At 37.6% G+C, this 144,179-nt stretch overlaps 7 protein-coding genes and 5 long non-coding RNA genes across 14 annotated transcripts in view; 2 read left to right on the top strand and 10 right to left on the bottom strand.

Moving 5' to 3' along the window:
* Positions 1 to 692: 692 nt before the first annotated feature.
* On the bottom strand, positions 693 to 5,137 carry LOC311071421. Of its 3 annotated transcripts, XR_014603830.1 has the most exons (6): positions 5,021 to 5,137; positions 3,068 to 3,213; positions 2,827 to 2,849; positions 2,276 to 2,394; positions 1,962 to 2,166; positions 693 to 1,295 (listed from the first exon to the last, which is right to left on the bottom strand). It is a non-coding gene; the product is annotated as an uncharacterized lncRNA (long non-coding RNA). The 3 variants fall into 3 exon arrangements; XR_014603832.1 differs by lacking the exons at positions 2,827 to 2,849; positions 3,068 to 3,213; positions 5,021 to 5,137 and having other exon boundaries at positions 2,276 to 2,412; XR_014603831.1 differs by lacking the exons at positions 2,827 to 2,849; positions 3,068 to 3,213; positions 5,021 to 5,137 and having other exon boundaries at positions 693 to 2,166; positions 2,276 to 2,412.
* A 3,562-nt stretch (positions 5,138 to 8,699) lies between these two features.
* LOC311070835 lies at positions 8,700 to 10,337 on the bottom strand. The gene is made up of 3 exons (XR_014603720.1): positions 10,286 to 10,337; positions 9,973 to 10,176; positions 8,700 to 9,301 (listed from the first exon to the last, which is right to left on the bottom strand). It is a non-coding gene; the product is annotated as an uncharacterized lncRNA (long non-coding RNA).
* A 7,788-nt stretch (positions 10,338 to 18,125) lies between these two features.
* Positions 18,126 to 19,847, bottom strand: LOC311071408. The gene is made up of 3 exons (XR_014603826.1): positions 19,711 to 19,847; positions 19,397 to 19,601; positions 18,126 to 18,725 (listed from the first exon to the last, which is right to left on the bottom strand). It is a non-coding gene; the product is annotated as an uncharacterized lncRNA (long non-coding RNA).
* Positions 19,848 to 26,896: 7,049 nt separating this feature from the next.
* On the bottom strand, positions 26,897 to 29,722 carry LOC311070531 (E3 ubiquitin-protein ligase TRIM35-like). The gene is made up of 5 exons (XM_084094441.1): positions 29,273 to 29,722; positions 29,030 to 29,052; positions 28,477 to 28,595; positions 28,243 to 28,367; positions 26,897 to 27,496 (listed from the first exon to the last, which is right to left on the bottom strand). The coding sequence occupies exons 2-5, from the start codon at positions 29,035 to 29,037 to the stop codon at positions 27,380 to 27,382; spliced, it is 369 nt and encodes a 122-aa protein (XP_083950567.1). The 5' UTR covers positions 29,038 to 29,052; positions 29,273 to 29,722; the 3' UTR covers positions 26,897 to 27,379.
* A 5,377-nt stretch (positions 29,723 to 35,099) lies between these two features.
* On the bottom strand, positions 35,100 to 36,802 carry LOC311071211. The gene is made up of 3 exons (XR_014603791.1): positions 36,682 to 36,802; positions 36,369 to 36,572; positions 35,100 to 35,702 (listed from the first exon to the last, which is right to left on the bottom strand). It is a non-coding gene; the product is annotated as an uncharacterized lncRNA (long non-coding RNA).
* A 6,161-nt stretch (positions 36,803 to 42,963) lies between these two features.
* Positions 42,964 to 44,410, bottom strand: LOC311071050 (uncharacterized protein). Its single transcript, XM_084095264.1, has 2 exons — positions 43,698 to 44,410; positions 42,964 to 43,603 (listed from the first exon to the last, which is right to left on the bottom strand). Exon 1 carries the CDS (start codon positions 44,400 to 44,402, stop codon positions 43,935 to 43,937), a length of 468 nt encoding a protein of 155 aa, XP_083951390.1. The 5' UTR covers positions 44,403 to 44,410; the 3' UTR covers positions 42,964 to 43,603; positions 43,698 to 43,934.
* A 1,035-nt stretch (positions 44,411 to 45,445) lies between these two features.
* LOC311071152 lies at positions 45,446 to 47,169 on the bottom strand. Its single transcript, XR_014603773.1, has 3 exons — positions 47,033 to 47,169; positions 46,719 to 46,923; positions 45,446 to 46,047 (listed from the first exon to the last, which is right to left on the bottom strand). It is a non-coding gene; the product is annotated as an uncharacterized lncRNA (long non-coding RNA).
* Positions 47,170 to 57,968: 10,799 nt separating this feature from the next.
* Positions 57,969 to 80,243, bottom strand: LOC311070757 (uncharacterized protein). The gene is given in 37 exon segments (XM_084094799.1): positions 57,969 to 59,526; positions 59,710 to 59,902; positions 60,048 to 60,194; positions 60,296 to 60,414; positions 60,546 to 60,629; positions 60,798 to 60,895; positions 61,009 to 61,168; positions 61,256 to 61,397; positions 61,921 to 62,043; positions 62,142 to 62,206; positions 62,300 to 62,386; positions 62,596 to 62,646; positions 62,728 to 62,936; positions 63,371 to 63,562; positions 64,254 to 64,408; positions 64,504 to 64,602; positions 65,969 to 66,122; positions 66,374 to 66,614; positions 66,616 to 67,187; positions 68,466 to 68,499; positions 68,840 to 69,110; positions 69,953 to 70,012; positions 72,545 to 72,685; positions 72,770 to 73,046; positions 74,781 to 74,805; positions 74,888 to 74,960; positions 75,050 to 75,110; positions 75,217 to 75,326; positions 75,780 to 75,870; positions 76,001 to 76,025; positions 76,569 to 76,674; positions 76,771 to 76,799; positions 76,915 to 77,017; positions 77,094 to 77,157; positions 77,270 to 77,291; positions 77,625 to 77,703; positions 80,121 to 80,243. Coding segments are annotated over 36 exon segments (4,671 nt in total). The 5' UTR covers position 77,703; positions 80,121 to 80,243; the 3' UTR covers positions 57,969 to 59,316.
* Positions 80,244 to 82,627: 2,384 nt separating this feature from the next.
* On the bottom strand, positions 82,628 to 92,876 carry mmp15a (matrix metallopeptidase 15a). Its single transcript, XM_084094719.1, has 10 exons — positions 92,145 to 92,876; positions 90,710 to 90,858; positions 89,803 to 89,925; positions 89,409 to 89,713; positions 89,047 to 89,208; positions 87,185 to 87,444; positions 86,770 to 86,908; positions 85,946 to 86,093; positions 84,598 to 84,713; positions 82,628 to 84,239 (listed from the first exon to the last, which is right to left on the bottom strand). Exons 1-10 carry the CDS (start codon positions 92,259 to 92,261, stop codon positions 83,803 to 83,805), a joined length of 1,956 nt encoding a protein of 651 aa, XP_083950845.1. The 5' UTR covers positions 92,262 to 92,876; the 3' UTR covers positions 82,628 to 83,802.
* A 100-nt stretch (positions 92,877 to 92,976) lies between these two features.
* zpd (zona pellucida glycoprotein d) lies at positions 92,977 to 96,040 on the bottom strand. Its single transcript, XM_084094720.1, has 7 exons — positions 96,004 to 96,040; positions 95,113 to 95,321; positions 94,877 to 95,034; positions 94,566 to 94,808; positions 93,542 to 93,725; positions 93,360 to 93,465; positions 92,977 to 93,272 (listed from the first exon to the last, which is right to left on the bottom strand). Exons 2-7 carry the CDS (start codon positions 95,311 to 95,313, stop codon positions 93,160 to 93,162), a joined length of 1,005 nt encoding a protein of 334 aa, XP_083950846.1. The 5' UTR covers positions 95,314 to 95,321; positions 96,004 to 96,040; the 3' UTR covers positions 92,977 to 93,159.
* Positions 96,041 to 97,214: 1,174 nt separating this feature from the next.
* vac14 (vac14 homolog) lies at positions 97,215 to 105,360 on the top strand. The gene is made up of 19 exons (XM_084094379.1): positions 97,215 to 97,883; positions 98,265 to 98,415; positions 98,548 to 98,715; positions 99,727 to 99,789; positions 99,869 to 99,976; positions 100,077 to 100,186; positions 100,292 to 100,413; positions 100,488 to 100,625; positions 100,774 to 100,914; positions 101,691 to 101,754; positions 101,946 to 102,090; positions 102,512 to 102,577; positions 102,659 to 102,806; positions 102,919 to 103,051; positions 103,210 to 103,384; positions 103,485 to 103,603; positions 104,155 to 104,234; positions 104,308 to 104,458; positions 104,578 to 105,360. Exons 1-19 carry the CDS (start codon positions 97,780 to 97,782, stop codon positions 104,738 to 104,740), a joined length of 2,349 nt encoding a protein of 782 aa, XP_083950505.1. The 5' UTR covers positions 97,215 to 97,779; the 3' UTR covers positions 104,741 to 105,360.
* A 30,571-nt stretch (positions 105,361 to 135,931) lies between these two features.
* The window catches only part of galnt18a (UDP-N-acetyl-alpha-D-galactosamine:polypeptide N-acetylgalactosaminyltransferase 18a), a 47,959-nt gene continuing 39,711 nt past the window's right edge, over positions 135,932 to 144,179 (top strand). Inside the window, exon 1 of the mRNA XM_084095316.1 lies at positions 135,932 to 136,422. Within this exon, the coding sequence (XP_083951442.1) occupies positions 136,179 to 136,422 (244 nt within the window). The 5' untranslated portion in view covers positions 135,932 to 136,178. The remainder of the gene's footprint in view (positions 136,423 to 144,179) is intronic.

The raw sequence follows: 144,179 nt of genomic DNA, 5'->3' as shown, positions 1-144,179 counted from the left end.
CGGGCGAACGATACGGGATGACCTTAAATAAGGTAGAAACATCTTCAAGACTAAAATCGCTGTTCTTTGTGAAATCCTGCTTTATAGCTGTCAATGTTCTCTCTCATGAGCTTGTTCACACTGGAGCGCAATAGCACAGTGATATTCACTCGAAATAGCAGAGTCTATGACGTCACATTGTGCTGACATTATGTGACGTCATAGAATGCTCGTAGCGTCGGAATAGTAGCCTACGTTGCTCTTTGGTATTTGGGTTTAAAAAATGCTTATACATAAACAAGTAGCCTAACATTTCTTGTATATAAATTGGCGTATATAAATCATCTTTATTTACCTAATTCACTATAGTAATATTTTTGTCATTATTTTTAAGTTTGATTTATGTGTTAATCTAACTAATTATTGAAAAATACCCATTTTGACATGCTTTTATTACTTCTTTTCAAATGAAAGTGCTTTATTTTTATTTTTTAACTATAACTGTTTACATGCCCCATTTTGAAAATGGGGTTGCAAAAATGGAAGTGGTGGATTTACTTCATTCTTACCTTATTGAGGAGTTGATTAAATTTGCTAACATTTTCTATTATTGTGTAATCAATAATAATGTTTAATAAAATATATTTGTACTCCTAAAACCATGTTTTTGTTCAGTTTGAATTCATTTGTCATTAATCGAGAGTTACAATCAATAAGCTGTAGAAAGTTATTTTTAATCTTATGCTGTTGACTTTATGAAAGTCATGAACATGCACCACACATTCATTAATACAATCTGAGCATTTCTGCATTTTAGTTCCACTTGCAAGCTCGTATGTTTGTTCTCAACATACAATTGAGATTGCAGGGATTGTTTTAGACTACATCAGTAACATTAATACTTAATCCACATTATTCTTGAACATTCCTCAAAGTAATTACAAACTAAAGAGACCATATTAATAACAGTAACACACAACAATGTAAAATAAGGAAATCAAGAACACTTTATCTGACAGCCAACATTCTTCTCTTCAGATCTCTTCAGGTTTGACCTGAGGCAAAATAGTGAGTGGGAAATGGCCCTCTGTGTAGAAGAATGGAAAGACCATCTCAGTGAAATTGTGTGTGATAGACAGTCTCACTGAGGCGATCTGAGAATGACAGCTGTCCTGCACTCATGTCCAGTTTCACCCTCACTATTGCAGGTTTCTCAAATCCAAGTAGTGGGACGTGCGACTCCAGAGGATCTGTGACACTAAGATTTTCCCCTTCATGTCCGATACACCAGACTCCACTGGGCAAGCCGTTGGTTCCTTGAAATAACCACATTATTAAATTTTCAGATGATACGGCCATACTTAGTCTACTTACAAAAAGTTCAGACATTTCTATCTATAAACAGGAGACAGAGGAGGTAGTGAAATGGTGCAACAGGCATAACTTGCTCTTTAATGTAAATAAAACCAAAGAAATGATTTTTGACCCCAGCTCTAGGAGATCACACTTCAAATTGAAGGTGTACTCGTTGAGCAGGTAACAACATATAAGAGTTCATGGAGTGGACAAGGACATCATGTTACTGTTTTACAAGGCAGCCATTGAATCTATTGTTCGGTATGGTATTGTGGCTTGGTTTGGTAACCTGTCCGTTAAATTAAAATCACAGCTCCAAAAATGTATAAAAAGGGCAGGGAAAATAATTGGCCAAATGCAACCTACTACTCTACAGAAGCTTTTCGAGGAGGTGGTGAGGAAACAGGGTTTCAAAATCACCAACGACCCAAAGTTTAGTGAGGATGAGCTGATGCCTTCAGGCAGAAGGTACAGGTTAGCAAACCGCAAGCTTAACAGGTATAAATTCTCATTTGTGCCGCTTTCAATCAAGTTAATGAATAATAACAGATAAGGTGTGTGTGTGTGTATTAGCTGCAGTGATGTATGTGTGACAAATACTACTAAATAAGACTTCTGGTACTAACATTATGGTTATAGGTTGTGTAATGATAGGGCACTGGTGCAATATTATGTATGTGGATGGTATCCAGGACGGTAAGCACACAGGGACAATGATCAAATCTCTCCAGGTTATTGGGAATCTCCTCTCGTATTTATGCCTCACACTCATCAGATCAGCAGATACTATCAGGTCAAAGTTGGCTGTGTTAGGGTCCAGAAACACAGGATCTATCGATCGAGAGAGAGATAGTTTAAAAACAGAAATGACATGGATTGAAAAGAAAGGTTGAATTTTGTGCATTTACTAGTGTTTGAATTGTTACATGGATTGACTCACTGTAACTGACAGATCGTCTGACTTTCCTCCAAACATTGAGATTAAAGTTGCCTACAAACTTGACACAGTCAATACGATTTCCTGGAGTCATCTCTGGATCCTGGAATTCGCACTGGGCTCTGGGAAAACATTCAGCGGCGAGCACTGATTTGATCAATTTTAAATTTTCATCTATAGTTAGAGGAGAAACTATGGAAGCTTGTTTCATCCAACGGAAAAGTCTATATCTCACAATTCCTAGAAACAAGTCAGAATTGCAAGTTATAATCTTCTGAGATAAAGTCACAATTAACTTTTTTTAATTGTGAGATCATTATATTTAACAATTCTGAGATAAATAGATATATAATATCAGAATTGTGAGTTATAAACTTAGAATTTTGAAAAATAAAATCAGAATTACGAGTTTATATCTCGCAATTCTTATTTTTTCTCAGAATTGTGAGATATAAACTTGTAATAGTGAGAAAAAAAGTCAATTGTGAGATTAAAAATCCCAATTACCTTTTTTATTCCATGATGGAAACTAGCTTATAAGAAATTCTGCTTACCTCATCATTGTGTCCTTGAAGTTCTATTGAAAATGTAGGAAACAGTCAGGAACAGATTTTAGTTTTTTTTTTTTCTTCAAGTTAATACATCATTTTAAGGTTAGAATGTATAGAAAATAGTTTTTTAAATTATTGTTAATAGTAAATATTAACATTGTTGTTATTAATTGTCTAATGTACTTTTCAAGTTGTTTATACTGTAAAAATCATGTTTGTGGGAGGAGGGTGTAAAATGGCTAACCTGAATTCTTCATCGATCTTCTGACTTTTATCTTTCAGACTTTCCAGTTTTAGTTCATTAAGCCTGGCATTTTCTTCATCATCCAAAAGCTGGTGAAGAGGCTTAAATAAAGCCTTGATCTGATTTTCCAAATGGGTTGCATCGTCCTGAAAGGATTCACATTAAACAACAACAAAAAACCCATACAAAAACATGTTGCAATAATATCTAGAGCAAATATTCATAATTATCACCTTAGTTGATTATATTAAAGGTCCACCAACCAATTTCTGTTTGATTTACTGATCGATCATTACAAAAAATTACTTGTCACCCATTATCAAAGTCACCATGAAATCAAACCTGACAATTTAAAAAAAAAAATGATGGGATATTGTATTTATCGTAAATGATTTATCCGTGCAGATCATCATTTATTTTTAATTCACTTGCCCTCATAATCTTTAATCAAAATAACTTCCCCTCCCTCTTTCAGTGACATCTCTTCTCTTCTCTGATGATGTGTTTACTGGCGCGAGGGCGGGGCAACCTGTCACTCACATGAGATAGACCAATAGCAAACCACAACCATCTAATCAATTCCCCATGGACAAAATCAAGTCCCACCGTACATTCTTTCTTGTTCATGGAGCCGTTTCACTCGGATATACATCACAGAAAAAAATAAAAAATAAATACTATCGCAACTTCCGTTTCATGCCGACTTTAATTTATTACCCAGAGTCCAATAATAGTGGTGCTCCAAAAATAACACAATCTCATGATGAATTCGTGGCTAATTCACATGGATCTGTATGATCTCATTTGTATGTTTTTGTATGATCTATTCTACCTCTGCCTCAGTGATGGCTATGTTTAGGGGTGGATCACATGAGGTTGCTGTAGAGCAGAATTTGACTGGTTATGTGATCTAAAATCATTTAAAAATCCAAAAACATTTCCCTACACAGATTACATAATTGAAAGTGACTTTTGTGTGAGCTGTGCTTCATGCATTGCTACACTGTTGACAATAGACTATAATCCTTTTTTTTGTAAGGCTTTTTTGTAAACTTCACACAGCTCCTCTAGATAGCGCCTGTGATCCAGGAATGGATAGGACAGGTTTCTCAGAGCCAAGTTAAGGGAAGGATTATTAGCAGATATTTATCTGCACAGTGGACACTGTCTCGAGACACTTACTCTCCAGTACTGCTCAATACAGTCTTTGCAGCCACTGTGGCCGCACGGAAGCACCACTGGGTGATCGAAAAAATCACGACAAACGGGACACATAAAGTCTGCATCGCAAAACGGACGTTTCGACGCCATCTCTTGCACTTAACCCCTAACCCACTCGTTCACTTCAGAGCCGTGGTTCACTTCAATCAATTCCCTCACGTCACTGACGTATGAACTACAGTCCGCTTTGAAGAATGAACAGCGATATCCGATTCTTTTCAGTGTTTCGAATCAACCCTTTTACTAATGCTGCGTTCCAGTCAGTGGCGGACGGTTCTACATTGAATTACACCCTGGGCGACACACCCTTCGAGCGCCCCCCCCCAATATATTTTTTCTTACCCCATTGCCAGATCATGTTTTGCTTGTTTTAAGCAAAAACTCAATTTTTATTTATTTCCCCAGAAAACAAAACTTAATATCTTATGTCATTTTACTACTTTAGTAAAATAACGTTATGCCTCTTTAAGAAATGTTTGATATTTGGACTGGAAACAAGACAAAAATAAGAAAAGCATTTTTGCAGTGTAATAACTGAACTTGTAACTGTTTTGTTGCAAAGAACAATATTATGGTAGATCTCGTGTTTGAGTTAAAACCTTATTGTTAAGCATAGCAAGAATCATAGCAAAAAGGCAAACAAATAAGAGTTATACCCACCAATTAATATTGCCCCTTCATTCATGACATCATGGATACCGTAATCATACAGAGAAAACATGCATTGCATACCTTTATCTTTCGCTCGTATCTAAATTGGGCACCTGATGGCTTTGACCTTTCTTGTCCATCTCTTATTTGACACTCGACATCGACAATCAACAGATTTCCCCTGATCCCCCCATACCCACTGTCACTCACGTCACGAGTCACGACCAGAAGTCAAGACTAAACCAATTCACCTTGGTGGTGGTGACCGACCAAGTAATCGTTTTGTATTACCTATTTTTATTAGCCATTCAGACCATTCAGAAAAACAAAAATGTGCCGGAAATATAGAGGCCTGTATAATATTATGAATGAAATGTGCGTTATTTGGAAGAAAGTCGAGGTGTGACTGACTTCGATAACTATATGGATCCCCCGTCGCCCCCGGTCAAAATCGAGGGAACGAGGGTCTGTCCATCTAAACTTCCCTCGTCCACTTCACGAAGTGGAACGCACTTCAAAATGGCGGCGGGGATTCCCTCGAGGGGAAGTGCTTAGGGAAGTTCGCAAATGCGTGTCTAAAAAACCGCAAAAGATCAATTCACCGACTCATTTAATCATAACAATTTCATTCGATTCGTTATGAGTCTATTTATTCACAAACTGAACAGGGACATATGAAAACAATTATAAAGTAAAACTCTTATTAATAATAATAATAAAAATAATAAAAAAAACATTTGCCGCATCAGTATGTCATGGACTACGTGATTTTTGTTTTTTATATTGAAAACATTATATAAACAGTCACAATGTAAAACGAATAAACAAAAAGAAAGACAGGGGGTCATGGACTACGTGATGATGTAATTGGGCTTGGGGGCGTGACGTCACGGCAAGAATACGTACGTTTTCTAGTTTAATCATTTAAAGTTATTCCCTGGATCATTTATTTGGTTAATTTGTGTTATTTTTTGTTTATTTACTTTGATGCTACTATTATTTTAACAGTAGTGTACTGTAATATACTGTGTATGTTTTTATGTAAGTGTTCTTGTTCTGTAATAAAAAGAGAAAATAATTCAAAAGAACAGAAAACATTTGGACAGCAGAGCATCAAAGGCAGATACAGACAGACATACAATAATTTAACTTTAATTATGTGTCAATTTTACAATAGCCATGCCATTCCAATCACTCACTGTTGACCTACAGTACTATTATTTACAGTTATTGAATTATTTACAGAGTAGTAGTTCTCAGGCCATAAAACTTTTAGCTGCTTAGAACATACTAAACATATTAAACATTCCGCAACAGCAATATAATACAATAAAATAAACAGATTCAGCATTTAACACAATTTGCACAAGTAAAAATAAATAAATACTAAAAATAAATAAAGCTTGTACATAATATTCAGCTGCTAGCTCTAAAGTATTTATTCTATTTTACATGTGACTGTCCAACAAGCATCACTAACTACCCAGCGTTTGCTGTATACTTGTACATCAAGGAAAACAAGTCATCAGAGAAAGTTTATTTAAAAAAGGCAGTTTTCATTTTCAAACCTTCTGCCTATCTGGTCTTGGTTCTGAAAAGCTGTTAACCATTTGATTTGATTTTGTTAAATGAACAAAGAAACCATGCAGGCTCAGTTCTCCCCTGGCCAGATAAAGAACATGGTGTGGTTTAATTCCAGGCTGCATCACAAGTCAAACTGTGGATTGATATCATTCAGAATATTTCATCCAGTTCTGTCTGCTTGAAGATCAGGATAGTAGGCCTACATGACGCCAGCATTTGGTGGGAGCCTGGGAGGGAGTTGAAGCTGGCCATTGGGTCTGTGCAGAGGACTTGTCTGGGTCTTGTGGTCGTCTATGCGTCCAAAGTGCAAATCCTGGAACACAAATTTGTTTGTGGTTGTCTTGATTCAAAAGCTTAATTTCAATACTTTAACATAGTACGTAGTAGTTAAAAATAAGCGTTTTTACCTTAAATCAAGACATATTTGGCACGTCTGCTGACCGACAGAAACGTGTGTTCCACTTTTCTCCATTTTTTTTCATGTTGGATACACACCCACATTTTTTCGGCACTGACGCTGCTCCCTCTGGCAGCCGCAGCTCACCGCGGGATATTGGTGCTCACTGCGGGACAGTGCTCGCCGCGGTACAGTTGTTCCAGCTGCTCACCGCGGGCCAGTGGTGCTCGCCGCGGGACAGAACCTTTCACTGCAGTGCAGCTCGCTGGCGCTCTGAATGCTGCTCATCCGCTATTCTGCACATCACTGCCCGCACTGATTCACTCACTGGCGGAAAATCGGCCACAGCCAGGAGTCTTACTGGCTTTTGCGGTTGGTCTTTACATGGCTGCTTCTTTTTAGAGCCGCTTTTCTTTTGTATTGGACGAAGAGGGCTCTGCTTTTCTTCACTGACTAGTTTCCTCACACTGCTCCGGTTCACAAGTGCTATCCGGCCAATCACAAGCTGTGGGAGACGAGCAGGAGCAGGGGTAGCAGGAGCAGGAGTAGGAGTAGCAGGAGCAGGAGTAGGAGCAGCAGCAGGAGGAGCAGCAGCAGGAGGAGCAGGAGCAGGAGTAGGAGGAGCAGGAGCAGGGGGTCGTAGAGGAGCTCGACCTGTCACGACTCGGGGCTTGTGCGTCTTGAAAGCAGCCGCACCGGCCAGTGGAGGCAGAGTCAGGACTGGAGATTTGTTCATTTCACAGTGTGGCCTTTTAGTTGTAGTTAAAATTCTCGCCTGTGGTGTCTGGTTAGGTCGGGTCAGGTCATTATTATGCCCATATCCAGTGAACGTGGGTGTCTGGCCAGTGGGCTTCACAGACTCTCGGTGGATTGACGGCATCTGCACACGGTGATGCTGCCTGTTGGTTACTTGGTTAGGTGTAGTCAGATCATTTTTATGCACATTTCTAATCACCATGAGTGGTGTTGTGTGCGTGGGTGTCTGACCAGTGAACTCCACAGACTCTCGTCGAGTTGACGGCATCTCATTCTGCACACAGTGATACTGCCTGATGGTTGACGATGGTTTTAGCGGGCGAACGATACGGGATGACCTTAAATAAGGTAGAAACATCTTCAAGACTAAAATCGCTGTTCTTTGTGAAATCCTGCTTTATAGCTGTCAATGTTCTCTCTCATGAGCTTGTTCACACTGGAGCGCAATAGCACAGTGATATTCACTCGAAATAGCAGAGTCTATGACGTCACATTGTGCTGACATTATGTGACGTCATAGAATGCTCGTAGCGTCGGAATAGTAGCCTACGTTGCTCTTTGGTATTTGGGTTTAAAAAATGCTTTTACATAAACAAGTAGCCTAACATTTCTTGTATATAAATTGGTGTATATAAATCATCTTTATTTACCTAATTCACTATAGTAATATTTTTGTCATTATTTTTAAGTTTGATTTATGTGTTAATCTAACTAATTATTGAAAAATACCCATTTTGACATGCTTTTATTACTTCTTTTCAAATGAAAGTGCTTTATTTTTATTTTATTTTTTAACTATAACTGTTTACATGCCCCATTTTGAAAATGGGGTTGCAAAAATGGAAGTGGTGGATTTACTTCATTCTTACCTTATTGAGGAGTTGATTAAATTTGCTAACATTTGCTATTATTGTGTAATCAATAATAATGTTTAATAAAATATATTTGTACTCCTAAAACCATGTTTTTGTTCAGTTTGAATTCATTTGTCATTAATCGAGAGTTACAATCAATAAGCTGTAGAAAGTTATTTTTTAATCTTATGCTGTTGACTTTATGAAAGTCATGAACATGCACCACACATTCATTAATACAATCTGAGCATTTCTGCATTTTAGTTCCACTTGCAAGCTCGTATGTTTGTTCTCAACATACAATTGAGATTGCAGGAATTGTTTTAGACTACATCAGTAACATTAATACTTAATCCACATTATTCTTGAACATTCCTCAAAGTAATTACAAACTAAAGAGACCATATTAATAACAGTAACACACAACAATGTAAAATAAGGAAATCAAGAACACTTTATCTGACAGCCAACATTCTTCTCTTCAGATCTCTTCAGGTTTGACCTGAGGCAAAATAGTGAGTGGGAAATGGCCCTCTGTGTAGAAGAATGGAAAGACCATCTCAGTGAAATTGTGTGTGAAGGTGTGATAGACAGTCTCACTGAGGCGATCTGAGAATGACAGCTGTCCTGCACTCATGTCCAGTTTCACCCTCACTATTGCAGGTTTCTCAAATCCAAGTAGTGGGACGTGCGACTCCAGAGGATCTGTGACACTAAGATTTTCCCCTTCATGTCCGATACACCAGACTCCACTGGGCAAGCCGTTGGTTCCTTGAAATAACCACATTATTACATTTTCAGATGATATGGCCATACTTAGTCTACTTACAAAAAGTTCAGACATTTCTATCTATAAACAGGAGATAGAGGAGGTAGTGAAATGGTGCAACAGGCATAACTTGCTCTTTAATGTAAATAAAACCAAAGAAATTATTTTTGACCCCAGGTCTAGCAGATCACAGCACACTTCAAATTGAAGGTGTACTCGTTGAGCAGGTAACAACATATAAGAGTTCATGGAGTGGACAAGGACATCATGTTACTGTTTTACAAGGCAGCCATTGAATCTATTGTTCGGTATGGTATTGTGGCTTGGTTTGGTAACCTGTCCGTTAAATTAAAATCACAGCTCCAAAAATGTATAAAAAGGGCAGGGAAAATAAATGGCCAAATGCAACCTACTACTCTACAGAAGCTTTTCGAGGAGGTGGTGAGGAAACAGGGTTTCAAAATCACCAACGACCCAAAGTTTAGTGAGGATGAGCTGATGCCTTCAGGCAGAAGGTACAGGTTAGCAAACTGCAAGCTTAACAGGTATAAATTCTCATTTGTGCCGCTTTCAATCAAGTTAATGAATAATAACAGATAAGGTGTGTGTGTGTGTATTAGCTGCAGTGATGTATGTGTGACAAATACTACTAAATAAGACTTCTGGTACTAACATTATGGTTATAGGTTGTGTAATGATAGGGCACTGGTGCAATATTATGTATGTGGACGGTATCCAGGACGGTAAGCACACAGGGACAATGATCAAATCTCTCCAGGTTATTGGGAATCTCCTCTCGTATTTATGCCTCACACTCATCAGATCAGCAGATACTATCAGGTCAAAGTTGGCTGTGTTAGGGTCCAGAAACACGGATCTATCGATCGAGAGAGAGATAGTTTAAAAACAGAAATGACATGGATTGAAAAGAAAGGTTGAATTTTGTGCATTTACTAGTGTTTGAATTGTTACATGGATTGACTCACTGTAACTGACAGATCGTCTGACTTTCCTCCAAACATTGAGATTAAAGTTGCCTACAAACTTGACAGTCAATACGATTTCCTGGAGTCATCTCTGGATCCTGGAATTCGCACTGGGCTCTGGGAAAACATTCAGCGGCGAGCACTGATTTGATCAATTTTAAATTTTCATCTATAGTTAGAGGAGAAACTATGGAAGCTTGTTTCATCCAACGGAAAAGTCTATATCTCACAATTCCTAGAAACAAGTCAGAATTGCAAGTTATAATCTTCTGAGATAAAGTCACAATTAACTTTTTTTAATTGTGAGATCATTATATTTAACAATTCTGAGATAAATAGATATATAATATCAGAATTGTGAGTTATAAACTTAGAATTTTGAAAAATAAAATCAGAATTACGAGTTTATATCTCGCAATTCTTATTTTTTCTCAGAATTGTGAGATATAAACTTGTAATAGTGAGAAAAAAAGTCAATTGTGAGATTAAAAATCCCAATTACCTTTTTTATTCCATGATGGAAACTAGCTTCCATAAGAAATTCTGCTTACCTCATCATTGTGTCCTTGAAGTTCTATTGAAAATGTAGGAAACAGTCAGGAACAGATTTTAGTTTTTTTTTTCTTCTTCAAGTTAATACATCATTTTAAGGTTAGAATGTATAGAAAATAGTTTTTTAAATTATTGTTAATAGTAAATATTAACATTGTTGTTATTAATTGTCTAATGTACTTTTCAAGTTGTTTATACTGTAAAAATCATGTTTGTGGGAGGAGGGTGTAAAATGGCTAACCTGAATTCTTCATCGATCTTCTGACTTTTATCTTTCAGACTTTCCAGTTTTAGTTCATTAAGCCTGGCATTTTCTTCATCATCCAAAAGCTGGTGAAGAGGCTTAAATAAAGCCTTGATCTGATTTTCCAAATGGGTTGCATCGTCCTGAAAGGATTCACATTAAACAACAACAAAAAACCCATACAAAAACATGTTGCAATAATATCTAGAGCAAATATTCATAATTATCACCTTAGTTGATTATATTAAAGGTCCACCAACCAATTTCTGTTTGATTTACTGATCGATCATTACAAAAAATTACTTGTCACCCATTATCAAAGTCACCATGAAATCAAACCTGACAATTTAAAAAAAAAAAATTATGGGATATTGTATTTATCGTAAATGATTTATCCGTGCAGATCATCATTTATTTTTAATTCACTTGCCCTCATAATCTTTAATCAAAATAACTTCCCCTCCCTCTTTCAGTGACATCTCTTCTCTTCTCTGATGATGTGTTTACTGGCGCGAGGGCGGGGCAACCTGTCACTCACATGAGATAGACCAATAGCAAACCACAACCATCTAATCAATTCCCCATGGACAAAATCAAGTCCCACCGTACATTTTTTCTTGTTCATGGAGCCGTTTCACTCGGATATACATCACAGAAAAAAATAAAAAATAAATACTATCGCAACTTCCGTTTCATGCCGACTTTAATTTATTACCCAGAGTCCAATAATAGTGGTGCTCCAAAAATAACACAATCTCATGATGAATTCGTGGCTAATTCACATGGATCTGTATGATCTCATTTGTATGTTTTTGTATGATCTATTCTACCTCTGCCTCAGTGATGGCTATGTTTAGGGGTGGATCACATGAGGTTGCTGTAGAGCAGAATTTGACTGGTTATGTGATCTAAAATCATTTAAAAATCCAAAAACATTTCCCTACACAGATTACATAATTGAAAGTGACTTTTGTGTGAGCTGTGCTTCATGCATTGCTACACTGTTGACAATAGACTATAATCCTTTTTTTTGTAAGGCTTTTTTGTAAACTTCACACAGCTCCTCTAGATAGCGCCTGTGATCCAGGAATGGATAGGACAGGTTTCTCAGAGCCAAGTTAAGGGAAGGATTATTAGCAGATATTTATCTGCACAGTGGACACTGTCTCGAGACACTTACTCTCCAGTACTGCTCAATACAGTCTTTGCAGCCACTGTGGCCGCACGGAAGCACCACTGGGTGATCGGAAAAATCACGACAAACGGGACACATAAAGTCTGCATCGCAAAACGGACGTTTCGACGCCATCTCTTGCACTTAACCCCTAACCCACTCGTTCACTTCAGAGCCGTGGTTCACTTCAATCAATTCCCTCACGTCACTGACGTATGAACTACAGTCCGCTTTGAAGAATGAACAGCGATATCCGATTCTTTTCAGTGTTTCGAATCAACCCTTTTACTAATGCTGCGTTCCAGTCAGTGGCGGACGGTTCTACATTGAATTACACCCTGGGCGACACACCCTTCGAGCGCCCCCCCCCCAATATATTTTTTCTTACCCCATTGCCAGATCATGTTTTGCTTGTTTTAAGCAAAAACTCAATTTTTATTTATTTCCCCAGAAAACAAAACTTAATATCTTATGTCATTTTACTACTTTAGTAAAATAACGTTATGCCTCTTTAAGAAATGTTTGATATTTGGACTGGAAACAAGACAAAAATAAGAAAAGCATTTTTGCAGTGTAATAACTGAACTTGTAACTGTTTTGTTGCAAAGAACAATATTATGGTAGATCTCGTGTTTGAGTTAAAACCTTATTGTTAAGCATAGCAAGAATCATAGCAAAAAGGCAAACAAATAAGAGTTATACCCACCAATTAATATTGCCCCTTCATTCATGACATCATGGATACCGTAATCATACAGAGAAAACATAGTTGCATTGCATACCTTTATCTTTCGCTCGTATCTAAATTGGGCACCTGATGGCTTTGACCTTTCTTGTCCATCTCTTATTTGGCACTCGACATCGACAATCAACAGATTTCCCCTGATCCCCCCATACCCACTGTCACTCACGTCACGAGTCACGACCAGAAGTCAAGACTAAACCAATTCACCTTGGTGGTGGTGACCGACCAAGTAATCGTTTTGTATTACCTATTTTTATTAGCCATTCAGACCATTCAGAAAAACAAAAATGTGCAGAAAATATAGAGGCCTGTATAATATTATGAATGAAATGTGCGTTATTTGGAAGAAAGTCGAGGTGTGACTGACTTCGATAACTATATGGATCCCCCGTCGTCGTCCCCCACCCCAGCTGTGGAGTTGATTTATTATTTACATTTGTTTTCCCTTTAAGAATTTGTTTAATGCAGCATCCAAATGTATATATGGTGTTTGGGTTGTTTTCAATTAAAAAAAATTTAATTAATATATCATAGAGTTGTTTGTTGTGGTGGTGATTAGACGAGACATGTGGTGACGTCACAATCGTACTGCATTGTGGGACATATAGGTGCCTGAAGTGTACATATGAAGTAGACTCGTCTGTCCATCTAAACCATAGATCTAAACTTCCCTCGTCCACTTCACGAAGTGGAACCATAGAGTGGAACGCACTTCAAAATGGCGGCGGGGATTCCCTCGAGGGGAAGTGCTTAGGGAAGTTCGCAAGTGCGTGTCTAAAAAACCCCAAAAGATCAATTCACCGACTCATTTAATCATAACAATTTCATTCGATTCGTTATGAGTCTATTTATTCACAAACTGAACAGGGACATATGAAAACAATTATAAAGTAAAACTCTTATTAATAATAATAATAAAAATTATAAAAAAAATATTTGCCGCATCAGTAGGCCTATGTCATGGACTACGTGATTTTTTTATTTTTATATTGAAAACATTATGTAAACAGTCACAATGTAAAACGAATAAACAAAAAGAAAGACAGGGGGTCATGGACGTGATGATGTAATTGGGCTTGGGGGCGTGACGTCACGGCAAGAATACGTACGTTTTCTAGTTTAATCATTTAAAGTTATTCCCTGGATCATTTAGTTGGTTAATTTGTGTTATTTTTTGTTTATTTACTTTGATGCTACTATTATTTTAACAGTAGTGTAGGCCTACTGTAATATACTGTGTATGTTTTTATGTAAGTGTTCTTGTTCTGTAATAAAAAAGGGAAAAGGAGAAAATAATTCAAAAGAACAGAAAACATTTGGACAGCAGAGCATCAAAGGCAGATACAGACAGACATACAATAATTTAACTTTAATTATGTGTCAATTTTACAATAGCCATGCCATTCCAATCACTCACTGTTGACCTACAGTACTATTATTTACAGTTATTGAATTATTTACAGAGTAGTAGTTCTCAGGCCATAAAACTTTTAGCTGCTTAGAACATACTAAACATATTAAACATTCTGCAACAGCAATATAATACAATAAAATAAACAGATTCAGCATTTAACACAATTTGCACAAGTAAAAATAAATAAATACTAAAAATAAATAAAGCTTGTACATAATATTCAGCTGCTAGCTCTAAAGTATTTATTCTATTTTACATGTGACTGTCCAACAAGCATCACTAACTACCCAGCGTTTGCTGTATACTTGTACATCAAGGAAAACAAGTCATCAGAGAAAGTTTATTTAAAAAAGGCAGTTTTCATTTTCAAACCTTCTGCCTATCTGGTCTTGGTTCTGAAAAGCTGTTAACCATTTGATTTGATTTTGTTAAATGAACAAAGAAACCATGCAGGCTCAGTTCTCCCCTGGCCAGATAAAGAACATGGTGTGGTTTAATTCCAGGCTGCATCACAAGTCAAACTGTGGATTGATATCATTCAGAATATTTCATCCAGTTCTGTCTGCTTGAAGATCAGGATAGTAGGCCTACATGACGCCAGCATTTGGTGGGAGCCTGGGAGGGGGTTGAAGCTGGCCATTGGGTCTGTGCAGAGGACTTGTCTGGGTCTTGTGGTCGTCTATGCGTCCAAAGTGCAAATCCTGGAACACAAATTTGTTTGTGGTTGTCTTGATTCAAAAGCTTAATTTCAATACTTTAACATAGTACGTAGTAGTTAAAAATAAGCGTTTTTACCTTAAATCAAGACATATTTGGCACGTCTGCTGACCGACAGAAACGTGTGTTCCACTTTTCTCCATTTTTTTTCATGTTGGATACACACCCACATTTTTTCGGCACTGACGCTGCTCCCTCTGGCAGCCGCAGCTCACCGCGGGATATTGGTGCTTACCGCGGGATATTGGTGCTCACCGCGGGACAGTGCTCGCCGCGGTACAGTTGTTCCAGCTGCTCACCGCGGGCCAGTGGTGCTCGCCGCGGGCCAGAACCTTTCACTGCAGTGCAGCTCGCTGGCGCTCTGAATGCTGCTCATCCGCTATTCTGCACATCACTGCCCGCACTGATTCACTCACTGGCGGAAAATCGGCCACAGCCAGGAGTCTTACTGGCTTTTGCGGTTGGTCTTTACATGGCTGCTTCTTTTTAGAGCCGCTTTTCTTTTGTATTGGACGAAGAGGGCTCTGCTTTTCTTCACTGACTAGTTTCCTCACACTGCTCCGGTTCACAAGTGCTATCCGGCCAGTCACAAGCTGTGGGAGACGCAGGAGCAGGAGTAGGAGCAGCAGCAGGAGGAGCAGGAGCAGGAGTAGGAGCAGCAGGAGCAGGAGCAGGAGTAGGAGGAGCAGGAGCAGGGGGTCGTAGAGGAGCTCGACCTGTCACGACTCGGGGCTTGTGCGTCTTGAAAGCAGCCGCACCGGCCAGTGGAGGCAGAGTCAGGACTGGAGATTTGTTCATTTCACAGTGTGGCCTTTTAGTTGTAGTTAAAATTCTCGCCTGTGGTGTCTGGTTAGGTCGGGTCAGGTCATTATTATGCCCATATCCAGTGAACGTGGGTGTCTGGCCAGTGGGCTTCACAGACTCTCGGTGGATTGACGGCATCTGCACACGGTGATGCTGCCTGTTGGTTACTTGGTTAGGTGTAGTCAGATCATTTTTATGCACATTTCTAATCACCATGAGTGGTGTTGTGTGCGTGGGTGTCTGACCAGTGAACTCCACAGACTCTCGTCGAGTTGACGGCATCTCATTCTGCACACAGTGATACTGCCTGATGGTTGACGATGGTTTTAGCGGGCGAACGATACGGGATGACCTTAAATAAGGTAGAAACATCTTCAAGACTAAAATCGCTGTTCTTTGTGAAATCCTGCTTTATAGCTGTCAATGTTCTCTCTCATGAGCTTGTTCACACTGGAGCGCAATAGCCAGAGCCGCCTTAACCTAATGTTAGGCCCTGGGGCTGAGAGGTTTTGTAGGCCCCCCATCCCCTCGATTTATAGAGTCTCATTTTAAAAAAGTGTAATAGCCTAGGTAATCTACATCACAAAATGCATTAGTTTCTTTCGAGACCTACAACAGTGAGTTTTTTTTAATATTGTTTTTAATTTTAATATTGTTATTAACAAATCACTGAGCACATAAACACAAGAAACTTTATTTAACAACCACACACTGCAACTAAATTTCAACTTTATGCAAATGAGAAGCGATTTTCGCGAGCGACAACCAATAGGAAAGAAGCCTTTCAATGGAGCTCAGCTCCCGTCACCGTCTCGAGTGCAGTGCAGGCAAGACAGAAGAGTTCAAGGGCGATTTCACTGTTTTATATGATTTGACTGTAACTAACCACAAACATGGATATAATAAAATGATGCATGGAAAAGAAACTTTCGACAGTCTCAGTGAGTTTAATTCATACATTTATAGTTCGAGTGTTGTTGTAGTTTTATGATGCAAGTTTAGCACTGCTGCAGTTCATTTTACAGTTTCCCCTGCATTATGTTGACTATTAGGGACAAGAAAATGGATTATTTGTCAAATTCGGATGACGTTTTAGTAATTTATGACAGTATGAGTGAGTTTAATTTGTAGATTGATCGATCGTTAATCTAGTAAATTATTTAATCCACTGAACACTGCTGTGTGGTAATATAAAAACACTCCCAACAGCATACTGTTTCTTTTGAGCCTAATTCCTAGTCAAATTAAAATGATATAGTTGTATAATATCACTTGTAATGGTGTTTTGTATAGATGTGGCCAGACGAGCAGTCTAAACGGCTCATTCGCGCCGCGGGACCTCTAGACGCGCATAAACGCGTCTTTGCATTGACTTAACATTGAAATCACTCGCGCCAGACGCTCTATTCGCGTTTGGTGTGAACGCACCATAACAATAACATTAGAGCGACAGCACTACCAACGCCCACAAGCGACTAGCGACAAAATCTGACAAGTTAAAACAATATGACCTTTTCAGCTCATCATGAACCTGAACATGGGAGGCCCCTGAACTTGGGAGGCCCCTGGGCTTCAGCCCAGGTAAGCCCGTGCATTAATGCGGCCTTGGCAATAGCACAGTGATATTCACTCGAAATAGCAGAGTCTATGACGTCACATTGTGCTGACATTATGTGACGTCATAGAATGCTCGTAGCGTCGGAATAGTAGCCTACGTTGCTCTTTGGTATTTGGGTTTAAAAAATGCTTATACATAAACAAGTAGCCTAACATTTCTTGTATATAAATTGGTGTATATAAATCATCTTTATTTACCTAATTCACTATAGTAATATTTTTGTCATTATTTTTAAGTTTGATTTATGTGTTAATCTAACTAATTATTGAAAAATACCCATTTTGACATGCTTTTATTACTTCTTTTCAAATGAAAGTGCTTTATTTTTATTTAATTTTTTAACTATAACTGTTTACATGCCCCATTTTGAAAATGGGGTTGCAAAAATGGAAGTGGTGGATTTACTTCATTCTTACCTTATTGAGGAGTTGATTAAATTTGCTAACATTTGCTATTATTGTGTAATCAATAATAATGTTTAATAAAATATATTTGTATTCCTAAAACCATGTTTTTGTTCAGTTTGAATTCATTTGTCATTAATCGAGAGTTACAATCAATAAGCTGTAGAAAGTTATTTTTTAATCTTATGCTGTTGACTTTATGAAAGTCATGAACATGCACCACACATTCATTAATACAATCTGAGCATTTCTGCATTTTAGTTCCACTTGCAAGCTCGTATGTTTGTTCTCAACATACAATTGAGATTGCAGGAATTGTTTTAGACTACATCAGTAACATTAATACTTAATCCACATTATTCTTGAACATTCCTCAAAGTAATTACAAACTAAAGAGACCATATTAATAACAGTAACACACAACAATGTAAAATAAGGAAATCAAGAACACTTTATCTGACAGCCAACATTCTTCTCTTCAGATCTCTTCAGGTTTGACCTGAGGCAAAATAGTGAGTGGGAAATGGCCCTCTGTGTAGAAGAATGGAAAGACCATCTCAGTGAAATTGTGTGTGAAGGTGTGATAGACAGTCTCACTGAGGCGATCTGAGAATGACAGCTGTCCTGCACTCATGTCCAGTTTCACCCTCACTATTGCAGGTTTCTCAAATCCAAGTAGTGGGACGTGCGACTCCAGAGGATCTGTGACACTAAGATTTTCCCCTTCATGTCCGATACACCAGACTCCACTGGGCAAGCCGTTGGTTCCTTGAAATAACCACATTATTACATTTTCAGATGATACGGCCATACTTAGTCTACTTACAAAAAGTTCAGACATTTCTATCTATAAACAGGAGATAGAGGAGGTAGTGAAATGGTGCAACAGGCATAACTTGCTCTTTAATGTAAATAAAACCAAAGAAATTATTTTTGACCCCAGGTCTAGGAGATCACAGCACACTTCAAATTGAAGGTGTACTCGTTGAGCAGGTAACAACATATAAGAGTTCATGGAGTGGACAAGGACATCATGTTACTGTTTTACAAGGCAGCCATTGAATCTATTGCTCGGTATGGTATTGTGGCTTGGTTTGGTAACCTGTCCGTTAAATTAAAATCACAGCTCCAAAAATGTATAAAAAGGGCAGGGAAAATAAATGGCCAAATGCAACCTACTACTCTACAGAAGCTTTTCGAGGAGGTGGTGAGGAACCAGGGTTTCAAAATCACCAACGACCCAAAGTTTAGTGAGGATGAGCTGATGCCTTCAGGCAGAAGGTACAGGTTAGCAAACTGCAAGCTTAACAGGTATAAATTCTCATTTGTGCCGCTTTCAATCAAGTTAATGAATAATAACAGATAAGGTGTGTGTGTGTGTATTAGCTGCAGTGATGTATGTGTGACAAATACTACTAAATAAGACTTCTGGTACTAACATTATGGTTATAGGTTGTGTAATGATAGGGCACTGGTGCAATATTATGTATGTGGACGGTATCCAGGACGGTAAGCACACAGGGACAATGATCAAATCTCTCCAGGTTATTGGGAATCTCCTCTCGTATTTATGCCTCACACTCATCAGATCAGCAGATACTATCAGGTCAAAGTTGGCTGTGTTAGGGTCCAGAAACACAGGATCTATCGATCGAGAGAGAGATAGTTTAAAAACAGAAATGACATGGATTGAAAAGAAAGGTTGAATTTTGTGCATTTACTAGTGTTTGAACTGTTACATGGATTGACTCACTGTAACTGACAGATCGTCTGACTTTCCTCCAAACATTGAGATTAAAGTTGCCTACAAACTTGACACAGTCAATACGATTTCCTGGAGTCATCTCTGGATCCTGGAATTCGCACTGGGCTCTGGGAAAACATTCAGCGGCGAGCACTGATTTGATCAATTTTAAATTTTCATCTATAGTTAGAGGAGAAACTATGGAAGCTTGTTTCATCCAACGGAAAAGTCTATATCTCACAATTCCTAGAAACAAGTCAGAATTGCAAGTTATAATCTTCTGAGATAAAGTCACAATTAACTTTTTTTAATTGTGAGATCATTATATTTAACAATTCTGAGATAAATAGATATATAATATCAGAATTGTGAGTTATAAACTTAGAATTTTGAAAAATAAAATCAGAATTACGAGTTTATATCTCGCAATTCTTATTTTTTCTCAGAATTGTGAGATATAAACTTGTAATAGTGAGAAAAAAAGTCAATTGTGAGATTAAAAATCCCAATTACCTTTTTTATTCCATGATGGAAACTAGCTTCCATAAGAAATTCTGCTTACCTCATCATTGTGTCCTTGAAGTTCTATTGAAAATGTAGGAAACAGTCAGGAACAGATTTTAGTTTTTTTTTCTTCTTCAAGTTAATACATCATTTTAAGGTTAGAATGTATAGAAAATAGTTTTTTAAATTATTGTTAATAGTAAATATTAACATTGTTGTTATTAATTGTCTAATGTACTTTTCAAGTTGTTTATACTGTAAAAATTATGTTTGTGGGAGGAGGGTGTAAAATGGCTAACCTGAATTCTTCATCGATCTTCTGACTTTTATCTTTCAGACTTTCCAGTTTTAGTTCATTAAGCCTGGCATTTTCTTCATCATCCAAAAGCTGCACAAAAAATTACTTGTCACCCATTATCAAAGTCACCATGAAATCAAACCTGACAATTAAAAAAAAAAAAAATTATGGGATATTGTATTTATCGTAAATGATTTATCCGTGCAGATCATCATTTATTTTTAATTCACTTGCCCTCATAATCTTTAATCAAAATAACTTCCCCTCCCTCTTGCAGTGACATCTCTTCTCTTCTCTGATGATGTGTTTACTGGCGCGAGGGCGGGGCAACCTGTCACTCACATGAGATAGACCAATAGCAAACCACAACCATCTAATCAATTCCCCATGGACAAAATCAAGTCCCACCGTACATTTTTTTTTCTTGTTCATGGAGCCGTTTCACTCGGATATACATCACAGAAAAAAAAAGAAAAAAAAATACTATCGCAACTTCCGTTTCATGCCGACTTTAATTTATTACCCAGAGTCCAATAATAGTGGTGCTCCAAAAATAACACAATCTCATGGCAATTTGTAATTATTTTACATTTTGATGAATTCGTGGCTAATTCATATGGATCTGTATGATCTCATTTGTATGTTTTTGTATGATCTATTCTACCTCTGCCTCAGTGATGGCTATGTTTAGGGGTGGATCACATGAGGTTGCTGTAGAGCAGAATTTGACTGGTTATGTGATCTAAAATCATTTAAAAATCCAAAAACATTTCCCTACACAGATTACATAATTGAAAGTGACTTTTGTGTGAGCTGTGCTTCATGCATTGCTACACTGTTGACAATAGACTATAATCCTTTTTTTTGTAAGGCTTTTTTGTAAACTTCACACAGCTCCTCTAGATAGCGCCTGTGATCCAGGAATGGATAGGACAGGTTTCTCAGAGCCAAGTTAAGGGAAGGATCATTAGCAGATATTTATCTGCACAGTGGACACTGTCTCGAGACACTTAACGTTATGCCTCTTTAAGAAATGTTTGATATTTGGACTGGAAACAAGACAAAAATACTAAGTAAGAAAAGCATTATTGCAGTGTAATAACTGAACTTGTAACTGTTTTGTTGCAAAGAACAATATTATGGTAGGTCTCGTTTGAGTTAAAACCTTATTGTTAAGCATAGCAAGAATCATAGCAAAAAGGCAAACAAATAAGAGTTATACCCACCAATTAATATTGCCCCTTCATTCATGACATCATGGATACCGTAATCATACAGAGAAAACATAGTTGCATTGCATACCTTTATCTTTCGCTCGTATCTAAATTGGGCACCTGATGGCTTTGACCTTTCTTGTCCATCTCTTATTTGGCACTCGACATCGACAATCAACAGATTTCCCCTGATCCCCCCATACCCACTGTCACTCACGAGTCACGACCAGAAGTCAAGACTAAACCAATTCACCTTGGTGGTGGTGACCGAACAAGTAATCGTTTTGTATTACCTATTTTTATTAGCCATTCAGACCAGTGGTGTAGTCTACGTGATACGCAGGTATACGCCGTATACCCACTAGAAAAGGCCAAGGATTTGCGTATACCCACTTAAAAAAGCGTGAGGATACGTATCAACTTCGTTTTGTGTCAGAACTTTCACACTTTCATTCATAAATTCAACCTGTCTGTGTTTGCGAAGCGACGGATCGAATCGCGGAATCCAGTCACGAAACGTCATGGAATTTGGCTATTTTTGAATGAATAAATCAGGGCTGTACAATGAATCAAATCTCGATATGGACTAGTGTCTATGAATATTAAAGCTAAAAGAGACTGCAGTTGTTCTACACGTCTCTGGGAATGAGCGCTCAATGTGTGCTCCACTAACTGTTACACACACACACACACACACAGAAGCACGCGTGACTCACGCTCGTGGTGTTTTCAGCGTTTCACTGTATTGAGACATGATGTAGGCTACACATGTGCATTTCATCGCAGAGCTGTGATGAGTAACTTGACGAGAATTTCACCATTTCACTTGATAAAACTATCGTCATTCATTCGTTTCATACACACAGAAACTGTCTTTACGACAACCTGTCAAAATAAAAGTTCGGTATAACTTGAAGAAATTATACCAGAAATATATTACTATTGCACAGTAAAGTATACTTCAGGCCTAATAATAATAATAATAATAATAATAGTTTATTAAAACACACAGAAACTTAAATGCCTACAACCCACCAAAATAAAAGTTCGGTCTAACTCAAATATATTAGAAAGAAATTGCACAGTAAAATGTGTTTTAAAGTAACACCATTTTTTTTATTTTTTTTTTGAGTGTGTGTGGGGGGGGGGGGGGGGGATTTTGGATATTACAGTATACTCACTACAAAAAACTAGACTACACCACTGATTCAGACCATTCAGAAAAACAAAAATGTGCAGGAAATATAGAGGCCTGTATAATATTATGAATGAAATGTGCGTTATTTGGAAGAAAGTCGAGGTGTGACTGACTTCGATAACTATGGATCCCCCGTCGTGGACTAAAAGTGGACTGGAACGCAGCATAAACCAGTCTGAATTGATTGCTTCAAGAATTGGATTTAATCGGTTCAAGTGGTTCTCGAGTCAATTCACCGACTCATTTAATCATAACAATTTCATTCGATTCGTTATGAGTCTATTTATTCACAAACTGAACAGGGACATATGAAAACAATTATAAAGTAAAACTCTTATTAATAATAATAATAAAAAAAAAAAAAAAAACATTTGCCGCATCAGTCATGGACTACGTGATTTTTTTTATTTTTTATATTGAAAACATTATATAAACAGTCACAATGTAAAACGAATAAACAAAAAGAAAGACAGGGGGTCATGGACTACGTGATGATGTAATTGGGCTTGGGGGCGTGACGTCACGGCAAGAATACGTACGTTTTCTAGTTTAATCATTTAAAGTTATTCCCTGGATCATTTATTTGGTTAATTTGTGTTATTTTTTGTTTATTTACTTTGATGCTACTATTATTTTAACAGTAGTGTACTGTAATATACTGTGTATGTTTTTATGTAAGTGTTCTTGTTCTGTAATAAAAAAGGGAAAAGGAGAAAATAATTCAAAAGAACAGAAAACATTTGGACAGCAGAGCATCAAAGGCAGATACATAGACAGACATACAATAATTTAACTTTAATTATGTGTCAATTTTACAATAGCCATGCCATTCCAATCACTTTGACCTATTATTTACAGTTATTGAATTATTTACAGAGTAGTAGTTCTCAGGCCATAAAACTTTTAGCTGCTTAGAACGTACTAAACATATTAAACATTCTGCAACAGCAATACAATACAATAAAATAAACAGATTCAGCATTTAACACAATTTGCACAAGTAAAAATAAATAAATACTAAAAATAAATAAAGCTTGTGCATAATATTCAGCTGCTAGCTCTAAAGTATTTATTCTATTTTACATGTGACTGTCCAACAAGCATCACTAACTACCCAGCGTTTGCTGTATACTTGTACATCAAGGAAAACAAGTCATCAGAGAAAGTTTATTTAAAAAAGGCAGTTTTCATTTTCAAACCTTCTGCCTATCTGGTCTTGGTTCTGAAAAGCTGTTAAGTTCTCCCCTGGCCAGATAAAGAACATGGTGTGGTTTAATTCCAGGCTGCATCACAAGTCAAACTGTGGATTGATATCATTCAGAATATTTCATCCAGTTCTGTCTGCTTGAAGATCGGGATAGTAGGCCTACATGACGCCAGCATTTGGTGGGAGCCTGGGAGGGGGTTGAAGCTGGCCATTGGGTCTGTGCAGAGGACTTGTCTGGGTCTTGTGGTCGTCTATGCGTCCAAAGTGCAAATCCTGGAACACAAATTTGTTTGTGGTTGTCTTGATTCAAAAGCTTAATTTCAATACTTTAACATAGTACGTAGTAGTTAAAAATAAGCGTTTTTACCTTAAATCAAGACATATTTGGCACGTCTGCTGACCGACAGAAACGTGTGTTCCACTTTTCTCCATTTTTTTTCATGTTGGATACACACCCACATTTTTTCGGCACTGACGCTGCTCCCTCTGGCAGCCGCAGCTCACCGCGGGATATTGGTGCTCACCGCGGGACAGTGCTCGCCGCGGTACAGTTGTTCCAGCTGCTCACCGCGGACCAGAACCTTTCACTGCAGTGCAGCTCGCTGGCGCTCTGAATGCTGCTCATCCGCTATTCTGCACATCACTGCCCGCACTGATTCACTCACTGGCGGAAAATCGGCCACAGCCAGGAGTCTTACTGGCTTTTGCGGTTGGTCTTTACATGGCTGCTTCTTTTTAGAGCCGCTTTTCTTTTGTATTGGACGAAGAGGGCTTTGCTTTTCTTCACTGACTAGTTTCCTCACACTGCTCCGGTTCACAAGTGCTATCCGGCCAGTCACAAGCTGTGGGAGACGAGCAGGAGCAGGGGTAGCAGGAGCAGGAGTAGGAGCAGCAGCAGGAGGAGCAGCAGCAGGAGGAGCAGGAGCAGGAGCAGGAGTAGGAGGAGCAGGAGCAGGGGGTCGTAGAGGAGCTCGACCTGTCACGACTCGGGGCTTGTGCGTCTTGAAAGCAGCCGCACCGGCCAGTGGAGGCAGAGTCAGGACTGGAGATTTGTTCATTTCACAGTGTGGCCTTTTAGTTGTAGTTAAAATTCTCGCCTGTGGTGTCTGGTTAGGTCGGGTCAGGTCATTATTATGCCCATATCCAGTGAACGTGGGTGTCTGGCCAGTGGGCTTCACAGACTCTCGGTGGATTGACGGCATCTGCACACGGTGATGCTGCCTGTTGGTTACTTGGTTAGGTGTAGTCAGATCATTTTTATGCACATTTCTAATCACCATGAGTGGTGTTGTGTGCGTGGGTGTCTGACCAGTGAACTCCACAGACTCTCGTCGAGTTGACGGCATCTCATTCTGCACACAGTGATACTGCCTGATGGTTGATGATGGTTTTAGCGGGCGAACGATACGGGATGACCTTAAATAAGGTAGAAACATCTTCAAGACTAAAATCGCTGTTCTTTGTGAAATCCTGCTTTATAGCTGTCAATGTTCTCTCTCATGAGCTTGTTCACACTGGAGCGCAATAGCACAGTGATATTCACTCGAAATAGCAGAGTCTATGACGTCACATTGTGCTGACATTCTATGACGTCACATAGTGACGTCATAGAATGCTCGTAGCGTCGGAATAGCCTACGTTGCTCTTTGGTATTTGGGTTTAAAAAATGCTTATACATAAACAAGTAGCCTAACATTTCTTGTATATAAATTGGTGTATATAAATCATCTTTATTTACCTAATTCACTATAGTAATATTTTTGTCATTATTTTTAAGTTTGATTTATGTGTTAATCTAACTAATTATAGAAAAATACCCATTTTGACATGCTTTTATTACTTCTTTTCAAATGAAAGTGCTTTATTTTTATTTTATTTTTTAACTATAACTGTTTACATGCCCCATTTTGAAAATGGGGTTGCAAAAATGGAAGTGGTGGATTTACTTCATTCTTACCTTATTGAGGAGTTGATTAAATTTGCCTAGCGATAACGTTAAGCGCACCAGAATGAAATATAATATTCAGAAGTAAACAGCATAGCTAACATATAGATTCAGTTTACATCCACAAATGAATAAGCGTGTCGATTCAGGGAGCAGTGCAAAGTGCCCGTGCAAAATTCAGGGAGCAGTGCAAAGTGCCGTGCAAAATCAGCTTTTGTGTGTGTTTTTAGAAATTGTTGGTTTCTTGGTAAAGAAAACACATTTTTACTCAAATTAATCAAAATGGATTTATCACATTTATCACCAAACTATAATATTCAGAAGTAAACAGTGTAGCTGACTGAGTGTCAGAATGTTTATTTTTAAACCATAACCTTCTTGGGACTTCTTTGACCGACACAACCCTCTAATGTCAGAATGTTTATTTTTAAACCACAACCTTTTAAAAATTATATATTTAACGATATCTTTAGCATTTCTCATCCAAACAACGTCAAACTTGGCACTGCACTTACTCATGCCCGTGGCGAGACACCTGTCGAATTTGAAATCCATCGGACTAACAGTTCGAGAGATATGTGGTTAACAGACACACACACAGACAGACAGACAGACGTTTCTGTAATTTATAGATAGATTTGCTATTATTGTGTAATCAATAATAATGTTTAATAAAAAATATTTGTACTTCTAATTTGCTAACATTTGCTATTATTGTGTAATCAATAATAATGTTTAATAAAATATATTTGTACTTCTAAAACCATGTTTTTGTTCAGTTTGAATTCATTTGTCATTAATCGAGAGTTACAATCAATAAGCTGTAGAAAGTTATTTTTTAATCTTATGCTGTTGACTTTATGAAAGTCATGAACATGCACCACACATTCATTAATACAATCTGAGCATTTCTGCATTTTAGTTCCACTTGCAAGCTCGTATGTTTGTTCTCAACATACAATTGAGATTGCAGGAATTGTTTTAGACTACATCAGTAACATTAATACTTAATCCACATTATTCTTGAACATTCCTCAAAGTAATTACAAACTAAAGAGACCATATTAATAACAGTAACACACAACAATGTAAAATAAGGAAATCAAGAACACTTTATCTGACAGCCAACATTCTTCTCTTCAGATCTCTTCAGGTTTGACCTGAGGCAAAATAGTGAGTGGGAAATGGCCCTCTGTGTAGAAGAATGGAAAGACCATCTCAGTGAAATTGTGTGTGAAGGTGTGATAGACAGTCTCACTGAGGCGATCTGAGAATGACAGCTGTCCTGCACTCATGTCCAGTTTCACCCTCACTATTGCAGGTTTCTCAAATCCAAGTAGTGGGACGTGCGACTCCAGAGGATCTGTGACACTAAGATTTTCCCCTTCATGTCCGATACACCAGACTCCACTGGGCAAGCCGTTGGTTCCTTGAAATAACCACATTATTAAATTTTCAGATGATACGGCCATACTTAGTCTACTTACAAAAAGTTCAGACATTTCTATCTATAAACAGGTGATAGAGGAGGTAGTGAAATGGTGCAACAGGCATAACTTGCTCTTTAATGTAAATAAAACCAAAGAAATGATTTTTGACCCCAGGTCTAGGAGATCACACTTCAAATTGAAGGTGTACTCGTTGAGCAGGTAACAACATATAAGAGTTCATGGAGTGGACAAGGACATCATGTTACTGTTTTACAAGGCAGCCATTGAATCTATTGTTCGGTATGGTATTGTGGCTTGGTTTGGTAACCTGTCCGTTAAATTAAAATCACAGCTCCAAAAATGTATAAAAAGGGCAGGGAAAATAATTGGCCAAATGCAGCCTACTACTCTACAGAAGCTTTTCGAGGAGGTGGTGAGGAACCAGGGTTTCAAAATCACCAACGACCCAAAGTTTAGTGAGTATGAGCTGATGCCTTCAGGCAGAAGGTACAGGTTAGCAAACTGCAAGCTTAACAGGTATAAATTCTCATTTGTGCCGCTTTCAATCAAGTTAATGAATAATAACAGATAAGGTGTGTGTGTGTGTATTAGCTGCAGTGATGTATGTGTGACAAATATTACTAAATAAGACTTCTGGTACTAACATTATGGTTATAGGTTGTGTAATGATAGGGCACTGGTGCAATATTATGTATGTGGACGGTATCCAGGACGGTAAGCACACAGGGACAATGATCAAATCTCTCCAGGTTATTGGGAATCTCCTCTCGTATTTATGCCTCACACTCATCAGATCAGCAGATACTATCAGGTCAAAGTTGGCTGTGTTAGGGTCCAGAAACACAGGATCTATCGAGAGAGAGAGAGATAGTTTAAAAACAGAAATGACATGGATTGAAAAGAAAGGTTGAATTTTGTGCATTTACTAGTGTTTGAATTGTTACATGGATTGACTCACTGTAACTGACAGATCGTCTGACTTTCCTCCAAACATTGAGATTAAAGTTGCCTACAAACTTGACACAGTCAATACGATTTCCTGGAGTCATCTCTGGATCCTGGAATTCGCACTGGGCTCTGGGAAAACATTCAGCGGCGAGCACTGATTTGATCAATTTTAAATTTTCATCTATAGTTAGAGGAGAAACTATGGAAGCTTGTTTCATCCAACGGAAAAGTCTATATCTCACAATTCCTAGAAACAAGTCAGAATTGCAAGTTATAATCTTCTGAGATAAAGTCACAATTAACTTTTTTTAATTGTGAGATAATTATATTTAACAATTCTGAGATAAATAGATATATAATATCAGAATTGTGAGTTATAAACTTAGAATTTTGAAAAATAAAATCAGAATTACGAGTTTATATCTCGCAATTCTTATTTTTTCTCAGAATTGTGAGATATAAACTTGTAATAGTGAGAAAAAAAGTAAATTGTGAGATTAAAAATCCCAATTACCTTTTTTATTCCATGATGGAAACTAGCTTCCATAAGAAATTCTGCTTACCTCATCATTGTGTCCTTGAAGTTCTATTGAAAATGTAGGAAACAGTCAGGAACAGATTTTAGTTTTTTTTTTCTTCTTCAAGTTAATACATCATTTTAAGGTTAGAATGTATAGAAAATAGTTTTTTAAATTATTGTTAATAGTAAATATTAACATTGTTGTTATTAATTGTCTAATGTACTTTTCAAGTTGTTTATACTGTAAAAAATTATGTTTGTGGGAGGAGGGTGTAAAATGGCTAACCTGAATTCTTCATCGATCTTCTGACTTTTATCTTTCAGACTTTCCAGTTTTAGTTCATTAAGCCTGGCATTTTCTTCATCATCCAAAAGCTGGTGAAGAGGCTTAAATAAAGCCTTGATCTGATTTTGCAAATGGGTTGCATCGTCCTGAAAGGATTCACATTAAACAACAACAAAAAACCCATACAAAAACATGTTGCAATAATATCTAGAGCAAATATTCATAATTATCACCTTAGTTGATTATATTAAAGGTCCACCAACCAATTTCTGTTTGATTTACTGATCGATCATTACAAAAAATTACTTGTCACCCATTATCAAAGTCACCATGAAATCAAACCTGACAATTTAAAAAAAAAAAATTATGGGATATTGTATTTATCGTAAATGATTTATCCGTGCAGATCATCATTTATTTTTAATTCACTTGCCCTCATAATCTTTAATCAAAATAACTTCCCCTCCCTCTTGCAGTGACATCTCTTCTCTTCTCTGATGATGTGTTTACTGGCGCGAGGGCGGGGCAACCTGTCACTCACATGAGATTGACCAATAGCAAACCACAACCATCTAATCAATTCCCCATGGACAAAATCAAGTCCCACCGTACATTTTTTCTTGTTCATGGAGCCGTTTCACTCGGATATACATCACAGAAAAAAATAAAAAATAAATACTATCGCAACTTCCGTTTCATGCCGACTTTAATTTATTACCCAGAGTCCAATAATAGTGGTGCTCCAAAAATAACACAATCTCATGATGAATTCGTGGCTAATTCACATGGATCTGTATGATCTCATTTGTATGTTTTTGTATGATCTATTCTACCTCTGCCTCAGTGATGGCTATGTTTAGGGGTGGATCACATGAGGTTGCTGTAGAGCAGAATTTGACTGGTTATGTGATCTAAAATCATTCAAAAATCCAAAAACATTTCCCTACACAGATTACATAATTGAAAGTGACTTTTGTGTGAGCTGTGCTTCATGCATTGCTACACTGTTGACAATAGACTATAAACCTTTTTTTTGTAAGGCTTTTTTGTAAACTTCACACAGCTCCTCTAGATAGCGCCTGTGATCCAGGAATGGATAGGACAGGTTTCTCAGAGCCAAGTTAAGGGAAGGATCATTAGCAGATATTTATCTGCACAGTGGACACTGTCTCGAGACACTTAACGTTATGCCTCTTTAAGAAATGTTTGATATTTGGACTGGAAACAAGACAAAAATACTAAGTAAGAAAAACATTTTTGCAGTGTAATAACTGAACTTGTAACTGTTTTGTTGCAAAGAACAATATTATGGTAGGTCTCGTTTGAGTTAAAACCTTATTGTTAAGCATAGCAAGAATCATAGCAAAAAGGCAAACAAATAAGAGTTATACCCACCAATTAATATTGTCCCTTCATTCATGACATCATGGATACCGTAATCATACAGAGAAAACATAGTTGCATTGCATACCTTTATCTTTCGCTCGTATCTAAATTGGGCACCTGATGGCTTTGACCTTTCTTGTCCATCTCTTATTTGGCACTCGACATCGACAATCAACAGATTTCCCCTGATCCCCCCATACACACTGTCACTCACGAGTCACGACCAGAAGTCAAGACTAAACCAATTCACCTTGGTGGTGGTGACCGACCAAGTAATCGTTTTGTATTACCTATTTTTATTAGCCATTCAGACCATTCAGAAAAACAAAAATGTGCAGGAAATATAGAGGCCTGTATAATATTATGAGTGAAATGTGCGTTATTTGGAAGAAAGTCGAGGTGTGACTGACTTCGATAACTATGGATCCCCCGTCGTCCCCAGAGGTGAACTGTCATCCGCGCCCGCGCCTCCGCGCCCCCTCCCCTTTCCCCTTCTCAAACAAACAGCTTCTGTGCACGGCATCTTCTCAGCAAGCAGGGGCGCCTGCAGCTGCAGGGGGCGCAAATTTGCCAATTCCCCACCACACAGTGAAATGATAGATAATAGAAAACCGCTTCGCGGCGCAGATTTTTTTTTTTTCGCTCGTGCCGGCGGCGCCGCCCCCCCAAAAAATGCCGCCCGTGCCTAAAACCGCTACTGGTTCCAGTCCAAAATTGTCATGCCCTTCACTTGCTAACTTCCCTCCGTCTCGTTCACTCGGATGTACGTCATTGCGAGTGCCCACTACTGGCGGAAACTGCAATGGGCTGAATTGGAGGAACGTCCTAAGCCCTTGATCACTTGGAATCAGCTGTGGAGTTGATTTATTATTTACATTTGTTTTCCCTTTAAGAATTTGTTTAATGCAGCATCCAAATGTATATATGGTGTTTGGGTTGTTTTCAATTAAAAAAAATTTAATTAATATATCATAGAGTTGTTTGTTGTGGTGGTGATTAGACGAGACGTGTGGTGACGTCACAATCGTACTGCATTGTGGGACATATAGGTGCCTGAAGTGTACATATGAAGTAGACTCGCTCCCTCGGTCAAAATCGAGGGAACGAGGGTCTGTCCATCTAAACTTCCCTCGTCCACTTCACGAAGTGGAACGCACTTCAAAATGGCGGCGGGGATTCCCTCGAGGGGAAGTGCTTAGGGAAGTTCGCAAGTGCGTGTCTAAAAGTGGACTGGAACGCAGCATAAACCAGTCTGAATTGATTGCTTCAAGAATTGGATTTAATCGGTTCAAGTGGTTCTCGAGTCAATTCACCGACTCATTTAATCATAACAATTTCATTCGATTCGTTATGAGTCTATTTATTCACAAACTGAACAGGGACATATGAAAACAATTATAAAGTAAAACTCTTATTAATAATAATAATAAAAATAATAAAAAAACATTTGCCGCATCAGTATGTCATGGACTACGTGATTTTTTTTATTTATATTGAAAACATTATATAAACAGTCACAATGTAAAACGAATAAACAAAAAGAAAGACAGGGGGTCATGGACTACGTGATGATGTAATTGGGCTTGGGGGCGTGACGTCACGGCAAGAATACGTACGTTTTCTAGTTTAATCATTTAAAGTTATTCCCTGGATCATTTATTTGGTTAATTTGTGTTATTTTTTGTTTATTTACTTTGATGCTACTATTATTTTAACAGTAGTGTACTGTAATATACTGTGTATGTTTTTATGTAAGTGTTCTTGTTCTGTAATAAAAAAGGGAAAAGGAGAAAATAATTCAAAAGAACAGAAAACATTTGGACAGCAGAGCATCAAAGGCAGATACATAGACAGACATACAATAATTTAACTTTAATTATGTGTCAATTTTACAATAGCCATGCCATTCCAATCACTCACTGTTGACCTACAGTACTATTATTTACAGTTATTGAATTATTTACAGAGTAGTAGTTCTCAGGCCATAAAACTTTTAGCTGCTTAGAACATACTAAACATATTAAACATTCTGCAACAGCAATATAATACAATAAAATAAACAGATTCAGCATTTAACACAATTTGCACAAGTAAAAATAAATAAATACTAAAAATAAATAAAGCTTGTACATAATATTCAGCTGCTAGCTCTAAAGTATTTATTCTATTTTACATGTGACTGTCCAACAAGCATCACTAACTACCCAGCGTTTGCTGTATACTTGTACATCAAGGAAAACAAGTCATCAGAGAAAGTTTATTTAAAAAAGGCAGTTTTCATTTTCAAGCCTTCTGCCTATCTGGTCTTGGTTCTGAAAAGCTGTTAACCATTTGATTTGATTTTGTTAAATGAACAAAGAAACCATGCAGGCTCAGTTCTCCCCTGGCCAGATAAAGAACATGGTGTGGTTTAATTCCAGGCTGCATCACAAGTCAAACTGTGGATTGATATCATTCAGAATATTTCATCCAGTTCTGTCTGCTTGAAGATCAGGATAGTAGGCCTACATGACGCCAGCATTTGGTGGGAGCCTGGGAGGGGGTTGAAGCTGGCCATTGGGTCTGTGCAGAGGACTTGTCTGGGTCTTGTGGTCGTCTATGCGTCCAAAGTGCAAATCCTGGAACACAAATTTGTTTGTGGTTGTCTTGATTCAAAAGCTTGATTTCAATACTTTAACATAGTACGTAGTAGTTAAAAATAAGCGTTTTTACCTTAAATCAAGACATATTTGGCACGTCTGCTGACCGACAGAAACGTGTGTTCCACTTTTCTCCATTTTTTTTCATGTTGGATACACACCCACATTTTTTCGGCACTGACGCTGCTCCCTCTGGCAGCCGCAGCTCACCGCGGGATATTGGTGCTCACTGCGGGACAGTGCTCGCCGCGGTACAGTTGTTCCAGCTGCTCACCGCGGGCCAGTGGTGCTCGCCGCGGGACAGAACCTTTCACTGCAGTGCAGCTCGCTGGCGCTCTGAATGCTGCTCATCCGCTATTCTGCACATCACTGCCCGCACTGTTTCACTCACTGGCGGAAAATCGGCCACAGCCAGGAGTCTTACTGGCTTTTGTGGTTGGTCTTTACATGGCTGCTCCTTTTTAGAGCCGCTTTTCTTTTGTATTGGACGAAGAGGGCTCTGCTTTTCTTCACTGACTAGTTTCCTCACACTGCTCCGGTTCACAAGTGCTATCCGGCCAGTCACAAGCTGTGGGAGACGAGCAGGAGCAGGAGTAGCAGGAGCAGGAGCAGGAGTAGGAGGAGCAGGAGTAGGAGGAGCAGGAGCAGGAGTAGGAGGAGCAGGAGCAGGGGGTCGTAGAGGAGCTCGACCTGTCACGACTCGGGGCTTGTGCGTCTTGAAAGCTGCCGCACCGGCCAGTGGAGGCAGAGTCAGGACTGGAGATTTGTTCATTTCACAGTGTGGCCTTTTAGTTGTAGTTAAAATTCTCGCCTGTGGTGTCTGGTTAGGTCGGGTCAGGTCATTATTATGCCCATATCCAGTGAACGTGGGTGCCTGGCCAGTGGGCTTCACAGACTCTCGGTGGATTGACGGCATCTGCACACGGTGATGCTGCCTGTTGGTTACTTGGTTAGGTGTAGTCAGATCATTTTTATGCACATTTCTAATCACCATGAGTGGTGTTGTGTGCGTGGGTGTCTGACCAGTGAACTCCACAGACTCTCGTCGAGTTGACGGCATCTCATTCTGCACACAGTGATACTGCCTGATGGTTGATGATGGTTTTAGCGGGCGAACGATACGGGATGACCTTAAATAAGGTAGAAACATCTTCAAGACTAAAATCGCTGTTCTTTGTGAAATCCTGCTTTATAGCTGTCAATGTTCTCTCTCATGAGCTTGTTCACACTGGAGCGCAATAGCACAGTGATATTCACTCGAAATAGCAGAGTCTATGACGTCACATTGTGCTGACATTCTATGACGTCACTATATGCTCGTAGCGTCGGAATAGCCTACGTTGCTCTTTGGTATTTGGGTTTAAAAAATGCTTATACATAAACAAGTAGCCTAACATTTCTTTTATATAAATTGGTGTATATAAATCATCTTTATTTACCTAATTCACTATAGTAATATTTTTGTCATTATTTTTAAGTTTGATTTATGTGTTAATCTAACTAATTATTGAAAAATACCCATTTTGACATGCTTTTATTACTTCTTTTCAAATGAAAGTGCTTTATTTTTATTTTATTTTTTAACTATAACTGTTTACATGCCCCATTTTGAAAATGGGGTTGCAAAAATGGAAGTGGTGGATTTACTTCATTCTTACCTTATTGAGGAGTTGATTAAATTTGCTAACATTTTCTATTATTGTGTAATCAATAATAATGTTTAATAAAATATATTTGTACTCCTAAAACCATGTTTTTGTTCAGTTTGAATTCATTTGTCATTAATCGAGAGTTACAATCAATAAGCTGTAGAAAGTTATTTTTAATCTTATGCTGTTGACTTTATGAAAGTCATGAACATGCACCACACATTCATTAATACAATCTGAGCATTTCTGCATTTTAGTTCCACTTGCAAGCTCGTATGTTTGTTCTCAACATACAATTGAGATTGCAGGGATTGTTTTAGACTACATCAGTAACATTAATACTTAATCCACATTATTCTTGAACATTCCTCAAAGTAATTACAAACTAAAGAGACCATATTAATAACAGTAACACACAACAATGTAAAATAAGGAAATCAAGAACACTTTATCTGACAGCCAACATTCTTCTCTTCAGATCTCTTCAGGTTTGACCTGAGGCAAAATAGTGAGTGGGAAATGGCCCTCTGTGTAGAAGAATGGAAAGACCATCTCAGTGAAATTGTGTGTGATAGACAGTCTCACTGAGGCGATCTGAGAATGACAGCTGTCCTGCACTCATGTCCAGTTTCACCCTCACTATTGCAGGTTTCTCAAATCCAAGTAGTGGGACGTGCGACTCCAGAGGATCTGTGACACTAAGATTTTCCCCTTCATGTCCGATACACCAGACTCCACTGGGCAAGCCGTTGGTTCCTTGAAATAACCACATTATTAAATTTTCAGATGATACGGCCATACTTAGTCTACTTACAGAAAGTTCAGACATTTCTATCTATAAACAGGTGATAGAGGAGGTAGTGAAATGGTGCAACAGGCATAACTTGCTCTTTAATGTAAATAAAACCAAAGAAATGATTTTTGACCCCAGGTCTAGGAGATCACACTTCAAATTGAAGGTGTACTCGTTGAGCAGGTAACAACATATAAGAGTTCATGGAGTGGACAAGGACATCATGTTACTGTTTTACAAGGCAGCCATTGAATCTATTGTTCGGTATGGTATTGTGGCTTGGTTTGGTAACCTGTCCGTTAAATTAAAATCACAGCTCCAAAAATGTATAAAAAGGGCAGGGAAAATAAATGGCCAAATGCAACCTACTACTCTACAGAAGCTTTTCGAGGAGGTGGTGAGGAAACAGGGTTTCAAAATCACCAACGACCCAAAGTTTAGTGAGGATGAGCTGATGCCTTCAGGCAGAAGGTACAGGTTAGCAAACTGCAAGCTTAACAGGTATAAATTCTCATTTGTGCCGCTTTCAATCAAGTTAATGAATAATAACAGATAAGGTGTGTGTGTGTGTATTAGCTGCAGTGATGTATGTGTGACAAATACTACTAAATAAGACTTCTGGTACTAACATTATGGTTATAGGTTGTGTAATGATAGGGCACTGGTGCAATATTATGTATGTGGACGGTATCCAGGACGGTAAGCACACAGGGACAATGATCAAATCTCTCCAGGTTATTGGGAATCTCCTCTCGTATTTATGCCTCACACTCATCAGATCAGCAGATACTATCAGGTCAAAGTTGGCTGTGTTAGGGTCCAGAAACACGGATCTATCGATCGAGAGAGAGATAGTTTAAAAACAGAAATGACATGGATTGAAAAGAAAGGTTGAATTTTGTGCATTTACTAGTGTTTGAATTGTTACATGGATTGACTCACTGTAACTGACAGATCGTCTGACTTTCCTCCAAACATTGAGATTAAAGTTGCCTACAAACTTGACACAGTCAATACGATTTCCTGGAGTCATCTCTGGATCCTGGAATTCGCACTGGGCTCTGGGAAAACATTCAGCGGCGAGCACTGATTTGATCAATTTTAAATTTTCATCTATAGTTAGAGGAGAAACTATGGAAGCTTGTTTCATCCAACGGAAAAGTCTATATCTCACAATTCCTAGAAACAAGTCAGAATTGCAAGTTATAATCTTCTGAGATAAAGTCACAATTAACTTTTTTTAATTGTGAGATCATTATATTTAACAATTCTGAGATAAATAGATATATAATATCAGAATTGTGAGTTATAAACTTAGAATTTTGAAAAATAAAATCAGAATTACGAGTTTATATCTCGCAATTCTTATTTTTTCTCAGAATTGTGAGATATAAACTTGTAATAGTGAGAAAAAAAGTCAATTGTGAGATTAAAAATCCCAATTACCTTTTTTATTCCATGATGGAAACTAGCTTCCATAAGAAATTCTGCTTACCTCATCATTGTGTCCTTGAAGTTCTATTGAAAATGTAGGAAACAGTCAGGAACAGATTTTAGTTTTTTTTTTCTTCTTCAAGTTAATACATCATTTTAAGGTTAGAATGTATAGAAAATAGTTTTTTAAATTATTGTTAATAGTAAATATTAACATTGTTGTTATTAATTGTCTAATGTACTTTTCAAGTTGTTTATACTGTAAAAATCATGTTTGTGGGAGGAGGGTGTAAAATGGCTAACCTGAATTCTTCATCGATCTTCTGACTTTTATCTTTCAGACTTTCCAGTTTTAGTTCATTAAGCCTGGCATTTTCTTCATCATCCAAAAGCTGGTGAAGAGGCTTAAATAAAGCCTTGATCTGATTTTCCAAATGGGTTACATCGTCCTGAAAGGATTCACATTAAACAACAACAAAAAACCCATACAAAAACATGTTGCAATAATATCTAGAGCAAATATTCATAATTATCACCTTAGTTGATTATATTAAAGGTCCACCAACCAATTTCTGTTTGATTTACTGATCGATCATTACAAAAAATTACTTGTCACCCATTATCAAAGTCACCATGAAATCAAACCTGACAATTTAAAAAAAAAAAATTATGGGATATTGTATTTATCGTAAATGATTTATCCGTGCAGATCATCATTTATTTTTAATTCACTTGCCCTCATAATCTTTAATCAAAATAACTTCCCCTCCCTCTTGCAGTGACATCTCTTCTCTTCTCTGATGATGTGTTTACTGGCGCGAGGGCGGGGCAACCTGTCACTCACATGAGATAGACCAATAGCAAACCACAACCATCTAATCAATTCCCCATGGACAAAATCAAGTCCCACCGTACATTTTTTCTTGTTCATGGAGCCGTTTCACTCGGATATACATCACAGAAAAAAATAAAAAATAAATACTATCGCATCTTCCGTTTCATGCCGACTTTAATTTATTACCCAGAGTCCAATAATAGTGGTGCTCCAAAAATAACACAATCTCATGATGAATTCGTGGCTAATTCTTATGGATCTGTATGATCTCATTTGTATGTTTTTGTATGATCTATTCTACCTCTGCCTCAGTGATGGCTATGTTTAGGGGTGGATCACATGAGGTTGCTGTAGAGCAGAATTTGACTGGTTATGTGATCTAAAATCATTTAAAAATCCAAAAACATTTCCCTACACAGATTACATAATTGAAAGTGACTTTTGTGTGAGCTGTGCTTCATGCATTGCTACACTGTTGACAATAGACTATAATCCTTTTTTTTGTAAGGCTTTTTTGTAAACTTCACACAGCTCCTCTAGATAGCGCCTGTGATCCAGGAATGGATAGGACAGGTTTCTCAGAGCCAAGTTAAGGGAAGGATCATTAGCAGATATTTATCTGCACAGTGGACACTGTCTCGAGACACTTACTCTCCAGTACTGCTCAATACAGTCTTTGCAGCCACTGTGGCCGCACGGAAGCACCACTGGGTGATCGAAAAAATCACGACAAACGGGACACATAAAGTCTGCATCGCAAAACGGACGTTTCGACGCCATCTCTTGCACTTAACCCCTAACCCAGTCGTTCACTTCAGAGCCGTGGTTCACTTCAATCAATTCCCTCACGTCACTGACGTATGAACTACAGTCCGCTTTGAAGAATGAACAGCGATATCCGATTCTTTTCAGTGTTTCGAATCAACCCTTTTACTAATGCTGCGTTCCAGTCAGTGGCGGACGGTTCTACATTGAATTACACCCTGGGCGACACACCCTTCGAGCGCCCCCCCCCCCCCCCCCAATATATTTTTTCTTACCCCATTGCCAGATCATGTTTTGCTTGTTTTAAGCAAAAACTCAATTTTTATTTATTTCCCCAGAAAACAAAACTTAATATCTTATGTCATTTTACTACTTTAGTAAAATAACGTTATGCCTCTTTAAGAAATGTTTGATATTTGGACTGGAAACAAGACAAAAATAAGAAAAGCATTTTTGCAGTGTAATAACTGAACTTGTAACTGTTTTGTTGCAAAGAACAATATTATGGTAGATCTCGTGTTTGAGTTAAAACCTTATTGTTAAGCATAGCAAGAATCATAGCAAAAAGGCAAACAAATAAGAGTTATACCCACCAATTAATATTGCCCCTTCATTCATGACATCATGGATACCGTAATCATACAGAGAAAACATAGTTGCATTGCATACCTTTATCTTTCGCTCGTATCTAAATTGGGCACCTGATGGCTTTGACCTTTCTTGTCCATCTCTTATTTGGCACTCGACATCGACAATCAACAGATTTCCCCTGATCCCCCCATACCCACTGTCACTCACGTCACGAGTCACGACCAGAAGTCAAGACTAAACCAATTCACCTTGGTGGTGGTGACCGACCAAGTAATCGTTTTGTATTACCTATTTTTATTAGCCATTCAGACCATTCAGAAAAACAAAAATGTGCAGAAAATATAGAGGCCTGTATAATATTATGAATGAAATGTGGGTTATTTGGAAGAAAGTCGAGGTGTGACTGACTTCGATAACTATATGGATCCCCCGTCGTCGTCCCCCCCCCCAGCTGTGGAGTTGATTTATTATTTACATTTGTTTTCCCTTTAAGAATTTGTTTAATGCAGCATCCAAATGTATATATGGTGTTTGGGTTGTTTTCAATTAAAAAAAATTGAATTAATATATCATAGAGTTGTTTGTTGTGGTGGTGATTAGACGAAACATGTGGTGACGTCACAATCGTACTGCATTGTGGGACATATAGGTGCCTGAAGTGTACATATGAAGTAGACTCGTCTGTCCATCTAAACCATAGATCTAAACTTCCCTCGTCCACTTCACGAAGTGGAACCATAGAGTGGAACGCACTTCAAAATGGCGGCGGGGATTCCCTCGAGGGGAAGTGCTTAGGGAAGTTCGCAAGTGCGTGTCTAAAAAACCCCAAAAGATCAATTCACCGACTCATTTAATCATAACAATTTCATTCGATTCGTTATGAGTCTATTTATTCACAAACTGAACAGGGACATATGAAAACAATTATAAAGTAAAACTCTTATTAATAATAATAATAAAAATTATAATAAAAATATTTGCCGCATCAGTAGGGGAGAGTGGGGTAAGATGAGCCAGTTTTTACTTATGTGGATCTCAAGGCAAGGGAAATTGAGACAGAAGTACAATGAAGACATCCACTGTTAATTTGGGATGTTGCCTATAAACTGAAAATTAAAAAATGCACCTATGACAAAGAGCCTTGAAAATATGACCTCAGAAAAAAAAGTGTTCATGTGACTCAACTTACCCCAGGCTAGGGGTAAGTTGATCCCAGTCAGTGGGTAAATTGAGCCATCTGGGGGTAAATTGACCATCCTATCTTTCGCTTTTTTATGCAAGCATAATAATAAAAAAACTTGCCTCTTTAAAATAATAATTTATTATACCATGGTCTGGGTGAATACTCGATTCTGATTGGCTGCAGGGTGTCCATTAAAAAGTGATAATGGACACCTAGGAAAGGCGTCCCGTCAATTTGCCTGATGACAGTTATAAATGATTGCGCTGGCTCAAACTCACTGATCAACTGCTGCGGTCGGGTCGCTGTGGCCACGTTGCTTGGCAACGCCTGTATACGGGAGATATTAAATAGTGCGCTCGACTTAATAAATAAAAACCCTCACGATTTTTACTCTAAAACACATTAAAGTATTATTAATTGATTAAATATTTCTTTCGTAAGTAACCATGGTATAAGCGGGTTAATGCCCTTCGAGGTGTCCATTATGTAAGGGTTAATGCCCGACGAGGTGTCCATTATCAGGTTATAACACACTTACCTTTCTAAACAATGTTAACCCTCTGGGGTCTGAGGTGTTTTTGGGGCCCTTGGGATGTTTTGAAATGCCCTGACATTTGTGCTTTTTTCAGTTGCTTATACACATATTAATGGCAAAGGTGTAAATGCACTATTTAGCACAAAACAGGGCTACCATAATATGTGTGCAACATGTATGTACATGTTTGTATTTTTGAGAGAATAATGTTTATGCGTGGTTATTAAAAAAACAAAATCTTCTGCCCAAATGTGTCACTAATATAAAGCACAATACAAATAATTTAAAGAGAAGGCTTATATTGACCTTTTAAGATTTAGCTTATCTACCTTGTAAATATATTTTTTGCTATTTTATTAAAAAGATTACAATTACAACAACAATTACAATTTCATCAATATTTCAAGTGTACTCTTTCTTTGTAAAAAATAAATTATAGGCCTACATTTTACTATATGTATTCATTTATTTGAATATAGCCTATTGGAACAAATACTATAGTAACATCTTAGCTGATGACTTTATTTTTGACAAAAATAAATAAATACTGTGCATATATATATATATATATATATATATATATATATATATATATATATATATATATACATATATATATACAGATATATATATATATACATATATATACATATATATATATATATATATATATATATATATATATATATATATATATATATATATATAACATATGAGCAGAAATTGCTAAACAAAAGCTTATTTGATGTGGCAATAGTCTATTTTAAAAAACTTTATAATTTATCCAAAACTAGTCAACAAAATATTGTCTTTCATATTTCGGCCGACTGTATTGTTTTTATGAAATATTAGGGCATATAAATGTTAATAGCAGTTTAATATGTTTCTTATACAAAGATATTTTATTTCAACACATTTCAGTCGATTTTCTCCATTTCAAAAAGGTTGAACCACTGGTTCAATTTACCCCACATCATCTGGCTCACTTTGCCCCATAGTCACCATTTTGGTAAAAACGGCCTAGCTTAGCAATTCAGGATAACCTTTAGCTTAATGATTCACATGGTTTTAAATGTTGACAAATCACCAACATGTACCATACACAACTTTAGACCTAGATCAATTTGCTTTGACAAAACGGCAAATATACCTGAAATGCAGAAAATTTACTTTAACAAGCAAAAAAGGTGTTTTTGTGGAAAAGACAACTTCCCTCTTGTCCCATGTGCTTCTCCTCTTCACAGTAATATGGAGTCCTTCAAAATGTATGGTCCCATGACACCAAATGTGCATAGTTTCCTAGAAACAGGGGGTGGGTCAACTTACCCACTGGCTCATTTTACCCCACTCTCCCCTATGTCATGGACTACGTGATTTTTTTATTTTTATATTGAAAACATTATGTAAACAGTCACAATGTAAAACGAATAAACAAAAAGAAAGACAGGGGGTCATGGACGTGATGATGTAATTGGGCTTGGGGGCGTGACGTCACGGCAAGAATACGTACGTTTTCTAGTTTAATCATTTAAAGTTATTCCCTGGATCATTTAGTTGGTTAATTTGTGTTATTTTTTGTTTATTTACTTTGATGCTACTATTATTTTAACAGTAGTGTAGGCCTACTGTAATATACTGTGTATGTTTTTATGTAAGTGTTCTTGTTCTGTAATAAAAAAGGGAAAAGGAGAAAATAATTCAAAAGAACAGAAAACATTTGGACAGCAGAGCATCAAAGGCAGATACAGACAGACATACAATAATTTAACTTTAATTATGTGTCAATTTTACAATAGCCATGCCATTCCAATCACTCACTGTTGACCTGTCCTACAGTACTATTATTTACAGTTATTGAATTATTTACAGAGTAGTAGTTCTCAGGCCATAAAACTTTTAGCTGCTTAGAACATACTAAACATATTAAACATTCTGCAACAGCAATATAATACAATAAAATAAACAGATTCAGCATTTAACACAATTTGCACAAGTAAAAATAAATAAATACTAAAAATAAATAAAGCTTGTACATAATATTCAGCTGCTAGCTCTAAAGTATTTATTCTATTTTACATGTGACTGTCCAACAAGCATCACTAACTACCCAGTGTTTGCTGTATACTTGTACATCAAGGAAAACAAGTCATCAGAGAAAGTTTATTTAAAAAAGGCAGTTTTCATTTTCAAACCTTCTGCCTATCTGGTCTTGGTTCTGAAAAGCTGTTAACCATTTGATTTGATTTTGTTAAATGAACAAAGAAACCATGCAGGCTCAGTTCTCCCCTGGCCAGATAAAGAACATGGTGTGGTTTAATTCCAGGCTGCATCACAAGTCAAACTGTGGATTGATATCATTCAGAATATTTCATCCAGTTCTGTCTGCTTGAAGATCAGGATAGTAGGCCTACATGACGCCAGCATTTGGTGGGAGCCTGGGAGGGGGTTGAAGCTGGCCATTGGGTCTGTGCAGAGGACTTGTCTGGGTCTTGTGGTCGTCTATGCGTCCAAAGTGCAAATCCTGGAACACAAATTTGTTTGTGGTTGTCTTGATTCAAAAGCTTAATTTCAATACTTTAACATAGTACGTAGTAGTTAAAAATAAGCGTTTTTACCTTAAATCAAGACATATTTGGCACGTCTGCTGACCGACAGAAACGTGTGTTCCACTTTTCTCCATTTTTTTTCATGTTGGATACACACCCACATTTTTTCGGCACTGACGCTGCTCCCTCTGGCAGCCGCAGCTCACCGCGGGATATTGGTGCTCACCGCGGGACAGTGCTCGCCGCGGTACAGTTGTTCCAGCTGCTCACCGCGGGCCAGTGGTGCTCGCCGCGGGACAGAACCTTTCACTGCAGTGCAGCTCGCTGGCGCTCTGAATGCTGCTCATCCGCTATTCTGCACATCACTGCCCGCACTGATTCACTCACTGGCGGAAAATCGGCCACAGCCAGGAGTCTTACTGGCTTTTGCGGTTGGTCTTTACATGGCTGCTTCTTTTTAGAGCCGCTTTTCTTTTGTATTGGACGAAGAGGGCTCTGCTTTTCTTCACTGACTAGTTTCCTCACACTGCTCCGGTTCACAAGTGCTATCCGGCCAGTCACAAGCTGTGGGAGACGAGCAGGAGCAGGAGTAGCAGGAGCAGGAGTAGCAGGAGCAGGAGTAGGAGCAGCAGCAGGAGGAGCAGGAGCAGGAGTAGGAGCAGCAGGAGCAGGGGGTCGTAGAGGAGCTCGACCTGTCACGACTCGGGGCTTGTGCGTCTTGAAAGCAGCCGCACCGGCCAGTGGAGGCAGAGTCAGGACTGGAGATTTGTTCATTTCACAGTGTGGCCTTTTAGTTGTAGTTAAAATTCTCGCCTGTGGTGTCTGGTTAGGTCGGGTCAGGTCATTATTATGCCCATATCCAGTGAACGTGGGTGCCTGGCCAGTGGGCTTCACAGACTCTCGGTGGATTGACGGCATCTGCACACGGTGATGCTGCCTGTTGGTTACTTGGTTAGGTGTAGTCAGATCATTTTTATGCACATTTCTAATCACCATGAGTGGTGTTGTGTGCGTGGGTGTCTGACCAGTGAACTCCACAGACTCTCGTCGAGTTGACGGCATCTCATTCTGCACACAGTGATACTGCCTGATGGTTGACGATGGTTTTAGCGGGCGAACGATACGGGATGACCTTAAATAAGGTAGAAACATCTTCAAGACTAAAATCGCTGTTCTTTGTGAAATCCTGCTTTATAGCTGTCAATGTTCTCTCTCATGAGCTTGTTCACACTGGAGCGCAATAGCACAGTGATATTCACTCGAAATAGCAGAGTCTATGACGTCACATTGTGCTGACATTATGTGACGTCATAGAATGCTCGTAGCGTCGGAATAGTAGCCTACGTTGCTCTTTGGTATTTGGGTTTAAAAAATGCTTATACATAAACAAGTAGCCTAACATTTCTTGTATATAAATTGGTGTATATAAATCATCTTTATTTACCTAATTCACTATAGTAATATTTTTGTCATTATTTTTAAGTTTGATTTATGTGTTAATCTAACTAATTATTGAAAAATACCCATTTTGACATGCTTTTATTACTTCTTTTCAAATGAAAGTGCTTTATTTTTATTTTATTTTTTAACTATAACTGTTTACATGCCCCATTTTGAAAATGGGGTTGCAAAAATGGAAGTGGTGGATTTACTTCATTCTTACCTTATTGAGGAGTTGATTAAATTTGCTAACATTTGCTATTATTGTGTAATCAATAATAATGTTTAATAAAATATATTTGTACTCCTAAAACCATGTTTTTGTTCAGTTTGAATTCATTTGTCATTAATCGAGAGTTACAATCAATAAGCTGTAGAAAGTTATTTTTTAATCTTATGCTGTTGACTTTATGAAAGTCATGAACATGCACCACACATTCATTAATACAATCTGAGCATTTCTGCATTTTAGTTCCACTTGCAAGCTCGTATGTTTGTTCTCAACATACAATTGAGATTGCAGGAATTGTTTTAGACTACATCAGTAACATTAATACTTAATCCACATTATTCTTGAACATTCCTCAAAGTAATTACAAACTAAAGAGACCATATTAATAACAGTAACACACAACAATGTAAAATAAGGAAATCAAGAACACTTTATCTGACAGCCAACATTCTTCTCTTCAGATCTCTTCAGGTTTGACCTGAGGCAAAATAGTGAGTGGGAAATGGCCCTCTGTGTAGAAGAATGGAAAGACCATCTCAGTGAAATTGTGTGTGAAGGTGTGATAGACAGTCTCACTGAGGCGATCTGAGAATGACAGCTGTCCTGCACTCATGTCCAGTTTCACCCTCACTATTGCAGGTTTCTCAAATCCAAGTAGTGGGACGTGCGACTCCAGAGGATCTGTGACACTAAGATTTTCCCCTTCATGTCCGATACACCAGACTCCACTGGGCAAGCCGTTGGTTCCTTGAAATAACCACATTATTACATTTTCAGATGATACGGCCATACTTAGTCTACTTACAAAAAGTTCAGACATTTCTATCTATAAACAGGAGATAGAGGAGGTAGTGAAATGGTGCAACAGGCATAACTTGCTCTTTAATGTAAATAAAACCAAAGAAATGATTTTTGACCCCAGGTCTAGGAGATCACAGCACACTTCAAATTGAAGGTGTACTCGTTGAGCAGGTAACAACATATAAGAGTTCATGGAGTGGACAAGGACATCATGTTACTGTTTTACAAGGCAGCCATTGAATCTATTGTTCGGTATGGTATTGTGGCTTGGTTTGGTAACCTGTCCGTTAAATTAAAATCACAGCTCCAAAAATGTATAAAAAGGGCAGGGAAAATAAATGGCCAAATGCAACCTACTACTCTACAGAAGCTTTTCGAGGAGGTGGTGAGGAACCAGGGTTTCAAAATCACCAACGACCCAAAGTTTAGTGAGGATGAGCTGATGCCTTCAGGCAGAAGGTACAGGTTAGCAAACTGCAAGCTTAACAGGTATAAATTCTCATTTGTGCCGCTTTCAATCAAGTTAATGAATAATAACAGATAAGGTGTGTGTGTGTGTATTAGCTGCAGTGATGTATGTGTGACAAATACTACTAAATAAGACTTCTGGTACTAACATTATGGTTATAGGTTGTGTAATGATAGGGCACTGGTGCAATATTATGTATGTGGACGGTATCCAGGACGGTAAGCACACAGGGACAATGATCAAATCTCTCCAGGTTATTGGGAATCTCCTCTCGTATTTATGCCTCACACTCATCAGATCAGCAGATACTATCAGGTCAAAGTTGGCTGTGTTAGGGTCCAGAAACACAGGATCTATCGATCGAGAGAGAGATAGTTTAAAAACAGAAATGACATGGATTGAAAAGAAAGGTTGAATTTTGTGCATTTACTAGTGTTTGAACTGTTACATGGATTGACTCACTGTAACTGACAGATCGTCTGACTTTCCTCCAAACATTGAGATTAAAGTTGCCTACAAACTTGACACAGTCAATACGATTTCCTGGAGTCATCTCTGGATCCTGGAATTCGCACTGGGCTCTGGGAAAACATTCAGCGGCGAGCACTGATTTGATCAATTTTAAATTTTCATCTATAGTTAGAGGAGAAACTATGGAAGCTTGTTTCATCCAACGGAAAAGTCTATATCTCACAATTCCTAGAAACAAGTCAGAATTGCAAGTTATAATCTTCTGAGATAAAGTCACAATTAACTTTTTTTAATTGTGAGATCATTATATTTAACAATTCTGAGATAAATAGATATATAATATCAGAATTGTGAGTTATAAACTTAGAATTTTGAAAAATAAAATCAGAATTACGAGTTTATATCTCGCAATTCTTATTTTTTCTCAGAATTGTGAGATATAAACTTGTAATAGTGAGAAAAAAAGTCAATTGTGAGATTAAAAATCCCAATTACCTTTTTTATTCCATGATGGAAACTAGCTTCCATAAGAAATTCTGCTTACCTCATCATTGTGTCCTTGAAGTTCTATTGAAAATGTAGGAAACAGTCAGGAACAGATTTTAGTTTTTTTTTTCTTCTTCAAGTTAATACATCATTTTAAGGTTAGAATGTATAGAAAATAGTTTTTTAAATTATTGTTAATAGTAAATATTAACATTGTTGTTATTAATTGTATAATGTACTTTTCAAGTTGTTTATACTGTAAAAATTATGTTTGTGGGAGGAGGGTGTAAAATGGCTAACCTGAATTCTTCATCGATCTTCTGACTTTTATCTTTCAGACTTTCCAGTTTTAGTTCATTAAGCCTGGCATTTTCTTCATCATCCAAAAGCTGCACAAAAAATTACTTGTCACCCATTATCAAAGTCACCATGAAATCAAACCTGACAATTAAAAAAAAAAAAAATTATGGGATATTGTATTTATCGTAAATGATTTATCCGTGCAGATCATCATTTATTTTTAATTCACTTGCCCTCATAATCTTTAATCAAAATAACTTCCCCTCCCTCTTGCAGTGACATCTCTTCTCTTCTCTGATGATGTGTTTACTGGCGCGAGGGCGGGGCAACCTGTCACTCACATGAGATAGACCAATAGCAAACCACAACCATCTAATCAATTCCCCATGGACAAAATCAAGTCCCACCGTACATTTTTTTTTCTTGTTCATGGAGCCGTTTCACTCGGATATACATCACAGAAAAAAAAAGAAAAAAAAATACTATCGCAACTTCCGTTTCATGCCGACTTTAATTTATTACCCAGAGTCCAATAATAGTGGTGCTCCAAAAATAACACAATCTCATGGCAATTTGTAATTATTTTACATTTTGATGAATTCGTGGCTAATTCATATGGATCTGTATGATCTCATTTGTATGTTTTTGTATGATCTATTCTACCTCTGCCTCAGTGATGGCTATGTTTAGGGGTGGATCACATGAGGTTGCTGTAGAGCAGAATTTGACTGGTTATGTGATCTAAAATCATTTAAAAATCCAAAAACATTTCCCTACACAGATTACATAATTGAAAGTGACTTTTGTGTGAGCTGTGCTTCATGCATTGCTACACTGTTGACAATAGACTATAAACCTTTTTTTTGTAAGGCTTTTTTGTAAACTTCACACAGCTCCTCTAGATAGCGCCTGTGATCCAGGAATGGATAGGACAGGTTTCTCAGAGCCAAGTTAAGGGAAGGATCATTAGCAGATATTTATCTGCACAGTGGACACTGTCTCGAGACACTTAACGTTATGCCTCTTTAAGAAATGTTTGATATTTGGACTGGAAACAAGACAAAAATACTAAGTAAGAAAAGCATTATTGCAGTGTAATAACTGAACTTGTAACTGTTTTGTTGCAAAGAACAATATTATGGTAGGTCTCGTTTGAGTTAAAACCTTATTGTTAAGCATAGCAAGAATCATAGCAAAAAGGCAAACAAATAAGAGTTATACCCACCAATTAATATTGCCCCTTCATTCATGACATCATGGATACCGTAATCATACAGAGAAAACATAGTTGCATTGCATACCTTTATCTTTCGCTCGTATCTAAATTGGGCACCTGATGGCTTTGACCTTTCTTGTCCATCTCTTATTTGGCACTCGACATCGACAATCAACAGATTTCCCCTGATCCCCCCATACCCACTGTCACTCACGTCACGAGTCACGACCAGAAGTCAAGACTAAACCAATTCACCTTGGTGGTGGTGACCGACCAAGTAATCGTTTTGTATTACCTATTTTTATTAGCCATTCAGACCAGTGGTGTAGTCTACGTGATACGCAGGTATACGCCGTATACCCACTAGAAAAGGCCAAGGATTTGCGTATACCCACTTAAAAAAGCGTGAGGATACGTATCAACTTCGTTTTGTGTCAGAACTTTCACACTTTCATTCATAAATTCAACCTGTCTGTGTTTGCGAAGCGACGGATCGAATCGCGGAATCCAGTCACGAAACGTCATGGAATTTGGCTATTTTTGAATGAATAAATCAGGGCTGTACAATGAATCAAATCTCGATATGGACTAGTGTCTATGAATATTAAAGCTAAAAGAGACTGCAGTTGTTCTACACGTCTCTGGGAATGAGCGCTCAATGTGTGCTCCACTAACTGTTACACACACACACACACACACACACAGAAGCACGCGTGACTCACGCTCGTGGTGTTTTCAGCGTTTCACTGTATTGAGACATGATGTAGGCTACACATGTGCATTTCATCGCAGAGCTGTGATGAGTAACTTGACGAGAATTTCACCATTTCACTTGATAAAACTATCGTCATTCATTCGTTTCATACACACAGAAACTGTCTTTACGACAACCTGTCAAAATAAAAGTTCGGTATAACTTGAAGAAATTATACCAGAAATATATTACTATTGCACAGTAAAGTATACTTCAGGCCTAATAATAATAATAATAATAATAATAGTTTATTAAAACACACAGAAACTTAAATGCCTACAACCCACCAAAATAAAAGTTCGGTCTAACTCAAATATATTAGAAAGAAATTGCACAGTAAAATGTGTTTTAAAGTAACACCATTTTTTTTATTTATTTTTGAGTGTGTGTGTGTGGGGTGGGGGGGGGGGGTGGGGGGGGGGGGGGGGGGGGGGGGGGGGGGGGGGGGGGGGGGGGGGGGGGGGGATTTTGGATATTACAGTATACTCACTACAAAAAACTAGACTACACCACTGATTCAGACCATTCAGAAAAACAAAAATGTGCAGGAAATATAGAGGCCTGTATAATATTATGAATGAAATGTGCGTTATTTGGAAGAAAGTCGAGGTGTGACTGACTTCGATAACTATGGATCCCCCGTCGTGGACTAAAAGTGGACTGGAACGCAGCATAAACCAGTCTGAATTGATTGCTTCAAGAATTGGATTTAATCGGTTCAAGTGGTTCTCGAGTCAATTCACCGACTCATTTAATCATAACAATTTCATTCGATTCGTTATGAGTCTATTTATTCACAAACTGAACAGGGACATATGAAAACAATTATAAAGTAAAACTCTTATTAATAATAATAATAAAAAAAAAAAAAAAAACATTTGCCGCATCAGTCATGGACTACGTGATTTTTTTTATTTTTTATATTGAAAACATTATATAAACAGTCACAATGTAAAACGAATAAACAAAAAGAAAGACAGGGGGTCATGGACTACGTGATGATGTAATTGGGCTTGGGGGCGTGACGTCACGGCAAGAATACGTACGTTTTCTAGTTTAATCATTTAAAGTTATTCCCTGGATCATTTATTTGGTTAATTTGTGTTATTTTTTGTTTATTTACTTTGATGCTACTATTATTTTAACAGTAGTGTACTGTAATATACTGTGTATGTTTTTATGTAAGTGTTCTTGTTCTGTAATAAAAAAGGGAAAAGGAGAAAATAATTCAAAAGAACAGAAAACATTTGGACAGCAGAGCATCAAAGGCAGATACATAGACAGACATACAATAATTTAACTTTAATTATGTGTCAATTTTACAATAGCCATGCCATTCCAATCACTTTGACCTATTATTTACAGTTATTGAATTATTTACAGAGTAGTAGTTCTCAGGCCATAAAACTTTTAGCTGCTTAGAACGTACTAAACATATTAAACATTCTGCAACAGCAATACAATACAATAAAATAAACAGATTCAGCATTTAACACAATTTGCACAAGTAAAAATAAATAAATACTAAAAATAAATAAAGCTTGTGCATAATATTCAGCTGCTAGCTCTAAAGTATTTATTCTATTTTACATGTGACTGTCCAACAAGCATCACTAACTACCCAGCGTTTGCTGTATACTTGTACATCAAGGAAAACAAGTCATCAGAGAAAGTTTATTTAAAAAAGGCAGTTTTCATTTTCAAACCTTCTGCCTATCTGGTCTTGGTTCTGAAAAGCTGTTAAGTTCTCCCCTGGCCAGATAAAGAACATGGTGTGGTTTAATTCCAGGCTGCATCACAAGTCAAACTGTGGATTGATATCATTCAGAATATTTCATCCAGTTCTGTCTGCTTGAAGATCGGGATAGTAGGCCTACATGACGCCAGCATTTGGTGGGAGCCTGGGAGGGGGTTGAAGCTGGCCATTGGGTCTGTGCAGAGGACTTATCTGGGTCTTGTGGTCGTCTATGCGTCCAAAGTGCAAATCCTGGAACACAAATTTGTTTGTGGTTGTCTTGATTCAAAAGCTTAATTTCAATACTTTAACATAGTACGTAGTAGTTAAAAATAAGCGTTTTTACCTTAAATCAAGACATATTTGGCACGTCTGCTGACCGACAGAAACGTGTGTTCCACTTTTCTCCATTTTTTTTCATGTTGGATACACACCCACATTTTTTCGGCACTGACGCTGCTCCCTCTGGCAGCCGCAGCTCACCGCGGGATATTGGTGCTCACCGCGGGACAGTGCTCGCCGCGGTACAGTTGTTCCAGCTGCTCACCGCGGGCCAGTGGTGCTCGCCGCGGGACAGAACCTTTCACTGCAGTGCAGCTCGCTGGCGCTCTGAATGCTGCTCATCCGCTATTCTGCACATCACTGCCCGCACTGATTCACTCACTGGCGGAAAATCGGCCACAGCCAGGAGTCTTACTGGCTTTTGTGGTTGGTCTTTACATGGCTGCTTCTTTTTAGAGCCGCTTTTCTTTTGTATTGGACGAAGAGGGCTTTGCTTTTCTTCACTGACTAGTTTCCTCACACTGCTCCGGTTCACAAGTGCTATCCGGCCAGTCACAAGCTGTGGGAGACGAGCAGGAGCAGGAGTAGCAGGAGCAGGAGTAGCAGGAGCAGGAGTAGGAGCAGCAGCAGGAGCAGCAGGAGCAGGGGGTCGTAGAGGAGCTCGACCTGTCACGACTCGGGGCTTGTGCGTCTTGAAAGCTGCCGCACCGGCCAGTGGAGGCAGAGTCAGGACTGGAGATTTGTTCATTTCACAGTGTGGCCTTTTAGTTGTAGTTAAAATTCTCGCCTGTGGTGTCTGGTTAGGTCGGGTCAGGTCATTATTATGCCCATATCCAGTGAACGTGGGTGTCTGGCCAGTGGGCTTCACAGACTCTCGGTGGATTGACGGCATCTGCACATGGTGATGCTGCCTGTTGGTTACTTGGTTAGGTGTAGTCAGATCATTTTTATGCACATTTCTAATCACCATGAGTGGTGTTGTGTGCGTGGGTGTCTGACCAGTGAACTCCACAGACTCTCGTCGAGTTGACGGCATCTCATTCTGCACACAGTGATACTGCCTGATGGTTGACGATGGTTTTAGCGGGCGAACGATACGGGATGACCTTAAATAAGGTAGAAACATCTTCAAGACTAAAATCGCTGTTCTTTGTGAAATCCTGCTTTATAGCTGTCAATGTTCTCTCTCATGAGCTTGTTCACACTGGAGCGCAATAGCACAGTGATATTCACTCGAAATAGCAGAGTCTATGACGTCACATTGTGCTGACATTCTATGACGTCACTATATGCTCGTAGCGTCGGAATAGTAGCCTACGTTGCTCTTTGGTATTTGGGTTTAAAAAATGCTTATACATAAACAAGTAGCCTAACATTTCTTGTATATAAATTGGTGTATATAAATCATCTTTATTTACCTAATTCACTATAGTAATATTTTTGTCATTATTTTTAAGTTTGATTTATGTGTTAATCTAACTAATTATTGAAAAATACCCATTTTGACATGCTTTTATTACTTCTTTTCAAATGAAAGTGCTTTATTTTTATTTTATTTTTTAACTATAACTGTTTACATGCCCCATTTTGAAAATGGGGTTGCAAAAATGGAAGTGGTGGATTTACTTCATTCTTACCTTATTGAGGAGTTGATTAAATTTGCTAACATTTGCTATTATTGTGTAATCAATAATAATGTTTAATAAAATATATTTGTACTCCTAAAACCATGTTTTTGTTCAGTTTGAATTCATTTGTCATTAATCGAGAGTTACAATCAATAAGCTGTAGAAAGTTATTTTTTAATCTTATGCTGTTGACTTTATGAAAGTCATGAACATGCACCACACATTCATTAATACAATCTGAGCATTTCTGCATTTTAGTTCCACTTGCAAGCTCGTATGTTTGTTCTCAACATACAATTGAGATTGCAGGAATTGTTTTAGACTACATCAGTAACATTAATACTTAATCCACATTATTCTTGAACATTCCTCAAAGTAATTACAAACTAAAGAGACCATATTAATAACAGTAACACACAACAATGTAAAATAAGGAAATCAAGAACACTTTATCTGACAGCCAACATTCTTCTCTTCAGATCTCTTCAGGTTTGACCTGAGGCAAAATAGTGAGTGGGAAATGGCCCTCTGTGTAGAAGAATGGAAAGACCATCTCAGTGAAATTGTGTGTGAAGGTGTGATAGACAGTCTCACTGAGGCGATCTGAGAATGACAGCTGTCCTGCACTCATGTCCAGTTTCACCCTCACTATTGCAGGTTTCTCAAATCCAAGTAGTGGGACGTGCGACTCCAGAGGATCTGTGACACTAAGATTTTCCCCTTCATGTCCGATACACCAGACTCCACTGGGCAAGCCGTTGGTTCCTTGAAATAACCACATTATTAAATTTTCAGATGATACGGCCATACTTAGTCTACTTACAAAAAGTTCAGACATTTCTATCTATAAACAGGAGATAGAGGAGGTAGTGAAATGGTGCAACAGGCATAACTTGCTCTTTAATGTAAATAAAACCAAAGAAATGATTTTTGACCCCAGGTCTAGGAGATCACAGCACACTTCAAATTGAAGGTGTACTCGTTGAGCAGGTAACAACATATAAGAGTTCATGGAGTGGACAAGGACATCATGTTACTGTTTTACAAGGCAGCCATTGAATCTATTGTTCGGTATGGTATTGTGGCTTGGTTTGGTAACCTGTCCGTTAAATTAAAATCACAGCTCCAAAAATGTATAAAAAGGGCAGGGAAAATAATTGGCCAAATGCAACCTACTACTCTACAGAAGCTTTTCGAGGAGGTGGTGAGGAAACAGGGTTTCAAAATCACCAACGACCCAAAGTTTAGTGAGGATAAGCTGATGCCTTCAGGCAGAAGGTACAGGTTAGCAAACTGCAAGCTTAACAGGTATAAATTCTCATTTGTGCCGCTTTCAATCAAGTTAATGAATAATAACAGATAAGGTGTGTGTGTGTGTATTAGCTGCAGTGATGTATGTGTGACAAATACTACTAAATAAGACTTCTGGTACTAACATTATGGTTATAGGTTATACACTCATCAGATCAGCAGATACTATCAGGTCAAAGTTGGCTGTGTTAGGGTCCAGAAACACGGATCTATCGATCGAGAGAGAGATAGTTTAAAAACAGAAATGACATGGATTGAAAAGAAAGGTTGAATTTTGTGCATTTACTAGTGTTTGAATTGTTACATGGATTGACTCACTGTAACTGACAGATCGTCTGACTTTCCTCCAAACATTGAGATTAAAGTTGCCTACAATCTTGACACAGTCAATACGATTTCCTGGAGTCATCTCTGGATCCTGGAATTCGCACTGGGCTCTGGGAAAACATTCAGCGGCGAGCACTGATTTGATCAATTTTAAATTTTCATCTATAGTTAGAGGAGAAACTATGGAAGCTTGTTTCATCCAACGGAAAAGTCTATATCTCACAATTCCTAGAAACAAGTCAGAATTGCAAGTTATAATCTTCTGAGATAAAGTCACAATTAACTTTTTTTAATTGTGAGATCATTATATTTAACAATTCTGAGATAAATAGATATATAATATCAGAATTGTGAGTTATAAACTTAGAATTTTGAAAAATAAAATCAGAATTACGAGTTTATATCTCGCAATTCTTATTTTTTCTCAGAATTGTGAGATATAAACTTGTAATAGTGAGAAAAAAAGTCAATTGTGAGATTAAAAATCCCAATTACTTTTTTTATTCCATGATGGAAACTAGCTTCCATAAGAAATTCTGCTTACCTCATCATTGTGTCCTTGAAGTTCTATTGAAAATGTAGGAAACAGTCAGGAACAGATTTTAGTTTTTTTTTTCTTCAAGTTAATACATCATTTTAAGGTTAGAATGTATAGAAAATAGTTTTTTAAATTATTGTTAATAGTAAATATTAACATTGTTGTTATTAATTGTCTAATGTACTTTTCAAGTTGTTTATACTGTAAAAATCATGTTTGTGGGAGGAGGGTGTAAAATGGCTAACCTGAATTCTTCATCGATCTTCTGACTTTTATCTTTCAGACTTTCCAGTTTTAGTTCATTAAGCCTGGCATTTTCTTCATCATCCAAAAGCTGGTGAAGAGGCTTAAATAAAGCCTTGATCTGATTTTGCAAATGGGTTGCATCGTCCTGAAAGGATTCACATTAAACAACAACAAAAAACCCATACAAAAACATGTTGCAATAATATCTAGAGCAAATATTCATAATTATCACCTTAGTTGATTATATTAAAGGTCCACCAACCAATTTTGATTTACTGATCGATCATTACAAAAAATTACTTGTCACCCATTATCAAAGTCACCATGAAATCAAACCTGACACTTAAAAAAAAAAAAATTATGGGATATTGTATTTATCGTAAATGATTTATCCGTGCAGATCATTTATTTTTAATTCACTTGCCCTCATAATCTTTAATCAAAATAACTTCCCCTCCCTCTTGCAGTGACATCTCTTCTCTTCTCTGATGATGTGTTTACTGGCGCGAGGGCGGGGCAACCTGTCACTCACATGAGATAGACCAATAGCAAACCACAACCATCTAATCAATTCCCCATGGACAAAATCAAGTCCCACCGTACATTTTTTTTCTTGTTCATGGAGCCGTTTCACTTGGATATACATCACAGAAAAAAAATAAAAATAAAATACTATCGCAACTTCCGTTTCATGCCGACTTTAATTTATTACCCAGAGTCCAATAATAGTGGTGCTCCAAAAATAACACAATCTCATGGCAATTTGTAATTATTTTACATTTTGATGAATTCGTGGCTAATTCACATGGATCTGTATGATCTCATTTGTATGTTTTTGTATGATCTATTCTACCTCTGCCTCAGTGATGGCTATGTTTAGGGGTGGATCACATGAGGTTGCTGTAGAGCAGAATTTGACTGGTTATGTGATCTAAAATCATTTAAAAATCCAAAAACATTTCCCTACACAGATTACATAATTGAAAGTGACTTTTGTGTGAGCTGTGCTTCATGCATTGCTACTGTTGACAATAGACTATAAACCTTTTTTTTGTAAGGCTTTTTTGTAAACTTCACACAGCTCCTCTAGATAGCGCCTGTGATCCAGGAATGGATAGGACAGGTTTCTCAGAGCCAAGTTAAGGGAAGGATTATTAGCAGATATTTATCTGCACAGTGGACACTGTCTCGAGACACTTACTCTCCAGTACTGCTCAATACAGTCTTTGCAGCCACTGTGGCCGCACGGAAGCACCACTGGGTGATCGAAAAAATCACGACAAACGGGACACATAAAGTCTGCATCGCAAAACGGACGTTTCGACGCCATCTCTTGCACTTAACCCCTAACCCACTCGTTCACTTCAGAGCCGTGGTTCACTTAAATCAATTCCCTCACGTCACTGACGTATGAACTACAGTCCGCTTTGAAGAATGAACAGCGATATCCGATTCTTTTCAGTGTTTCGAATCAACCCTTTTACTAAACCAGTCTGAATTGATTGCTTCAAGAATTGGATTTAATCGGTTCAAGTGGTTCTCGAGTCAATTCACCGACTCATTTAATCATATCAATTTCATTCGATTCGTTATGAGTCTATTTATTCACAAACTGAACAGGGACATATGAAAACAATTATAAAGTAAAACTCTTATTAATAATAATAATAATAAAAATAATAAAAAAACATTTGCCGCATCAGTATGTCATGGACTACGTGATTTTTTTTTTGTTTATATTGAAAACATTATATAAACAGTCACAATGTAAAACGAATAAACAAAAAGAAAGACAGGGGGTCATGGACTACGTGATGATGTAATTGGGCTTGGGGGCGTGACGTCACGGCAAGAATACGTACGTTTTCTAGTTTAATCATTTAAAGTTATTCCCTGGATCATTTTTTTTGGTTCATTTGTGTTATTTTTTGTTTATTTACTTTGATGCTACTATTATTTTAACAGTAGTGTACTGTAATATACTGTGTATGTTTTTATGTAAGTGTTCTTGTTCTGTAATAAAAAAGGGAAAAGGAGAAAATAATTCAAAAGAACAGAAAACATTTGGACAGCAGAGCATCAAAGGCAGATACATAGACAGACATACAATAATTTAACTTTAATTATGTGTCAATTTTACAATAGCCATGCCATTCCAATCACTCACTGTTGACCTACAGTACTATTATTTACAGTTATTGAATTATTTACAGAGTAGTAGTTCTCAGGCCATAAAACTTTTAGCTGCTTAGAACGTACTAAACATATTAAACATTCTGCAACAGCAATATAATACAATAAAATAAACAGATTCAGCATTTAACACAATTTGCACAAGTAAAAATAAATAAATACTAAAAATAAATAAAGCTTGTGCATAATATTCAGCTGCTAGCTCTAAAGTATTTATTCTATTTTACATGTGACTGTCCAACAAGCATCACTAACTACCCAGTGTTTGCTGTATACTTGTACATCAAGGAAAACAAGTCTAGTTTATATAAAAAAGGCAGTTTTCATTTTCAAACCTTCTGCCTATCTGGTCTTGGTTCTGAAAAGCTGTTAACCATTTGATTTGATTTTGTTAAATGGCAGCAAAATCTTTCAACATTGTAAATGCATTAAAAAAAAAACTTTTAGGCCTACATCTAGATATCATAAAAAATGCTTGTATTTCACACTTTGAAATGATCACATCTATTATCTTCAGCACAGCAGACAGATGTTGCACAGAGGAACTAACCAACCTGATAAGAATAACAATAGTTCCAAAAGATGCATTTTATTACATTCAGAGAAAATGTCTTACAGTGTAGTTGTGCATATCATATAATCATCTTTAGTTTAAACCTCGAGTGTTTCAAACAGTCCACACTGCTAAAACCAGTACATTTATAAGTGAACTGTCAGGACACCGGGATATACTTTATATATACACCGGGACGTCTGGTCACCTTACAGAAATGCTACAAAATGCAAAAAAAAATTACATATGAATGCGAACTCGTATAGCAATGAGCACTGCTGATTATACTGTTTTAAAAGGTATGTACAGTGCTTGACAGTGATCAGGGTTTATTAAGGCACTTAAGTATTGGATAGCAGGAGCAAACGATGGTAAACCTGAATATTTCCGTTCTATTTTATTAAATGTAACTAATGTATGTTATTTATTAAGATGAAAATAATTGTATTATACGACCGTTCTGTACAGTATTTTAGAAATTACATCCGACAAAAGCTGTAAGCATCCGGATGCCCCAGGTAGATATATAAAATAATTTATATTCTGCTTATTATTATATTCATTAGTATATATTCTGAAAGAGAAAACTTCCTGATGAGAAGACAGTTTTGTGCATTCCAGATGTTCACTTGCGTGACCGTACCTGACCTCACGACCCGTTCCAGAGGTGAAACACTGAGCGCAACGGTGTCCTGCAAATGATGGCTTATTTATTTGCCGCTGGATTACCTCTGTGCAATTTTGTTTCCTCCTCTGCTGGGCCCTCTTCAGCAAATTCATTCCCTTCTCCAGTGCCGGTGGGGGTCGCGGGGATTTGAATTGAGCTGTCTGACATCTGAGACAGTGTGTCTGCGTCTTGCTCCGATTGCGGTTCATGGACTGGTGAGTTGGGCGTCGCAGAAGAAGAGATGGAGCGCTACATGGGAAAAGTGTGAAATATGTTTGATAAATACATATTTAATATATATATATATATATAGCTTTTTAAAGATCGATCAGCAGAGGCCAATCAGGTAAAAAACTGCTCAAAATAAATAAATATACATACAATTATATTATTATAGACTTACATTAAAGTAATTCAATTCAAGGTACGTACTTGCAAGGAGACACTTGATCTGTTGGTCCTGTCCTTCAGTTTGGACCATGTTCCTTTCATTCCTGATTTCACCGTCATCTCCAGCGCTGCTTTTAACAGTTTGGGCGTCTCTGCACGAGGAGGAATAATCGGGATGAGCTCCTTCTCTTCCTCTTTCTTCTCAGCGGGCTTTTTATCCTTCATCAACATTTTCCTAAAGGGCAAATAGTAGGTTACACCTTATTTAAACAAAAGCTTAGTGACCTAGTAAAATATCGTTGAATCATCATAGTGGAAAATGAAAGTAAAAAGGGGAAATATTTATCATTGATGATTTTCCTTTCAGCAGTTGCACTCACTTTGCTTTCTTACGGAGCAGTTTCTGGGATTCCGGATAGTGCACAATGATATCATTCAGGTCCTTTTTGGTCAGGATGAGTAGGTTAGCAAAACCACGCGCTACAACGTTAGCTGTCCGTCGGTTTACTCCGCCTACAGCAAGCAAGCTTTATTTGGGGAAACGGACAGAAACTAAGATCAAATTTGACAATAAGGGATTTAAGACTATGTACAGTATACCAACTAAATTAGATACAGCCGCCCTCACCTGACCTCTCCAAACACCGCTCCTGCTTTTAGGGTCACAAACACAGTCTTTCCATCGGGACCACCAACTACCTGGACTTCCCCTGCCTTTATGATGTACATCTCACGGCCCACTTCATCCTGTAACATGAGAGGTTGACATTATAAACACATTTCAGATTTACATTCCTTTTGTACAATGACTTTGACCTCACAAACACAAGTACGTATAAAAGACTGTTATGTAGGCTAAACATCTTTGTGTTTCTTGCCTTCTTGCAGACATAGTCTCCTGGAAGATACACCACTGATCTGAGCCTCTTCAACATGTCAAAGATCATCTGTCTATCGCAGCCCTGAGAAAGACACAATGAAAAAAGTCAAAGCAGGTTAAAGATCTGTTCTGGGTTCCCTCCAGTTTTAAAGCTCTGACTTTTGGTAACTAGCATTGTCTTCTGGAGATTACAAATCAGGGCAAAAATGTAAACAAAAGTTGTGTTGTGTATTCCAGCCATAGCACTTGCCTGAAAGAGTGGCACTTTGCTGATAATGGAGTAGCTGACATCCACTGCTATATCCAGCCTCATCTTATCAGGAAGTTGATCTAGTAGCTCTTGTTCATCTGTGTGAAACCACAAAAGTTTAATTTTTATCATATGAAAATGGATGGCCAGAGGGATTATGGATGAATGTCTGTAATGTATTTTGACGTTGATGTCTGTCTTACTGTCTTACCCAGCATGCCTTGGGACTGCCACGTGTAGCTGTACCAGGTTTTCACTCTGTTCTGCACGTCTTTAGGTATGCGGTAGGAGGCCATGTATTTAACTGTGTTATCCACACAGGCACGATAGTTTGTCTGAGCCGCCGTGGCTGCACCCACAACATCTCTCATCTGACACAAGACAAGCCTCAATCAATGATATTAAACACTAAAGAAAACCAGTTTTTGATCCCTTTCACACCATGATAATGGCCTTACCTGACCAATCATGATGGAGAACACAAACACTCCAATAAAGTAATTGATGAGCTGAAACACAATCTCAAAAAGTGTTGTGGGTCCTGGCAGGCCGCCAATAGTCAGCAGAGTCTTCACAGCAAAGTAGTAGCAGCGAATGTAACTGAAAAGGTCACAAAGCAAACATAAATGGTTATTATTTAACACTGAAAATATTATGAAAAAATTAAAAGGTCATTTTTTCATGGAAAAAATAATATCATTGATTTTCCTTTCAGAAATGTTGTGATTATGACATTATATGAACATATTCCCGCCCACATTTACATATTAACGCCTATCTAGCAGGTTGGCCTACTATGATAAACAACATTATATTGATGCATCAATCCTAGTTAGTCATAACAGAGGTCATTTACATATTCATTTCCTTAAAGGTACATCAGATTAATACGGTTCATCATAGAGAATGTGGAAAATGACCATGTAAAACTGTTTTTGGTGCAGAAACCTGGACTAATATTGTAAGTGGAATGGAAGAATATATTAACACACACACATATTTTAATTAATGTAAAAAAATAGAAACCTTTTTGAAGCTAAGAAAGTGGGACTTTGACTATAATGTGAAAAATCAATAGTAAGTTGATGTAAATTAAAGCTAATAACAAAATTGATTCACATACCTATTACCCGTCCCATCATAGGCCCAATCTGAGAAACCCAGACCTTCATATGAAGAGCCCCAGTAGTACAAACAGGCATTGCAGTGGACCGCATAAAGCAGGTAGGTGGTGGTTCGAATGACTCTGATAAACGAAATAAGAGATATAAACCAAGATAAACACTCCAAATAAAATGTCAAACAAATGCCCAATACAAAGGTTTATAGAAACTAACAGCTAACCTGTAAACATAAGCGTTGGTCAGGATAGCTTCCAGACGCTTGTTGAACTCAAAGAAAGACATAAACTGCACAAAGGAAAGACACATTAAAGAATTAACAAAGTTCATCATGGACTGATCTTCCTAAAGCCCAGTTAAACAGTGAGAGTAGCAGCTTGCCTTCAGGATCCTGGGTAAGCGGAGAAGTGGATTAATCCCTGTTTTGAAGTAGAGAAGCTCTAGAGGAAGTAGACTGACAACATCCAGCTGCAACACAGGAAATGAGACCCTTAGGAGCCGTTCACACAGAACGCATTGTTTTTCAATGTAAACGTGCTAGACAGACGTCTTTTGCTGTTAAAAGTTTAAAAAACAGCAAAAGCACATTCAGTGTGAACCACCCCTTAGAATACAGAATGTGTCCAGTACCTCAGAGCATAAACATGAAACAATAAATGGCATAAACGTCTCATTACCTTGAATCGTACATCTTTGATGTAATTATCTCTCATTTCTTTCTTCCCGCTCTAAAAACAAATTTTTCACCAGGTGAAAAAAAGCATTTATTTTACTTTGCATATTCTAATATTTTGCCTGACTATATTTACCACGATGTCCCCATGCTGCACAAACTGAAGTCGGGGTTGAAAGGCCAGGACGTCCAGAATATAGACGGCATCACATAAGTAGTCAATCAACAGCCACACATGGATGTTATCCGGTGTTTGATAAGGAAACGCCCAACGCACAGGAATCATCCACGCGCTCCAGTTAAACGCCAAAGACACGCAAAACAGCCAAAGTACGTAGATCAGATCTACAGAGAACACATAGCAATGTGAGATTTCATTGTTTGTTTTACTCAAATGGTTTGTGGAAAATATTGTGATGCACTAAAATTGTATTTAAAACTAAACTAAATTTTTTGAGTTGAAATGTTGAATACTGAATGTATTAACTAATTTAAATGAATTAAATCATCAATGTGCACCAAATGTAAATTATGCAAAAAATTTGAATTTATAAACCTGATGCCTAGTTGCCAAATGCTATTAAAGTTTTAAAAAGAGGGAGGAATGTGAAGCTTAGGAAAATGGTGTGAGAACAGAACAAAGAATGAAGGAAAATCAGTAACTGATCGGATTTATGTGCAAGTATGGAATGTCAAGCCAGCTAAAATGTAGACAGCTGTAGGCAAGTCTAAATGAGTCCACAGGATTATAATGAAGAGAGGAGAGAAGGAGTGCTCACTAGTGAAGGGGTCGATGCTGGTTGGAAAACGGTACTGCAGAAGCCGAGCAATCCTGGACTGAGGTTTCATTTTACAGCACAGGAGCTTGGTTTTCTCCTCTTCTTTCTCGGCGGGGGCCTCGGGCGCCTCCTGCTCTGTCTTCTGCTCTGCTGGAGGTTCAGGAGGAGGAGCTGGAGCTTGCTTAGCAGGGGCTGTTCATAAAATACCATATTATTTGCTACGTTGACTTAGATATTTGGACACTGAAGTCACTTAAAAAGTATGAATTTCATTTCATTTATTACATTAAAAATATAATTAAGTGACATCTGCAAACAAATATTGCTACAGCATCCAATCACTTTTAACCCCTGCATTAATGTCAGGTCTGATTTAGATGTCTATCTGAAGTCTGACTATCTACTATATCTAAGCCATAGTCAAAGTCTATCTTTGTGAAACCGGCCCCAGTATATATTAGGGCTGCACGATAATGGTTAAACTAATAATCACGATTATTATCACGATTGTTAGTTCTCATTTGAGAAATTTCTGTCATCAGAATTACTGCACTTTCACATAAGCACAAATCAACAGAAAATCAACTCTGCATTTGTTATTTTTCTCACTTACATTAACACACTCTCTACATCAATAACTTTTAAAACCTTAAAAATGTCAATTGAAACTTTTTTGTGAGGGTAAATAACCAGCGAGCCAATATCGCAGATGATTATGCTTATTTCATTAAAAGAAGCAGAAATCATAATCACAATTAAAATACGATTGATTGTGCAGCCCTAGTATATCTATTGTCTTGTCAACACATTCCTTTCTGAGAAACAATTTGCTATTTATTTTTAAAATAAATGACATTGGCGTGTTATTTTGGGCTTAACTCACAGCCAGGTGGTGTCTCATCGTCTGAATTGTCTGGATCAATCAGTTTCTCTTTGACCCGCTCTGTTCTCTCTTTGAACAGCTTGACCAGCTCCTGTAATCTCTCGTTTACTACGGTACTAGTCTGGCTGGCAGAAGAGGATGGCCGTTGATTAAGCCTTAAGACAGAACATAATTAGTAAAAAAATTTATTACATCAATTATATCAATATTTAATTTTTGTGCATTCATTTTAATTTAGTTTATTTGTTACCCGTCATCTGCACTTGAGATGCTACTCTGGCTTGGCCAGGCCCGGACTGAGGTTTCTAACTCCTCCTCTTCCTCATCATCTTGTGAGTAAAGTCTCTTGCTGTAAGAGAAAGTTAAGATCAAGTTATGATGGACCTTTACAGGACTGGAATTATAAAATAAAGTTACAATAAATGCTTTAAACAAATGACATTTGCATATGATAAGTAAGGAAATGAGTAGTCTTCACAAACTCAAATACGCACACAAATGTACAGAATGAAGTGGGGAATATGGAGTAGATTGAGATGAGTCCTGAAATAGACTTATTTAAAGATTCTTACATCTTGGTCCAAATTGTCTGTGGTTTTCTGTCTCTGCATACACCGTTTGCATCCAGAGAAATAAGTGTGTGTATGTACGCAAGTAAGTGTGTGTGCAGACAACAAAACAGAAAAGAAACAAAACATGAAATGTATATTTGGATATCAATAGGGCTTTTCACAGTTGAACTTGTGAACTCAATGATATTGTCAACCATGTTTCACATTTTATGCCGAGGGTTTGTAGATTTTCACATTGTACATTTTAAACCCTGAATTAACATTCTAATTTGCATATTTATGAGATCAATCGCATTAGCTGCTTTTCCACCATCAGGCTGAACGGTTCAAAGAATGGTAAGGAACGGTTCCAGTTATATTTACACTTGAGCTTGGTTCGGCACAGTTATACATAGGTTACAAGAACGCTAGGGTATGCATACAATGCATGTGACAAATTTCATCAGCATAGTGATGATCGAAGCCAGATTTTTCTAACTACGCAGTGTCTGTACGCTCAGCTGGCACATGCACCTTCAATTTTTTTTTACTTTGTTTGTCCACAAGATCATAACACTACCCAGGGGTCAAAAAAGAAACTAATGAGACGGAACAACAAACTCCTGGAGACATAACAACAATAGATGCACACATTGGCAAGCGCTTGTGTCTTGAGTCCAAAGACATTTTTATCTGCCAAAACTTCTGGAGAGATATAGCGCAGACACGGGACAATGATGAAACTTTCTACTGTCCATGGGCTGAGCACCTGTGTTCGCACGCGCTATCAAATGAAGTATACTTTGAAAGGATATATGTTCCGCTGTATTCATACACTAGCGTTCGAGTCAAAACTGAAGTATACTTTGGGCTTTATGCTAGCTCAGGTCAAGTGCAGTGCAAAAAAACATTTACTCTTTAGGTGCAGTCACATCTACCATTGTTCAGCGAATTTTCACAGGCAAATCCAGTCCACTCTATAAGAATCCACACGATCGTGAATTTTGCGAAAGATTTCAAGTTCAAGTTGGTCACATGAATTCGCTGACTTGATTTCAAAGTGACTTCTGTGTGAGCTTTGCTTCATACATTGCCACACCTTTTTTACATAAAACAGCACCTTTTCTACATTCAATGCGATTAATGAAAACAAGGCAGATTTACCTGGTTCGATTGGCTTTACGGACACCAGGCACAGTAAGGGTTTTGAGGTTGGGATCCTGTGGGTTTATTATAGGGGGTATAGGGCGAGATCTCCCTCGGTCGGAATCAACGTCTTCCACATTCACGGCTGGGTGCACACTCAGTCTGGAGCTCGCTGAAGACATAAAAGATTATACATAAAAGAAACCTTGACACTGACACTTTCAGTAGCGTCCTCTTCAAGACTTACCTAGAGGTAACTGGGCCTTAGAGTTTGAGGTCAATGATTGGTACATGAAGAGGTCACTTTGGTCACTACAGGCACCCAAAATCTAATGTTCTCTAAGTCACACTTGGCAGCAAGGCATAGTACAGCAAAGCATAGCACAGACTAATCTAACAGAAAAAGGCGACAATGTGGATCACCTGAGGGTCTAGCAGAGGTGGGGTCATCCTCAATGTGGAAGGCAGGGTTGGAGACGCCTGACAACTGCCTGGAAGGGGTGATGGGTGGAAGACGGGGGTAAGAGGGCACATTGGGCAGGTCTAGGATGGAGCATGGGGAAGAGGGCGAAGGGGTACGGGGGGAATGAAGCGGGGACTGGCGGACAAGACGGTCCAACTCCAGATCCCTACTCTTCAGCGGTTGCTCCTTGGGCATCCTGTTCCGGCTTAAGTTTGTTGAGACGGCTCTGAATGTTAGTGTAGCACTGCTGGGCACACTGTGGAATGTTGCTTATCTTTTGTGGAATGCTGGATATTTTTTGTGGAATGCTGGAGAGTTGTTGTGGAATGTTGGAGAACTGTTGAGGAAGGATGGAAAACCGTGGAATGCTGGTGAACCTTTGTGGAAAGTTGGACAACTTTTGCGGGAGGTTTGATATTTGTTGCGGAATGTTGGACAGCTGTTGTGGGAGGCTGGATAACTGCACGGGGAAGCTGGGAAACTGAGGAGCACTAAAAAGCGTCTGGTTGGGGAATTGTGGGGTGATTTTGGAGAATCGCTGGGAAATTTGTTGGGGTAGCTGAGAGATTTGTTGCGGAAGCTGTGCCAGTTGAGGAGGGAGCGACGGCAGATGTTGGGTGATCTGAGACAGAGCAGGGGGCAGATCGGGCATGGAAGGCACTTTGGGCAGGGTGACCTCAATGTCTATCAGGAACTGGTTGAAGTTGTTGAGGGCTTGTGATGCATATGGTACACGCATGAAACAGCTCTTCAGCGCATCACATCTGGAAGGGACTGTGGGGAGAGCAGCACATATTCAATTATATTGTACGTTGCATGATTTGTTTACAAATACAGAATATTCTGAGAATAACGTTGGGAAATGCCAATTACATTGGCCCCAAAAAGTGTTGCATTAGATAAATGATCAAACCAAATGGCATTTATTTTATTTTTTAAATAAAACATCACAATCACATTATTATTTATTATTTTAAAAAAAGCACAAGCACACTTTTTAATCATAATAAATTCACAAAAATAAATCTGTTAATTAACAAAATAATAAATCTAGATTTATACTAAAACTCAAGAGTAAGGATTTTTTCCTCTGGCCCAAAAAACTGAGAATTATGAAACTGTAACTTTTTTATTTACATTTATAAATATTTTTTTTTAATTTAACATGAATTATTTAATATGTATTATTTAATTATTTAAAAAATACTATTATTATTATTATACACAATTTTGTTTAACAAGTTTTAAGCTTACTTTACAAGGAAAATTTGCGTTAAATTAGCTGAAAATTATACTGTTATTATAATTAGGCCTATAAAGGAAACTCAGAGACGGCAATTAATTAATAATCACTTTTGCTGGAAAACATATAGTTTACATTACACTTTCTGGTTGTAAAAAAGTAAGTAGTCATTAATGTAAACTACAATGCAATGATATTAATCCATTTGGCTTAAAGGGTTACTTCATCCAAAAAAGAAAATTGTCATTAATTACTCACCCTAAATATTAATCTCCAACGCGCATTCACAGGAGCACCACGACGCATGTGTATTTGTTATGACACGAGAGCAGACGTTGTTGCGTGAATGTGCGTCGGAGATTACATTTTTGTAAATAAAGCGGTAAATTATGTTTTTTGAACATAAAATTGAGGTTAAACCACTGGAGTCACATGGATTACTTTTATGATGTCTTTACTATCTTTCTGGTGCTTGAAAGTGGTAGCTGCGTAGGCTGTCAATGGAGGGAAAGAAAGCTCTCAGATTTCATCAAAAAGATCTTCATTTGTGTTCAGAAGATGAACAAATGTCTTGCGGGTTTGAAACGACATGAGGGTGAGTAATTAATTACAGAATTTAAATTTTTGGGTGAATCACTTTAAGTGTCAAAATACTTTTTTTAGAGCTACTGTATGTGAATTATTACATCTGAGTAATAAAAATGTAAAGGAAATATATGTCATTTGGGATGCCATTCTGTGGCTTTTTACCATGTTAGCATCAAGGTGTTTGTGTGATCTATTTCCGAATGACTGAGATAAACACTCACCACTACTTTCCTCTTCAGTAAATGTACTCTCCACCTACATAAAGCAAAATTACAGAATTATGAGACATTTATTTCAAACACTGTAACACAGAGAAGAAAAAGCAGCACTAGTACAAAGAGAAAATATGATCACTGCAGTAAGGTGCTTATGAGCACAGTGTACTTTATTCAGTGTTACTTCAGAGAGTTTTATGTACTTGGTGTAAACATTGTTTTAATAATACCTGTGGATAATAATACCTGTGAAAAGCCATTTACACAGAGGTAAAACAATCTATTTAAAATTACATCTGTTATGAAACAGATATAAAGCCGGATGACCAACGTGATGATACTTAAAGTTTAAAGTTAGATGGACAGTAAAAATATATTACCGGTGAATCAGTTCGTGAAACGGAGGAGCTGGTAATGGACTGAGGTTGCTGAGTGATCGGGTCAGGTTCTTCTTCGGCTTCACTGGAGTCTCTGGGCTCCTCCTCCTCCTCCTCATGAAGCTCTTCAGGTTCAGGTTCAGGTTCTGGTTCCTCCTGAAGAGGTGAAGAGGACTTAAACTCCTCCACAGGGGTTTCAACTATAAACGCAGTGTCTACAGCTTCTTCCTCCTGTCCTTCTGGAACAAACTCCTTAACTAAAGGTACTTGACACCTGTGGATACAAACAGCATTACGCAATTATTAACGTTACATAAACAACAGGCTAATCACATATGTAAGCAACTAACGTTAACACATCTGTGTCAGCTATAAACAAATTCGCATAAGCACAATTTTCGCATGATGGAACAACACGAGGCGAGATCTGTTTTGTTTTCCAAAAACCTCCTTTAAATAGTATGGTCATTTATTTGAAACATTCACAAAATATTATAAACGAAAGCTATAAGCTAGCTTCAAGCGTCATCGTCGTTTTATTATAATTAACTTACTTTGAAATCAGACCCGGTCTCTGAGCGCTTCAGGTGATGCAGTGTTCATATCCATCCCTTTTTGTGTCGTTTGTTTATAAATGAACGTGATACAAATTCTATATGTTGACGCGATTAATTAGAACGAGATAAACGTTCATTCTGGAAGTAAAGAACCTGCGCCATCCATCACTGCGACGAGGCAGAAAACAAGCATCAGAGGCGGGATTAGTAACTATAACAACCGAAGAGAGGCCACCGCGCGCCTCTAATATGGGATGCAATGCGGTTGCTAGGAAATGCGTGTATTGTAATTATGTGTATTGTAATTATGTGTATTGTAATTATGTGTGTGGCCATATTAATATAAAACACAGATCTACAAATACGCAGAAGCTACTTTCAGTTCAATTTTGTATTGCAAACACAGACCAATGTGAAAAGCAGTTGGGCCAAACAACAATGAAAGCATGACAACAATTGATAGAAACTATGATAACAAATGATTCTTCCCAGCTGAAAGAGAAATCCCAGCTTGTTCACCATGATGTTTATTTGACTATTTTATTTTCAGAAGTCTTACTCTTCAGTTTGACTCCGTAGGACTTCTATATCACTCTCCTCTTCCTGCAGCACTTGTAGTCTGTGACAAAGAAACATTCAAGGTATTAGACGAGGCCAATATGAAGGATGTTACAAAATATTTCAAGCCTATGTTGACAAAATGTAGAATTTTAAGAATCGGTAATTTAAAGACCATACTAATGGACTGTTAATCTTAATATTGGGATGTGTCCCTGACATACAGTAGCCCTAAAAAGTCACACTTAAAAGTGCATGAATTTCATTGCAGATGCCACTTGGCTTGATATTTTATCTATTTGTGTGTATATACAGTGGGGAGAACAAGTATTTGATACACTCAGCTGCCGATTTTGCAGGTTTTCCCACTTACAAAGCATGTAGAAGTCTGTAATATTTATCATAGGTACTCTTCAACTGTGAGTGACGGAATCTAGAACAAAAATCCAGAAAATCACATTGTATGATTTTTAAGTAATTAAGTAATAATAATTAAGTAATTCATAAGTATTTGATACATCAGAAAAGCAGAACTTAATATTTGGTAAAGAAACCTTTGTTTGCAATTACAGAGATCATACGTTTCCTGTAGTTCTTGACCAGGTTTGCACACACTGCAGCAGGGATTTTGGCCCACTCCTCCATACAGACCTTCTCCAGATCCTTCAGGTTTCGGGGCTGTCGCTGGGCAATACGGACTTTCAGCTCCCTCCAAAGATTTTCTATTGGGTTCAGGTCTGGAGACTGGCTAGGCCACTCCAGGACCTTGAGATGCTTCTTACGGAGCCACTCCTTAGTTGCCCTGGCTGTGTTTTTCGGGTCATTGTCATGCTGGAAGACCCAGCCACGACCCATCTTCAATGCTCTTACTGAGGGAAGGAGGTTGTTGGCCAAGATCTCGCGATACATGGCCCCATCCACCCTCCCCTCAATACGGTGCAGTCGTCCTGTCCCCTTTGCAGAAAAGCATCCCCAAAGAATGATGTTTCCACCTCCATGCTTCACGGTTGGGATGGTGTTCTTGAGGTTGTACTCATCTTTCTTCTTCCTCCAAACATGGCGAGTGGAGTTTAGACCGAAAAGCTCTATTTTGGTCTCATCAGACCACATGACCTTCTCCCATTCCTCCTCTGGATCATCCAGATGGTCATTGGCAAACTTCAGATGGGCCTGGACATGTGCTGGCTTGAGCAGGGGGACCTTGCGTGCGCTGCAGGATTTTAATCCATGGCGGCGTAGTGTGTTACTAATGGTTGTCTTTGAGACTGTGCTCCCAGCTCTCTTCAGGTCATTGACCAGGTCCTGCCGTGTAGTTCTGGGCTGATCCCTCACCTTTCTCATGATCATTGATGCCCCACGAGGTGAGATCTTGCATGGTGCCCCAGACCGAGGGAGATTGACCGTCATCTTGAACTTCTTCCATTTTCTAATAATTGCGCCAACAGTTGTTGCCTTCTCACCAAGCTTCTTGGCTATTGTCCTGTAGCCCATCCCAGCCTTGTGCAGGTCTACAATTTTATCCCTGATGTCCTTACACAGCTCTATGGTCTTGGCCATTGTGGAGAGGTTGGAGTCTGTTTGATTGAACGGGTGTGTGGACAGGTGTCTTTTATACAGGTAACGAGTTCAAACAGGTGCAGTTAATACAGGTAATGAGTGGAGAACAGGAGGGCTTCTTAAAGAAAAACTAACAGGTCTGTGAGAGCCGGAATTCTTACTGGTTGGTAGGTGATCTTATGTCTTGCAATAAAATGCAAATTAATTATTTAAAAATCATACAATGTGATTTTCTGGATTTTCTCTCACAGCTGAAGTGTACCTATGATAAAAATTACAGACCTCTACATGCTTTGTAAGTAGGAAAAATTGGCAGTGTATCAAATACTTGTTCTCCCCACTGTATATATATATATATATATATATATATATATATATATATATATATATATATATATATATATAGATAGATCAATAGCAATTGATCAATAGCAATTGATCACATCTAACAAAAAAGTTTGTAAATATATATATATATATTGTATATATATATATATATATATATATATATATACAAACTTTTGTATTAGATGTGATCAATTGCTATTGATCTATTTGACAGCACAAATTTGTAAATATATATTTTATATTCTGAAACCTAACAAGTTTCTTTTTGAGAAATGTTTTACTTGAAAAGTGCATCTGCGCTATATTTCCTTCAGATTTATGCCACTTTTCAAATTATAATAAAAAGTTAAATTAATAAATTCATTTGATTCAACATAGTATTTTAAATATTACAATTAAAATATTATAATACAGTTATTATAATAAATAATTATATATAATAAATGAATTATTATAATAAAATATTTTTTATATAAAATGTATATACATTTATCATAATAAAATATTATAATAAATGTATAAGTAATTTATTTATAAATAAACATAAGTTTGAGCCCACTGGATACTTTTGCTATATATATATATATATATATATATATATACAGCATACTGTATATGTTTGTCATACACAAAAAGAGTATAGGTCTGATTGATTTCTTGTTATTGTGGATGAGTTTGCATGAATTACTCTTGATCATCATCTTCTGGCTCTTCTGCAATGGTCTGAATGCCGTGCCGGGCCTGTGTTAACTCTCTGACAGCCATCTCTGCTGTGTGCCGTGCCACTTCTTCTGCCATGCGGGCCATTGTTAGACGCTCCTGAATCAACCTGCACCAGAGAACGAGTAAGCCTGTTTCTAAAGATACTTCAATTATTCGATCATCATGCTGCCACTGTGCTTTTAGTCATTACCGTTCCTCCATGATCAACATGGCGGTGTCCTCCGCCTCTCTCCTGATGCTCTCGATCATGGGCGTCCATCGTGCAGTTTGGGTCTCTGCGTCCTCCAGCTCTATGTTTGCTTGTGAGAGTGGAAGAGATTGTTCCGGTGACCAAGGCGTCTGTGGATGGGACTGATGTTGTGAATATGGAGGTGAGTTCGCAGCTGGACACGTTTCCTTTGCTTGAGCCTCATCTTCAGAGTCAACCTCCTCAAGAATGAGATCTGCAGGAACTGATCGAGCACTGCCTGCTGAGGACACAACCATGCTTGAGGACTGGTTTTACAACTTAAAATGTCATCACATGATTCTGTGGAGGATGGTTTTCATTACTGTGCTGGGTTTTGTTCCTTTAAATTTAGTGTGATAAGGCATTTTTGAACTAAACAGTCATTCAAGTCAGTAATTTAAGCCTGGTTTGTTTTTCCTTTACTTTTAACATTTCAAACATCAGGATACATTGGCATTTGAGTGCTTAGAAAATAGGAAACATCTGTAAGATTAAATAAGGCCCCCTATAAAAGGAGTTAAAATGTTCCCCTCAAATTTTTATTTATTTATTTTATTACTTATGGTTAATTACTTTGGTTGAGAGTAAAGTTATTTTGCATGCGTTTTTCATGGAATTTAATTTAATTTTAGCCAATAGAGACCCTTTACACATGTGTGCAATCATGCATTTTCCTTTATTAATGCAATGTATTAATACAATATTAATAATTATTGACATGAAGTATATCAAATATGAATATACATTAAATACATAAAGATTAAATTACAATGAATAAAAACAAAGTGTGCAATACTGTTCAAAAGTTTGGGGTCAGTAAGATAAAAAAAAAAAAACTTTTATTTAGCAATGATGCATTAAAGTGATGAAAATATTTATGTTACAAAAGATTTGTCATTCAAATACATGATGTTCCTTTGTATTCATAACTTTATGCTCAATGAATTCTGAAAAACTATATCATGGTGTCCACAAAAGTATTAATCAGCAGAATGTTTTCAACATTGACAATAATAAGAAATATATTAGAATGATTTCTGAAGGATAATTTGACACTAAAGACTGAATGGCTGTTGAAAATTTTTTTTTTCCATCAATGAAATCAATTAAAAATTTAAATATATTAAAATAGAAAACATTTTTTTTTTTTAATTGTAACAGTATTTCACAATATTACTGTTTTTACAGTATTTTTTATGAGCAGAAGAGACTTACCAACCCTAAACTTTAGTTTATGACTTAAAATCAGCCACAAATAGCTACATATACAAGTCAAGGCAATTAAATATTTTTTTTAAATAGTGGTTTCTCACGACTCTCACGATTTAAGTAATTAAAAAAAAAACATATACTAGTCAACTAATGAAACATGCAGTAAAATGAATAATAATTACATCTCATGAGGATTACAATTGTTTTAAGACATGTACAGTCAATCTAAACGTCAATTCAAAAAGATCACTGCAGCAACAACACACACCCATCTGAGAGATGCCAGCCATTCATACAATATTCAGAGTCTAAAAACATCAGTTTTGGCTAGTTATACAGTACAGAGAATGTCAAGCATTACATTCAGTAGATTTTCATAGCTGCCTGGTCATTCAAAAGAGCTACAAAGCCACTATTTAAACGCATCTGTCTCCACTGTCCATTTGTCTGTGACTTTGTGTAATGCTGTTGCGTGCTCTCTCTCCTTTTGTTTAAGGGGTTCTCAGTGTCCTCCCCCCTGTAACAGAAGGAGAAGATGGACTGAGTTATGAGTTGGTCCTACACTTCAACAGAATCGCTCACCCTGAAGTCTTTCTACTTGTATTCTGATGTCTCACAGATTGGGTCATGTTGTTACGCATGCAATGATCTTTATGTGTTTTCATATTCTATTGAAACCACACTAGAGTTTCCAGGAAACAAACTGAGTTTGTTATGAAAAACAGCGTAAACAGTGTTGAAGGAGGAATGTCTTACTCACCATTTTGCACAATCATCTCGTCCTCCTGGTGGAAAGAAAGAGAGTCAGTGCGGAGAAAGAAATATTAAAACCAAGGTAATAACGTCAAAGCATTGCCCCTTACTTACCAAACATTCTTTGTTTTTAAGCACCGGCTGTGGCATTGAAAGTCCCAGACCCTGAACAATCCAGCCCACCATACTGAAAACAAGAGAACGCATGGGACATCAAGTGGACATCTATGCCTGTAATCACTTGCAAAAGAACGAATCAAATTTGACATCACTCACCCGGGAGTTTTTAGATCAATCTCCGTCATGCTGGTTACTGACTCTGGAGGAGGTGAATATACTGTTGATTTGAGAAATAGTGTTTTGTTTTTTTACCAAACATGAAGCTAAACAGTTACGGCCTTTAAAAATCTAGCTTTTTCCAAATCATACAGTTTGAACAATACCTTTGTTTGAGCATTGTGATGACCTCGGTGTTGAAGAATTGGAATTTGGGGGTCTGGTCACATGGTGCGGTATAGCATTCTGGAAGCTGCTCTTTATCCAGGTCATTACTCTGTTCACACATTGAAATAATAAATAATGTTTCTTAAAATAACTTTTGCAAGGGGCTTAAAGTCACTGTGAAATCACAGTCCCCTCCCTCTTGCAACAACATCTTTTCTCTTCTCTGATGATGTGTTTACTGGCACGGGGGCAGAGCACAACCTGTCACACATGAGATCGACCAATAGCAAACCTCAACCATCCAATCAATCAATTGATGATGGCCAAAATCAAGTCCCGTCCTACATTTTTTCTTATTCGACAAGCTGTTTCACACGAATATGCGTCACAATAGGGAAGAAACTACCGTTTCATTCTGACTTTAAGTCTCTGTGAGATTCCCTACATGTGATTTTGAATGTAATAATGATGCTTGCCTTAGCAAAGAACAAAAAAAACCTTAAGGCACCTAATACACCAATGTCACCATTTTCCCCTGTGTGCTTTACAGAATGACACTCACTTGGGAGGGAACTGAGCAGGGATTTCCACCTCGGACACCTCGTCTTCTGACACCAGCTCTACTACTGGTATATGTGGCAAAGGCTCTTGATCTGGTGGAAGAGATACATGAACTCACTGATACTAGAAGCATGAACTCACTGATACTAATTCAACCATAGAGCTTATTCATTTAACTCATGCTTTTGCTGTTTTCCGTAATGCAAACCGTCTGATACACACCTGGGAGGTCCTTGGCTTCATAAACCTAAAGTAAATAGAGAAAAAAATTAAAACAGAAAATAAGACAAAAGGAAACAGCAGAACATTATTCATTTTGATTTTGTTTTTTTCTTCACATGCATCATATAAAGTTACTATTCATAACTGTAATTAATAACTATATATATCTAATAAAATATATAGATTCAGACAAGTGAATAATCAAAGGTCCATCTGAGCTTTCCATTTCTAGAGATATATTATTAAATAGATTTTGTTTACAAATGAATAATAATAACAATTGCATTAGGATTTTCTATTTACATTTTAATAACATTAAATTGAGAAACATAAATTAATCATTACATTTTATCTAAGCTTTTAATTGTGTCTACACTGTAAACATTTATATGATCAATAAGTTATGACAGCATATTTGTACATTGCTTTAAGCAATAAAAAAAGTTAGACATTTTAATGTAATATAAGTTGAAATGACTTAAACATTCAAGTTGATTGTCCTTAATGTTTTTACGGTGTACATCATCGATCTGAAGTAAATGGAAAAAGAAAATGAAACGTCTTGTACCTCTGTGACTTCTTCAGATTCTGGAGTCTGTCCCTGTATGTATTTCTCATCAGGCTGTGGGACCACCTTTCCAATTCCCTGCGAGATCCAGGCAATACCTCTAGCCCTGGCAGACAGAGAGCACACACTGTATGGACACTTCATGCACAAGGATTCTTCACTGATCCTGGACTGATGTTGCTGATATTGTTCATTGCCTTACCTGTCAGCAGAACCTTCCTCCTGCAGTGACTGAAAGATGGTTCAAAGAACAGTTCATTTCCAAAGAAAAGATTTGCTTTGAATGCACACTAATGCGCAATACCAAATGGTGATAAATATCAATTATTTGAAATTAAATCAATACTTTAGCATCAGTGTTGGCTCTCGTAAGATGAGGACTCCCTGCAGGTTGTGGCAGCGCACTTGCAAAACCATTGGAAAGCCAGTTCAACATGCCATTCTGAACACTGAAACAGAAGCAGGTTTCAGGTTCATACATTCACAGAGTGTCTTATTTTATGGATAAGATCAGTCAAGACTCACCTGCCCTGTGAAGTTTGGGATGATTGGTCTTCCTCCCTGCCTGTTTTGTGTGAATTGAACTTATCTGCATGAGAAGAAGATAGAAAGAGGCTCACTGTGCATTAGTATACTATTTTGATTGATTGTATAGTACTGTAGTATTATATTTTAAAGCGGTAAGGGTGCTGTAAATGTACCTTGATTTGATGTTTTCCCATTCTTCAGAGAAAATCAGATAAGATATAAGAGAATCAGAGATTTAATATATGAGAGGACATGACTTATGTTTTTTTTTTTTACGTGAAGGGGTTTGTGAAGTTAGAATTGCCCTTTTTGACATTTTTTAAGAGAAAGGGAAGACAAAAAATGATAGGGTAAAGAAGAGGGAATGGGATCATAAAATATAGAGTGCCAGATCTGAACCTGCATTACCGACATGGGTCAATACAATATGTCAGAACGTATGCGCTAACCGCACTGTTACTGTGAAATTCAGTCACGCATATTAGTGAGGTGTGTATTATGAGTGCAGGTTAATGGGCTTGGGTTTACCGTTGTGATCGGCTCGTCCCTCAGATCGTCCTGTGTATCACGAGGATGTGGCACGACCTTCACCACCCAGTTAAACATCCTGAGAGAGGGGGATAAAACTCTATTAAATCAATAAACATATCTTAAACACTACAGTGTCTGTAATAGTGGAATAGATTATGGAATAATGGCATAAACTTCCATTCTTTGAATCAACATGGAGTAAGTACAGATCTTAACCTGAAACAAGTTACAGTTAATTATGTTTCATCCTCATCAAGCTTAACTTAAAACCCAGGAACCTCGCTGAGAGCTAATGCTTGCTTCATATGCTTCAGTTCATAATGTTCAAAGAGATTTATTTCTAGGACAAGGATTCATCTTTGGGGAAAGCCCAATGAAGTTCCTCAAACCTACAGAGCATCTTCACAGGGAAACCACAACCGTTTTATAAATAGAATGATGTCATGTTTGTCACATCCATTAGCAAACATAAGAGGTTTGATAAGCTTGTTAATGAACAATGAAAGTAGTTTTTCATGTGTCTACAGACTAATTCTCACGACAGACTTGCTCTAAAATTCTCAGACAGATTTGGACACAGTTGTACCGCATAATCGAAGCAACCAAGATATTTTGTAAGGTTGTTCAGGCCCATTATGGCAGCCATTAAAACGATTAGCAGTCAGCAGTTGCACTGCAAGGGGTGACCAGAAAGTCAAGCAAATGTAGTTAATCACTTCCTTTATCTTCACTCTGTCCAACTAAATGGACTCGATCTGTCTTTTATCTACACAAATATTCTGCACAAAGCAAAATGAACAGTCCAATCAGGTTTAGCCTAGAAGACCAAGATGCTAACTATCGGTGAGCTTAGCATTGCATAGCATAGCATAGAATAGCATAGCATAGCATAGCTGATGTTACCTTGCAGGTTGTGGTTTTACATCTTATTTGAATGTACATTAAGCTTGCACAACTTATAATAAAAGATATACACGTCAACTTTGCTAATGCAATTGTGATGGATTTTAATTAATCAACTTTAATTAATCAACTAACATTTGTTTTTCTTGCAGGAATGACATTCATATGCTTTTAAATATTTCCAAACTCTTTGGGGAAAACTTGTGACTGAGTATGTGTGTGTATAAATAACAGAAAAGGGAAGTGAAACTAGACAGATTACTAGTTCTCAAACCTTGTGATAAGTAATCACAAAAACAGAGTTTTTGTGCCAGTGACAGAGAGAAAAGGTTGGGGCTTTTGAACCAATTGAACCAATCATATTGAAGGTGACATGTTAGTCTTATTTGTTTTCTTGATTCTATAAAAACTGTTGTATCCGTATTTTCTGGTGGGATTCTCAATGGAATTTGTCTGAGATCCTCCGGCCTTGCTTCTTGGGAGAGATTCCCTGAGAACTGCTCGGGAAGATCTCCTGGCCGTGATTAAAACATTTAAAGGACATTTGCAGGTCTGTTTGTCGATTTATTCCTGCGCAGCAAGCTAGTTTAGGAAGTTTAGGGAAGCAAGTTAGTTAGAAACTATTATTGTAGTTTGATTAGGTATTGGGTGTCGATTAGTAGATGCCCCAGATAAAGGTATTGGTCTCAATTTGGAGACGCCTCAGGTAATAAGATCAATTGGGTGTCGATTTGGAGACGCCCCAGATAGTTAGGTTTAGGGAAAAATCTACCACACAATGTTAAGAATGTATTTGTATAACCTACTGTTCGAAAAATTGGGAAGAAATTAATACTTTCTATTAATCAAAAAATCTGGAAAAAATGTATTACAGTCTCCACAATAATATTAAGCAACAAAAACTCAACATTAATAACAATAAGAAATGCTTCTTAAAACAGCAAATCATCATATTAGAATGATTTCTTAAGGATCAATGTGACACTGAAGACTGGAGTAATGATGCTGAAAATTCATAAAAATTCATGATTTGCCATACATTTAAAAATATATTAAAATAGAAAACTTTTTTTTATTTAAATTGTACAAATATTTCACAATATTATTGCTTTTACTGTATCTTTGATCAAATAAATGCAGCCTTGGTGAGCATAATGTGCCTTGCATTGGTGCGCATAACTTGAAACTTCCAAAACACAGAAAAATCTTACAGACCCAAACATTGGAATGGTAGTCTAGAAATTAACATAAAGCAAGAAGGAAGAAGAGTCAGTGTTGTTCCACTCAGTGTTAATGGCTTCAAACATTAAAAGCTTAGCGTTTAGCCATTTTGGGTTTGCCTGTTTTTTGTTTGTTTTTTTTTGCTCTGGATATAGGCTAAAACCTTATTGGATATATAAAGTAAGTTCACTTGCTAAAACTTTTAGAAATATTTTTTTTTCCTAAGATAAAAATGATTAATATATACAATTACTTGTCATAATCAGATCTAAATTACTGCTCCCTTCTAGATCTAGAGCAACATCAGCATACATAATTTGATTGATTCTGGGGGGGAAAACAGGTATTATCAAATATAAATTTTCTTACCTGAATGCTCAGCAGTGATTGGGCATTCCGTAGGGATTGACACCATCCAGAGCGGACTTCAGCAGTCTGTGAGGATTAGGATTGAGACAGGACTGGGCAAACGGGATTAAATCTTGAAGGACGGTGCTACCACACATAAGATTATACTTAAAAACACTGGTAGCTGTTAACCAGGTACAGTCAAAGTTACAGTCAATGAGAAGACAATGGTGAAGTTGTAAGGTTTCGGTTAAGAATTTGTTTTATCTAGCTCAAAAGTTTTTATTTTATTTTTATATCATGTAAATGTGCAAACCACAATCGTTCCCTTTGAAATGACAATAGATCTAAAACTATTGTTTTGCACAGTTTTGACTATGACAAAATGTCTAATTTTTTTATTATTTCTGAAACTTGATGTGAAGGTGTTCTGTGATTATGTTTACTTTAAAAAATGGCAAAACATTAAACCATAAGTTTTTATTAGCACACACAGCTAAAATATAATATCATCAGCCAATATCAAGAGTTTATTGAGTGGATCCAAGTAAACTACATGATTTAGAAGGAGCTTTGAGTATCATAGTTAATTAGCTCTGTGTCAGTATAAGGGCTAACACAGTTTTAGATGGTAAACACACTGAAGCATAGCCTGCGTCATCAGTTCCCCTCTCTGAGATTAATCCTGTAGCTAAGCTACTAATAAAAGTATGCAACATACAGAGCACACGTTCTTCTCACACCAAATCGGTAAGATTTGGGTTTCATGTAATTAACTAATCAGAACTGACAGCAAAAGCAGAAAGTAGCATCCAAAAAAGCTATTTCATGCTACATGGCTAATTTTGTTAGCTTAAGATGCCTCTCTTTATCCTGCACCTGAACTATTTGTGCCTGGTCCAATTAAGTGCTACACAAGTAACAGTTTACTGTGATTCTTTGACTTTTGAGGGTGAGCGCATCTAACTTGTTGCTTTTTGAAGCCAATGCCATTGCTATGCCAGGTCTGAGCAGCTAAACAGCAGCAGATCCAATAATGAGATAAAGGCAGGATAAGCTCTGAACCAGTGAAGGGCCAATGCAACTGATCAAGGGCAGGCTATTGCCTTGCAAACACAAACCACAGCCGTTTTCAGGCAAACCATAAACTGATCTCAGGTAAATCCCTAAAGCATATCTCTTATCAGCACCCACAGGCCAGTGTCACCACCGTGTCCTCGAATGTGATTGGAGGAAATGTAGAAGATAGTTGAAGAGACATCTAATCCTTTAACAGGATACTGGTGGAGAGAGTGAAGCGAGGGGTCCTGTGAGTTTGCTTTGATAATTCAAATGAGAAATGAAGGGTGTAGCTTGTTTGGTCTGGTTGTTATAACTAATTGTGGTCTTTAAAGTAAATTATGAGTAAGATTAACATAACCATAGATAGAGGAAAATACAGAATGTCTGAACTTATTGTGGTGATTATGCATTTGCCTCATTTGACAGGTTTGACATTCACTAAGGCTGATCCCGTTAGCCTCTACTGGTAGATGTCGTTAATACACCATCTGACTCTAACAAGCATCTTTTTAGGATTGTTGGTGTCATCATTAACAATTGGATCTAACCAAAGTCCACCTAAAACCCTTACGGTTAGCCCTTTGTAATGCCTGATCAAACAAAAAAATATATATATGATGCATACAAAAAAGCTAGCGTACTAATTGGCAAGCGGTATGCTAAGCTAAAAGTAATACGTATACAAATGTATAATTGAACATTTGCAAAGGATATAGGCTAAGCTAGCAGACTATTTGGCTTGCGGTATGCTAAGCTAGTTCACGTAAAAGTTGTTAGGATAGCATTTTTAACACCTAATCAAACAAAATAGTATAATTTATAAAAATGGAACATTTGCGAAGGGTAACTGTTAAGTTAGCGGACTAATTGGTTAACGGCATGCTAAGATTGTTCAATTAAGGGGTTGCTTTGGTAGCCGTTTTAATGTCCGATCAAACAAAAATGTATAATTGAACTTTTGGGAAGGGTAACTAAGTTAAGCTAGCAGGCTAATTAGCTATCAGAATGCTAAACTGCCATCCTGAATAGTTAGCTAGCAAAATTTAAGCTAAAAACAACAAGAAATGTTTGATTACACAATATATAGTTTTGGTTATATAGTATATTACAGAATATTCTATGTAAATGTAATTTAAAAGACTTTTGCCCAGGTTCACAGACAAGGCTTAAGACTAGTCCCAGACTAAAATGCATGTTTGAGCTGTTTTAACTGAAAGCAACTTGTACTGATATATCTTATAATATGTCAGTGCCATTGTGTTGTCTCAAAATACACTGGTAATGTTTTTTTCTAAGGCACGTTAATAAAAGCTACTTAAATGTCCTAATTTAACTAACCTACTCCTGTTTTTATCTAAGCCCTGTCTGTGAAACCAGACCATAATGGTCAAAATAACAGTTTATATGACAGTTTTAAAAGTGTTATTGTACTCAAACCAAAACAAAGGAAGTACAAAATCAGTAGAGGAAGTTAAAAAAGGCATACTTACAGCCATATACTCCATTTTATTGTAAGCAAGCTATATACCAGATAATATCTGTGAACAAAAGCAATACATGCCCTGCATGATTTACTCAACTGTTAATATAAAACAATGCAAATCAAAAACAAATCAAATAAAACATCAAATTAATAGTCAAGGGAGTTTTTCATTTGGCACTACAAAAAGCACAAAGACATTCATATCGACACAAACTACAAAAATGACACAGGTTTAAAACACAGAAGGCCATGTGGACAAAGAAAAGCATTTGCGCTTTTCGCTCAAACTGTGTGGCTACTACGAAAAGCCTGTGGCGGTCAGTAAAAAAATTATATTTCCAACACAGTGGTGATGGTCTGCACTATTAAGGCACAGATTCAGCCTTGAAAGGCACTGATGGACACAATCCGAGGCCAGAATTGGCTCTCAAAAACAAAAAACCTCACAACTGGGGAGACTGGAAGTGTGGAGGGAAAACAAAGGAAAGTCCCACAGGAAGACAAACTTTGAGGGGGGGGGGAAGAAGTAGGGGCGCGCTAATGTAGGTCATGATGACAGTACAGCCACGCCTCGAATCTCCTCAATTCCCCCTCCTCCTTGTCTTTGGCACGCTCAGTGGAACTCAGGCAGAGGAAATGCTGGCAGGCTACAAGCCCCCATCCCCCCTTTACTCTCCATAAAGTCAAAAATCAGCAACATCTGTGTAATGCAAGCCAGGCTCCACAGGGAAGAGACTATAAACCCTGCTAAATGTGCGTAAGACAATTTATTAAGCCTGGCTTTTCTTTTAACCCTGCACTTTCAGCAAGACCTCGACACAGAGTTTGCGGTTTCCTCCATTATTGAGGCTGGTTAGCAGAGGATGTGAAAGAAATGTGCTGATCTAAGCTTGTTTTCATACATCCAATGTTTCCCACAGTGTACAACCGAACAGTTCGGGCTCAACAGGAAAACAGAAACCTCGCAGACGGACGACTCACTTGCAACATCACACACAACCGTAAAATGACCACAAAACAATCAAAATACTATCAAAAGTGCAAATTCTATGTTGGGAAGAGGGTTTTTGATTGGATGAGCACCATAAACAATCGAATGACAAGGTGTGTGTGTGCAGAAATACTTGGCTATTGGGTAGCGAAAGTGTGCGCACTTTGTCAGACCCACTGCTGCAGGGACCTTTTGCAGTGAACTAACACTTTGGGCGTCTGTTTCCTCTGGAGTGTGGTGATTATGATGTATATGACTCCCAGAATGCACAGCACCAGAACCAGAGGCACAGTCACCAAGATGAGGGTCATGATGTGTTCATCAGTCTCATTCACTCTTAGAATAACATCTACTTCCTTTTTCTCGTCCTCTTTGTTATCATTTTCTGTATCTTCTTCATCACCATTTCTGTTGTCGTCAGGGTCTTGACTGTTGTTGGTTGTCTCTGGCGATCGGCGGTCTGGATTTACATTCGTTTCCACATCAAAGTGCACCCGGCAGCCCATGAAATCATTTAAAATTGATCTCGGGTATCCAGCGTCAACCTTCATTCGCTTGTTATCGAACCTCCAGTACTTGGTGTCTTTGTAGAAGTAAGTGTACGCTGTATGGAAAAGAGTTAAAATGGGAATTAGTGTAAATAAATACACTAGTGACTAATGACGACATAAAATTCCATGTCATGATCACCAAATGTTTGATCAAACGAGATTCTAGCCAATCGTAGGCAGGCTCCGAATTCCAAAGCTATAAAAAGATGAGCCAAATACGATCATGAACAATGGCGTGAAATTAGAAGTGAGAGCAGACCATTTCCAAGTCAAAGGTCTTATTGCGCCCCAGTTTTTCAGCAATGAGGTCACATTTTCCCTCTCAGCTTTGGATTAATGGACTTGTTTCTCTTTTTTCTTGCATTCAGCTGTGACATTTTCTCGGGCAGCCGTCCCCCCAGCCTGACTCACCTCCATCATCGCTGAGGAAGGCCCCTTTCGGGGAGCCGGGAATGGAACCCCACACACTCACTGGTTTAGGGTAATCTTTATCCATGACACGGGATTCTTCACTAAACCGCCAATATCTTTAAGAGAAAGCAATAATGGAAAACATTTAGAACTTCTCATTATGCTAATGCATAAAGTGTTAGTTCACCAAAAAAAAAATCATTAATGAACAAAATTTGAAATACAGCGCTCAAGTCATAAAGACAAATTTTATGGTACTTTGTCTGTCCAGATCATATCTCATTCCATAATCAAAAGAAGGAAAATAGAAATTTACATTTTGCTTACAGCTTGCTTTTAGGAGCATTAATAAGTTTTGCATTGTGGTATTATTGTTATGACAATCGTAATTTTTATCATCGTAAAATAAAAAGCTCAAATGTATTAAATACATTTTATACATATATAATTATATATTATACAGTAATGGCCAAAAGTAATGAACAGAGGGGATTGGTTTGGGGATTTGTTTTTAATGACCCAACAAGTTTGATTATTAAACGATTAAAATCTGAGGAAATTATTTGATATTTTTATATTTTAAATATGAGGGAAGAACAAAACACTAAATTTGGTTGAGCTATTTATCTGACAAAATTATTTGGCAAAAACGGGGTAAACAACAACTACAGGTTTAGTTTTACTATGAAAAAAAAAAAAGCATATAAAAACAAAAACATGTGTTCATAATTTCTTTGTATGAGAGTCTGGCCCAAAAAATATATGTCCGCACAATTTGGCATGTTTCATTGCATTATCACAAATAAAACAATTGACTTGAAGCACAACTACGCAATATGCTTTAAAAAAAATCTTCAACACATTATTAATTATTTGAATAAAGGGTGAAGATATAAATTTTTCCTAGGCCGGACACCACTTTTGGCATATTAGTGCTGTCAAATCGATTAACCGCATCTAGCATAAAACTTTGTGTTTATATAATGTGTGTGTGCATACACTATATATGTGTGTGCGTGTATATATACACGTATATTATATTATATTAACACAAACTTTTATGTTAGATGCAATTCATTAATCACTGGGATATATATATAAATATATACAGATTATGTATATTTCATAGTCAGTTTTATTTGTTTTAGTTTTTATTTTATATACAGTATTAAATTAGTCTTTAAGCTATGCTAATTCATATTAAAATAATACATTATCAAACCTTTTTTTCGCATTGCAGTAATGATAATCCCACTCTAAAGCAAGTTTAAATGAAATATTATGTTGTTCTATTGACGGCTCTGTTGATATCTAACTCCCAACCTCTTGACACATCTGGCATGTTTACCTGTCTCCTCTGAAGAAGTAAGTATAGCCAGATGGTTCCCACCACACTGCCGTGTCCACTCTGTCAGGCATGCCTTGACCATAACGAAACAAGTCCTGAGGGTATCCAGGTTCCACGTCTGCTTCTCTGAAAAGCCAGTATTTACTTCCTGCAGGATTGATACAAAACACAAAGAGCCACATTAGAGGGAAAGGGAGGGGTTGCATGGCTGAGAGATGATATCACAGTGCGCTCTATTCAACTAGTGAGATTGCACAAAAGATGTTTTGTGTTGCATGAAAGCAAATTTCCTTTCAAGCAAATGCACAAATGAAACATGAAGTCTCACAATCTGCATAAAAACAAGACAATAACTGTGGCTCTTTCCACTACACATTCCCAACAGCAACTTCTCAAGGTTTCTTCTCTCAGAATATGACAACAGAGCAATCAGCATCTGGAGCTGGAGCTGACGCAATGCAGACGAAGTCTTGTGATGCTGCCAGACTTTCCTTCTCTTCTCTCGGAGTGTTTTACAAGTGACATAATTTGACTTCTAGATGCTGTTACAGCAAGAACAGATGTTTAAAGAAGAAGAGGATTGATATCTAGGAAATTTTTGAAGATGTCAGTCTATAATTCTCATTCAAACAAGATGCACATTCTCTGCTTTTTGGATCATAATCTGCAGCTTCACTGGGAGAAAAAAAACCTATAAATCTGTAAATGTCCTTAAAAAAAGATAAATACTTGAGAATCAAAACTGCATAAGATAGTAGGACTTTTTTTTAAAGGATAAACCTCACAAAAATTAAGTTCTTAAATATTTAATTCATGACTCAGACCTTTAAAGAATACAAATTTCCCATCATGCCGTTCATAGGCAGCGTCTATGTTCTCTGGAAGCCCCATCCAGAAGAAGGAGATCGGCATTGGGTAATTATCCAAAACCCGGTTCCTTCTAACCCTCCAGAACCAGCGACCCTGAAAAAGCAAAACAACATTCATTTAATCGTAACACTCAACAGAAAGATGTGTGGATTTGTATGCTTTGTTGGAAAAGTTCAACCATCTTCTTGCAGACACCTGATCCAAATTGTTATCAAAACCAAACAAAAGACATCGCTAGTGTTTTACAAATGTTCTTATGCAGTTGCTAAGGTGTTCAAAGTGGTTTTTAGCACTTTACTATGTAGTTGCTAATCTGTTTTTTATCAAGAACCACTATAACTGCATTTACTGAAGATCACTCTTTCTAACCTTGAACACAAACATCTCCCCTCTCAGCATGGTGACCGTGTCAAAGTTCCCCTCGCAGATGTCAGGTGCATCCTGATCCGAGCGTGCCGTGGGCCGGGGTCTATGGGTGGGGTTGACCGGAGGCACCCAGGGCTTGGTGGGCTGCAGCGAGGGTCTGGTGGTTTTTGGTTGGGCCACTGTAGTGGTTGGCTCTGGCTCGGCAGTGGTTGTAAACAGGGTTGTGGTGGGAGTTGCTTGAGTGATGACAATCTCTGGAGGGCCTGTAAATACCAAACCATAATGCATTTTCACACTTAGCTAATCATACTCTTTTCCACACTGAATAGACTCAGAACGCGTCACACTTTTCCATCCAGCACCAGAAGGCCCATGAGGCTCATTCAGCCTGCAGTGGAAGGCTTTCAAATGGAGAAAACAGACTCAAACAAAGACACATACACTGAGAAATTCGTTGGTGCAGAACCCAATGCAACTGCACTCAAGCTCATGAAATAGAAAAATGTGGATAACTAAATTCTACGTTGTGAGAACTCACAGTTGCATCAGATACAATTTGACGGCAAAAGTGTCATTTGGACTTTTGCATAAAAGGGGCATTCACACTGACAGCAATTAAATCTTTTACTTTCTTTATTTTTCTTTACTTTCATTAATGTGGCGTTCCACATGTATCACTCTGGGTCGCTTGTCTGTGTTAGTGGTGGGGATTTTTCAGTGGCTCTTTTTGCAGGTTTCACTGTTACACCAGACAAACGACACTAAATCTTCACTCAAATGATTCATTCAGAATTACTGAACAAAACAAGTGACTTTCATCATGAGTAAAACATTGAATCATTCAGTTAACTAATTCATTCAACCTTCTACAATTCAAGTAAATCAATCACATATGCGACCAAATTTCATGCTAGGCAACGACAACAACAAAAAATCTTTAATTAGCCAACGGCTAGTAAATTGTACGATTTCACTCGCCTGTGATTCATTTAGAGGCAAACAATTTTATTTAGCGCAGATATAATTTCATTGCCTAATGTTCCGATCGGACCAGTGCCGCATTGTCATGAAGGTTTATAATTGGCAAGGCTTAAAAACACATGCAAAAGTATACATTCTAGCGCAAGAAGATGCGAAAGAGAGTGCAATGAGAAAGGACTTGAAAGGACAATTTCATACAGAATTATGTCAACATGCCTGTCTTAGCTAGTATCCTAGTAAACATAGTTGGTTATGTCTTAAGTGAACAAAAACATTGGAGAAAGACCACGCATGTGTAACAGTATCAGTATATTCCGTGCATTGTCTTAAAGTGATTTAATGTTTTTAATGTTAATCAAACAACATTAGACTCACTGCAACAACAAAAAAATCACTCTTATAACTTTTGACTTAATTACTTTTGGGTGACTCAAGAAAACAATGGCGACTCAAGCTTCAGAGTGTCTTTAGAGGGTTGTCATTAAAAACATTGATACATTCAGGAACAAATCCCTGCATATCTCAGTAAACCAATTATTTAAAAAAAAACATTGATTCACTCAGGTACGAAACTGTCTTTTTGAGTAAAAGATTGAATCATTCACTTATTTATGAACAACGCACCACTACCGTGTGTTACTCGCAGACAGTTTCCGTTGTTGCTTTGTTTGGAACTTATTTGTTGGCAGAACAGTAGAAGTAACTGTCAATACTGGTTCTCAAATGTAAGCAACTCAATATTAACCTCTCGTTTATAGAACTGTTCTGTAAAACCAGTATCACACACACAAATGAATGTGAATTCATATCATGGATCTAACTGAACTAACTATAATGGATAGTAAGATAAATGAACTGAAAGGAAGTATATTAGACTAGCTTACCATAGATCTGGTGAATGCCATTTATATCATCTTCAGCTAATGAGAAGCTTTCTGTGTCCATCCACTGGTAGAAAGGCGACATGATGGCGGAAAGGTCGTTGGAGTGCTCCAACCCCAGTGCGTGACCCAACTCATGAACAGCGACCAGAAACAAGTCGACACCTACAACCACAAACAAAAACAGTGAACCAAATGACTACACCATATACTAAGAAAAAACAAAGGGTTAAATTTATTGGTGAACATTTTAAGACATTTAAATGCTTCTAACATCTAGAGGTTCTGTGAGAAAGTTAATGCTTAGCTAATATAAAGTAAATTTTCTTTGAAGTTGGAAAATGATTGCAGAAAACTGTTCACACCTGAGCCCTCCCGTTGGTTCACGGTCCATGGCTCGTCTATGTCAAAATGTGTGTCTCCTCCCATTCCGGGACCTGGGAAAAAAGCATGTGCCAGAGACCCTCCTTCCCCATCGAAGAGAGACATGTCGCCATGATACCCAGAGGCAAACAGTAGTATTATGTCAGGCCCCTCACTGCCATTCTTTATCTCATGATATGGGACCTCCTCGAACCGCAGAGGCGTTACTTTCTCCCATACCTGAAAGGCTTTGCGAATAGCCTCATGGGTCTGCTCCTGGCCAACTTTGGGTGAGTGGTTCTGAATACTTGAGCAGGAAATAAAGACGTTTTTTCTGGTCATTATTGACTTGATCAATGCAAGTTGAATTTGTTTTTGTGTTGATGTTTCATTCACCTGTAAGTCAGCTTGTCCTGATCCCACTTGTGGCCAGTAAGCGCATACCGCTTACGCCGAGCACCTCGCTCCGTTGACTCCTCAAAACGATCAGGCACTCCACAGCGAGGTCTTTTCATGGCTCTGAAAAAAATAAAAAAAATATAAAAAAAATATACACACACTCACACATATTTTCGGAATCGGAATCGGGCATTTATATAGCGCTTTTAACATTTATATAAATATTTTAACATAAATTATATATAATAAAATAAAAAAAAACGTATTTAAAATTATTATCTCTATTATTTTAAAATAAGTATAATCTGTGTTACTTTAATATTAATTAAATACTATCATGTACCATGTGCTTTTTAAATTTTTTTTTTTGATTTTTCAATTTAATTTTAGTTTAAGTTTTTAGTAATTATGTATGTGCTTTTGTCATTAATTCGTTTTTTGATATGTCTATTTAGATTTAATTTATATCTTGTCCAGTTTTTGTTTTAGTTTTAGTAATTTTAGTATTTTAACAGTTTTTTTGGGACTTTTTTTCCATCTAACACTCATATTTTATTAGATTTAATTTCAGCTTTCCATTAACAATTTTTTTCTTAGTTTTTAGTTAGAGTTAACAATAACACTGGTATAAAATATTATTTTTAAAAAACAACAACAACAATAAATTTAAATGCATTTTTAAAATAAAATTATTTTAATAATAATACAATTATTATTACTGTTGTTATTAAAAATATTCATTTTAATGATAATTATTAAGTATTATGGATAATCTACATGACCTAGTTACACTGTAGGACAGTAACTCATGAGACTTTCAATTTTCTCAGTTAACTCCACACAATTAAAACAGACTGAGCTCTTGTTGTTGTTCCATGGGCAGTTGAATAAGAGGAAATCATACTTCAGAGTGGCCAAGTCCATGTGTCCGGTAACCTCCAGGCCATAGAAGCGCTGCATATCCTTGATGGCGCTAGAAAGGATCTGGGCTGACTGCATGGTGGACATCTGTCTGCTAGCCTGGGACAGGTAGCCATATGTCCTCAGCCATGACTTTAGGAAACAACAGATAAAGTTGGAGAGTGAACAATGTATTGAAACAACTACTATCAAGTAGTGTGGTGAGGATGGGATAACACAGCAACTATCCATTAGAATCCAAAGGGAAATGTTAAACTACATAAACACTGTCTAAACTCAAACCATATTTTAAAAAAATGCACCAGAGACATGTTTTGAATGTTTGGTTAAGCACTGGATATTAATAATCTGAATATGTTCAAAGTTAAGACTTCTGCCACATGGTCAGGCTATGAGTGAGGACAGATGTAAACATCCTTAGGCACATCCTTACACACAGATGTTCACCAGGGGTTATATTGTATGGTTAGTTAACAGACAGGATAAGATTCTGAGTTGTTTTTGTAATACAGCCCTAGATTTGCATGTAAACCAATAAAAACCTATATGATCCTATGAGGAGCGAAAAAACACTAATAAAAAAAAGCTTATGAATTAAAGTCAAAGTTCTAAGCATAAAGAGAGACAGACTGAGATTGCTTTTTTATTTTACAGATTGGTTATTTTTATGTATTGGTTATGTGTCCAATAACCAATATTTGAAACCATTTTATAGATGCTTTCTGATGCAATTATAGAATGATCAATAAACTATGACAGAAAAAGCTATATCCATTATTAATATTTTTAATAATAATAATTACTATTGTTGTTATTTATACAGTATAATTTTTATCCTAAGTTGTTCTTATCTATATGACCATACATATATTTTCATCTTTGTTTTGGGATGTCTAATTGTAAATTGTCTGTATTTCTCACTTTACAGTGAATGGCTATTTAAACCTGATATTAAAGAACCGATTGAGAAGTGAAAAGTAGGAATGTCAAAAAAAACAACAACAACAAAAAAACACCTATCTCTAATTGTAAAGTTTTCTTAAATGTGATCCTTTTCCTCCTAAACTGAACCTAAAACTCATCTTCTAATGCTGTCAAATCGATTCATCGCGATTAATCGCATCTAACATTAGTTTTTGTTTACATAATATATGTGTACATATACATATATTATGTGTGTGCGCGTCTGTGTATACATATGAATGTATAAATGTGTGTATATACACATGCACACATATATTATGTAGCAAAACTTGTTAGATGCGATTAATCGATTTGACAGCACATTTTCCAATCCTGAGCACCGAAAAATACAGCCAAACAGAATTTCACATCTTAGCATTAACAAATAATAAAGCCACAGTTTTTTTTTCGTGTATTTTTTTTTTACAACACTCAAAACGAGGTAGTCTACAAACCTCTGCGTTGAAAGCTTCTTCTTCTGCAGCTGTTTCAGCAATGTTGACAAACAGCAGGATGAAAATCATACTAATGGATCTCAGCGAGCGATGCGATCTACTCCTGCGGGCTGACATCTCTCCACTCCCGGGACAGCAATGAGAAATGAACACAATCTTCTCCCCGCTTAAATGGAAACCCGAGAGATTGTAGTCTTTTACCACCAAAACAAGGTCATTGCTCTTCTCTGACTACAAAACCACCAATTTAGCGCACGTTTCTCTTCTCCAGTCAAGTTTTCCCTCGTGCAAACAGTTAGTAAAGGTCTCCAGTGGCGCGCGCACGCTTGTAAACTACATTAGCATGAGCAGCAGCTATACCCATTAAATATTGAATAAAAGACTACTTGTTGATATTTGCATTGTCTATGTTGATGTAAGTGCCGCCTGGAAACCCATCCAAAAATGTCGAGGACCAGGCGGCGCGTCCTCGGAGTGATCCTCAATTTTTTTTTTTTGCAGGACACCAAATATGAGCATGAAATCTCACCAGGATCTCACGCTGATCTGCAGCACGCAGCCGCACCCGCACCCGCTTCCCTACCCACTTTCTCGGTTTACCCCCGTGATGTTTTTGCTTTAATAATACACAAACCACATATTTAAAAAGAAAATCTAGATGAAGGGAACAGTACAGAAATCGGTTTATTTACAGAACGAAAAAATTAAGCAAATTTGTTTCAATTTTAGTTCTCACTGCCACCTGTTGGCCATATTCAGTACTGCAAAAATAAAGTTCGATTTATACGCAAAAATAAATAAAATAAAAACTAATAGTAGCCCTGATTGATCAATATGCCCCTCTCTGGAAATCATATTCATATTTCAAGTCAAAAACTGAATTTTCTTGACAGAGAATGTGTAAGGATCCATCATGAAGAGTTCACGACTATCATTCCAATAGTTAGCTTGTGTTCTTGGGGTAGCTTTTGTACCCAACACAAACCACTATGTGTTGGGTGAAAATTAGTTTTATTTAGGTGTTTGTCATGTGTCGTCTTATTCCAGCTTTAGCGATGCTGATGAGGACGAGAAAGAAGATGCCCAGAGTCCAAATCACTCCCAATGGAAGCACCAATGTGAGGAGATCTAAAATGAGAATCCATACAGTTCAAACATGATATAAAGCATTGCTACATATGGTATTTATATATTAAACGCCATATATAAACATACTTATCTTGGGTGTAACTGGTAGCTCTCGTCTGATTGGTCCATAAGAAAGTAGGCCTTGAGCCTGCTCCTCCACAACAACCTCTCTTTTGGATATAGTTTTACATTTCTAAAAATAAATCAGGTCAGGTTAAAAATTGAAAACGTGATTGTCCAAATCCTAACAGGTTAAAAAAAATGCTTACAGGAATACAAGACTGTCCATCCTCAGGTGTGCAAAGATGCACAGTGCAGTGCAGGTAGAAACTGTGGGGCTCGTGTATAAACCGAAACATATCAAACGAGTAACGGACAGTCGACCCCTCACCGTTTCTTCCTGCAGGGTGCGCCGTACCATTACCAAATGAAGTCGTTTTGTCATTTGCGCACCTTAAAGACAAATAGGAATACGTCAAGGCATTTTCTGAAGGGTGAAATATTTATTTGGAAATTATTGCAACTCAATCTCGCGAGAAAACGTAACCATTTTACAAGGTGGTGATTTCGTTTATATAACACGGTTCGTATGGAAACGTACAAATATTAGAAAAGTAAGCATGAAGGCAAGTGGTGCTCCCTGCAAAGCCAAATGACATCAAGCTCCCCCTCTCTGGATGTTATGGGTTGAGCTGACCAAGTCCAGCTAATCTATCTTTCTACTGGGTGGAGGGATAGAGTGAGGGATAGAGTTAAGAATAGGGTGTAGTTGGACCTTCTAGCTCCACCATTACACCCAAATTACATGTAACCATCACTGGGACGCAAGCAGATTATACAAAAAACATACAAATTAGATTGTGTGAATTCATATGAATTAGAGTGCAGTCACATTTACCACTGTTTGGCGAATTTTCGTAATGTTTGCCGAAACATTTTCCTTTGCATATCTCCCATTGGATTCAAGTTCGTTGAACTTTAAGCAAATTCGCCGTGTTTACCAATATAATTTGGAAGTGACCTCTGAGTAAAGGTCCAATCACACTTTTCGGCGAAATTTCGCATTCAAAACCCAGTCATTTAAATCGAAATTTGCATGATCTGGAGTATTGTGTGAGTGCAAAAAAAATTTGTGATCCTGCTTGTGTTCAGGTTGGTCACATAAATTTGCCATGTTGAACAACAGAAAGCTGCTTGATTTGAAAGTGACTTCTATGGTTATTTATGCTAATTAGATACACTTGGTCATGGATTTAACATTTAAAGATAAAACGATTTCCAATACCAGCTCACCCGTTTGCCAGCAGTGTGTGGCTAAAGCCTGACTTATCATTAGCTTGAGGAGTCTGCGAAGCCCAACACTCATTGACTTTCAGGTGGAAGAAGTCTTCTGGCTCCGTCACTTGAATCTGCACGTAGATTTGATCCCTGAGCTTAATAGTAGGTGGGCTGGTGAAAGCCTCAGTGTATGTGTGATCTTTGAACAAACTCATCTCCACCTTGGCATCCACTTCATCCACCTTGAACATTCTTTCACTTTAAAAACAAATCAAATCGGTTGAATGCACTTCTTTTATCAATGTAATTTAACATCAGAGCATTACCTAGAGAAAGAGATGATTGGAAACGCCAGGCTAACTCTGCGGATGTATGGATAGATGCACTTGTACTCAATCTGCACAACCGGATCTCTCACAATGTTTCCGTAGACAGGTGGGTCAGACATCAGTGTTAAAGAGTAAACAATGTGCGTTATGTTCTTCTGTTAAGAAGAGTAGATGCCATTTAGGAATATGTAACATGTAAATGCTTTTTTTAAATGAGAAAAACAGTACTTTACCTCCAGAGGTTTACCTCCACAGGCAGTGTACTGGTCCATTGGTGTGTGCACTGTGAAATAAGCTGATCCAGAGATCTCCTCTCCATATGCACGGCAGCTGGCATTAGTCAAATGAACCGCTTCAACTCCCACATTGTAGTATTTGAAGTACTCTTCATCCACCAGGATGGAAATGAAGTCTTTTCCACACGTCACATTCATTGTTGCGACTTGAAAAGAAAATTGTCCAGTTAAAACAACATGACAAAGAAAACCGCTGGTTTAGTCTTAGCTAGTACTTGGCAAAGAGATTGGGGCCAGTTGCTTAAACAGCCATTAAGTTAAGACTTAGTCTGACCAACCAGCAATTAGTGAGGGCTAATCAGTCATACTTTTCGGATTCAAACTAGCCCAATCGTTATGTAACTTTAAAAAAAGGTTATGACCAGTCTTATAAGAAAAGTTAGATGACTAACTTCTAAGACTAGACCAAGCAGTTTATTCAACTGGCCACAGGGTAAGATTCACAAAACATTCTTAAGAATGAAAATCTTATTAACTGCCATTTTCTTTATTTTCTAATTTAAGAGATGATAAACACTTTTTTTTTTTCATTCACACAAATACTTAATGCATTGTAAATAACTTATAAGATGATTACCTCCAACCTAGAGCCGGTCATTTTATATTTAATATATTTTAATAATAATAAAGGACATATTTCAAAACGTAAGAGATGTTCAATACCTGCTCTTAGGATTATTTAAATGAACATTTTAGGATTTTTCGAATTTCTCTTAAGCTTTTTGTGAATCCAACCAGCTAAACGCTAGGCTGGGAGATAAGTTTAAACCAGCTAAGCAAATCAACTGGTTTAAGCAGTCTCTTTCAGCAAGGCTGACTGTCCTTTACCCCGGTCACAGAGATCTCCGAAGTAGCCAACTGCACATTTACAAGTTTGCCTCTGCGACAAAATGCAGGTGGTCGGGTCAGAACATTGTGATATCTCACATTCACCTGGATGAAAAATGGCTTTAATAACTAGACTTCACTGAGATGACACCATTTCCGTCACATGTTACCTTACCAGAAACACTCCCAACAGCACAAAGTAATGCTGCAAGATGCAGAAACACCTGTGTGAGGGAAAATGACATGTTAAATCTTACACTAAAACACTGATATTATATTTCACCCCAAATAAAATAAACGTAGGAGTTCACACCTTTGATTTATGATAGCGTGCCATTTGTGTTGCAGAATCCTTCTTTATTTAGAGTTCTTTCTTTTTTTGATAAGCGTTTGGAAAATTGTTTTGTAAAACAGCAATGTTAATATAAGTAGGCCTAGCCTGATATTTACTCTATATGTCAAAGGGTTCTTACTGAAGTAAACTTGGATTAAATACTTCAAAGACGAAACACTAAATGAATTTGATGAGTGACACCTGCTGATCGGTGTATTACATCAAAGTACCGCGAGAGCGATTTGAGAGCAGACGGTTCCGTATGCTTTTGAATCGCTCTCGCGGTACTTTGATGTCATACATCGCTTCAAGTCGAACGCAACTAACTAGTAAACAGTGCAGTGGCTGTCTAATTCGCGTCCGAAATTTTCGCACGTTATAAATACGACCTCACGTTATGTCAATCACGTTAAGCATCGATTTTCTGCGTTTTTCGCATCCGTAGCAAGCATTTTGAATGGTGTTTTGACAATTCAGAGTCACCGAATCACGAATGCGAAAAAACGCATGCGATAAATTCGGACTCGGTAGGGCCTTAAGACGTTAAACCACCAATCACACTCTTTTGAGGTCGGTCCAGCTAAACAAACAAACAAACAAATGAATTAAAAACTGGCGATTATTAAACAGATATACTTAAAAAGACAACATTATAAATAATAGATAGCCTAGAGGTCATACATACAATATGTACAAATATACACACAACAGCAAGAAATAAAAGTTCTTTTTTTTTTTTTAAGAGATAAAACCTCAGCCATTTATATTACTATTTTTACCATATATTTCTGTGGCAAAATTAGTAAAAGTAGTATGCACCAGCCATGTGATTTCAAACAACATGTGACTCTTTTGACGTAATCAAAACAAATCCATTAGTCGGAGCTCGATTTACCAGGCGGTGATGCTTGTAGGAAGTCATGTGAGCTGGGATATATGGCGGCTATGGTCAATTTATTTCATTGAAAAACACTGCGATCTGCTTCTGTCATCACTGGCGAGGAAATAATTATCTGGTTTATGTTCTGTACAGAAACAACCGCGTTTTTCCCCGGATCATCGGCTCTAAATTATTTAAGTTATAGATGTGTTAAGGCTTTTATTCTGCTTTGGCTGTAACTGCTCATCATTTGCTCTCCGCTTTCAGTTCAGTGTCGCAGACCGCAGGTCCTGTTATTTTATAAGTGATGCTTGTGATGAGATTCTGCCTCGGAAACAGATTTTAGGGCGCCGTTTTTGTTTGTAACAATACAAGCGCGTGATGACGAAAATCTCTTAGATGAAATATTAACACATGTATTCCGTCATACACTGACCGAACTGTCATCTAATGATACTTTCTCTTAATTAACTCTCTGAGCTGTATTCAAAGATCAGTTTTATCATTCATAGTTGTGTCCTATGCGTAAGTTAAGTTTTTTTTTCTGAAATACTTTGAAAAAATGAACACAGAAAAGGATTTTTCTCCACTAACACCAAACATTGTGAGAGCTCTCAACGACAAACTGTACGAGAAGAGGAAGGTTGCAGCCCTTGAGATTGAAAAGTGAGTCATAACCTATTGTTTGGTAGGTCAAAATACTCATAAATAAGAGGATATGCTTTTCAATGGATATAAACATCACATTTATGTTCATTCAGATCCTGTTAGACTTGTTTATTCTTCCTTATTGCACTGATACACATTCTACTGCATGCAGTAGTTTAACATCTACAGTTAGTTTCTCTCTGTAATAAGTCGTTGGTATTTGTTATTTTGCCCAATGGAGAGCTGGTCATCTGACATGTCACATGAACTCATTAGTCATGCTTATGATCAATAGCCCATAGTCCAAACAGCGTCTATTACATAATTACAAGTACTTTTGAAGCCCAGCCAGTATTTTCAAATGAATTATTAGAATGCTTTCCCCCAATCTTCTGCCAGGCTTGTACGGGAATTTGTAGCCCAGAACAACTCTGCACAGATCAGACATGTCATCCAGGTACTGGCCACAGAGTTTGCGCTGTCCCAGCACCCTCACAGCCGAAAAGGAGGCCTCATTGGGCTGGCGGCGTGCTCCATTGCCCTGGGAAAGGTATGTGAGCTAATTGTGCAAAACAGGAGGTCTTTGATTCATTGGTGCTTATTGAAATTGACCGCTATATGTTCAGTGTGCATGAAATTCTAAAGCATTTTGCTTGTTTATCTTATCTTTTGTGCTTCTCAGGATTCTGGATTGTACCTGAAGGAACTCATTGATCCGGTTCTTACCTGTTTCAATGACTCTGACAGCCGTCTGCGCTACTACGCCTGTGAGGCCCTTTACAATATAGTGAAGGTTGCCAGAGGAGCAGTGCTGCCCCACTTCAATGTGCTGTTTGATGGGCTTAGCAAGGTAAACGGATGCCTCTTCATGTCTAGATGCATGCATGAAAGGTAGAAAATGAAACGCATGGTAATTCATGCTAGTTTTGAATAGTTTAGTAATCAGTACCATTCAAGTATTTAAATAGAAAGTAATATTTCTTAGGGGTAAAAAGCAGTGTTGTCGTCACCAAATAAAGGGTTATTTATTTAGTTAACTAAAACCATAAAACACATTGTTTGTTATTTGAATTAAAAAACGTTAACTAAAATAAGATATAAAAAACTTAAACGACAACATTGCTTATTTTCTTTTTGTTTACCGTGATGTACTAATTTAGTGTACCTGATGTAACTCAATGAAACTTGTTTTTGGTCATTAAAATAAAGCTGAAAAGAAATAAAATATAAATATTAGGTCAAAAACTTAAAGAACTTAAAGGGTTATATCACCCAAAAATGAAAATTCTGTCATAATTCACTCACCCTCATGTTGTTCCAAACCTGTAATACTTTCGTTCATCTCCGAAACACAGAGCCTAAATTCAATCTGTTCATCATATAAAGTGATCGTGTCTCTTCAGAAAAATTTGGATTAAACCGCTCAATTCATATGAATTACTTTTAGGAGTCAATTATGAAAGAATTTTCATTTTTGGGTGAACTAACCCTTTAAACGACAATTAGAAATGCTGCATTAACTGAAATAAGTACTAAAGTTATCAGAACTAAAATAAATAAATTAAAGCTAAATAGAATTATTTAAAAACAAACTTAAACTAATGAAATGACAAATGCTCAAAACAAAATTACAAAAATTTAAACTGAAATTAATAAATAGTAAAATATCATATAAATAATACTGAAATAACACTGGTAAAAAAGTTTCTGTTGTAATCTTTTCTAAAAGACAGTATAACTTAATGATAGGGAAAACACGCTTTAATTGTGTTACTGACATTTTGAACATTATTCCTTTTATAACTTTTTCCTGCTGTAAAGTCAGTTTTTTGTTGAGTGTCACGTGATCTGCTCTTTATAGCTTGCTGCAGATCCTGATCCAAACGTAAAGAGTGGATCTGAACTCCTGGATCGGCTTCTTAAGGTGAGTTTGATGAGAGATTTCAGAAGTTATCAGTTGAAATAGTGACATAATCTAACTAGCATTCGTCTTTTATTTTAAGGACATCGTAACAGAGAGCAACAAATTTGACCTAGTGGCTTTTGTCCCTCTGTTGCGTGAGAGAATTTACTCGAACAACCAGTATGCCCGCCAATTCATTATCTCCTGGGTGAGTTGAGCACTCTAATAGTTTTAGTTCACGATAACAGAATTGATAATAGTTGCATTATGTTTTTGTGACTTCCTGTGATGGTTTGGCTCTGCTCCAGATCCACGTGTTGGAGTCAGTTCCTGATATCAACCTCCTGGATTATCTGCCAGAATTTCTAGACGGACTCTTCCAGATTCTTGGAGACAGCAGCAAAGAGATCAGGCGGATGTATGTCTCACCATCTCCACCTTTACCTGAGATTGTTTCTCCCTCTTCCTCTTTTCTACTTCCTTTTCTCAGTTTCAAAGAGCATTAACCGTTGCTGTTCAATAGGTGTGAGGTGGTTTTGGGGGAATTCCTGAAAGAAATTAAGAAGAATCCTTCCAGCGTCAAATTTGCAGAAATGGCCAACATCTTAGTCATCCACTGTCAAGTGTCTGATGAATCAAAGTCCAGTGAGTCAGATGTAAAGATATGTACAAGGAGTGTATAGGCAAGTAGTGTAATTATCTATTTTGTCTTTCTGCAGCTAACGATCTCATCCAGTTGACGTCTATGACATGGATGAGAGAATTCATCCAGCTTGCCGGGAGAGTTGTACTGCCGTATTCCTCTGGCATACTGACTGCAGTGCTGCCTTGCCTTTCATATGATGACCGCAAAAAGAGTATCCTACACTGCGTTTGCATATACTCTCAGTCTCAGCACTGCATTTTCTGTTAGATGTTTTCTGTGCAGTGCCATTCAGCTACATGTTTTTTGTTAATATTAGGTTGTCACCGCTCAGATCTATTTCCTCAATAAGCTCTCTCCAGGTACTAAAGAGGCTGCCAGTGCATGTAATCATAGCCTGATGAAGCTTGTGACTCCTGAAGACGATGAAGATGATGAAGAATCACAGACCAAAACTTCTCCTCCAAGTGATGAGACTCCAAAGAAAGAGGGAGATCTGAATGGCATGTTTTTTATTATATATTTTTTGCTACATTTTATTTATACTATTTTATTTATATTTGTGGAAGAAACTTGAGATGAAGGGGTAAGAAAAAAAAAATTGACTGCATTGGCCGGGAATCGAACCCGGGCCTCCCGCGTGGCAGGCGAGAATTCTACCACTGAACCACCAATGCATATCTGTGAAGATAATGTCGCCCCCTGGCTATCAATAAAAGGAATGGAGGGATGGAAACATGCCACCTAGTGGTCAAATATGGTAATTGTCTTTGACAGGGGCCTCACTTTGGAAGCCAGAGGGCGACATTAGGATTTCAGGAACGCATTGGTGGTTCAGTGGTAGAATTCTCGCCTGCCACGCGGGAGGCCCGGGTTCGATTCCCGGCCAATGCATCCAAACTTTTTCTTTTTGCACATGCTCCTTCATATTTTCTAAATAGGTACACTGTTCGGGTCAGTTTGTTTTTTAGCAAGAATGCATTAAATTGATTCAAATAGACATTTTACATTCTTACAAAAAATTATAGTTTCAAATGCTGTGCTTTTGAACTTCCTATTCATCAAAGAATCCTGAAAAAATGTATCATAGTTCCCAATGTTTTCATCATTGATCATTATAAGAAATTCAAATCAGGATATTAGAATGATTTTTAGAGGATTATGAGATCCTATGGTGGTGTATTTAATAAAATAACACATTATGCATAATGTTAAGTATATTGCAATACTTTTAGTAACATTTCCTGCTTTGATTTGATATGTCTGTTTCTGATTTTAGATTCCCTAAATGAGTCTCAGGACTCTGTAGGCTTCAGCAACATCTCTTTCTTCACTCCAGCAAGGTACTTTTTGACATTCACTGACTAGAAAACACTGTATGTCTTTCTGTTTTATGATGTAACACATTAAACATAGGAAATAATTTATTAATTAATACTAATTGTACTAGAAGAGTCGACCAGTAGCTTTAAACCTGAGTAGTTTACTCCTCTGAATAAATGCAACATCAAATTGTTTTCTCTATGCTGTGTAGTTCTGACAGGTCTGTGGTAAATCTGGATCTGGATGGCATAGTGCAAGTACTGGACAGACATTTACACGATTCATCCACCGGAATGATGACTCGCATCGCTGTGTTGAAGTGGCTGTACCATTTGTACATCAAGACCCCTCGCAAGGTTTCTTTAAATGTCCTTTTAAAGGGATAGTTCACTCAAAAAGGAAAATTCTGTCATCGTTTACTCAGCCTCATGTTGTTTCAAACCTGTATGAGTTTCTTTCTTCTATTGAACACAAAAGGAGATATTTTAAAGAATGTTGGTAAACAGAGAGTTGTCGGCACCCATTGACTTCCATAGCAGGAAAAAAATACTATGGAAGTCAATGGGTACCGACAACTGTCTGGTTACCAACATTCTTCAAAATATCTTATTGTGTTCAGCAGAAGAAAGAAAGAATCTCATACAGGTTTGAAATAACATGAGGCTGAGTAAATGAATTTTCATTTTTGGGTGAACTATCCCTTTAAATATGCAGTTTCAGGTAATACTAAAACATGCAATGCTAAAAGTGATTAATTCCACTGTATGTCCTTGGCAGATGTTCAAGCACACAGATAGTTTGTTCCCCATGTTACTGAAGACACTATCAGACGAGTCTGATGAAGTAAGTCATCATAACTTCCAATAATCTCAGTGCCAATCTACCAAGGCGAAAGCCATTTTAAAGAACAAATATTGTTCACAGGTGATTTTAAAAGACTTGGAGGTTTTAGCAGAAATTGCATCGTCACCTGCTGGGCAGACGGACACTTCTGGGTTGTGCGACAACTCTGATAGCAAAACAGAGCTCCATATTCCAGGTGGGGTCCAAGATGGACAGCCAATGGTGGTTGGTGGGTAACCAATTTCTAGTACTATTTATATCTGGCTATAAACCAGAAAAGCCAAATAATACCAAAATTGTGATTTGTGAAATCAAACCAACCATTTTTTTTTATTTGACAGGATCTAAGATGACAGACTTGTCTCCCTCAACTCCCAGCATGAACTCGTACTTCTACAAGTTCATGATTAATTTGCTCAAGCGCTTCAGTTTAGAGCGGAAACTTCTAGAAGTAAGAGGGGCCTTCATCATCAGGTAAAACCGTCCTTGTTCCTTTTAACAAAGACTAGTTCCTCAAAGATTTAAACCTGTGCGAATTGTAGTAGTTCAAGAAGAAACTCCTGGAAATCTGAGGACACCACTAATCTTTCAATGTCAGATTATTTTAGTAAGTTTCCTCTACTTCCTAACAGGCAGCTATGTCTCCTCCTGCACGCGGAGAACATATTTCACTCTATGGCGGACATCTTACTCAAAGAGGAAGATCTGAAGTTTGCCTCCACCATGGTGCAGACACTTAACACTATTCTGCTTACCTCAGCCGAACTGTTCCAGCTGCGGAACCAGCTCAAGGACTTGCACACACAGGTAACATTTGCTTTGAGGTCTAGAATCTTTAAAACAGATCCAAATCCAGTCAAATTGTGCTAATAATTATTGTTCTCCATTTCTACTTTACACCCTTCAGGAAAGCTGTGCTCTTTTCTGCTGTCTCTATCGCTCTTGGTGTCACAATCCAGTGGCCACTGTGTCCCTCTGCTTCCTGACCCAGAACTATCAGCATGCCTACGACCTCATCCAGAAATTGTATCCTTGCTGTAAACAGTCTATAATATATCTTTCTATTCCAGACTGACTCCAAATTTTGTTTGCTAGTTTCTAGTTTAAAGTTTAAGATTTTTTTGGTTTTTGAAAGTCTTTTATGCTCATCAAGGCTGCATTTATTTGATTAAAAATACAGTAAAAAAGGTAATATTGTGAAATATTATTACAGTTTAAAATAACTGTTTTCTGTTAATATATTTTAAAATGTAATATATTCTTGTGATGACAAAGCTGAATTTTCAGCATCATTACTCCAGTCTTCAGTGTCACATGATCCTTCAGAAATAATTCTAATATGCTGATTTGCTGCTCAACAAACATTTCTTATTATTATCAGTGTTAAAAAAAAAAGTTGTGCTGCTTAATATTTTTGTGGAAACCGTACAGGATTCTTTGATGAATAGAAAGTTCACAAGAACTGCATCTATTTGAAATATTTTGTAACAGAAATCTGTTATTAGCATCTTTACTGCCACTCAGTTTAATCCGTCCTACTTTTAATTACAAAACACACCTTGACTTGAGCTGATCAGCGGAGATCTGGAGGTAACTGTGGACTTCCTCATGGAGGTGGATAAACTTGTGCAGCTAATCGAGAGCCCCATCTTCACCTGTGAGTGTTTCTCAAACTGTTTCTCATATATTCTCAAACTGTCTCTCCACATTAACACTCACTCTCTTTGCAGACCTTCGTCTTCAGCTACTGGATGTAGAGCATAACCCATATCTCATCAAGGCTCTGTACGGCCTGTTGATGTTGCTTCCTCAGAGTCAGGCGTTCCAGCTGCTCTCGCATCGGCTCAGCTGTGTGCCAAACCCTGAACTCATGAGGACCGTGTAAGTACCAGAACCACGCTGAACAATCAGAGTCGGTCTGTTCTCATAGTACTTAGTAAAAAGTTTGATATCTTCTGGATTGAATATTCGGCCTGTTCTCACGTGTTTTAATTTTCCAGAGATCCCCCAAAGGCACCCGTCAAGGACAAACGATTGGCCCAGCCGCACATCGACTACAGTGAACTGCTCCAGCACTTCGACCGAGTCCAGAGCAAACATCTGGAAGTGAGGCATCAGAGGGCGGGTCGCTCTGAGCACCCAGACAGGAAGCTGATGTTGTAAAGGGTCACAGACAGGATGAGGATACGTAGCCTTTGTCCAAAAACTTTGGTACATAAGCCTCAGTAGGACCTGTAGTGGGCATTCATGTATCACCTTGTTCAGATTTGTATGTATTTGAGCTACTATAGGCATGAGGGACTTCGATGTGCTTTATTTTTAAGATACGTGAAATGCTTTACGTTCAGGTGCTGGAGTTGTTGCTTTATGTACCACATACACACATGGACATAATTTGACTGGGTAATCTGTTACAGATTAAGGGCCGATGGTTATAGCATTCCCAAATCACTGGTTTAATGTAACCCTCCCTAGAACATTTGTACAGATCACCTTGCACGTCCCCCTGAGTGATTATTATTCAGAACTTTTAATCTCAAACATTACATGTACTGTAAATGTGTCTTGAATGGATAATGTCTTTTTTTTTGTATTGTGATTTTATCCCACACAATCCACATCCAATAATTTTCTCTGTGTTTTCTTAGCATTCCCACTGGAGTCTGTTTGTTCATTTCATCGTTCTTTCCACATTAACACATTCACTCTTGGCCTTATGTACATGCAAGCCTTTTCTCTGTAATGTGAAGACAAAGTTACAATAAAGTGGAACATGATCATTATTTCGTTTTTGTTGTCTTGACTCTTATTCATCACAAGAACCCCAGAAAATCTCCCTTTTTGCAATCCAGCAGGTGGCGCTTTTGTTTTACTTTTTCTAAGAAAAACCTTTCAACATCCGGCTGTAAGATTAACATAATTTCTCACCGAAAATCCGTAGACGACGTTTCTTGATTGATTAAATTTAATTTTAGTTCGAAGTTATGAATTTATTTTACGAGGAATTTAATAATTTCACATTTCCAAACGTTCCAACATTTTTTTTAAATGCCCATAAAATATTCGACACTCGCTCCTCGTTAGTATAGTGGTAAGTATCCCCGCCTGTCACGCGGGAGACCGGGGTTCGATTCCCCGACGGGGAGAAGGACTTATTTTTTAATTTTTTTTTTTTTTTTAAGGGATGGTTCTCCCAAAAAAATTATTTAGTAATTTACTCACCCTCAAGTTGTTCCAAACCTCTTGAGTTTCTCTCTTCTGTTGAAAACAAAAGATATTTTAAAGAATGTTGGTAACCAGACAGTTGACGGCAGTTGACTTCCATTGAATTTTTTTTCCTACTATGGAAATCAATGGGCATGACTAAGCTTGTTTATAGTTTAAACACTTTTTTTAATTTCGAAAAAAAACACATACATAGTAATTCTATTATTTATTATTTTATTAAAAAGAGAACAGCTCTTTCCGTGTGCAGGGCGGAAGATGATTTATGCGCTGCAGTAACCTTCTTATACTGTCTATGGCAGTAACAGGACGCAGGAAAACCAACTCAGAACAGCGCCATGAAAATCACTTGTGGCCAAAAATATATCGTATCGGTAGTGATTAGCACTACCATAGGGAATAAATGGGATACGTTTAGGTAAGATAAGCATTTAAGATAATCTGTTTTCAGATCCCAGACCGAGGTTCGACTCCCAGACGGAGAACATATAAAATAATATAATTTGTTATGCATATATAGTATTCAGAACTGTGATGTTTAAAATGACTACAATTGTCTCACTGTTTCATTCAAATAGTATATTTTAATTTTACACAAAAATATACCCCATACAAAGAGTTAACATGGTTACTAGATTCCACCAAAATACTTACTGCAGATCACAATAGGTTAATTTGATTTATACTACAGGGCTGTTGAATGCTTGAATCTGATTGATTGACGAACGTAAGGTGTGCAATTATTTTCAGGGAAACGCACGGCTAAAGTAGTTCCAGGTATTACAGTTCCATATCACTTCGCGTAGTTAACTGTAATAATGGAAAATAGGATACAATCACTGATCTATATGTCATTATATAGATCAGTGGATACAATTCATTACAAGAAAAAGCTTGCACTTGATTGCAATTTTCGATGTCTAACTTCACAATCAATGAAAACATGCAGTTTAATTTGAATAAATAAAGTATATAGTCCTATCTATAATCAAAAGAAAATTAAACTGAATATATAAATAAATCGATAGTCCTGCTGCACGGGCTTGTGTAATTATTGCAGATAATATAACAAATAAATAATTATTGATAGGCCTACTTGTTAAAAGGGCTTTCTTTGTGTTTCATTTATTAGGCTAGTCTACAGCCAATAATAGAAAAAAATAATGAATGAATGAATTAAAACGAATTGAATTAATAAATGCATAATAATATTGACGCACATGCTTCTCTCTCTCTCTCTCTCTCTCTCTCTCTAATAACTGCATTAATAACTGCATTAAGCCGGGGACACACTTACTGTAAGGCCGGTTATGAATGTAATTTGATACTTATGATGACTGATCATGCCCAAACGCGTGTTCAGCGCGCTCAGTCTGTGTTCACAGTCGGTGTTTAAAATCTGCTTCAGTCGATGGAAACAGTCAGTCTTGGAATATTTCAGCTAGTCGTTAAGTGTGTCCCCAGCATTAGTCTGCTATCAGTGGCTCAAACCTCTGTTACTAACTCTAAAATTATGTTTTGGAATTAGCAAAGGAGGCATGGGATTAGATGCGTAAGAAATTAGTCCTACATACAGCGTTTTTATTGACAAAAACTTGACAAACGTATAGAAATACATCATTTGAACAATGTTTCGAGGTGTGGTAACTGTAGTATAAGCGGAATAATTGACTCCGGGCCGTTGAATTATTAGAAAAATAATGCACACCCGAGGTGGTAATGCGGTCACGACGCGAAGCGGAGTATTTTTTTTAATAATTCAACGGCCTGTCGTCAATTATTCCTTACCTCTTTCACACTGTAAAAAAAGGGTTTCGGGGTGATTTTATTTAAAATGCATTAATTCATATTTTTTTTAAAATACCATTGTAATTTTTGTAAGGTAGACTAAGCCTAAGGCTAATGTTATAAAATGCATTTAGTCTATTTAGTAGTATTTACAATCTTTTTTTTAGCTTTTAAAACTAATAGGCCTACATGCTTGCACTATATAAACAGGAGAACATGAATCTGCCCTGTTTGTCTAAGTAGACATGAAGATCTGCTTTTGAAACTTCTCTTTTTCCTCTTGCCCTTTGATCATGGATTCTTTTGAACATTCTCCATTCCGCACAAAAAAATCTAACTTCACATTAAACATAACACTTCTCTCAAGTCCTCTTATTGCAGATTCATCCACCCACTGAACAACAATTTGGCCCAGAATAGTTATTTGAGTTTTCACCCTATATGCTTCTATGCTCTATATGATCAAATGAATTTCAATATTTTTAACCATAATATCTCGTGTAGCCCTGGGCATACCGGAGAGAAGCTGTAATTCAATGTGATTTCTGGTGATTCACTCTCCACATGAACATTAAATATGGGTGGAATGAGCAATGTGATCACACAGAGTCTTTGAATTATCTATAACTTACAAGGACATTCAAATTATAATTTTTTTGCAACAGTAGGGTTTCTTATGTTTGCTTTTGAGGAACTTTTGGCCCTCTGACGGTTAAACAAGTAATAAAAACTCAGTGAGTGTTTTAGCGCAATTTTCTCACGTCATGGGATCACAACACTAAGAGATAGTTTTATAGGTGAAAAGGCAATATTTTTCTTATTTCCCTTCATATAAAGTTTTAATAAATTTTTGAAGCATAAAGGAAAGATTTTTGATCAATTCTTTTTTTCTAATATTATTGTAAATTTTAGAAGCTATCGATTGCAATTTGTTTCAACTCGATAGCTATTATGGTTGCCGAGAAATTTGCAAAAAACGGAATTTTTTCTGGAATTTCCAGGAAATCCAAAATCTTTTCCTGTTTTTTTTTTGTGCGTTCCCGAAATTAGACCTTCCTTAACATAATGCCGAAAACCCGAAGTCTCTAGGTGGTCTGGTTGAGGAGTAGATAGAAGTGCAAGATTGGTGCGCACAGACAGAACAGCAATCATGAGTTAACAATCGCAATTTTGTCCGGTGGAAAATTGCGCTAAAAACAAAACTGCATGCATTTTGCGGAAGAACATTGTTTTGGTTGTGGTTCAGCTCTGACTGTACAGATGAATATGTTTTTTTTGTGTTTTTTTTCTCATAACAACTAAAAGAAAGAGAGATTATCCTACACGCTCATAAAACATTCACTAGGCTTAAGAGATATAAGCAGTTTAAATGGAAAGGATCTCAAGATGACTAGCACATTAATAGGATTAATACGTCCTTGAAAATAAATTCAAGCACAGCGCTATAACAACCCATAATGAAGTGTTTCTTCACAGTAGATAATGCTTTATAACTCTGTTAGAGACAGCTACAGTAGATATAGCTGTTCAATAAAATACTTTATAGGCTAACGTTACTCACCGTGTGTCACGGTGTGGGTTTTGTGTTTTCATGTTTAGCTGTCTCCCGTTATGTTGATTAGTCTTCCCAGGTGTTTCTGTTTAGCCACGCCCCCTTGTTATCTTGTTTAGCTTGTCTGTCTGTGTATTTAAGCCCTGTGTTTAGTTCAGTCTTTGTCAGTTCTTGTATATGATTGTTCCATGCTGGTTGTTCCATGTATGCTGGTTGTTCATGGTTGTTCCATGTATGCTGGTTGTTCATGGTTGTTCCATGTATGCTGGTTGTTCATGGTTGTTCCATGTATGCTGGTTGTTCATGGTTGTTCCATGTATGCTGGTTGTTCCATGTATGCTGGTTGTTCCATGTATGCTGGTATGCTGGTTGTTCCATGTATGCTGGTATGCTGGTTGTTCCATGTATGCTGGTATGCTGGTTGTTCCATGTATGCTGGTATGCTGGTTGTTCCATGCTGGTTGTTCCGTTCCCTGAGTCTCAGTCCTGAGTTTGTGCTTGTATATGTGAAGTTTTGAGTTTATTTAATAAAAGACTACTGCACGTGGATCCTGCTTCCTCCTCTGCTTCAACCAATATGTAACAGAAGAACTGACCACACAATGGATCCAGCAGTACGCATCCTTCAGCTCCGTCAAGGTAACCGACCACTGGAGGACCACACCCGAGATTTCCTAGACCTTTCACACCTCATTGACTTTCCAGAGTACGCACTCATTGACTTTTATTGTTATGGGCTCAATAAATATTACCAGTCAAAACTTGTTCATGATGGTCCTCGAGGCTCGCTTGCTGGATTTATTAACTTTGTCCTTTTTTGGAGCGGTTCATCAGTTACTGTGGGCTTTACAAATGAGGAGCCACGCAAGCTCACAGTATTACCTAACACTGAGCCAATTCACGTCATGCCCACTTTAATATTGGCAACTCCAGTGCTCACATCGCTCGCCAGTGCATCCACGTCAGATCCTGTCATGGCCGTTGCCAAGCCTGAGCTTCACGTCAGCCCTGCCGAGCCTGAGCCTCTTCACGTCAGCCCTGCCGAGCCTGAGCCTCTTCACGTCAGCCCTGCCGAGCCTGAGCCTCTTCACGTCAGCTCTGCCGAGCCTCAGCCTCTTCACGTTAGCCCTGCAGTGCCTGAGCTACTTCACGTCAGTCCTGCCCAGCCAGAGCTTCACGATGTCACGTCTGCCGATCCAGAGAGTGTTCACGTCACGTCTGCCGATCCAGAGAGGTTTCACGTCACGCCTGTCGATCCAGAGACTGTTCACGTCACGTCTGCCGAGCCAGTGTCTCCGGACAAGATGGCCGTCGCTGAACCAGTGTCTCAGGACAAGATGGTCTCCGCTGAGCCAGTGTCTCCAGACAAGATGGCCGCCGCCAAACCAGTGTCTCAGGACAAGATGGTCTCCGCCGAGCCAGTATCTCCGGACAAGATGGCCGCTGCCGAGCCTGTGTCTCCGGATGACATGGCCGCTGCCACGTCGCCTGAGCCCCCAGCAGAGATGGCCGCCGACACGCCTGAACCGGAGCCCTCAGTAGAGATGGCCACCGACATGTCTGTCCCTAAGCCGGTGTCTGTTCTTGAGCCGGTGTCTGTTCCTGTTCCTGAGCAGGTGTCCGTATCTGTTCCTGAGCCAGTGTCCATTCCTGTTCCTGAGCCGTTGTCTATTCCTGAACCAGTGTCTGTTCCTGAGTCAGGTCCTGTTCCTGAGCCGGTGTCTATTCCTGTCCCTGAGCCAGTGTCCATATCTGTTCCTGAGCCGGTGTCTGTTCCCGAGCCGTTGTCTATTCCTGAACCAGTGTCTGTTTCTGAGTCGGGTCCTGTTCCTGAGCCGGTGTCTGTTCCTGTCCCTGTGTCTGTTCCTGTCCCTGTGTCTGTTCCTGTCCCTGAGCCGATGTCCATATCTGTTCCTGAGCCGGTGTCTGTTCATGTGCCATGGCCTCCTGAAGGGTGGTCTCCTCCCTGGCCACCTGAAGGGTCGTCTCCACCCTGGCCGCCTGAAGGGTCGTCTCCGCCCTGGCCGTCTGAAGGGTCGTCTCCTCCCTGGCCTCCTGAAGGGTGGTCTCCTCCCTGGCCACCTGAAGGGTCGTCTCCTCCCTGGCCTCCTGAACCGTCTGCTCCTCCCTGGCCTCCTGAAGGGTCGTCTCCTTCCTGGTCGCCTGCACTGCCTGCTCCTCCCTGGTCGCCTGCACAGCCTGATCCGCCCTGGTCGCCTGATCCGCCCTGGTCAAAACCCACCCATGTCACGGTGTGGGTTTTGTGTTTTGTTATTGTCTGTCATGTGTTCCCCTGTCTTTTCATGTTTAGCTGTCTCCCGTTATGTTGATTAGTCTTCCCAGGTGTTTCTGTTTAGCCACGCCCCCTTGTTATCTTGTTTAGCTTGTTGTTTTTTAAATGTGCGATAATGCGATTCCTGCTCCATGTCAACCCTTCTCGCTCGTTGTGACAACTAACCTGTGCCACTCCCACACCAATCATGTGCAAAGTAGCCGGAACTTTTCTCCATTTACGGATATGATGAGCCAGAGACACGCAGAGACCCCCTGCATGGGCGAGTGACGTTTGTATGCAATTTACTTTCGAAAACCATCCAAAATATAAACACTTATAAATAATAGGCTTGGCATAGTGAATCAGTTTAAGACAAAAACACGTGTTTGAAGAAGAATTGATGATGTAGCCTATCTCATCATTTAAATTTTGTTCATTTTTAACTACAGAGAAAGTTACAGCGTATAACTGGACACAAAAACATGGTCCTCCCACCCAACAATTCTATCAAAACTATCCCAATCAGGCAGCACACAAATGAAGGTTTAACTACCCTGTACGTCAGCTACCACTGATTTATGAACCAACAATTAAAACTTAGGGCAAGTAGGCTATAACATTTCTCTGCCTTCCAATGGTCAATGAATTGTCTTTCTACTTTACGAGCATGGAATAAAAAAAGTCAAGTCAAGTTGACTTTTTCTTTAATATTCTGCTTAAGAGTAGGCTGCTGAAAAATAAAGGTAAAAACACCATTATAGACTTAATATATAAGATAAGAAACCATGTATCACCATTCACAGATCAACTTCAAGATTAGTGGCTCAGATGTTCAGAGCAATATTTGCAGTCTACACAGACAGAATAGTAAATAGAAAAACAATGAAAAGTCCAGTAGTAGGCTAGTGCAGAGAGAAAGTCTCTATAGAGAATGACAGTGTAAATGGTTTGATAAAACATTTATTAGTTAACTGAAGTCATGCACTCCATGTGGAGATTGTTACACATGCTATGTTGTTTGTTATTTGCTCTGTAAGGTTTAATTGGCTCACTAGGGCTTTTTTTATCACACACTGATTCTCTCTAGGGACTTTGTAGAATGCACTCCATTGAAAACTTCAAAAAGGAAAAGGGAAATACAAAAATTTGAACGAAAGCTTCACTTGACTGATTTTTAGCAAAACTTTGACTCATTTTGGCAGTGTTTGTGCCTTGATGAAACTGTGGACATAAGACAAATGGTAGAGTGAGAAAACTGTCATTCTCCATTGGCCTATCAGTGATATTGGATTAATTAATAGACTGTAGGAGATGATATTTGATATGCCGTGTGCAACTGTTCTTTGCCTGTGCCTTTGCTCGGTTCAGGCTGCCTCCAGTGTTGCTGTTCTAGCGGAGCAGAAAACTTCAGATATTCATCATTTCCCACTCCTCAGGCTGTCAGGTGCATCTTGTTGAGTTTCAGCAACACTCTCAGACTGCATTTAATCCGATCTTGTGGTAAAAAGACTGGTATTGAAGATGAATGAAATCTAGATGTAGACTGATGTGAACAAGGTGGGTTTATCTGCTTAACCCTACTGGTAAGATAATGGAACTACGCCATTCTGAAAAACAAAAAACAAATCTTCCTCCAATTCATTCCTCTATTCAAAAGTAGCCCTGAATTCTGACTAAATTATATTTAAAAATATATATTTTAATTAAAATGGAATAGCTAGGTGGCTCTACAAAAGTATGAATTATTTCAAAATAACAATACATAAAATATAAGTATAAAAATAGGCTACATGACAAAATGCGGCTGGGAAATGGGTGATCCGAAACATGATTGCCAAGACATAGATGAAACAGAAGTCTACATAGACAAAAATTGTTTATCATGTTTGAACTGGGTTTGTGAATGGCACATTTTGACTTAAACCAACTTAAAGAGCTTGCCCGAGCACAAGCGAGCAGGAGATGAAAAGTGAGGTTGTACGGAAAACCCTTATATGGACGTGTTAGCTCCGGACATGCGTCATTTATTTAAAATCATCAACATTGGAACAAAGGTAAAAACAAATGTTCATCATACTGTATGTTTCAAATCTGTGTGACAACTTTTTTCTGCGTACATAAATATGCATAGCCTATTAAACTGCTAGTGAATGAGGCCAAATGTTTTGTTTATGACTGAGATGATAATAACATCAGTTCATTATAATTAAAATCAAGTTACCATGAAATAAAATGGACAATTCTCATTCTCTATGAAAAATTGCAAGACAATCGCATCTTCATGCCGACATTAAACGAACTCAAACAAATTTAGACATGACATAAAATCAGTAGTTAGAAAAGATGCATACTCACTCCTAAATTAATATGAATAACACAATCCTGTGTCACTTCCGCTAACAATAATAATTTACAATAAAGAAATTTTGGAGGCGTTAGCCCACCCCAGCACCCTATAAATCCAACCCTGAATGGCCCTATACCAGCCTCTCTTGGAGAAATTTCCCTTCAAACTTTATGTTCCCCACACACAGGCTCATAAGTTCTTGTTAAACCTCACCTTTGGAGGTGAGATCGTTCAACTATAAAATGAGCGCAGGAAGTCATTACCCATTTCCTCCAAATCCCATAAAGAGGTTGACTTGACAATAGGAGACATGCTCAAAGAAAAGCTGCTGTTCTCTGTCCAGGCCTAAGATGATTAATAGGCGGCCATATCTTGCTTTGTCTGAATGAGAATTGTTGTATATTGCTTTCCAGGATCCTCTCACTGTGAGCAAGTCCTTATATATGAGTGTGTCTCAGTATGAAGGTCCTGGGGGCTTTTGCTTTGTACAGAGATGACAAATGACCCTGTAGCCAGTTCCCACTTTCCATGCTGCCCTCAGGCAAACAGTTTGTTTTTTTGTTTGTTTTTTCTGCTCAGAGTTATGCAATGTTTTTTTATTTCCAGATGAATAAAACTGTCTGAAAATACTGTGCCGTGCATAATATAAATTAATACTGTTTGTATCATGTCTTTTTTAATTTTCATGCATAGTTTGAGAGTAGGCCTACACAATAAAACAATCAAGGTTAAATAAATCGGAACTTTCACAGAGCTTATAAAATCTAAATGAAGCCATAAGTGTACGCCTAAACATTACGTTCTAGGAGATAGACACATTTAAAAATGTTTGTAACTTCTGGGAAACTGGATCAAAAATATTGATGACTCATCCTGCACTACACAATATTTTGTCCAATCAAATGCTATAAAATGAGAATGCTCCCACCGAACCCCACCCCCAGTAATGTATACAGGCTATTGGCCATTTAAAAAAAGAAAGAAAGAAAGAAAGAAAGAACGAATAAAAAGGAAGAAATAAAGAAAGAGCCCTTTGATATGCCATGGCCAATATTCCTGTTTCAAAAAGAAAGGACAGAAAACGGTAAAACCTGTAAAAACACTTAGCACGTTTTTTACGCTCTATTTGCCAGAGGTGGACAAAGTACACAACTTCCTTACTTGAGTGAAAGTACAGATACTACTGGTCAAATATTACTCCGTTACAAGTAAAAGTTGTAAAGACCGATTCTTACTTAAGTAAAAGTACAGAAGTACTCGTTTTTAAAAGTACTTAAGTATCAAAAGTAAAAAGTAAATGTCAATGCATTGTTTTATTATTGTTGCATTGTTGAATGTAATACTTACAGTACTGTATGCCTCTGAATCTACGCCTGCCTACCCTCATATCAATATCACATTTATTTCTAGAACACAGTTCCAGTAGTGGGATTGAATATGAGATTGAATAAGTCACTCAATAACGTCTACAATGGTTTCCGACACACAAATGGCTGTTCCCTCAAATAGTGCCCTTGGCTTAGTTTTTTGGCTTTGACGTCAACCCGACTTTCATTTCCAACCAAAATCCAACGTCTGTCCGACGTCGGGTTCTGGCGTAAATCTGACGTCGGGTTCTGGCGTAAATCTGACGTTGGGTTTTGACGTAAATCTGATGTCGGGTTTTGACGTCAACCCGACTTTCATTTCCAAACCAAAATCATCCCCTGACTGACAGAAATGTAGTGGAGTAAAAAGTATGATATTTGTCTTTCAAATGTAGTGAAGTTAAAGTAAAAAGTTTCCAGAAAAGATAATACTCAAGTAAAGTACAGATACTCAAAAAGTGTACTTAAGTACAGTAGCCTACTCAAAAAGTGTACTTAAGTACAGTACTCAAGTAAATGTACTTTGTTACTGTCCACCTCTGCTAGTATTTGCACAGAAGTATTTTAATAGATTCAAAAGATCAACTATTAAAGGTACCACTAATAGTACTGAACCTTTGTATATTCCGTTCAATAATTGTGCACTGATGCAGAAATAATCAAAAACTGCTCTTTTATTTATAGCAGATCAGAGTTGACATGACCACTCTAAACACTGACTGCTTTATCTCTGCTTCCTTTCACAGTTGAGAAGTCTGGGAAATTGAAATAACCACCTTTGAGTCACATCAATACAAGTTATATGAAATTTCTGCCTCATAAAACATCTTTCTTGATAAGGGAAAAAATATGAGGGTAAGTAAATGTTTACTCTGTTGTTTCAAACATGGATGACTTTCTTCCGTGGAACACAAAATAAGGCAGTGCAAGACTTTTTTTGTGCCATGTTAATGTTTATTTATGCCATCTTTATTTAATTTTTTGACTTCCTCCCTAATACGGTCCCTGCATTAAGCAGTCAAGGATCCTCTTGCAGCAGTCTCTTAAATCATGTGCCGAATAAATGACAGAAAATGATTATACTTCTTGCCAGGCGTGGCACTGCATTTTCACCCTGCTCTGAAATACTAATCATAATGACTCAATGATGGAGGGTTTTGTCTAGGCTAGCAGTTTCATAAACCATAGTTCCTTCAATGATCAATAAATAATTATTTATAGAGATGTGGCACGGCAAACTGCGTATAGTTCTGTTGCTTCCTGATGATCCAATGGAAGAATCTCCTGCCAGAGAGAGTTTGCAGACAGTTTTCTCCTCAATGTTTGCAGCATTCACCTTGCTGTGACAGAAACTCCGTTATTTCAGACAAACACACCATCATTTGTTTGGCCTCTATTCTCAAGATTGGTTCCTGCCTCTCAGTGGAGACAAATGATTGTGTTCTTTTTTCTGACAAGCAGTCAATACTTCATTTTGTTACACCTCAGCTCGTTTTAGACGCACAAATTTTTTCGGGTAAAAGTCTGCAGTGCCTTGCAGTAGACCTAATTCAGCCTTTTCACCTTTTAAAGAAACAGTTGTTGTTAAAGTCTAAACATCACTTAGCACAAGATAAACATTGCCAAATGAAGATTAGAAGTGAAATTCATACAGAAATCTTGTAGCATGTTGAATGATAATGAAGTTTGACAAAATTAAAATCTGTTTATTTACTCATCATCATATCATTTCAAATCTGTATGAGTTTCTTCTGTGCAACATAAAACGAGAAGGTTTGATGAAGTCAAGGACTCTGATGAAGATGTAACTTTACATCGAAACGTTAGTCATTCATTGTTATGCACCTTAAATAAATATTTTAATTAGTAGACATCTGTGCTGCACCGGCGATTCCTTTTGTCTGGTTTGTTTTGTCCTGCCCTGGTTGCACCGGATTGTTTGTGGATTACAGAAGCGCAGAGAACCTTCTTTTCAAAAGGTTTGATGAATGTTGGCTGCTGGGTGGTAAATGGATGGAGACATTAGCTATGTTTCCATCCAAAGATGCGAAACTTGTGCACAAAATTGGTATATCGCATTAAACATTTGCGAATAAAGCAGTGTTTCCACCCTATATGTTCAAGAGAACAAAATCGTCACTTCCTGGGAAATTGGTGAAAAATATCTGTAATAAAATGGAAGTTGCTGCAATCGGGAAAGCCACTGTAGCTCTTTTTCCCTGCGTCTCAGAGCGTGCAGATGAAATTAGTAAACGTTGTCACGTTATTTGCTTTCGGATGCTGGTGTTTGGGAACGAATGAGACACTTCTGGGAGGGAATTAAACCAAATCATTTTGATGACAGACTTTGGCTCAGGCATTTCAGAATGATCAAACCATCATTTGAGAAACTGTGTGATGAAATTGGTCCGCTGGTTAGTCCAGTTATCCAATCACATCCACAGTTGAGGCAAAGTCACGTGAGTTTTTTGCTGCGCATCGAGGGATTTATAGTGGTGCAGGTATGAAATCACTTTGTTGGCCAAAACGCGTAAGCGAGTTAGCATTTTAGCATGTCCGGTTCCATCGTCCCGAAGTCAATGGGTTTTTTTAATGGGATTTTGGTTAAATGGCTGAAATAAGGTCTTTTTATAATTGTGCTCTTATAAACTATTCTAACTCAAACTTTCTGGGAAAATGAACTGAAAGAGTTGTCGGAAGCTTGGTGACGCTGAATTCGAGAGACCGTGGTGTAGTTCGTTTATAGCCCATAGATTTTTACATATTCTGGCGACTGCATTTAGACTGCATTTCACAATTAATAAAACTTGTGTTCATCTGTGAAAATTATCTTGATGGACAAAATGTGTAAATATCATAAACTTTTGTTGATCACAGAGTTTTTTTTGTTGTTGTTGCCATAATCCAAAAGCCTATGGGAAAATCCTATTGGGTTTTGTTGAGGGAACTATGATGCTAACTGCCGATTGCTTTACAAAGTGACATCATACCTGCACCACTTTGGTAAATGTGTTTCCATCATAGTTTATGCATGTCTTTTTATCGTTATCAGATAAAACATTTATAAGCCTTAATTGAGTGTGTTCGTTTTTCATGCACATTTTTAGAATTTACGCGCCTCATGGCGTTTCCATTCACCGTGTTTTTATGCAATATCCCAAAATGTACATAAAAATAGGTGGATGGAAACATAACTATTGGCATCATTTGTTAATAAGTTATTAATAATTTAAAAAGATACAGATAATTCAAGGGTAACAATTGAAACTACTGCAAAATACAACGTGAAATGCCCTCTTAAAGGAATGGGACATGGATTTTTTAATTTTTATTTTAATATGTTCCTTGAGGTTCACTTATATGTGAATCAGAATCAGTTGGGTCTCATAGACACAAGAGCGGATCCTGGCCCCTGTGCCACCAGGCTGCGATTACAAAACTCAAAGCCCCATGCTGAGGCAAGTCAATAGATTTCGAGGAGTTTCATTTCCAACCACATTCAATCTCCACATTGTGGTGTTCCCTACAGACATATGCAAATAGGAATACTGACATGATTCCCTAGTGATGATGCACTAGGTAATGAAATGGAGTGAATGCTCTTGAAAACAGATTATGAAAAAAAGAAAGAAAAAAAACTTTTGTTCCTTGCAGGGACGTGCACAGGAATTTTGAGGGGCAGTTGCTCTGACCTGAAAAAAGGGCGAGATAATACAAAACCCCCCCCCCCCCCCCCCCCCCCCCCAGATAATAACACAGATTTTTTCAATAATAATGCCACTGACGATTCTGGTTATCGATCCGATTCTTTAACGATTCTTCTTGATAGCACTGTGTGGAAAAATGTAGTCATATGCTTTTCAAAAAAACAAGTGGTTTGTTTTATTTATTTTAAAGCTTAAGCTTGAGTAAGCAAATTGTATTTTTTATGTAATGTATGTAATAAATAGAACCTTATTGTAAAGTGTTACTGATTAGTTATACACCGATTCAGACTGTTGGAAAGATCAGTTGTTTTAACCATTCATTAAAATTAATCGGTTCAAAGGAGTCATTAGTTCGCGAATTGGACGTGTCGTGCGCGTTGTGTGATTATTCCAGCGTTAGGACATGGACACATCCAAGATTTGTGTCAACACAGAAAACATTTCATCACTGGATAGTTTTTTTCGTTTAATTAAAGTGTTGTTTTATGTCAGCTGAATGTCCGGAACGCTTTTCAGAGAAGATAAGGCAACTTATTTAGCACAATTCACACCCAGCCCAGCGGTAATTCAGGAAAAAAAAAATCTCAGAATGCTCCACATGAAACTTTTGGTGTTCCGACCTTTTACCACAGTGTCGATTTATTTTGATTAATATGTGTGAGGGAGAGAGAGAAAGACAGCGATTAGTTTGGAGACGGTGAAGTCTTGTTTACACTTTCGCCTGGCTCCGAAGAGAGAGAGTGTGCGCGCGCGCGACCGGCTCTCTCTCTCTCTGCTCGTTCTTTCAGTTAAACATGCGCCATCACAAGCGCAGCAGTTCATCTACATTACTCACCGATCAAATAAGACTTTGGCGGAACAAAAATTCACTTTGGCGGGCGCTAAAACAAGTTCAATGCAGGAAAATTCATGCGTGAATTTAGTACATGACCATGCACTCGCACAAATGCGACCACATAAAATTTTAACTCGCACATTCTCAAAAAATGGTCGCAGTCTGGAACCCTGATGATGATCGTTCGTTTGTTATACATCACAAACTCACCTTTTCCGACAACGTTGAGTCGTCTCACCCGACAACCGCGACGATCTAGGGCTGCTCATGCAGTCTCAGCGCAGGTGCCGGTCGTGTGCAGCGCTGCAGCCAAGTAAACAGAGTTTGCCCTTCCCCTACTGACTTTCACTTTCGGTGCCCGAATGGAAGTGAATGAGGCTTTGCGATTTATTTATTTATTTTTATCTATGCCTACGTGAAATTCTGCATCCATTGTACTTTTTATTTATTTATTTTTTTCCCCCCTCGGAAGGGCAACGTGAGTCGAGAAGGGCATATGGGCAGTTGCCCGGGCAACCTGAGCAACCCCCCTGTGCACGTCCCTGGTTCCTTGTGTATTCATGAGCTTCACTTCAGTATTACTGGAGGACAGGACATTTATTTCTCTTTGTCAAAGAAACTGAATATATTTCTGGGCTTGATTGGTTTAGAAACCTAATCATGCCATCAACTTAAACTGAAGAAGAAGGTCAAGAGTACTTTTCATCACAGAAACTTGTTACTAAAAACTATTCAGCAAAGAGGAAGAAAAAACACAACAAATATGGTCAAATAATGTCACAACATCAATTGTTCTGCTTTATATGTGGCTAAGTAACCCTTTCCTTCATTCATTTTGAATTCGTGGCACATCTGAGGTGCTTCTTAGGTATAATACTAGCATAGTGAGGAAAAAGACTGCATTTGTTCTCTCTCTGTAAACAGACACGTCTCGCCACCTCTCCAGTTTAAGAGGATGACTGTTCCTAGGACAAAACTCTGGCTCTGGATCAACCAGGTGCAAGAGAACCGCTCGCTTTCCCCAGTCTCAGCTTCTTTGTCACCTGATCTTCAGAGACTTACTCAGCATTGTTCTCTCAAAGGTTTAGTCTTGTTGGCATGAAAAGAAATCACAAAAGAACTCAGTTAAGAGAAAATAACGTAGACGTACACAGACTGAAATTGTTGGAAATACAAACACATCGTTTATCTTGTCCATTATACTGTATAATGTGTGCAATGCTGCAATTTATAACTAAAAACTTTTTATTGATAAAGAATCTGAGACGTGCTCCGAGCAATGACTTTAAACTGACTTTAAAAAAATGAGTTGAATCTTGTATAACTTAACTTATTTTGATGAGTTAAAACAATGTAAAAACATATGTTGTCATAACTTTTTTTTACAGTGTGTCCGATTTAAAACAAGTCAAGAAATGAGAGCGATATGCTCCTCTGAGCTTGAGTATCTTGACTAACAATTTATTATATTTATTATTTATTTAATAAAAAGGTATTTTGAGCAGTAGGATTGAGTATAGCAAAACAATAATACATTTATTGCAATTTTTGAATAACTTCTGTTCTGTGGATAACAGTTGGGCATAAATATGCTAATCTTATTAATTATGAATTTCACAGCATGTTTGATACGTCTGTTTCTCAGAACATTCTCTATTCAAATAAAAATTCTATAGACTCAGCAAACTGCCTTTGAGTTGTTTGCTTGAGAAATCATATCCATGGTCAGCTGAGTGCAAACAGACAGAACTCATTCAAATAAAAGCTCTGCCTGCAATCAGCACAATTCAGAAAGATGGGCTCTGAACTTTTGCTCCTTTGTCAAAAAGCCCTGATCTGTGAAAAGACTTCTTCCATGAGAGATTGGATTTAGATCCTCCAGACTTCAAATAGAGTATTTTTCTGTCTCTATATCGCTCATCCATACACTCCCACACATTAGTGCCACTGACAAGCTTAGCTCCGAAAAGAACAGAGAAACATTTTCAGTGTGCATAATGTTATGCAGATCTGTTTCAGCTCGGTTTACTTAAGCTACGAATTCCAAACAACACCAAAGTTGTTTATCTTCATTAAAGAGGTGAATTAAAGGAAATTGACTAGTCAAAAATGATTTAGTGCACAGGCATTTCACGTCATTGCTTTTTAGCGCAGCTGCAAGAGTGGAACGGAGGAGCAGCGAGATAACGGTGTATATTACAATACTAAAATCATTCACAGGCAGCACATTATTGATTGCTGAAAGTGGAGGCTAACATGGTTTAATTAGCAATAGATATTTGATCTAGGCTAAGCAACAATAACACTTTTTTTAATAGCTGTTGGCATATTTAAAGCATACGGTGTCAACCAGGCGGTTATATAGTTTGACAGTTGTAGGCACACACACTGTATTGACATACACCACACCGGAAAATCAGAGCAATTGTTCTGCAAGTAGAATTTGAATCTTGCATGTATGAAGATTTTATTTGGTACATTAGTTGAATGTTCTTGAACTAAGCTCTTATGCCATTACATAATCCTGTAAATGTGGATAAAACATTGAAATACATTCTTCAAAGATACTCAAGCTCAGAGGATCATATCGCTCTCATTTCTTGACTTGTTTTAAATCGGACACACTGTAAAAAAAAGTTATGACAACATATGTTTTTACATTGTTTTAACTCATCAAAATAAGTTAAGTTATACAAGATTCAACTCATTTTTTTAAAGTCAGTTTAAAGTCATTGCTCGGAGCACGTCTCAGATTCTCAGATATTTACTCACTATTAGAACTTCTTGTGACTTATGTTTTAAAAACATGCAGGAATATCTCTTCTGGCAGACAAGAGCCGGACATCTGTACAATAGATGTCCAGCATATAGCAGTCTTGTTTATTTCTTGGATGTAGTTTGCCTCTGGCCATCTTTTCCTCATTAAAACTGTTTATTCTTTTTGTGAGCCAATTAAATCACTCATGCACAGATGTATTATGAATATTTAATTATATAGAGAGTGCTTTTTGAATAGCAATTTATGGCTTACAACGCACTCATATTAGGTACCTGATATCAGTATAATATTGTTCTTGTGACTATAAACTGTCAGGAAACAGACTCATAGATATACGGTGAAGCACAAATGTGGTTTATTGATGAACAAACATGCACAAGGTGAGTAAAGGGTTTTGGGAGGAGGTAAACAGTCCAGATAAGTTTAACCACACACACCTTTTGAAATAATTTTCACTGAATAGTTTGAATGACAGTCTTTCACTTTCCGTTACAAGTTTTTGGAGATTACTCCTGGAGGAACTGGAGACAGGAGATAATACCTGGAGGTAGCAGAGATGAAGAAACAACACAGAGGAAACTACAGGTAGGCCTAAGTAGTCCATACACCGTTTGACAGTAGTCATAGACTATGAGTGTGTGGAGCAGGCTTAAATGGAGAGAAGTTGATGAAGGTGAATGATGGCAGGTGTGGATGATTGAGGAGTGTGTGCAGTTGGGAGTTAGGAGGGATCATGGGAAATGTAGTGCGAAGGGGACAGGTAATGGTGAGGTGACTGGATATCATGACATAAACATTGTTAGTTGATTGTTCAGTTGCATTAACATGTCTTTTCTCATACCTTTTCTATACATCCTCTTGACAATGAGCATCACAGGAACTTCAGCTGGTTTGAGTCCTACTTTACCCGTAGATCTTTCAAGGTGTCTTGAGGAAGAGCTTTGTGAAAATCACATCAACTTGTTGCTGGGGTACCTCAAGGTTTGGTACTCAGACTCTTTCTGTTCTCTTTATACATAACATTGCTGGGAGCAGACTTTATATAGGTAGTTCTTTAATAAGTTCTTTATAGTTTCCACTATAAAACTGTATAGTGTTATTGTAAGTCACCTTCACAAAATGAATACATAAATAAAAATATTAAATAACACTATTACATCTACTGAATGTAACCTGTCTATTGCCCACAACCCACATGACCCCATTGACTTCATACTAAAATTCTGGTGGACTACAATTATTTAAAAATCTGATATATTTACTATGCTACATTTTAAGGCATCTCACATGCTACTGTGGCTCCTTCCTTACTGACAAAATGTGTTGGTGTCTTCTGACTGATGCTTGTTTAATTTGCATACTGTCCCATGCAATGTGTCTGAATCAATATCTTGTTTCATATTTCCTGTGTGAATATAAAGCATCACAAACAGAAGTATTAAGAAATGCCCAAAGCTCATGAATAATCAATATGAGTCAGCTGAACTGCACAAGTAAAGTAATATTACTGCATAAGTAATCAGGCCCTGGGCTTCCAACAGTACAAAAAAAAGAAGAAAAAAGAAATGGATTGTTCTCTTAAACAGGTGCCTTTTAAAGTTTGATCTTCAAAAGAGCATTTTTGTACACCTTTAAACATGATAAGATATAAACATCTTTAAGTAAATTTTATATATATATATATATATATATATATATATATATATATATATATATACAGTATATTACATCAACTTAACTTAAAAAAGTGAAATTAAAAAGACAATCTTTCAGTGAGCTTCAGTCATTTATTCCTCACTCATTTAAAATGGAGGATGTTTTAGGTTTCACTGTATACACAGCAGGATAAAAAAAAAGTTACCTGACAATTTCCATTTTAAGGAAATGCGCTAGACAGGGTTTTGTTAGCTTTGCTCTTTTAAATTGGATTATGATATAAAATTTCTTTAATATTCAGGAAAAATGTCAAGAATGAAATATCACTATTTCATGCAGAACAAGATGTTATGCGATTTTCTAAAATTTTTTTGGCCTTGTCTCTTGTTGTTGTTCTGTTGATGTGTGAGTTTTACCTGCTCATATGAAACCATTCATCTTGAGGGTCGACAGGTCTGCAGTGATCCACGCTGTCTTGTTGATATAACAGAGCTTGAATAAATATGTGATATATTTGCGACCATTACACCGGGAAAGCATTGCCGTACGGATGACGGGGGCAGCGAGCAAAGCCCACAGATACATCAGAATGGCTTTGTGGTGCTTCTATGCAGAATAATTATTCAGACAATTTGTCACAATTCTTCAGATCCATAAGAAGATCTGCATTACTGCAAGAGACACTTAGTGAGGCAACCGTCCTGTGCGGTTTAAATCATGGTCCGAAATTGGCAAAACAAGTCAGTGATTCACATGCTTGTAAATGTGAACTTAATAATGACTGTAAGGACATATTTTATTTGAATATGATAAATATTAATACATATGTTTATTTGTTCTTACTAAAGACATTATGGAGGAAATTACTGAATATTCACGCTTCAGTACTGTAATAATCAATACTGAATATTAAAAAACATTTTTATATCTTCTAAGATGTGAATGGTGCTTATAGAAAACTTGCTGGCATGATGCTGGTTTCCAAGGTGTTGCTCTTGTCCAATTGGATGCCGTCCCAAGTCTGTTATATTTTGGTCTCTAGATATGGATCTGGTCCCCATACCATGTAAATCTAAGGGATGAAATGATCATTGACCTAAGAAAATGTTGCTAAAGAAAATAAACAGCTCACAAAAACCTCCACAATGTGTTATGTTTGTGCTTTATAAGGCTCCAAAGTTCTAAAGTCAAGATGACCTTTGCCGAAGTCTTGACTTGGCGTCGTTACCTGAATTTATAATGGATGGGGAGAGCGTACTGAACATATTTATGCATTCACATAAGCCTAATTTATCACTCTGCCAGCTTTTCTCTTTCTCTCATTCTCTCTCTCAGGACGTGTATCACCTCTTTCTATAAACACTCGTTCTATAGCAATTATCCATCATGTCAGAGGATGAACTTCAAACGCTACACGCACGCACACACACACAGGGTGATATGCTGATACAGTCTCTGTACCAGGTAAAAGTAAAGCCACAGTAATTTAATTTGTTTTTAATGATGCCATGCAATGCCAACAACATGGTATGGCATAAGTAATGACTAAAGATCAAAGCAAGCATATCATTCATGGAGCATGCATGGGGTAATATATTTATTTTTGAAAGCTTTCAGGTCATTTATAAAAGTTGACACAGGCTTGCCATTTAAAACTGCTCAGAGAATGTATTAGTGCCATTGCAAATGTTATGAGTGAACACATTTCCTTAATCATCAGTCTGAATTTAAATAACATTTGCTTGTGAAATATTGTTGAGGAGGGGCTGCTTTATTTTTCCTCAGCTGCCTTTTGGCCAATTTGGCTTTCTTATGCTTTATTTAGGCATGAAAACAATACTTCAAAGCTTTCTTTCATCCCACATCCCTGTCTCTTGACCTTTTGGGGTGACCTTTTTCCATTTGGCCAGTATTGTCATTAAAACGTGTTTTCCTCTGACATTTGCTTTTCAAACAAGCGTACTGATGTCCTCAGTATTAGGAGCTTCAATGAGCTTCCACATCAAACTGATACGTGTTCAGAACATTTAATATTGGACCTGTGAAGTTATCCTCAATATTACAGTACAATCATTGTTTGTATTCAAAAAGAGCTGCTCAATTTCTAGTCCAACCTGAAGGCTATGAACTCAGCTGACTCAAGGATTTCAAATGTGTTGTTAGACTAGCGATTCTCGTTTTATAAGTAAAATAAGGGTTTTACTTGAGGATACTTTTCAGTTTTGTTCTACAGCATAAATGATGCACAGTCATACCTCAAATGTGAATTTGCACTCTAAAAACACTGTTGGCCTGTCCTATTTGTCAAAAAGAAACTTTCCAGTTTTGTTACATAAAACCATACAGTGGGACACATATCAGTTTGCACTCTAAAAACATTGCTAACAAGCTAACAATGCTACAGAAGGACTCCAATGGCCTGTAAGTACAACTTTTTTAATGACACACAGTGTGTACCCCAAACGTGAATTTTTATGTAAAAACATTGCTTAAAAACGCTAACAAGCTGCTCTGTCTGATTTGTAGAGAAGAAACTTTCCAGTTTAGTTCTACAGCATAAAAGTTGTTAACATTCTAACAATGCTACATAACACTTCAATGTAAACATGTAAACTTACATTGTATTAGTGCTAGAAATTCACCATTGTAAAAATCCATTCGAAAATGGCTCGAAAATGCTAATTGTCTTCCAGGGTTCCGGACTTCAAATTGAAACGATTTTAGAAAGCTAGTAATAATAGAGTTAGTTATGCATCAAGAGATGGCCAGCCATTTTTCTACACTGTTGAAGCACTTTCCAGTACCCGCGGGTGGCCGGTCGTAGGTCTTCGTAGTGATTGGAGTGTGTTAATGGCTTTGCTATGGAGAAGAAGTGGAGTGGATTTAGATGAAGCTCTCCACATGTGGTCAATCAATCTGCAATACAGCAAAAGTGGCTGTGAGAACAATTAATCAAGTTCCTGTGATGTAGCATTTGGTGGGTGGAGGCGACATGTGCAAGAACCCTATTTTTCCATTTTCTTTTTTTCTCAGCATAATGTATTGTGTGTGTAGGCTACCTCTCAGAGGGAGGGAATTGCATGTAAGTGCGTGTAGTTCAGTGTGTACGTGTAGTGTGGGCTCTGGAGACAGCTCACCCTCTCCCTGGGTCTCTGAATTACTCCTCAGGTTTTCTCTGCCTGCCTAATGATTTGAGTTTACAGCCCATTGCCTCCCATCTCTGCATGCAGCACATAATCTCTTTGTAGAGATGATAATTATGGCTTCATAGAGCTCGGAGCCCTTTTCTGAAGCAGTGCCTTGCTGTCTGGGATGGAGTTAATGAGAGAGGCAGAACTGAGTTAATCCATCCTGAGGACTCGTTGCCCTGTGTTTCGTGTGTCTGAGGCCACAAGCAGCTGTGAAATCAGGTAATAAGATACAAAACACCACATCTTAATCTCCGTTGCTTCGGCTCTGACTGTGATGAGATTCTAATGCCCATTTATGCCTCAGGAATCGGTCTCATCATAAGAAAATGATAAAAAATAACAACAAAAACAGTTGGATCTCAGAATACATAAGAAACAACTTTGCCACACTGATTTGGGATTATTTCATCTTTACTGGATCTCATAACTTTTTAAGGTACAAATATGTCACAGATGAAAGTGTTTGAACAGTGCACATGTAAATGAATGGATAGAGGCTATATCCATTCATTTACATGTACGCCAACAGAGTAGTATGCCCGAATATATAGTATTCGAAAAACAGTAGGCGAAAAGCCCCCCACTTTATTATTTAGTTTGATTAAATTCCTGACTACCTGAATTTACTGATTGTTATTTTTAGTTGTTATGCATTATATTTTTATTTATTATGCATCTGTTGTGATTATTCTATGATTATTTTAATTCCTTTTCTATGTAAAGCACTTTGAATAACCTCTGGGTATGAAATGTGCTATAAAAATAAACTTGCCTTGCCTTACTTTTTCATAGTGTATAACATGACTAGTTTAACAGCTTGAAATAATGATTAGCCTGGTAAGATACAGTTTTAGCTCCTCCAACAATGAATTAAATGTCATATTAGATAATGGAAGATCAATTGAGAATGCTAATGTTGAGTCATATTGTCCTGCGGAGAGATTTTTAGTGAATTAAATCAGATGGTGGTCAGATCAATTCAAAAGCGGCTGAGCTTATTTAACATTGAAAGATTGTCCATACTCTGATAACAGTGGGAAAGCAGGCTCAATTCCATCGAGAACAAGACATGCTACTGATAATAATCTTTAGCTACATTATGTATTTCAGTAATGCACAATACAGTGAGACTATGTCAACATACAGTTTAATTTATGAAACGTATTACTTCTATTACAGATGCAAACTTGTATCATTTTCAGTGAATTATGAGACAGTCTCTGTTGTGCAAGTCTGTTCTCTGATATGAAAATCTGTGTTTAGATTGTATTCATGTTCCTGGCAGTTTTAAGATAAGGGAATGTTAGAAGTTCCTGCCGGAGAATCATATTTCCTCAGAATCCATTAAACACAGAGTCCGGCTTTCATCCCCATTCAGACAATATGATAACACTGTCATCGAGGTACAGCAAGCTTTGTGATAGGCCATGCTATATAATTACACGTTCTCTAGGAAAAGCTAGGGTTCCCTAGGTAATTTAAATCCTTAATTTTATTTTTAAATTGTGATTTCGAGTCCTTTTTTTATGCAACCATGAATATATGTGTACTGTGTGTCCTTCAATAAAAAAATCTGCTGATTGAGGTTGAATATTTTTTAGGCAAACGTTATTGCAGTATATTTTTCAGTCAAGTATAACCTATAATTTTCATCAAGTTCATTTGGTTCAAAGACATTGCAGATACATTATTTATGGGATGAGGAACTCAATAAAACTTCCACTTTGTGGTAATGTACTTGATAAGTGTACGGGAGAGCTAATGCGTTTAATCAAGAGAGGGCCAAATGTCGAAACTAAAATAAAAAAATGATAAAATGCATTCAACAGAAAATTATGCTCTTAAAACACTGGCACAATTACTGAAAATGAGTCAGTGAATCATAACATAATCCGATATTTCAAGGCTCTTCTCATCTTAAACCATGCATCACTAATCATCAGCGAAAGTATATTTCAGCCTTCATTTGTGAAATGCTTTTCTTTCACAAATTATAATGCAGAAAGCAACAAATAGCTAAATTTTTCCCCCTCAGCCAAATACATCTGGCAGAATTGATTAAAATTATTTTAACACCAAAAGCCATTGTTAATATGAATTAACAGTTGAATCACACATGCTGAAGGAAAAATTGAGGCACTGATTGTTCAGTGATTACATATAATGATGACCCGATTTCATACACGCTATTTATGAGTAAACTGCTTCCTGTGAAAAGCATAGCCTTTATAACAAATGAAACTAAATAGAAACACTCAGCAAGCACTTTAAAAACCATGTTGCCACTTGATAGAAAAAATTCAGAAGCCATTCAGAATCATATTCCATGCCAGCTGGAAGAATTCATTGGGTGCTTTCTTTGTCTCACCTCATAAAATGTTGCAGAGGCATACCTGTATATGTCATATTTGTTCGGCTTTTAGTTTCAATCTTCCACTGAAGAAAGAAAGACATAAAGTTTTGAAATTACATCCTTTTTCTACCCTGGGTTCTCTCGGAGAGGAGTCCTGTCATAGTCTGTGTTAGTTGTGATACTGGAGACTTACAATGCTTTGCCTTCACAGTTTATTTGCTGTAAGTTCTGGCATTTTTATAAGAAATTCCACAAGTAAACATCCTCTGGACAATTTCATCCATAATGGAGAAATTCAGGGGGTTTCTGCTTTGAAATTCTGAAGCGAGACAGACATTGGATTCTTGCTTCTGTACTAACATCTTATGTGGTTGAGAATATTAAATGTGCAGTATTTGCATTGCGCCTGCTATAAATGTAAGATAGCCATGTAAGATACATTTGAATCATGATGGCATGCTCAGTCCTATAGGGCAAAGCCTCAAACCCCTGGCAGAGAATGATGTCCAGTCTCTCATCCACTTCATGGGATTGTTACTGCTCAGCAGAGCATTGTTAGGAACAGAAAGCTCCTGCTATGGTGAACAAGGGAACTCTTTCATTGTTCCTTGCTCCCTATAAATACAGCGGGAGTCTTGGTTCCTTTACAACTACAACAGAGAGAAGGAATAAAAATATTTACTCTGAAAATGATTTAGTAGATTGAGATTCTTTACTTAATGATGTGGTGAATAAACCTCTTGATTAGGTTTGTAATTATGACGATGCTGATGAGCTACTGGGCCAACATCCACATCCGTGGTGGATTAAGGACTCAGATCTACCTCAGTTGGACTAGAAAAACTGCACCTCCAATGAGAAAAATATTTATTTTTGTGCAATTCTATGCAAGTTCATATTAATACATCTGTAGACCAAAGAAATCATGGACATGATTTGAAAGGGTTAAATGGTCTTGAAAGAAATTGTCACACGCTCCTCGTGGTAAAAAATGACCACATTGGAAATTAATGGGAAACAAATTTCATCTAGTGAAAAGATTTGGTACTGCGCCCAAACAAAATCTTACTGAAAGCTAATTTTCTGAGAAATCAACCTCAAATCATCAGGATACTATACAATATAAAAAGGCAATATACAAACAGTAATAATATACAAAAATGTACTGGGGAAATGCGTGTTCATTTACCGGTATTAGACAGATTTGTCAATGAATTAGTGGAGAGAATTCAATTTCTATGGGACTGCATGTCTGTTTGTTATAGCCTGTACTTTTTTGTACCTGTACTGTACTTCAATTTTCTAAATCAGGGTTATCATATTAAACTAAAACCATTAAAAAACATTTTTTTTTACTTTTAAATAAATGTTAACAGAAATAAAATAAAATAAAATATATATTAAAAACAGATTTTATTTCAGCTATATTTCTCATTTTTATTTAGTTTAACAAAACTACTAAAATAACTCAAATTAAATTTACAATTATTTTTTAAAAATGCTTTAAATTAATATTTATAAAATTATTATAAACATTGTAAAAAACAGAAACTAATAAAAATGACAAAAAAATTCTAAACATGAATGAAACTATAATATTATCCGAATAATACTAAAAAAACACTGTGATTTATGCAGTCATTTGATCCATTTAGACCTGATCTCTGCAAGCTCACATTCATCTGCCAATATTTTTGAGTGCAATGCCCACATCTCAAAATCCAATAAAAAACCAATGCACAGAACCAATGAACCCAGAAGTCCCCGCCCTTCATTTTTTCTTTTTCGATAATCTGTTACACTTGGATGTGTCACAATATGGAAGAAAAAATATTTTGCTACTCCTGTTTCATTGTGACTTTAAGGAACTCTGGGATTCTGGGATTTCTATCTCCCTCTGTGGTTGAAACATAGAATTGCAAGTGAACAGTTTTCCATTTGAGCTTCAGAGCATCTTTTCTACACAGATGAATTTACCAATTTGAGGTATTGTCAATAATTTATTTCTAGCAAAAAAAGTACAAGAAATCCTTCATAATATCTTTTGATTCAAACCAATTACACCGCAGCTTACACAGCTTAGCTCACCCAAAAATGAAAACTCTCATTAATTGCTCACCCTCATGTCGTTCCAAACCCATAAGACCTTCGTTCATCTTCGGAACATAAATTCAAATATTTTTGATGAAATCCGAGAGCTTTCTGACCCCCCATAGAATGCAACGTTATTACCACTTTCAAGGCCCAGCAAGTTAGTAAAGACATCTTTAAAATAGTCCACATAACTACAGTGGTTCAACCTTATGTTAGAAAGCGAAGATAATACTTTTTGTAATATTTCTATTTTATAATGACATCTGTCAAAATCAAGGGTCAATGCAAAATACCATTTGTCTCAAATAAGAATAAGCTAAAACAGCAGTAAAACAACAACTCCTAAAAACAATAGGAGGATTTCCATGATTTTTCCCCCAAAACTAGTTAAACGTAAACCCGCCCCGTGACCGATTTCATTGATCACCTCAATGCAGTCTGTCAGCAAAAGTTCAGACTTCTGTCAAGAGTTCAGAAAGAAATCATGGATGGATCTGATCATGGCAAACAGTAATGCTAGGCTATATATCAGATATGCTACCAATGCTATACTAACTAAGATTATGGTTATGGGGTTAGTATTTGTTTCAATCAGCACTGTGATGACCAATGGTTTCTTTGGCAACTGGTTCAAGGGGGAAAAAACATGCAGTGCATAATCCTCCACATGTTCCAACATTCACCAAGTAGGTCAACTAGTTCTCATGAAAAGCAATCAGATTAATGCACCGTCGCATGCTCTGCATCAGGACTATGGATTCTGATTAAGGAAATTTCACATTGCTCTTCTGGGCAAGAACCACCATTGCTATTGATATTCCAGGCAGTGTCTCCTTCCTTCTGTTACATAGCCGATATACCCTAGACCTCTCATTTTAAATTACAACCCAATAATATCTCACTGCAGTGGGGGCTGTGGCAGACAGAACGGAGCGTATTCTGTCTCATTGATCTTATGTATAGCTGAGTCATAGGCTCCATGCTTAAATACATTGCCACGGGAAGTCACGGCTGGCTGTGTCAGTATCCAGGTGGTGCAGAGTACATTTATCTTGTTTTAAGGATGATCAGACCATTTTAGTGTAAAACAAGTCTGAATAAGCGATTCAAAAAACGTAGGTGCTCTCTAAAGCGATACGATTATTTCAGCAGGTGGAGCATAGTAGATAAAGACTCAAGGTCCTCGCACTGTAAGTTCTCACCATGCTTTCGTTAAATCTAAAACTAACCATGGCATTTTGTCTTTTAAGATCAGTCATTCATAGACCTTCTAGATCCCGTAGTAAGTAATTACTTAGTCCTAATTACTTAGGCCTAAGTCTCTACCGAGAAATTCTCTATACTTTAATATTTCAGCGTCCATTCATATTTCATGCATCATTTCATGATCTGGTGTCTCTGTGTACATTTGGGTAAACTAAACAGGTGAAAGAGTAAGTTGGCAAGCCAAAGACAAAGATCAAAGCCAGCACCTCAGGGTAGTTTGCTTCTGATTCCATCTGTTAATGTAATGTTTCTCTGATGCTTTTTTTCCCTCGCTTGATCAGCCTGAAAGCCCTGAATAGGGAAGGCTGATGAGGAGCATCTTTGAAGGCTGTTTCGATTGCACTCTTCCATTTGAGTTACAACCTGACCGTTTAAGGGAATTTGGCCTCCCTTGTCTTCAATCAGAAACCCTCTAAATATGTGAAGGCATTCATTAAAATGCCTTTAATCTCTCTAAGAAAATAATCACAAGAGCACTGTCAGATATTTAAAACAGTAAATCACAAAAATATTACAAGACATTATGTCAAGATTGCTTGATTGACTTCCTATATATACGCTAGAATATCTTGTAACTTCATAACGTTAAATAACTTGTATTTGTATGATAAAGGATAATCAACTAGAAATAATGTAGGGAAAGACTTGATTTTATCCATCTGGAATTGACTGGATTGTAAACATTTAGTTTCATACCGGAATGGAGTCAGGTGGCTTGAAAAGTAAGAGCGATCCCTCCTGTCATCCAAAACAAGGAGTCAAAAAAGGTGTGGTGGTTCCCATGAAAAAAGACAGGTGAGATCAGTGGGAATGATAATGAATAGCTTTCTTCAGGTATGTCATCTAAAGGAGAATAATTTCAGAAACAAGCATTTTTTATTATTATTTTGGAATAACGTTGTAAAGATGAATTGCGCACAATAAGCTCAGAAATTTGCATTAATAAAGTAAGTAGGATCACAATTAAAACTTTCATCAGAATGCTTTAGTTTTTGTTTAATTGATGATTTTATTTACAACACATCTCAACAACGGTTAAAAATAACTCTGCTGTAGTGGAGCAGATGGGGTGTGAGTCAAATCAGTGATCTCAACTGATGTGTTAGGATCCAAAAATAAGTTGCAGGTCTGCAAGGATAATAGGGGAAAAATGACATTACATGATTGTTGCAGACAAAGCTGGCCTATACCGTCCACAGCAATGTGTAAACTTATGATATCAAACTGAAAGAAAATATGAATATACAATTTCATCAAGAATATTTGTAGGATTACAAAACAAAAATATTTACCGTTTTTTTAAAAAAGAGGAGAAAACGTTCCTGTTGTTGTTCCATATTTGTTGTCAGCAGGGATGTCACTAGGATTGGAAGACAGGGGGGGCTTAGCCCCCAGGGTATTTGTAACTTGTTTATAGAAAATCTTACAGTGAGTTTGAGTAAAAAACAACTGTGTATATGTTTAGCTGTATTTGTCTCTTCAAGCCCGTTACCATCTTCAACCCTGTTACCCTAGTATCAACCCCGTCACACCTACATTTTTATTAATTATTTTTTTAAGTTTATAAATAAGTCATTTAATGTTTGTTGAACTTAGTCAGAAATGTTCAGAGCAATCATAAGAATACTAATATAAGTTCAAATTCTGAAGTTAAGCCACATCTTTGATCAAAAATGATAGGGTTGCTGTCACAAAAAGTGCCCATTTCAGGCTTTAGTATAGCATAAGTGTAAAATTATATGTAAATTTTATGGTGCATGTACAATTTCTGGTAAGCTACGCTTTTTTATTATTTCAATTCAATTCAATTATTGTGATTTGACTTAATATTGACTCATTTGGATAAATATTAGGTACTCAAAATAGGCATTAATTTTTCTCAAGAAAAAAACAACTCACCTAATGCTGTAAACATACAGACAGTCCTATCAGCTGGTAGTATTATTTAAGGTTAAAAATAACTCAAATTAAATATAATGCGTTTTTTTAATTATAATAACAACTTTATTTAATGATTTAAGTAAAAAATATAATAAATATGTAATATAGAACACATATTTAGCAAAATACTCTCTATAGCTCTTGTTTTCTCGTTTATACATTTAGGTAAGTTGTAGCCTACTAACGTTACTGTATCTTTCAACAGTGTTCGTGTTTTTTTACTATAGTAGAGATGATCGGTTCACGTGCGCTATGGGATCGCTATGGGGTCACGTAAAATTTACAAACGCCAAAACGGTATTTATTGTTTGAATTTCGGAATAAAATGACAGAATCTGAGAGTTGAGATTCTATTATATCATAAAGTAACCTGCTCTGTCTAGTCTGTCGGTCTCCGTGTCCTCTTTGCTTTGCGATTTTTCTGTGCGTGAGAAAATGGATGGGTGGCGTGAGAGCGTGTGAAAAGTGTAAATTGCGTGTGTCTCACGATGAATGCGTGAGAGTTGGCAGCTCTCTGTCCAACTTCCGACTTTTCAGCTATTTTTTGTAGCTGGATATATATCATTTGTTGCGTCTAAATATGAATGAGGATACGGTTATTGATAAATCTAACTGTTATTGTTGTTCTTATTATCATTTAGGGGGGCTTTAATAGGAACATTTTGGGGTAGCTTCAGCCCCCCTAAAATAGGCCTAACGACGTCCCTGGTTGTCAGTCAAAGGCCGTGCGTCCAATCATTTTGGCGCTTGGAATAAGCTAGCCAAATTAGGCAAATAAAAAATAGCATAACAACATACATTTCAATGTTTGACCAACGACATTTTTGCCTAGTAAACAATTTGGTATTATTCCTCACTGTATGTCCAATGTAAAATCTGAGTAAAAACTAGTTCCATTACTGCTGTTGAACTTCATTGGCTGTCAACAGCAGCGCGCGCTGCTACATGGTGCGCGTGTACCCCTGGCTCATGACGCCGTCAAGCAAGCCGTGCGCGTGTTGCCGAGCTGTAAACCCCGCTGTCAAACAGTGCGGACGAGCGCGAGAGACATCAGCGCCTATCCGAACAGCTGCCGCTTCCTGTCACATAAGATGTCCTGGACACGCAAAGCCGTAACGTTATACGGGAGATCATTCCGCCGGGCTGTATGAGAGCAAAACCGCCGACAAACGCGTAAAGGATTTGTGCCTGTTTCTGCGCGCGCTGCGCACGTGGGGATGTTGCGATGGCATGCACGAGGAGAACCAAAACTTTGGTGTCCACGTGCGTGATTTTAAGCGGCATGACCAATATTTTGTGTCTGCTCTACGTCGGATGGATCACCAATTATGTGTCTAATAATAACGGCAACGTCAAAGTTGCAGGGAGGACGCATGAGAAAAAGTTTGATGATGACAACAGAGGAGAAACCCTTAGGATTATTGAGAGACTGGACAGGCTGGAGAGTGTTGTTAACCAACACATACAAGGTAATGATGTTTGTATATGGCATCCTATGATTTATAATAATTGCATGTTCTCTCTTTACAGTAGCTCATTTACAGTAGACATGAAAATCAATATAGGTTTAAAGGTGCTTTGCACTTCAGCTTTTGCTGATGAGCCTCTTTTATGGCTCTGTTTCTATACATCCATATGCATGAATCATATTTTTGTGGAGATGCAAATAGCTTGAGATACCGATCATAATTCTATAGCACCTCTATCTGGACTAATTCGTCTCCTAACAGATGTATTCAGCTGGTGCAGTGTAAGCTCAGGTTTATTGTAGCTAGAGAGGGGGGCATAAATTTAGCACTTGGCAAAGTCCTCACGTAAACATCAGTCCTGCGGCTGGTGCCATCATGTTGCTTTGCTGGACTCAAACAGGACAGCTGGGGAGTGATGATATCCTGCAAGAGTTTGAACAGACTCTCATCCTGGATGATTAATCATCATTAGTGTGCTGTTGATGTGAATCTGATTCAGTAGTGTTATAAATTCTGGCCTTGGAATTAAAATAAGAGGGTGTTGTGTCCTAAATAAACTCACATATATTCCTTAACAGGCTTTGTGTGAGGAATTGTATTTCTGTAATGTACTAATGCATGTATTAATCTTGTTGAGAAGCATTTGACTGGATTTATGGGATATGTTGGCATGTACTATATACAGCTCCTGTGCTGAGCTCAAGGTCTTAAAGCTTGCTTGCTCAGTCACAGTGAAGCCATAAATGTCAATCAAAATATACCCTGCACTGCACACCTACACGGTAAGACACTTAAGCAATTGAGTGTGTCATGCTACGGTTTCACAAGAAGATATCATATTGTGATGCCTTCCTAGCTTGACGTTAAGTATTTTATTTTAAGTGAAATGTGTTTTTTGGATTTTAAAACGTTATACAGAGAAAACCATAGCCATTCATTGTCTGATTTCCTTAAAAAGTGTAAACATTGTGGCTCTTCTTTGGTCCTGTCAAAATGTTGTGCTATTTGATTGAGCCTCCTGATCAGCCCGACAACAGGTCAGAAAGCTCTCGGATTTCATCAAAAATATCCTAGTTTGTGTTCCGACAATGAATGAAGGTCTTTTGGGTTTGAATCCCTTTGGGAAGTGAAATTACACATTTCATCTTTAATGTATTCAAACTCCCAATTCCCATAATACAAACTGCTCCTCTGTTCTAGAAGTCAAAGACATAGGTCATAATCAAGGCGCCTCAGATTTGCTTGCAGTCTCCTCCAGTTTTACGAGTTTTACGAGTCTCCAAAATCCATTAAAAGGGAAGAGTCCGGTTTTCACGCTCATCTGAACGGTCTGATTGCATTGTCATTGGCAGAGACTGAAAACAGACCTTCAGTTTGGGTTGGCATGAGCAACAGTGTTGATGTGCCGTCTTACTGAGAGAAAGAAATGTAGCCAATCTTCCCTTGTAACCCAGTTTCAATTAGCAAATGTGAACTTTGGTTAGTGGAAGGTCACTGTGGAAATACCATGTTTATTACATGGCTTTTTTACCAAATTGGATGAGCAAGGAGCGTGTATGAGAAACCTGCTTGACAATTTGGTAATGCAATTTTAATTTAATTTTTAAATGTAGTACAGCTTAATTTGACACTTTCCACAATAAACTCCATTCCACAGATTTCCCACCCAAAATCAGTGCTTAAAATGTGAGTCCACAGTTTCCACCTGCTCATGGCCAATTAAACATGCTTCCCTCCTCTTTAAAGCCTTCAAAAGCATGGCCAAGGACTGGATCCAGTTTATGGCGAGTACAGTAGGGTCTTGTTCGATTGCTCATGGGTGATTGCTGTGCAAACAGCTGCAGAGTTTTTCTGTACATCTGAACAGCAGTGCTGTAACTTACCCGTTCTTCACACAGCTCTGCACTGGAGATCAGCAGGGTGTCTGAGTGCTATAAAAATACCATCTTCATACTATTGTCTTCTCTTCTCCGTGCCTGTTCACAAGTTCATAAGTTCATGAGTCACACTTTCGAGTCGAGTGTTACCCCGCTAATTTATTTTAGACCGTCTCATTACGGTGCGCTTGCCTGACAATTAATGCTGGATGTTTTTGCATGCACACCCCGCAGGCATGTGTTGTTCTGTCGTACCGCCTCTGTTAAATACCACCTGAGATTGTTATCGTTATCAAAGGTGTTTTTGTCCACGGTTCTCTCATTAGGATAGGACACAAAAGGGCTCGTTTTAACACTACGCTTCACTTGCTGATGGGAAATGAAGGAGAAATGCCAAAGGGAAGGACTGAAGTGGGAAGAGGATACTTGATAACATTGAGGTCACAAGGAGCATTTAGACTTCGCTGTGGAAAGTTGCAGTCTGTAATTTGATTCAGAATGTCTTGATTGGCTCTTTAAATGTGTTGTATTTAATTAAGGGAGAGTAATTGCTTAGACACCAATCAGATTTTGATAATTAAATGAGTTGTCTCTGTGGGGGCAAGGCGTTCTCAGTCTAGACAGTGAAAATGTATTACCAGCAGTTCATTTACTGCAGTCTTGCAGTAAATAAAACATTTATTTATTTTTTATGATCAGGGTACATGGTAACCACTGAAAGATTTGTTGTACACAAATGCAAGCAAGATAAAAGTAGGGATGCACAGATATTAAATATCTATGAAATGCACCAATATTAGAGATCTATGAAATGGAAATTCACCCTATCTATTTTCTGAATGTATCTTGTGCCCCCATTATACTATTTTAAAGGTTCCAATTTTTGTTTTGGAGGTCTCCTACAATTTTTCTTTTTTTACATGCATCCAAGATCAACACATTCCTCATAATATACACTGCAGCATCCCCTTTTCTCACAGTGTCTGAAATTATTTGATCAAGGATTCGGTCTCTCTAAACCCCTTCTGTCAGAGAGTCTACTCTGCTCTGATTGGTTAGATGAACCAGTCTGTTGTGAATGTCTACAGCTTATAGCATGTGTTGGAAACAAAACTGAGTTTAAAGTCCCCCTGTAGTCAATAATTTTATCCCTTAAAACTCATCTTTGATCACCAAGATTACAAATTTAAACGTTTTTTTTTCCTGTGATTTAGCTTGAAAGTAACTCTACACCCTTGCTTCATGTAGTATACATGAATCCATGAATATGAAAATGAGCCCCGCCTCCACTCATACGGGGTCGTATACAAGTCGATTTATCAGAATGGTAATGCGTTTTATGTATCGCTCTCTACAACGTCGGACACATAACGGTAATAATGAGCTAATGTGTTGCCAATGTTACATAAACAAGTTCGCCATCTCTGTACTCTTTCCAAAAATCAGCATCCTTAGAAACGTTTTGAACAATTTAGAACGTCAGTGGAGAAAGGCATATTGTTCATCATAATATACATCATATACATAATTCACCCACTATATTGCTAAATGTACCCAACTTTTCATATCATCAGAAAAATATACTGGGACAACCTGGCTTCTATTGAGACTCCCCTGCTTCCCAGCAGTTAATGATATGCTAAAGCCACCGGCACATTGATGTGATTGGTTACAATGTAGTTTGTGACGTCAGAAACACCAGCTATTTCAAACCGTGGCGATTTCTCTTTTTTTTCCACTGCAGATTTAAGGAGAAAAGACTCAGCAATGGTGTTGACTTGGTTGACATGGTTTGTCTTAAAGGGATACTCCACTTTTTTTGGAAATAGGCTCATTTTACAACTCCCCCAGAGTTAAACAGTTGAGTTTTACCATTTTCGAATCCATTCAGCCGATCTCCGGGTCTGGCGGTACCACTTTTAGCATAGCTTAGCATAGATCATTGAATCGGATAGGACCATTAGCATCTCTCTCAAAAAAATGACCAAAGAGTTTCGATATAATTTCCTATTTAAAACTCGACTCTTCTGTAGTTACATCGTGTACCAAGACCAACGGAAAATGTAAAGTTGTGATTTTCTAGGCTGATATGGCTAGGAACTATACTCTCATTCCTGCGTAATAATCAAGAAACTTTGCTGCCGTACCATGGGTGCAGCAGGCGTAATGATATGACGCAGCGCCTGAAAATAGGTCTAATAGGTTAGACAAACTTAGTCCCGGTCACGTTGGAAGTTACCGAGCTGGGGACTATTTTCATTTTTTTGAGAGAGATGCTAATGGTCCTGTCCGATTCAATGATCTATGCTAAGCTATGCTAAAAGTGGTACCGCCAGACCCGGAGTTCGGCTGAATGGATTCGAAAACGGTAAGACTCAACTGTTTAACTCTGGGGGAGTTGTAAAATGAGCCTATTTCCAAAAAAGTGGAGTATCCCTTTAAAGCATATTAAAAACACCACATATAAACATAATTAAAAACTGGATTTTCACTACAAGGGGACTTTAAGTATCGAAGGCTTCTTCAGCAATTGGATACACAGTGATATGGACAGTAACTATGGCACCGGATTTACTGTATCAGTTTGAGTCCTCATCCTTTGGAAGTGCATGCAAAGTGAATTTGCTTTCACAGCACAGAGAACAGCGTCTTCTCGACATGTTGACAGCATGAACCAAACTCTTTCAGGCCTCAGCTATCACTGCAGTGTTTGAGGGCGACTTTAACATTAAGCCAGTAATTATTTTCATGTCATGGTGGATTACATTTACATTTATTCATTTAGCAGATATTACAATTCTAATTCTTATTATCTAATTCTATTAAACTTCTACAAGTGAATTTAGGCATCACAACATTAAAACGTACAGTATAAAAAATTTGATATTCATTTTGAGATTGGCTAAAGGTTACATATTAGAGTTAATTATATTAGCTATCACTTACATGCAACACAGAATGCATTATTTATACCAATCTTCTTGTGCAACATGCTTTGAGCTGAAGCAGGCGTCGTTGTGTTTGCTCAACAGGAAAACGCCTGTACACGAAAGGAGGCATGTATCACAAACTAAGCGTGTAAAGTGCCCTTAAGTCATGTTTGGGGTCAAGATTATGGTTAATCATAATGCGTGGGAGTTCCATTTGATTTCAGTTTTTTGTAGCTTTTGTTTGCCTGTCGTGATGAGGTCAGCTCCTGATAAACACGTTTCTTCCCCTCTGTCAGTGAGCTCCGTTTAGGGTGCATCCGACTGCACTGATTTGTCAGCTTGTCTCACGTATGTCTGTCATTCGGAGAACAGCCCGTAATCAAGCTAGAGCTTCAGCAATCCTCAGAGAAACCATTCAGCTTTATTCCACCGTCCAGTCAGATGTGAGCTGAGGGAGGAGGTTGGAATGAATTACAAAGTTATGTCTTTATGATTGCATCTACTGAAATCTGACAACAGATGCAGATACAAACTTACAGTGAGGTGACTTGTGATTCAGTCCAGTGATATGATCCGTTAGAAAGAATCGCCTTTGTCCTCTATGTTCGTTTGTTGTATGCCCCAAGCAAACATTCGACTGCAGAAACACTCACTGAGCCAATGACCCAGGGTGAAAAACTGAATCAGCTGCCCTTGACTAACCGAGCAAGACCAAATACTGTGTGCGGCTGAGATGTCCTTGCTTGAATGAATGACAGTTTCCTGAATATCACAAAGAACCTGTAGAATGTTAAGTCTCCTGAGGCTTTTCTAGCTATTACTTGGCGGCAACAAAGAAAATGAGACTATTAGAGAACTCTTTAAACTTGTTTATTTGTCTTGCTTGGAGAAATTGACACTTTTTTCCTTGGTAATTTTAGCTAAATAAACCCTGATGTAAAGCTTATGTTAGGGGTTAACAGTTTAGGACCCAAGGACCAGATGTTTGAAAGAAAACCCGGAGTCAGAATTATAAAAAATTGAAGAAAAGTTTTACTGAAGATAGTTTGCAGTTTCATCAGCAGAAGTCAGCTTCAAGACTCACACAGGAGTTCGTAGGCCGCCCCACTTACAGTTACAAAGATCACAGCAGTTATACCATTTCCAAGGTCTAAGCTACATCATTGCTTACAGGCAGAATGATTCTGATTGGCTAAGAAATTGATAAACATAGTAATTCCACACATATACAGATAGACAGAAGCATATCTCCATAGATTATGCCGCTGACACTCGGACCCTGAAGTTAGGCACGTCGTGACCTTCCAGGTCGCAGATTTGGGTTGCTGGGTGCCAGCATGTCTCGAACAACATGTTCCATGAAGGGCAAGTATTTATTGTCATTGCCAATATTTGGTTTGGTTGATCAATATCCCAACTTAAAATCAGCAAAATCGCAATACTGAGATTATACTCAGTGAATTTAGATCAACCGTCCATTCAACTCAGTCAATCTCCAACAATGCCAGTGGTTCCTTAACCTGTAAGCAAGAAGACTAACACACACACCGACACACATCTTTTCCAAGGTTGGATTTGGCCAGGCTCTAACTATAAACAGGAGAGTCCTCTCAAAACATCAAGATAACAAGTTCTTTCTCTCAGGATAGGACACTTTAGTCTAAATGGAAAATATAGGCTTTAACTGACAAATGGTCCCTTAAACTATAGACTTCAATGACCCCTATTTGTTTGAACACGTTGAAGACAAACACAAACACAAAACCAGTCCCTATTTAATTTCTGGAAGCCGGGATAAATATGCAAGCACTGTTACTACATTCAAATATCAAATACTGACATTAAAAATAATACATGAAAAGAACATTTCAGTGATCACACTGGTAACTTCTATAACAAAGTAAAATCTCCAGAGAAGTCATTCAACTCATTTGATATTTAGAAGGAAAAATATTGATTAATACCTTGATTATAATCACTCATTACATATACATTGAAGCAGCAGTGGATTCCAATCCACCCCCTTCACTTATAACTTATAAAGCTTATATAACGTCTATTGAGTTAACTGATTGTATTATACATGTATATACACATTTTATTCAAGGATGCATTAAATTGATTTCAAGTGTAAGCATTTATAATATTACAAAATATTTCTATTTCAAATAAATGCTATTCTTTAAATGCTCTTTTTCAACATTGATAATAATAAGAAATGTTTATTGAGCAGAGAATGATTTCTGAAGGATCATGTGACACTGAAGACTGGAGTAATGATGCTGAAAATTCAGCTTTGCATTGCAGAAATAAATTACTTTTTAAAATATATCAAAATGTTTTTTTTAAATGTTTTTTTTTTTTTTAATTCGTATTGTTTTCACTGTATTTATAAATAAATATTAGGGCTGTGAAACGATTAATCGCGATTAATCGCATCCAAAATAAAAGTTTGTGTTTACATAATATACAGTATGTGTGTGTACTATGCATAATTATTTTGTATATATAAATATACACACATGCATATATTTAATAAATAGTTGCTTATATATATATATATATATATATATATATATATATATATATATATATATATATATATTTATATATAATTTGTATTATAAATAATTATAAATATTTTATAATTTTTCTTAAATATATACATGCATGTGTGTGTATTTATATATACAAAATAATTATGCACAGTACACACACCATATATTATGTAAACACAAACTTTTATTTTGGATGCGATTAATCACGATTAATCGTTTCACAGCCCTAATAAATATAGCCTTGGTGAGCATAAAACATAAAAAAATCTTACCGACCACGAACTATTGATTTTGTTTGAAACTTTTTACATTATTATTGTGTATGATTTTAGATATAATTGTAATTATGCATACATAATGAAAAGAGCAAACACTGGCTACTCAACTAAAAC

This window comes from Abramis brama (genome assembly GCF_963993115.1).
Source record: "Abramis brama genome assembly, chromosome: 20".
Classification (NCBI taxonomy): domain Eukaryota; kingdom Metazoa; phylum Chordata; class Actinopteri; order Cypriniformes; family Leuciscidae; genus Abramis; species Abramis brama.
This window is presented reverse-complemented; position numbering and strand designations above follow the sequence as displayed.

What these genes read in the sequence shown, in the direction of transcription:
- LOC311070531 (XM_084094441.1), bottom strand. An exon ending in CAGACGATCTGTCAGTTACA is followed by an intron (nt 28,368 to 28,476) that starts GTGAGTCAATCC and finishes CTCTCTCGATAG; the next exon opens with ATCCTGTGTTTCTGGACCCT. An exon ending in GAGATTTGATCATTGTCCCT is followed by an intron (nt 27,497 to 28,242) that starts GTGTGCTTACCG and finishes GGTTATTTCAAG; the next exon opens with GAACCAACGGCTTGCCCAGT.
- LOC311071050 (XM_084095264.1), bottom strand. Translation starts at nt 44,402, where the DNA reads ATGAACAAATCTCCAGTCCTGACTCTGCCTCCACTGGCCGGTGCGGCT.
- mmp15a (XM_084094719.1), bottom strand. Translation starts at nt 92,261, where the DNA reads ATGTCAGCCCGCAGGAGTAGATCGCATCGCTCGCTGAGATCCATTAGT. An exon ending in TACTTCTTCAGAGGAGACAG is followed by an intron (nt 84,714 to 85,945) that starts GTAAACATGCCA and finishes TTTCTCTTAAAG; the next exon opens with ATATTGGCGGTTTAGTGAAG. An exon ending in CTTCCTCAGCGATGATGGAG is followed by an intron (nt 84,240 to 84,597) that starts GTGAGTCAGGCT and finishes TTTTCCATACAG; the next exon opens with CGTACACTTACTTCTACAAA.
- zpd (XM_084094720.1), bottom strand. Translation starts at nt 95,313, where the DNA reads ATGAATGTGACGTGTGGAAAAGACTTCATTTCCATCCTGGTGGATGAA. An exon ending in GTGGAGGTAAACCTCTGGAG is followed by an intron (nt 95,035 to 95,112) that starts GTAAAGTACTGT and finishes TCTTCTTAACAG; the next exon opens with AAGAACATAACGCACATTGT. An exon ending in ATGGACAGTCTTGTATTCCT is followed by an intron (nt 93,466 to 93,541) that starts GTAAGCATTTTT and finishes ATTTATTTTTAG; the next exon opens with AAATGTAAAACTATATCCAA.
- vac14 (XM_084094379.1), top strand. Translation starts at nt 97,780, where the DNA reads ATGAACACAGAAAAGGATTTTTCTCCACTAACACCAAACATTGTGAGA. An exon ending in GAAAGAGGGAGATCTGAATG is followed by an intron (nt 100,915 to 101,690) that starts GCATGTTTTTTA and finishes TTCTGATTTTAG; the next exon opens with ATTCCCTAAATGAGTCTCAG. An exon ending in ACATCAAGACCCCTCGCAAG is followed by an intron (nt 102,091 to 102,511) that starts GTTTCTTTAAAT and finishes TGTCCTTGGCAG; the next exon opens with ATGTTCAAGCACACAGATAG.